Source organism: Eptatretus burgeri, chromosome 2, assembly GCF_056783735.1.
Source record: "Eptatretus burgeri isolate ZD-2024b chromosome 2, Ebu_testis_v1, whole genome shotgun sequence".
Taxonomy (NCBI): domain Eukaryota; kingdom Metazoa; phylum Chordata; class Myxini; order Myxiniformes; family Myxinidae; genus Eptatretus; species Eptatretus burgeri.
Window position 1 is genome coordinate 83,045,859 of NC_140962.1, and position 144,179 is coordinate 83,190,037.

General features: G+C 42.3%; 4 protein-coding genes and 1 pseudogene across 9 annotated transcripts in view; 1 reads left to right on the top strand and 4 right to left on the bottom strand.

The window, feature by feature from the left end:
* Positions 1-26,251, bottom strand: part of IDH1 (isocitrate dehydrogenase (NADP(+)) 1) — a 52,116-nt gene extending 25,865 nt beyond the window's left edge. Inside the window, exons 1-5 of the mRNA XM_085870089.1 lie at positions 26,101-26,251; positions 25,629-25,770; positions 17,997-18,288; positions 11,296-11,401; positions 1,442-1,619 (exon numbers count right to left, since the gene is read on the bottom strand). Of these exons, the coding sequence (XP_085726215.1) occupies positions 1,442-1,619; positions 11,296-11,401; positions 17,997-18,288; positions 25,629-25,744 (692 nt within the window). The 5' untranslated portion in view covers positions 25,745-25,770; positions 26,101-26,251. The remainder of the gene's footprint in view (positions 1-1,441; positions 1,620-11,295; positions 11,402-17,996; positions 18,289-25,628; positions 25,771-26,100) is intronic.
* A 6,383-nt stretch (positions 26,252-32,634) lies between these two features.
* LOC147032446 (uncharacterized) lies at positions 32,635-34,012 on the bottom strand (annotated as a pseudogene).
* Positions 34,013-36,199: 2,187 nt separating this feature from the next.
* LOC147032447 (histone acetyltransferase KAT2B-like) lies at positions 36,200-97,481 on the bottom strand. Of its 3 annotated transcripts, none has more exons than XM_085870082.1 (18): positions 97,205-97,481; positions 86,447-86,576; positions 79,306-79,451; positions 79,057-79,146; positions 75,761-75,942; positions 75,043-75,234; positions 74,766-74,872; positions 72,796-72,918; positions 71,920-72,056; positions 52,654-52,862; positions 52,435-52,561; positions 50,294-50,404; positions 49,948-50,091; positions 47,196-47,310; positions 41,316-41,352; positions 40,225-40,288; positions 38,576-38,660; positions 36,200-38,174 (listed from the first exon to the last, which is right to left on the bottom strand). In XM_085870082.1, the coding sequence occupies exons 1-18, from the start codon at positions 97,430-97,432 to the stop codon at positions 37,984-37,986; spliced, it is 2,418 nt and encodes an 805-aa protein (XP_085726208.1). In that variant the 5' UTR covers positions 97,433-97,481; the 3' UTR covers positions 36,200-37,983. The 3 variants fall into 3 exon arrangements, with proteins under 3 accessions (XP_085726208.1, XP_085726209.1, XP_085726210.1); XM_085870083.1 differs by having other exon boundaries at positions 72,775-72,918; positions 97,205-97,479; XM_085870084.1 differs by lacking the exon at positions 97,205-97,481 and having other exon boundaries at positions 72,775-72,918.
* Positions 56,299-57,543, top strand: LOC147032448 (uncharacterized). Its single transcript, XM_085858548.1, has 4 exons — positions 56,299-56,416; positions 56,506-56,694; positions 56,807-56,855; positions 56,941-57,543. Exons 1-4 carry the CDS (start codon positions 56,373-56,375, stop codon positions 57,016-57,018), a joined length of 360 nt encoding a protein of 119 aa, XP_085714674.1. The 5' UTR covers positions 56,299-56,372; the 3' UTR covers positions 57,019-57,543.
* Positions 97,482-109,725: 12,244 nt separating the features above from the next.
* The window catches only part of LOC147032449 (ras-related protein Rab-5C-like), a 52,203-nt gene continuing 17,749 nt past the window's right edge, over positions 109,726-144,179 (bottom strand). For 2 of the 4 annotated variants that reach the window (XM_085870095.1, XM_085870097.1), the window contains exons 2-6: positions 132,320-132,533; positions 130,922-131,073; positions 120,614-120,736; positions 111,205-111,298; positions 109,726-110,583 (exon numbers count right to left, since the gene is read on the bottom strand). In XM_085870095.1, the coding sequence (XP_085726221.1) occupies positions 110,480-110,583; positions 111,205-111,298; positions 120,614-120,736; positions 130,922-131,073; positions 132,320-132,485 (639 nt within the window). In that variant the 5' untranslated portion in view covers positions 132,486-132,533 and the 3' untranslated portion in view covers positions 109,726-110,479. Of the gene's footprint in view, positions 110,584-110,608; positions 111,075-111,204; positions 111,299-120,613; positions 120,737-130,921; positions 131,074-132,319; positions 132,534-144,179 lie in introns of those variants that run through there. The other 2 variants (XM_085870094.1, XM_085870096.1) reach the window with 2 other exon arrangements.

Below are 144,179 nucleotides of genomic sequence, written 5' to 3' on the forward strand. Positions count from 1 at the left end.
CGGCTTGCATACGGGTGAGGCCGGGGTCGACACCATTCCCCACCTACTGCGCTTATCTATCAACTTTTCTTCTCTCCTTCTCCTGGAATGAGAGGCGCCTATGTGTGTGGATTCACGATAAGATGACTGAATAAGGGGCTTACGTGTTTGAGGTAAGATCTTTCTTTGCGACACCGTTTTTGCTTTGCAAATACCTGGTTTTGCCTTGAAAATGTGTGCCTTTGCCAAATCTTTGATAAACTGTTTCCAACCTTCCCGATCGTTTTTTTTTTTCTCCCCATTGGCGAGACAGAGTATGGAAATAATTGGAGTTTTGCCCTGCAGTTTCATTATGGTCAGTGATTACTGTAAATGGGAGGTTGGCTACTATCGCTTGGCCATTCTCGATTGACAGTAGTGGGGTGTTTAGAGCACGGTTCCCTATCGGGATGGGAGGGGGGGGTTACATTTTCAGGGAAGGTAACATGGTAATTGGACGCAAGGGCCCTACCTTAATTGATCATCCCAGACAGCGGCTGTGGTCGCTTAGCAACCCATCATGCTGCGGAATCATCTGCCGCTCGTCAGATTCAGGATCATAGGTCGGGAAGCGGGTCCGAGAAGCCTCGTGCCCCGGACTGACTGAATCCATTACAATATATTTGCAAAAGTAGCTTATGCAACACAAACAAATAAAACTTGGACAAACTATGCAGCAAGCAGTTACCAAATTAATTGTGAGAACACACACAAGATACCCTCTGTATTTAGAGGGTATATCCACTATTGCATGACCAATATCAGCTATTTTGACAACGCCTGTGGGTTTAAATGTCCAACTGGATGGCGCAGAGAAAAGTGCACTGACCTGTGAACAAATTAGCCTGGAGTTGATTTCAGACCAGATGACAAACTGTTGCAGTCGCATTTCACAACCAAGGCATTGCATCATTGTGTGTCGTCTTTGGGATGGACGTTGAACTGGGTGTTCAATTTGCTAGGCTTAGTTGGTGGAGGTTAAACATCCCACGGTGTCTTTAGCAAAGAGTAGGGGAGATATTACCGGCACGATGAACATATGAAATATTCCTGCCACCTTTACTGAAACATGAGGCCTGGCCAGCCGGTTCGTGATATAGTTGAGCTAACCTTCCCCTTCAATTCACAAGGTAGGAACATTTGGGGTTGTTAAAGAAGAAGAATAATAAGAAGAAGTAGTGTGTGTGAGTGTGTGTGTAAATTATAACAGTTCTACCAAAACAGATTATTTTAATTCTGATAGGTTGCAAATGTACCTATCCTTACAAAGAACAATACTCCTCAATCAGTGGTTATCCGTTAGCAAAGCAACGGATAACATGAGTACACTGAAAGAGGATGTTAGATTACTTGAGTAGGTACCACCACATTGTTCATTCAAATCAATGATTCAAAACAACAGTAAACGCTCATAGCCACGCACGCTTCGTAAATCTCTTGGAAGATATCCTTAAAACGTCCATCGTATTTCTTCAGGATGGTGTTTTTGGTGCTGAGGTAGAGAGGCCAACCCTTTGCCAGAGCCCTCTGGAATGAGCTGTGAGCAAAAGAGCGGATGGATGCATCTGTGTTGTACATCGCCATGGAAACACCACCTCCATCTGCACACAAGGATGGCCTGTTCAATATACAACTTTGTAATTTCTACATGTTGTAATTTCCCAATCCAAATCTTATTCTTACTCTTTGCTCTGGTTTCAACTATTTCAATCTGCTCTGCCATACAGAACACCAATTGAGAGATGTGACCATGAATACAAGCAAGTGATAAGAAAGGAACTTGGGAGAAAAGGTGAATTCACAATACACAAACAAACAGAGAAAGAATAAAAATAAAATAAACCAATGTCACCCGCAGGGTGACCCGTATCTTGCCAAAAGGTGACCACGTGTGACTTCTTTAAGGTCACACTGAGGTGAACAGAGCTGCTATCCACCAGGAGCGACTCCTTGAGGAATATCTGCCTACGAGAGATTCCAATGAGAATCGTTCTACAGAGTAACCATGAAAAATATGTGTTTGCCTCATAACGTCACCAAATGACATCATAATGTCTCAAGCTTGACATATATCTAGAAAGCACTCATCGAGGTGTTCAATTTGAGGTACTACACGATATGGTTCCTAAAACTTGAAAATTTGACCTTGGGGTCAAATATGTTTGACCTGAGGCGCTAACCATGAAGGTCAAGGCCAATCGCCACCAAAAATTAATCAGCTGAACGCCAGACCATGAACTATATTCCCACGAAGTTTGAAGACGATCCGATCAAAATTACTCAAAAAATAAGGGTTTCGTCGACTCCCCTGATTTGTGCCAAAGTGATCTTGACCTTCAAAATTTTGTGCACTGAAAGGGACCTCGATAGGCCTGATATGCGAAGTTACAAAAATTTCCAATGATAACTGTGCTCTGCAGAATTTTTATACGTGATTACAGACAAACAAACAAACAAACAAAACAAAACAAAACAAAAAATACAAGCTGACTAACATATCTTGCAAAAACTTCGTTTTGGCAAGATAATAACAAAAACTTGGGAGGAGGTTGTTTGTCCTCTCATGCCTATTGTACATTCATTTACTTCCAATTTCCCAAAGATATATCCACTCTATTTTGCTTAACCTTCCATCTTGCATACATCTATGTGGACTCAATCTTCTAATATCACAAGCATGCACACAAAAGAAAAATCACAAGTATGATGAGTAAATTATGCCAGATGGAAGAAAATAAAAATAGCCAGAGGAAAAGCACTTGGTAAGTCCATCCCGACCTGTGGTCTTTTCCATCATCGTTCACCCTCCCCGATTTCTCATCATCTACTTTCACGTTGCTATGTTTCTTTTCTCTCAACTCTCCTCCTCCTGTTCATTCATTCAATTGTTGAACATTAAAATTAAAACTATTTAGCTTAGTAGACAGAAACAAAAATGTACCAAATAAAACTGGAGATGGAACATGGAGATAAGTTTAAACAAGCTCAAATGAGCTAAGATCCTCATCCTCTTAATGATGACGTCATAAAAATGAATATGACGTCATTGTGATGTATCAGGTTTGCGATAAATTATCTGCGCTAATGCCCGGCTTGATTCCCGCAAACGAAATTCAAACAGGTTGCCTCGTTTCGGAGACAATGGTATAGGCGATTTCCATTAGCGGCGATATTATGACGTCAACTTTTTTTCTCGGAAGAATTTCCAAAATCGGAGATGGTTACTGCCTGCGCATGGGCTTTCTGCATATACATGGCAAGTTTCACGAAGATCCGATGAAAACTCTGGGTTGTGAAACAAGTCAAAAAATAGGAATGACGTCATAAAAATTGATATGACTTCATAGTGATGTATCATATGTGCGGTAATTCATCTCTGCTAATGCCCTGTTCGATTCCCGCAAACAGAATTCAAAAAGCTTGCCGAGTTTCGGAGATAATTTTTTAGGCGATTTCCATTAGCGGAGATATTTTGACGTCATAACTTTTTTTCTCGGAGGAATTTTCAAAATCGGAGATCGTTACTGTCTGCGCAGGGTATTTTTACATATATACGCCAAGTTTCAGGAAGTTTCGATGAAAACTGGAGGCTGTGAAACAAAAAAGTCCACAAGAAGAAGATGAAGAACAACAACGTGAGTAAGACTTAGAGATCCTCCACGAGGATCTAAAAAAACCAACACATGAGCAAGTGTGAGAGAGAAACAAGTCTGCCGTGTGATGGCAAAACCTAGCAAGTCCGGTTTTGGTCAAATTTGAGTTAGACCCACATCTGGACTTACTAGGTTTTTCCTGTCCTCCAAGTGTACTTAAATTAAATATAGCATGAGCATTCACTTCGATAATGTTATGGCAAAACCTAGCAAGTTCACAGTTACCCTACCAAAGTGTTGGAAAACCCGAGTAAGTCATTTACCATCAATATCAACAGCATGATTTGGATAAAACTTTGTCCTGAAACAACTTACATATAATAATGATATAATATGACAAAATAAAGCTAAATTGATATATGGTATCTTAATCCCATGACGCCAATGTTTTTCCTTGATAACTCAAATTGTCTGGAGCCGGACTTGCTAGGTTTTGCCATCACACGGCAGAAGTCTGAAGACGACGATGGATCACGAGCGGTATTTGACGATGTAGATTGTTTCAGAAGTCAAGTATGAGACAATGTGATAATGTTTGACCAAGTTATAAAAATTAACATGATGTGGTACGAGTGACAGGTTATTAGCTGCAAAATGTCGAAAACCCGGTTTTGTTCAACAACTTTCAAAATTTGACCTTTGCATCACCTTTAAAGGTCACAAAACAATGTTGTGGACATTAAAATAAGGAAACAGGATACGTGCTATAGCTTATTGGAGTTAGTTCGTCGAAGAAGGTTGAAAACCCGGTTCGATTGCCACAACTTTGAAAATTTGACCTTTATGACCTTTAAAGGTCAAAGGTCAAGGATTATGACCTTTGGTGCAAAACTGGTCCAACACGTGGAACATGTCTTTCAATCTGGACAAATCTCACACTCTCACTATGTCTCTTCGAAAGGACCGTTTGGAAACACACCCCCCCCATCTACTTTCTCAACAATCCTCTGGAAGAAGTCTTTTCTTCAAAGCTTCTGGGTCTCGCTATCTGCCACAATCTTTCCTGGGAAAGCCACATTTCCAACTTGACCTCCAAAGCCAGTCACCAACTGGGAATCCTCTGTAGTGCAAAGTCCTTCCTCAGCCCACCTGAGCTCCTTACCACATCCAAAGCTTTCGTCCGCAGCTTGAAGGAGTACTGCTCTCCCCTCTGGACTGGTGCTGCTGCTTCCCACCTTTCTTGGCTTCATGCTGTGGAAACCAAGGCATTTCGGATCATTGGCATCTCCCACGATGAGGCTGAGTCTTTGGGCCTCTCACTCTCTCACCAGAGGCAGGTCGGTGGTCTTTCTGTCTTCCACCGTTTTCTCTCCAGTCTCGCCTCCCACTGCTGTGTCTGAGATTTGTCCCCACCATATTTCCGCAGGGCGCTCAAGGTCCGCCAACAACCCCCTTCTGGTAAAACTACCAAAATCACGAATCACTGCTCACCTTCATTCTTTCATTCCACTTTTTCCCCACCTTTGGAATAAACTCCCACACTGTTCAATCCCATTCTTCCCTCCAGGCCTTCAAAACAGCTGTTCACCACCACCTCTTATCGTCCCCCATTCAAATCCTCGATCTTTTCTACCCCCGTTAATCCTCCCCAACCTTACCTCCTTTAAATTCCCTGCTTTCCTTCCAGAAAGTCCCTGTAATGTACATCTTGTATACCCCGTATTCCCAGTCCCATCCCTCTCCCTCCCACAGATCTCCTAACGTCTCTGTTCCCCAGTTTTGTCCTTCCCACTTCCGCCCCACTTGTGTCATGCCCCCTTGCTGTGTGTTGTGTGTTAGCTCTCATACGAGCCTCGATAAGGTTTACAAAAAAAAAAAAATTATATCTTTCGTTTGCTGTGCAACAAAACAAAAATTCCTAAATCTTAGCTTTTTCCCCACACAAATCCTAAAATGGCACGGATAATATAATTGGCACGTTTAAGAAGTTGTTAGAAATAATTAGATTTCAAGCAGGTGATTCTCCTTTACTTTGGAATTGAACTCACCTGTGGTGAGTTGCAGGTGTCAACAAAATAAATAAAAATCACTCATTCAACCAGTTTGAAGAGAGAAATGGAGCCATTCTGCTGTTTTGTGTCACTGTGTGTACCCCATTGATCATGGAGAAAAGATAGAAAACCAGAGAATTGTCTGAGGAGGTCAGACACAATATTGTCACCAAGTATGGACAATCTCAAGGTTACAAGTCCATCTCCAGAGACCTTGATGTTCCTGTGTCCACCATACACAATGTTATCAGGAAGTTTAAGGCCTGTGGCACTGGAGCCAACCTCCCTGGACGTGGCGCAAGAGAAAACTTGATCGAATGGTAGAGAAAGCACCTCAATCAACCCTCAAACAGATTCAAACTGATCTTCAGACACAAGGTACGACTCATGCCATCCGTCGCCAACTCAATGAAAGGGAGTTCTGTGGGAGACCCAGGAGGACCTGGGTCTCCAACCATGTTATATGCAGGAAGAGAGAGACAAAGGAAAGCCAGACTGGAGTTTGCCAAAACACACCTAAACAAGCAAAAATCCTCCTGTGAGAATGTCCTGTGGACAGATGAGACCAAATTAGAGCTTTTTGATAAAGCATCTCTATGTTTACAGAAAACAAAATGAAGCCTTCAAAGAAAAGAATACCTTCCCGACAGTCAAACATGGAGGAGGTTCAGTGATGTTTTGGGGTTGCTGTGCTGCCTCTGGCACTGGGTACCTTGAATGTGTGCACGGCATCATGGAATCAGGAGATTCCCAAGGCATTTTGGAGCGCGATGTTCAACCCAGTGTCAGAAAGCTTGATCTCCATCGAAGGTCATGGGTCTTGCAGCAGGACAATGACTCCAAATAATTGTGGAGACAAAATACTTTAGTCAAGTTCAACGTATTTGAGAAAATTGTGAGTTATTTGAAAAAAAGTGTAAGGGTGCCAATATTTTTTGCCACAGCTGTGATATTTGTATGTAGATTTGAAGATAAAATAAGATCAATCACTGTACTGGGACGAAAGTTTTTAAAAGTCTTACGTTTCAAGCCCTCACTCGAGCCCATCATCGGACAGGAATATAAAACACATATGGTGCCACTTATACACAACGTTGAGAGGTTAATCATCCCGATTGATAACGCCTGAATTGACGTCGCTTTGTCGATAAACTAATTACTTCCTTGATACGTTCTGCGAAAGTACTCGGGGTGTTTAGGACATGCAGTGTGTTTACAGATGTTTGAGCTGGTGACGTAATACTTGATAAGCCGGGTTTAAATCATATGTCGATTCATCGAGTTGTCCTTTGAATGCCAGGTCTCTTGCAGCTGTCTGGACGTTCGGTTGTCCGCTTGTCCTCAGTGAACATGGATTGATGGTCTTGTCCTATGCTGTGCATTGCGACCTGGGAGAGCGGGTCCTTTCTTTGTGCGGCTAACTGGTGCTCGTGTTGCCTTGTTTTTAATCTATTCGAGGTCTTTCCAATGTAGTGGGCTGTGCAGTTGCTGCAATTTATTTTATAAATGACAGATGATTTGTCTTCCCCAATTCAATCGGTCTTTTGGTTGCATGATCCTGCGTTTAATTGTAGCCTCGGGTCTATGTGCGATGCCAACTTCAACCGGGACTAACAGGCGAGCGGTAGCTTCCGACACGTTAGTCACGTATGGAAGGGCACGCCAGAACTCTGGTTTGGGTCGTGTCGACTCTTCGTTTACCCTCCTCCGCCTACACTTGTTCGCAAAACTGTTGGGGTAACCATTTAAATGGAACAACTTTCGGAGAAAGCTCCTTTTTTCTTTGTTAGCTTCCACATTACTGCAGTGTCTTCTTACTTCGCATAAACCTCTACCCTTAAAGCGGATTCAGCTATTGCCATCTTTCCAGCTGATAAAGGCAGAGCTACTGTAGTCATGGACAAGACAGATTACACACAGAAAGTGAACAGACTTCTGGGGGACGAAGAAGATTATGTTTTGCTGCAGTCAGATCCGATGAAAGCTTTCACGGGAAAGATTCATGGAATGCTCACCAAGTTTGCGCATTTGAGGGTAATAGCTGTTGGTGATTGGCAGCAGATGAAGCCAACCGATGCAGCAATGGCACGACTCTATGGTTTACCAAAATTCACAAGCCAAATATCCCGCTCAGACCAATTGTTTCACTCTGAGGGATGCCAACGTATGGCTGGGCAAAGTGGTTATCCCGGAAATTGAAGCACCTTGTTGAGGGAGCTCAAACAACACTTAAGATTGCCGAACAATTTCTCCAGATACTGAAAGACGTCAAGCTTCAACCCGACGAGGTGATGGTGTCATTCGATGTAACTTCATTGTTTACTTCAATCCTGCTACAATTGGCGAAGGAAATAATGGAAAGTTTATAGATTTCTCATTACGTTGAAATGGACGAGGGCCTGAAGATGACACACCTCATGGAGCTGCTTGCCTTTTGGTGAAAACGTATTTTATGTTCAGCGGTAAAGTTTATGAACAAATAAAAGGTACACCTAAACACCTGGGATCGCCAATATTGGGGACCATAGCTGAAGCTGTGCTGCAGCGACTGGAATCACTGGTGTTAGTTATCTATTGACCTAGGTTGTGGGTACGTTAGTTTGACGATAATTTCATGATAATACAACGAGATATGATGAACACTTTCAAAGATCAACTCAATGCTGTCTTTCCTGACATCCAATTCACAATGGAAGACGAAGCAGACCAACGGCTGGCATTATTGGATGTTTTGGTTTCTAGGCAATCCGGGGAGCTGCAGACAACCAAATACAGGAAGGCAACCATTACCAGCCAGATTCTGCATGATGGCAGTTACCATCCTGTGGCTCATAAGCGAAGTTGCCTGCGAACCCTTTTCTGATTAGTCGAAATACACTGCGGCAATGTGGAAGCGAACAAAGAAGAAAGGAGCTTTCTACAAAAGTTGTTCCATTTAAATGGTTACCCCAACAGTTTTGTGAACAAGTGTAGGCAGAGGAGGGTAAACGAAGAGTCGACACGACCCAAATCAGAGTTCTGATGTGCCCTTCCATACGTGACCAACGTGTCGGAAGCCACCGCTCGCCTGTTAGTCCCGTTTTAAGTTGGCATCGCACATAGACCTGAAGCTACCATTAAACAAAGGATCATGCATCCAAAAGACCAATTGAACCGGGAATACAAATCATCTGTCATTAATAAAATAAATTGCAGCAACTGCGCAGCCCACTACATTGGAAAGACCTCGAATAGATTAAAAACAAGGCAACACGAGCACCAGTTAGCCGTACGAAGAAAGGACCCGCTCTCCCAGGTCGCAATGTACAGCATAGGACAAGACCATCAATCCATGTTCACTGAGGCTGAGGTGATCGGACAAGCGGACAACCGAACGTCCAGACAGCTGCAAGAGGCCTGGTATTCAAAAGAAAATTCAAATAACAGACGTATCGATTTACACCCGGCATATCAAGCATTAAGTCACCAGCTCAAACATCCCAAACACACTGCACGTGTTCATCACCCCGAGCACTTTCACAGAATGTACCAAGGAAGTAATTAGTTAATCGACAAAGTTCCTCAATTCAGGTGTTGTCAATCGGGATGATTAATCTCTCAACGTTATGTATAAATGGCACCGTTATGTGTTTTTTAAATCCTGTCTCCGATGATGGGCTCGAGTGAGAGCTTGAAACGTTAGACCTTTTAAAACTTTTATCCCAGTGATTGATCTTATTTTATCTTCAAGTATGGTGCTTGGGATACAAATCTTTTCTTCTATTTGCGATATATATATATATATATATATATATATATATATATATATATATATATATATATATATATATATATATATATATATATCTTCTTCTTTCGGCTGCTCCCGTTAGGGGTCGCCACAGCGGATCATCCGTATGATCCACATAGTGATTTGGCACATGTTTTACGCCGGACGCCCTTCCTGACGCAACCCTGGTCGCCTCTTACGACACAGGGATATGGTACACCTATTTTAACCGGGGTATACACCGGCCCAGTATACTGGTACTCATTTTGCCGACCTCGGAAGGATGACAGGCTGAGTCAACCCCCTGGTGTATTAATTCAGTGGCCCAACGGGGCTTGAACTCAGGACCTTTTGGATCCCAAGCCGCTGCCCTAACCACTGCGCCAACACCAGGTATGTATATATATATATATATATATATATATATATATATATATATATATATATATATATATATATATATATATATATATATATATATATACACATACATATATACACTGTATATATTGGCTATGGCTTGAATCCAGCAAGGCTGGAAGAGGAGGAAACCTCAGTGACTTTGAACGAGGTGTTATTATGGTGTGCATTTGGCAGACACTTCAGTGACAAAGAGAGCGGAAATTGCTAATGTGTCATGAAGAACTTTCTCGAAGGTGATGTGAGGCTGGGAAAAAGAAAGAAAGAGATCTTCATTGGAGGGCAAAGCGCAAACTCAACAAACGCAATGCACGGGCATTAGTCTGGACAGCGACACAAAACAGGAAATCAATGGTAGACAAACTGTGTGCGGAGTTCAACGTGAGTGGTGAGCAACCGGCATCATCAAAAACATGGTCAGAAGGGAACGTCATAGCGTGGGATACCACAGACGGTTGCAATACACAAACCACTCATAACATCGGGCAATGACCGATTGTGGGTCCTAGTGGTGCAAGGAGCATAGGTAATGGACTGCAGTGTTGGAGGAATGTGATATGGTCTGCGGAGTCATCCTTCACCATGTTCTCGACAAATGGACATGTGTACGTGTGATGACAGTCCAGGGAAGTTTATAGCCCTGAGTGTGTGGTTCCAACAGCAGGTTTTAGCAGTTCCATAATGGTGTGGGGCACATTTTCCTGGTATGGCCTGGGTCCACTCATTCCATTAGAAGGCAGGATTGATGCAGTGTGCTACATTAATGCCCTGAGTGATCATCTGCATCCCAAGATGCAGAATTTCTTCCCTGCAGGAGGGGTGTCTTTCAGGTCAATGCTCCAGTCCACAGGGCACGTGTTGTCACCGGGTGGTTTGAGGAGCACGAGGACCAAGTTACCCATGTTCCATGGCACTCCCAATCTCCGGACCTTAATCCCATAGAGCATTTGTGCCTAAAACAGCGATTTCCACCTCCATCAAGCCAACGTGAATTGGAGGACTTCCTTGAAGAAGAGTGGTGCAACATTCCTGCAGAACAGTTCCAGACCCTTGTTTACTTCATGCCACAGTGGCTCAACACCCGACGAAATAACATTATGTTGGTGCTTCCATTTTTTTCTCCACTACCTGTATGATGTAACTGGCTCCCAGTCCAATATTGACGAGTATTGAGGATAAAAAAGGGATATCAGCCCATAGGTACACACCATTCTCAAAGCGATGTGCACAACCCCTGTAGGTTCAAGGCAATAATTTGGAATTTTTTCAAGGTGCCAGTGATACCTCACCTCTTATCACTGGATTGGAAATAAATAATTCAAAACAGGTACTTTATGAAAATTTACAAAATTGAGGAAATCATTTGTGGTAGTTTATTGTAAGAAGGTGCATTTATTTATATTTTTCCATTCAAAGACACATTCCTTATCTTCGTTCAAAGTACCTTCAAAGTTGTGCACCGTGTACGCGAGTGGTTGTGTTCCGTCCTTAGGTGTGAATTTTATCTCCACTTGCCCTGGCCCAGGAACCACAAAATCCACAGCCTTGTACTGTATGCACAGCATCGGGTCGGGAATACAGTTGAAATGGAAACCTCACAAACACAGCATTGATAAACGTACAATAGATTCCAAATCAAACAAAAATTGGAGATGACACGGCAGATGCACATCCTTGTAAAATGATGTGGAAAACGAACTTACCCGAGCAACATGATTACAAAAATGGATTTTATTGACACATGCTTCTGATAATGTTAGAGAAACAAAAGTTTGACACTTTAGTCAAAAAAATAATAATAATAACAAGCAGTCATAGACTGGTACATACGAAATCGTAAACTTGACCTCTGACCTTGTCTAATAAAAGCTGTCTCCAGAGAAGGTAGCGACGCAGACCAGTTTATACAATGATTCTGTACAAAACCATCAAAAATCGAATGTTTGACCTCACTGTGACCTTGACCTTTGACCGATTTTGACCAAAATCTAATGAGCGCGAGCCATCACCCTCCTGAATCACGTGGTGTAATTTGACATTGGTAGCTTCTTCCGTTCTCGAGTTATCGTTCCGACAAACAAACACACAAACACAAACAAGCAGTCATAGACTGGTACTTACGAAATCGTCAACTTGATCTCTCACCTTGTCTAATAAAAGCTGTCTCAAGAGAAGGTAGCGACGCAAACCAGAAGTTTATACGATGATTCTCTCCCAAACCATCAAAAATCGTAACGTCGACCGAAGCAAAAATCTCCATTTCTCGACGCAATTATTTAATATCATTTTATCAGTCACAAAACCGTAATATTCGGCCATCCACCAACAATCTTTACATAATCCGACGGCTTAGCGAGTCAGGCATGCGACGATACACTTGATTGGGATAAAAAATGACTTTTAAATACCATCTTTATCAAAAACACCATCAGCGCGCACACGGAAAACCTTTACGTGATCAACGAGGCCTCTGCTCGAGCGCGCTGCACCACGTGACGACCCATGACGCGGCGAGTGAAATATTTTTTATACAATCTTAAAACGTCTCCAAAACATCCGATTTTTACCAGAATTTCGACAACCGAATTTTAAGCGTCCTAAGCGATCGCAAAAACCGAAGACAAAATTAAAATCGAAGTCAAAACGAACTCGTAACGTTGATCGAAGCAAAAATCTCCATTTCTCCACATGAATTTACGGAATTATGTTTGACCTCACTGTGACCTTGACCTTTGACCGATTTTGAACAAAATCTAATCAGCGCCAGCCATCACCCTCCTGAATCACGTAGTGTAATTTGACATTGGTAGCTTCTTCCATTCTCGAGTTATCGTGCCTACAAACAAACACACAAACACACACACAAACAAACAAACAAGCAGTCATAGACTGATACTTACGAAATCGTCAACTTGACCTCTGACCTTGTCTAATAAAAGCTGTCTCTGGAGAAGGTAACGAAGCAAACCAGAAGTTTCTACGATGATTCTGTATCAAACCATCAAAAATCGTAACGTCGACCGAAGCAAAAATCTCCATTTCTCCACGCAATTATACCTTAACGTAACTCAACGACGCGTCTGCTCGAGCGCACTGCATCATGGGACGACCCGTGACGCGTCGAGTGAAATATTTTTTATACAATCTTAAAACGTCTCCAAAACATCCGATTTTTACCAGAATTTCGACAACCGAGTTTCAAGCGTCCTAAGCGATCGCAAAAACCGAAGACAAAATTAAAATCGAAGTTAAAACGAACTCGCAACGTCGAGCGAAGCAAAAATACTCCATTTCTCCACGTGAATTTACAGAATTACGATTGACCTCACTGTGACCTTGACCTTTGACCGATTTTGACCAAAATCTAATCAGCACGAGCCATCACGCTCCTGAATCACGTGGTGTAATTTGACATTGGTAGCTTCTTCCGTTCTTGAGTTATCGTGCCTACAAACAAACAAGCAAACATACAAACATACAAAAACAAACAAACAAACGGAAGGCATCAATATACTTACGAAATCTTTAGATTTCCTAAGTAACAAACAAGCAGTCATAGACTGGTACTTACGAAATCGTCAACTTGACCTCTGACTTTGTCTAATAAAAGCTGTCTCTGGAGAAGGTAGCGACGCAAACCAGAAGTTTCTACCATGATTCTGTACCAAACCATCAAAAATCGAATATTTGACCTCACTGTGACCTTGACCTTTGACCGATTTTGACCAAAATCTAATCAGCACTAGCCATCACCCTCCTGAATCACGTGCTGTAACTTGACATTGGTAGCTTTTTCCGTTCTCGAGTTATCGTGCCTACAAACAAACAAACAAACAAACATACAAACAAACAAACGGAAGTCATCAATATACTTACGAAATCTTTGGATTTCGTAAGTAACAAATAAACAAACAGAAACGGAAGTCATCAATATACTTAAGAAATCTAAAGATTTCGTAAGTAACAAACAAACAAACAAACAAACAAACAAACAAACAAACAGAAACGGAAGTCATCAATATACTTACGAAATCATTAGATTTCCTAAGTCTTCTTCTTCTTCTTTCGGCTGCTCCCGTTCGGGGTCGCCACAGCGGATCATCCGTATGATCCGCATAGTGATTTGGCACATGTTTTACGCCTGATGCCCTTCCTGACGCAACCCTGGTCGCCTCTTACGACATATGGATATGGTACACCTATTTTAACCGGGGTATACACTGGCCCAGTACACTGGTACTCATTTCGCCGACCTCGGAAGGATGACAGGCTGAGTCAACCCCCTGGTGTATTAATTCAGTGGCCCAACGGGGCTTGAACTCAGCACCTTTTGGATCCCAAGCCGCTGCCCGAACCACTGCGCCAACACCAGGCTCCTTTAGATTTCGTAAGTAACAAACAGAAATGGAAGTCATCAATATACTGTGACGTCCACGGGACTTGAACAGTCCCGCCAACGTAGAATGAGCCGAAACGATGGAGGGGATTTATTTATTTATAACCCAAACATGGCGGTTCTAATCGCTCTACCGCAAACGGGACGAGGAAGGTGGCACGAGTCACTTTTCACTGAGTTGATGATGTTTATTCGTTTTTACTATTAACCAGAAATAACAAGACTTGGCAAGAAGAGGGATCCGGGGCGATTTGACGGGATGGTGTGGGATCGGGCGTGGGGAAAAACACAGACAATTCCAATGAATATACAGATCTCAATCCCTCTAAGGCGCCAAGCACACACACACACACACACACACACACATACACACACACACACACACACACACACACACACACACACACACACACACACACACACACACACAACGTAGCTACTTCTGGTGGTCAGGCTGGACCGTGGTGTGGACGCAACTGTCGCTGGATCGGCGTCGGACGAGCTGGCCTTGCTCTCGTCGGGGGGACGGGGGGGGGGGGCAGGAGAAACCGTGGTGCTGTCGACCTCCTGGTCTTGGCCCAAGTCAGCTCACAGCCGCCAGGGAACCAGTTCTGGCGCCAAGTTGCGAGCAGGAGAGGGAGGCAGGTCCGCCCGCCGTTCGACCCCGTACTCCGAGTCAGCAGAACCCCAGAGCCAACCAAGGTGAGGCACGAGGCTCAGCAAGGCTCCAAGACACGATGAAGAACACGATCGAATCAGCACAACAACAAGGATGCTCCCCGCGCAACAGCCTCCCCACCAAAAAACACGATCTTTTGGTTGTAATCTTCTTCCTCTCCCTTTTCGACCCCGAACAGAACCTTTTTATCCTCCTGTCCTCGTCACTTCCAATCGAGCCGTTTATTGGCCCACCGCCGTCGCCTTCTGCCAATCGTGATCACGGGGCGGAGCCATCCGCTGCACTGTCCTGTGACGTCACGGCCAGTCTCCAGAGAATACCAAAAGGGGTTTACGCAGACACCCTTACCCTATCCAGTGTCCCTATCTAATTACGTGACAATTATCATTTCCCCCCTTGAAGAAATGAACATTTACTAGACAACTTATCACCACTGAATTGCTACTAATTACATCGAGATTCTGGTAAACTCGAACAGCATGGCATACCTAATTAAACATCCTAATTACCCTTTGAATGCATATACCCCCCCCCCCCCTCAAACGTAACAATACTTACGAAATCTTTAGATATCGTAAGTAACAAACACACAAACATAGGACGGAAGTCATCAATATACTTACGAAATCTTTAGATTTCGTAAGTAACAAGCAGTCATAGACTGGTACTTACGAAATCATCAACTTGACCTCTGACCTTGTCGAATAAAAGCTGTCTCTCGAGAAGGTAGCGACGCAAACCAGAAGTTTCTACGATGATTCTGTACCAAACCATCAAAAATCGAATGTTTGACCTCACTGTGACCTTGACCTCTGACCGATTTTGACCAAAATCTAATCAGCACTTGCCATCACCCTCCTGAATCACGTGGTGTAATTTGACATTGGTAGCTTCTTCCGTTCTCGAGTTATCGTGCCTACAAACAAACAAACACACACACACAAACAAACAAACACACAAACAGATGACGGAAGTCATCAATATACTTACGAAATCTAAAGATTTCGTAAGTAATAAAAAAAGGAGAATATGTATGTGTAGGAAAATTTGATAAATAATAGCATTCAAGAATTGGATTTCAGAACAATAAAAGGAGCAAGAAATATTATACAAGCCGGTAGGCGACGAGGGATCTGCTAGGATCGAAGTGCTGGATACGATGATTTTCATTCTGACCGATCCACCGACGAAGATTCATTGCCAAGACATATTGGTTCACATACAATTGTTCCTCTGCCTGGCAATATATTTCCTATTGCGTATTTTGCCAACTGGTACTCCTCAGAGAGGAGATGGAGGAAAGTGTAAATGACAAAAAATGTTCTACCAACCATGTTCTATCACCATGCCAAGACGCTTTCGTTTACGTCTGACCGTTTCGCCTTGATGATATTAATTTATAAGGGTCTCGTTTCTCCACATTCAAAACTGTAGGACAAGTATTGAAAATAGTGAACGTAGGTCGAGAAAAAGTATTTTTTCGAATTTTGCGTATTTCAGGCCCGACACCCTTGGTGATCGAATCTGGAAAAATTCTGTGGTTCAAATTTGTAGTAGTTATTAAACTGTATCCATACACCGAATTTGAACGTTCTGCCATCGACGGTTTCCGAGGTCAAGGTCACTTAGCATATTCCCTGGTTCACCACCTTTCCGCATTCGGAGGGCTGCCATTCGGAAACTATGAGAAATAGAGGAACGTTATGCTGTCGCGATAACTAGATGGGGATGCAAAGAATAGGCAGGAGTTGGTCCGGTCGCTTTACCTATCATAGAAGCCGCGCTACGTCAGTTACCGTGTGGGTTCTTAAAACGCGGTTTTTCGGCCGCTGCATAGCAACGAAACTCAAACGCGCACACTCCCAGCCCATATGGCACCTGATCACCAAGTTTCATCGAAATCGGTTTGCTGTTTTGTGCTGTGGAGCCTCACTTTGCGCGCGCGCGCGCGCGCGCACACGCACACGCACACGCACACGCACACGCACACGCACACGCACACGCACACGCACACACGCACACGCACACGCGCACGCGCACGCGCACGCGCACACGCACACGCACACGCACACACACACACACACACACACACACACACACACACACACACACACACACACACACACACACACACACACACACACACACACACACACACACACACACACACACACACACACACAAAACCCGACAATAACGGATATCTAGCGAATCACAATTATTTACAAAGCAGAACAGGATGGTGCAGAGGTAGCACACTATTACATTGGAGCTGTCTTGCCTGGGCTTGATTCCAATCCTGCCAATAAACTGTTGGATTGGTGGTTGACAGGTTAGGGAGTTACCTCAAAATAAACCTCAACCTCACAATCCCTCATTGTGTCTTTAGCAAAGCGTGGCGAGTCATCACCATGACCTGAAATAAATTACAAATTCCTGCCGTAACTCTGCACTTGGCAAGCGTGCGGAGTATCTCAATACCCATAAGGCGAGTCGAGGGAGGCCGTTGGCGTGCAGTGGACTGAAAAAAGGCTGTTGTGAATAAATTAAATATATTCTTAAAATAAAAATAATTTCAAATATGTTCCAGATTTACCTGAAAAGCAACCACTTGCTCTACCTAATCATAATAAATTGGCAATTTCAATGGATATGTACATATCGGGTATGTAGTAGTGGATGGGAACTTAATTGAAGAAAGGAACCAAATGCTCGAGGAAGGCGACATATGTAAACAAGAATGGACAAAAGGAAGGAAGGCGACATTTGCACACTTTGTAGACAGCACCTATCATGTTTGAAAAAAAAAAAAAGAAATGCAATCTGTGCAATTTTGCCCGAGTAGAGAACACAAGTGGTGGTCTCCCCTTTCCGGTTGACCACTGCAGAAAAAAAAAAAAAAATCGCTGATTACATGCAAAATGTAGAACAATTTCAGCAGATTTCGAGAGGATAACATGAGAAGTAACAACATTATTATACGGGCGAGAATAAGAGTGCCAAGGAATGGTACATCGAGTGATCAGAGTGTACGAGGGCAAAAGACGAAGATGCACAAACTTCAAAGTACCTGATCAGCGTATGCATGTCTGCCAATCACGATAGACTTCTGCCAACCAGATACGAGGCGAGGCACGTTCGCACATATGATAGCTTCCCGGAACACCGTGCCACCCAAGATGTTACGGATTGTGCCATTCGGCGACTTCCACATTTGCTGGAGACCAAATTCTTTGACACGTTTCTCATCCGGTGTGATGGTCGCGCATTTGATTCCCACATTGTATCGCGCCACAGCTTCAGCAGCCTCCGCCGTGACCTTATCACCTGTTGAATCCCGATGTTCAATGCCAAGGTCGAACCTAAGTGTAGAAAAAAAACATGGAGGATGATGGGGGAGGGGAAAATAAATAAATAAATAAATAAAGACACTGAAATATTAACTGATCAAAAAACACTATTAATAGCAATTCTACATGAAAAGGTTCACACAGATCAAAGATCAATTGGAATTTTGAAAATCCTACAATTCAATCCAGAAATATATTTTCAAATGGGGAAGTGTGTGGGAGTGGGGGGGGGGGGGTATGAAGAGAAATCAAATCTGCCTGTGCAGCAAACTGAATGGGTATAATTAACTAATTTTCGAGATCAAACAAACATATCATGATTTTGGTAATCAGTGTTCAAGCTTTTCACACGATTCATCAAGCAAATATTTGTGTATATTCATTATATTTCTCTAGAAAGAGTATTTGAGGTAGGCCACGTACGATGGAAGTGCGACATGTACCATCTCCCACCCTCTTCAAACCCCTAAATCCATTTTCGTTGACAGGGCATTCTGAAATGGGCCTTCGGACATGATATGAAACTCGCTACTTCAACTGCCTGCAAAAATGTAAACAGCTTCCTGGACTACTGGTGGAAGCAATGTGCATCATTGTTTTAATTGAAGTACCTAAAGGATGAACATGAATGAAAGTGTGGGATCATTTTCCAAGACTTATTCATGTAATCCTCACAATAACCCGTATATATATATATATATATATATATATATATATATATATATATATATATATATATATATATATATATATATATATATATATATATATATATATATATATATATATATATATATATATATATATATATATAAAATGTGCACCAAATGCACTTGCCCCTGCTGTCATCACAGCGTTCGAATTATTTATAGCAAAGGGCACAGAGGGCTGTGCCAAAATTAAATCACACAGGCAGGTTCCTTCAGATGGTCAAAAAGGGAAACAGCACATGAGATGAAGACGAGGGAAGGTGAAATGAGGCACTATAGCGTATACCCAGAGTAGGGGAAGCAAAGTCAAGAAAACTACTTCATTGCACAAATGAGATCGGCAAAAGATTGCGTGTGTGCGTGTGTACGTGTGTGCGTGTGGTCTCCAACTACAGTTCTGAGCAGATTACATCCATACTTGCTACATAGGATCAGCATGACCCCAATTAGTGTATAAGGGTGTTATCTTTGCAGTCTTGGGGGGGGGGGGAGGAGAGAGTGGGTATACAAATTCGCTATGTAAAGGCGTATCATGTTGCGCCACCTTCAGGTGAGGAAGAGTATTACAATTCTCCAACATTTACAGTACAGTATTCCTGTCCCAATGCTTTCCAGTACAGTGAGGCATTTTGAATTGTAAGCAGTAGATATGTTTTTGCTTCATGCATGTAACCCGGGTTTTTTTTTTGCCTACACAGAGCGAGCTGTCAGTTGCCTATACACCGCCCAAATAATTGTGTGTCAGAAGAACGTGTTGCATGCTTGGAACAAAACAAAAAAAAAAAAAAAAAAAAAAAAAAAATCACCCATAGGTTGGGTACTCTGCCAGTTTAGCTAAATCTGCTATAGCCTGGAACATTAGAATGATTTTCTACAAGCCAATGGCTTTCAGAGGAGCTTGCATCTTTGTTCGGCCCCACGATGCCAGTTTCCATCGCTTTCAATCCCGTCACATATAATAAACATGAGAATATTCTCAATGATTGCTCTGATTTGTCACAGATTGTGCAGGAACTCATCTTGTACTTTTCTTTGCTCTTTACCGTGCATTATTGCAGTTTGCTTTGTCACTAACAAATCACCAAATGAGAAGAAACCATGTGATCACCATAATATGTGTATGCAGATATAGTATATGTTATACAGCAGTGACTTTCATAGATTGAGGAAAAAAAAAAAAAAAAAAGAACCTGGTTATTCATAAAGGTGTTACGGTTGTGGGGATAGATAGAGGAATTTCATAGGAAAGTAAGGATTGAATAGAGTTGTTTGGTCCGTGGACGTGTAGGAGATATCTTGATTAAATTTAGTAGGGAAACTGTGAACTTAAGTGTTACGTGTCACCACACAGGGGAGGGGGGGAGGGGTGGTGGGGTGTTAATTACATCGGGATTAAGGATAAGTTCCCCCAGTATGTGAAATACGTTGTTGTATTTACAAGCAAGCAAGGCATGTCGAGCAGGCAGAGGCCCCGCCTTCCCGGGTTTCGTGCGAGCAAGCCATGCCCCAGAGGTGGAACAGTTGTTCGGTGTGATGTCAAAAGAGACAGAGAAGTGATGAGATTGGTGGTTTTGTTGGTTGACTTCAGAGTAAGGGATGCATGCGGTTAAGAGAGAACATAACTAGGAGATGGCCTGTAAGAACAGAACTTTACGGCTGGCTTTCTTCGATGCATGAAGAAGACGGCACGATTCTCATATTCATGCTGAGGTGAATTGGCTTGCGTACCGAGCAAGACGCTGGCCATTGGCTCTTGGTTGGGTCATGAGAGACGGGCCCAAACGCCTCGTGTATGTCACTGAAGGATACGGTGACATTCTGAAAAAACAGCGGGTCGGTGAGAACGATCGACGCACGAAGCAGCTGCACAGGGTCTCAGACCTGGTGTTGAATATCGCTCACGGATTGCCCGACGTCAGTTTTTCGCGCTGCGAGAGAGTGGCTTGGTGTCATTTTTTTTTGGGTGTGTCAACACGTGCAGGACGAAGCGCCTCGATTCCAAGTTCCACAAAGACCATCTCTGGACCAAGCTAAGTGCCAGAATAAAGGGAGGATTTTCTTTTATTTTGTTTCCCCCTGTCTGCATTTAAGTCTACGTGTTGAGACACCTCGACTTTAGGTTTAATTTATCTCACGTTTATCATTACATTTTTGCATTATCCCCTTGTAATATTTCTATTGTCATTAAATTCCTGCATTTATTTTCAGTTGATGTGTCTGTGTATTTGTTTTGGGGTTCGAGTATCAACCCCAGTGCTGTGCTTCCCCGCGTCTCCATCGCTCAGCCATTGCGCCCCACCCCTCCCACATGTGTTATAATCCCCAAGGATCAATGTGTCCGCCTCCTAAGGAAAACCGCTTGGCTATCTGGGCTGGTGGTGTTAACCGCCCGTCAACACATATTGTGTCGGGGGGGGGGGGGGGTTAACCTAGCAGCCAGTACCGCAACAAAGGCTAGTGTGCGAGTCAAATCAATACAATAAGTTGTGTTTACTCCTTTATGATTTCCTCACAAGTTACTATTAATTAGTATTAAAAATCAGTATTGCATCATCATGTACAAACACCAACCACACAACAATCCAAACAGCTATTGGTGCGTGGTTGGTATTTAACCATTTATACATGAAAGTAAAATAAAGGTTAATTAATGTTCACCAAATCACCCCATCACTTATATTACAATTTAGGAAGAAGGAAGCAAAAGCAGAGTATTCAAAAGATATTATATCTGTGGATATTATATCATCGAAACTTTACCCCATGGACTTTTGAGAAGGGTCTTTCAAACCCTTGCTCATTGCATTTCCGAGCACAATCCATACTTCCCACGACCTGTCATTTTGTCTCAATCTCGATATTCCCCAATACTCAGAGAGCGAGCTGCAAATTTGATTGGTTGAGATGATGAAATATTTTGTCCCAGTACTGCTAAACGGAAGGGTTTTGAAAGTGCAAAGAAGGCGATTTGTGATCTACGGTGTTCACTTGTACAATTCCATTGAAATAGAATATATTTTCGAGGTTCTAGGGAAAAAAAAGTTTCAGAAGTTTACTGCAGTTTTTTTTTTTACACGACCTTATTTATCACATGACGTTAGTTCTTCGTGCCTACTATGACATTTCTAAAAACAGTAACTTTTCTGTTTGGAATGATTTTCAATTTTGTTTCACTACCAGACTAAAAACATTAACTCTCTATACATGTGCAATGGGATGAGATTTCATACAATTTGCTAAATTCAGAGCCAACGTACTGGTAAACTTCAGGTTCATGTTCTACGGTGTTCAAAACATAACATGCAAATGAAATCGAGAAGTTCCTCGACCATAAACTGACGTCTGGAGACGGACAGACAGACACAAAGTGAACCAACCGTGTAACCCCTCTTTTCACTCTGTGCGCGGTTATAATTACTCTTTTCTGATAAATGGACCATGTCCTTCAATCCTGGAACATCCCAGTCTCAGCCTATCACTCTGGAATGGCTGCAAAACAAATCCACCAATATATTTCCTTGGTCTTCCATTGGAAAAGGTTTAGTCTCTTTACTGTCAAGACCTTACCATCAACCATAGCTTTTCCTGAGCAGGTTTTACAACCTCCATCAATCCGTCTTTCCTTCGAAAACAAAATCAGAGCTATTCAGTCCACAAGGCCTTTGTCCGTAGTCGTGTTATGCTTGGCGTTGTGCGTGCGCCTGTAATCCGGCTACTCGAAGGCTGGGTTGGACGATCGTTTAGGAATGAAGCCCTGCGTTGTGCCGTGCTTATAGACGTTACAAAGCAGCCTGGCCGATACGGCAGCAACCAACCCTGATTGTCAAGGTCAGGCCAGATCAGATCAAATCTGTTGCTATGGGTATCATATAAAACCTGCACTAACCTGTTCATGGTCAAGTGTCAGCAACTAAACTGGCTCCCCCGACCAGGTCCCCCTGGTGGGGAGGGTGTATAGACATGGACACCCAGTAGGATTAAATACAAAACCTGTCAAAGGGAGGAGGAGCTTCTTGTGAGTAAATGCCATCCATATCTGGTGTTAACTGAGTCTGTGGATGGCCTCCTGCAGTTTGCTACCTTCCCTAGGAAGTTGATGGCAGCATTTGCACTCAGGCCACCACAAAACACTTCACTCCACAAAACACACTGTGGTGCGCGTCGGGGTGGTACACAGTGGTGCGCGTCGGGGTGGTACACAGTGGTGCGCGTCGTGGTGGTACACAGTGGTGCGCGTCGTGGTGGTACACAGTGGTGCGCGTCGGGGTGGTACACAGTGGTGCGCGTCGGGGTGGTACACAGTGGTGCGCGTCGGGGTGGTACACAGTGGTGCGCGTCGGGGTGGTACACAGTGGTGCGCGTCGGGGTGGTACACAGTGGTGCGCGTCGGGGTGGTACACAGTGGTGCGCGTCGGGGTGGTACACAGTGGTGCGCGTCGGGGTGGTACACAGTGGTGCGCGTCGGGGTGGTACACAGTGGTGCGCGTCGGGGTGGTACACAGTGGTGCGCGTCGGGGTGGTACACAGTGGTGCGCGTCGGGGTGGTACACAGTGGTGCGCGTCGGGGTGGTACACAGTGGTGCGCGTCGGGGTGGTACACTGTGGTGCGTGGCGGGGTGGTACACAGTGGTGCATGTCGGGGTGGTACACAGTGGTGCATGTCGGGGTGGTACACAGTGGTGCACGTTGGGGTGGTGCGCGTCGGAGTGGTACACAGTGGTGCGTGTCGGAGTGGTACACTGTGGTGCATGGTGGGGTGGTACACTGTGGTGCATGGTGGGGTGGTACACAGTGGTGCATGTCGGGGTGGTACACAGTGGTGCACGTCGGGGTGGTGCGCGTCGGAGTGGTACACTGTGGTGCGCATCAGGGTGGTCTTGTTCTCTTTTTTTCTCATTATTTTGATTTTCATTTTATATTGTAAATCAATCACAATTCAGCCTCTGGCTGCGATAATTTGATAATCCACGAACTGAAGTGAACTGAGGTGTCATTCACCAGAAGGCTGTCTCCTTGGGTGAACCTGAGGCGGTGGTCCCTTCGGGTGGGTGTCTGGAATGTCCTATCCGTGAGATATGGGATTGGCCACACATTTGTCTGGGGGATGGCCAGACGGAGTCCCTCTGGAGGACCAGCAGAAAAGTGAACGCAGCGATGTGGGAAACTATGGGTGAACATAGCTGAAGCCGTAAAAGTTAAACACCGGGAATGCCCTTTGTGTGATATTGTTGCATTTCAAAAGCCCATGTCTATTTTCGGGTGAAAGTGGCTGTGGAGACGGTTTGTTCCATTGGGATGGCACACCACAGGCCACCACTCCATGGCAAATATGTGGTGCAAGAAATGGGTTCTATTCAGTTCAGGGGCATGAATGCGATGAATAAAGATGCAATTTTAAAATATTACATACAGTAAATAAATATAAAATCAGGAAACACAATCATGGATTCTGTGGCTGAACTCAAACTCTTACGAAATTGCTTGATGTACCAAGAGAAATATTGTACGGCTCGTGGTGAGTTTAAAAGTATGGAATGGGTTAGTAAATAAATTCCCAACATTGATTGATGGCGAAGCACGGCAGCACAGTTTCAAAGTCCGTCGTTCACATGGAGGGTGGCACACGAAGGAACCGTGTAGACGACACTCAGCGTTAAACACACACAAAAACATAAACCATGTGGCAAGAATCAGCTGAATATAGGAAACAAGGAGGATAAAGAAATACAAAGAAAGGATATCTCATCCACCCATTGACTGCACATGTTCTCCACCCTATGGAACATGTCCACCGCAAAACCCCACTTCTAACCTGTAAAAATGGAGGAAAACCCAGCTGTTTAATGAAAAGGTTTTCCTCCTTTTGATCCGATCCATAAGTTTTATTCCTTTTGTTCTTGTCCAGAAGAGGTCTCGGACAAGCAGGTTAAGGCCGATCTAGATCACGCCCGAATGTACGACCACCGGAACGAACCCAAATACCCTCACGTTCTTGTGCGGTCAGCCTGGGAAATATTTGACCCAATTCTTTGACAAAGCTGTGAGGACATTACCAAGTTCGTCGTTTTACTTTTGGACATGGGAACGGGAGGCCCGGGAGCGTGCTTTGGGGACGTGGACGGACTGCTGGGTCAAGTCAGCCGTGGATGCTCATATCTCGATTATGGTCGAATAAACAACCCATCCTTCTCTTGCATCGTTAATTGCGTCCCATGAACATCGGAACACGACAAAACCGACTGGCCAGGCCGGATTGAGTGAAGGCGATTTTGGCAGGAATTTGTAATTTGTTCAGGGCGGTGGCAACAACTTACCGACTATTCACAAAATAGAACCACGGGAGACTCCACCAACCAATGCGAGCAGGCGGAACACAAGGTTCAGTCCATCGGACGGACGGCACCAGGGTGAAACACCAGGGTGGTAGTTTATAGCTGTATCGGAATTCAAACCGAGGCTGGAGAGTTCAAAGGCAAACGCCGCTCGGCTCGTCCTGCCAACAAATATACAGTGGGAAATACCAACAAGCCCACCCTCGGAGCCCCCCAGCAAGACAATAATGGCAACATGACGAACACAAGGGGCTAGCTCATGCTCTGAAGAATCATGGAGTCGTGAAGACCAGATAAACCCATGACCCACGTGTGCAGGTCCAGATGCACATAAGGAAAGATGAGCTTCTCCTTGATGAGCTCCCAGATAACCCGCGTCATCTCGTCTCCCTTCATCTCCACCACCGAGCCTCCGTCGATCTTCATGCCTCCTCACAGGTAAACCTTCACACCTGTCGGCACAGCCATGAACAACAACTCGAATAAACAAGCAATCGTTACCAGCAACAGAAAAAAAAACAAACAAAAAAAAAAAACAGGTGTCCCGTCCTTCCAACAAACGCGTCTTTGGGCATCAACATGTGAAACGTGGGATTCGAACCATCATCGGTTTGGACCTTCAGCAATACAACTCCCCCCCCGCCCCCACTGCAACCACAGCGTCGGCACACTTAACGTGCGTGGACTGCACATCGACTACCGGCGGTCAGCAGATACAAAGGTGCATCGACGACTTAACATGTCATACAGGTTATACAGTCCCGCCAAATACTCGGCGTCACCTTCAATCAATCCGACCCGACAGCCAACAAGCAGCGCAACCGTCGAAATCCAGAGAGACGAGGTGTGTCGACGTCTGTCACGAGCGCTGGTTTCTTGTTATGTTAATGAACAACAGGACCGCCTCCGAGCGGGATGGCCACGCCCCATAATAACTCCGCACCAATAGCGAAGAGGAAAATGGCGGAAGGAGGAAGTAGTTCGAGCATCGATGTTTGAACCGAGGAGCCGACCAATCAGAAATGGGATACTGACTGTGTCTGCTTGTCCTTTAATCTCAGCAATGCTTGGATTCACGTTAAAACGCGTGTTGCAATTAATTCACACCTCAAGATGGATGTCGCGGTGAGGTTTTCGACAGCTCGGTGAGGGCCTCACGAGGGGAGGGGGGGGGACTTTTGGCACAAGTCTTTCACGAACCGGTTGGCCAGGCTTGACGTTCGGCTGTAGGGGGGGGCAGACGTTTGGAATTCGTTGAGAGTGCTGGTGATGGATAACTCGCCTACTCTTCTCGAAATACATCTTTAACTTCCACCAGCGACCGGTGCCGGCAGACGGGTCCTCCGGCTTCACATCCACTCGAGGGACGGCACACAACTTACGGGTCATCGCCGTGCGAACGAAACATCAGGATGACAAGGATTCGAACGAAGGCGAGCCATCTCAAACATAGCTCGACATAACTACCGTGTCAGAGAAGGTGAACACAATGGAGAATTGTGGTGCGGCAATCAAAAGCATCTGCCGTGGAACAAACAGCAAAGTTCATTCAGGTGTCATTTTTGGAACAATCAGGTCGAAATACACCTGCACGGGGGGGGGGGGGTAGCAATAGCTATTGTCAAGATGATAATGCACCCGGTAAACAATGATGAAATTGTGCACACAATGTTTGAGATGCTAAACATCTTCCAGGTCCACAATGGCGCAATGTCAATGCATTTGAGGATCCGTCACATGACTGGCAAGAACGAGACAACATCTCGGAACTTGCAGCGCCTTGTCGAGCCTTGGAATTTGGAGTGTGAAGCTGTTATGTGGTTACAGATGGGAGAACAAAATAATAATAATAATAATAATAATAATAATAATAATAATAATAATAATAGGCACGGGTTTGATCAGCAAGTGGTGGGTATTATGTCAATTAGAGATGGAATGGTAATCATGTCACAAAATGATTAGTCGAGCCTCGATTAGTGGAACTATTTACCCGAGAAAGTCTGTTTTCCCCATTTTGCAAAAACTAGTGCGGGCCCGTACGTGCGTAATCCCGTATAGCCATCACAGATTTTGCAACCAACACATTTTGAAGGACCTGATGGATGACGTACCTACAGGCAAGCCCGGACGTGCAAAAAAAAAATAAATTGTGACGTCAATCGTGATGTCATAGCACCCTGTCCTGTCATTGGTTTGGTAAATAAATGGCCATAACTTGGGAACCACTTGTCCGATTAATATCAAACCTTGAAAAGGCACATCCACAGGGCCCCAGCAATATACCTGGCAAGTTTAAATTAGATCGGACCAGTGGTTGTCGAGAAACAGCGGTCACACACACACACACACACACACACACACACACACACACACACACACACACACACACACACACACACACACACACACACACACACACACACACACACACACACACACACACACACACACACACACACACACTGCTGGAATTATAGACTAGTGCGTGCCCGTACGTGCAAAAAAACAACTTTCAAACCGTGTGCCAGAAACAACAACTACACAGGCCATTCCTTCACTCTTGCGTGCCCCTACGTGTACGTGCTTGGCCGTATGTGCAAAAAAAAAATTTGTGACGTTAATCGTGACGTCATAGCACCGCGTCCTGTCATTGGTTTGGTAAATAAATGGCCACAACTTGGGAAGCACTTGTCCGATTAATATCAAACCTTGAAAAGGCACATCCTCAGGGCCCCAGAAATATACCTGGCAAGTTTCAATGAGATCGGACCAGTGGTTGTCGAGAAACAGCGGTCACACACACATCGAGATTGCTGAAATTATAGACTAGTGCATGCCCGTAGGTGCGGGCCCGTACGTGCGTGGCCTCCAGGCTAAAACGGATGAAGAAGAACGATATCAAACCTTGAAAAGGCAAATTCTCAGGTCCCCAGCGTCAATTGTGACATCATATCAAACGAAGAAGAAGAAGAGTTGTGACATCAATCGTGTAAAAAAAAATCGTGTACTCGTAGGTGCGTGAGTGCCCGTAGGTGTGTGCCCGTAAGTGCAGCTTCGTTCCTTCGCTCTCGTAAATGACGACTGGATTGGGGCATTATTTCAATTAGATCGGACCAACCATATCATAAATGGCCATAACTTGGGAAACACCTGGGAACATACTGAGGTCCCCAGCGTCAATTGTGACGTCATATCAAACGAAGAAGAATAAGAATTGTGCCGCCCCCTCTCTTGCCCCCCTCTCTTGCCCCCCCCTCTCACTCTCTCTCTCTCTCGCCCCCTCCTCTCTCCCCTCTCTTGAATTGTGACGCCCCCTCTCTCTCGCCCCCTTTCTCCCCCCTCTCTCGCCCCCCTCCCTCCTCTCTCACCCCTCTCTCTGTAAATGTATTAACAAATGTCTACCAAGCACAACAATTAATTCAAACTTTGGGAAAAAAACAGCTTTCAAACCCTTGGTAAACAGCTGTTTCCCTTGGAAAAACTCAAACCTTGAGATTAATTAATAATTTGAACAATTAATTCAAACCTTGGGGGAAAAAAAACAGCTTTCAAACCCTTGGGAAACAGCTGTTTCCCTTGGGAAAATTCAAACCTTGGGATTAATTAATAATTTGAACAATTAATTCAAACCTTGGGGGAAAAAAACAGCTTTCAAACCTTGGGAAACAGCTGAAACGGATGAAGAATGATATTGTTGTGGTTTCCTGCCCATCGGCGTGCGGGCGACCGCTTTTAGCCAATGGCGGCCACTCTCGCCCACCGAACGGGTAAACCTAGTCGCAGCTTTCGGATCAACGCCGAAATCCAGCTACGGGTGTATATTTAATCACACCGAAAATCAGCCAGCTATTCTGTCCGCGCGCGACAGGGTCCGATCGCCGAATTGTCTATTTACCTAATTATGTGCGCAGACAGAATTGCCAGGGATTTATACCTCGACGGGACCTGCTTGGAAACGAGCCGCCAAGCAGCTCGCTCTGTTTGCGATTCGCCGAGCGGTATATATCGCCAAGCCCCGCCGGATCCTATTACTTTATCGGCTATTAAAAAGCCAGCTAAAATCCCGTACGCAATAATGGCAGTCAATGACAGGAAAGGACGTAACGACCAGGTCACATTCATACAAGGGCATTTATTACTATAGCACGTATGCAAGCAATGGGGGTAAGGGAAGAGGACACGAGCAGAAAGAGAACTACAACCGTTTGTCTATAGTTATTATGTACAGTCATTTATGCAGTTTTACTTAGGACTGGCGCCACAAACACGCACACAAAAACCCAGAAAAGGAAAGAAAGAGAAAACGTGACCGTGTGGTGAGTTCCCCGAGCTCGTGTCCTCCACGATCCGACTCAGCACACGATCCAGAGTGAATCCGTCACGACCACCGTCCAAATCCACGCCTTCAGAGAGACTGCAAGAGTGCGTGCGATCCAGCGAGCGCTATCCAGCGAGTGCTATCCAGCGATGCAGAGCCCAGAAAAAGAGAGAAAAGCTTCAGCGTACGCACACACACACACACCCTCCAGAGCCTGCGCCTCCTCCTTATATCTCGAGCTCCGCCCGCCCCTTCTTCCAGCACGCGCGGGAAAGTTCCAGAAGAAGGGCGTTTTTTTCTCCTGGATCGGGGCCTTTCTTTTGCCTTTTCCATAGCTTTCGTTGCTTTTTGTTCCTCTCGCAGGGTTATTCGTTGGGGGGGAGGGGGTGAGGCCGTCGTCCGTTCTCCCTCGACAAATGCCAGGCTTCTCGCAACCTTATGCCGAGGTGGAAACGCGTGGTGGTTGTGGCGGTTGTGGTTATGGTGGTTGTTGTAATGGTGGCGTGGCTGGCGTTTTGTAGTGGTCGTGATGGTGGTGTGGTTAGGCAGTTGTGGAGAAGGTGGCTGTTGTGAAGGCGGTTGTGGAGAAGGTGGCTGTGGTTGTTGAGAGGCGGTTGGTCCATAATAAAGATAGCAAAAGAAAAACACTACCTCAAAGATCACAGCCCGGTTCCACAAATTAATCCCTTAGTCATCGGTGGGGAAATCTATCTGAACACAGACTTATCGACATAACTGATCTGAAGGACCTGTATGGTGTTCTATGAATTTCCACAACCGTAACAATATCAAACCTTGAAAAGGCACATACTCAGGTCCCGGCGTCAATTGTGACGTCATACCAAACGAAGAAGAAGAATTGTGACGTCAATCGTGCAAAAAAAAACATTAACTGTGACGTCATAGCACTGTGTCCTGTCATTGGTTGGCAAATAAATGGTCATAACTTGGGAACCGCTTGTCCGATTAATATCAAACCTTGAAAAGGCACATCCTCGGGTCCCCAGCGATATTCCTGGCAAGTTTCAATTAGATCGGACCAGTGGTTGTCCAGAAACGGCGGTCGCAGACACACACATACACACACACACACACACACACACACACACACACACACACACACACACACACACACACACACACACACACACACACACACACACACACACACACACAGAGATTGCTGGAATTATAGATAGATAACCCGGGAGGTCAACGTCGAACAACAAGAACATATTCTGAAAAATGAAACTTTGATTCCTCAGGCTTGCAGGATAGCTTTAATGGAGGTATGCACTCACCTTTGAACTGTCTATTTTGGGTTTGAATCTCGACGCAGCTATAAACTATCTTCCTGGTGTTGAGCAGGGAGGGCGAGGCATCAATGTGCAGTGACATCCCTCCGATGGACTTTAAACGAGGTGTCCTGTCTGCCGGCACTGGGTGTCTTTAAAGTGTGAACAAGTGAAATCCTAAAACCCTTGCATGATTAAGATCCAATCAGCCATTACAAGGAACAAAAGTACTTCGATACCAAATACACCACTCACAAAGCTTTACCAAGGCCTCCAAAAAAAGGTTTGTTCATCAATATCTATTTAATGACTTACCTCCCTCATGCTACAAATTCTCTGATAACAAGTCTGAAGACGACCATGGTTCACGAGCGGTATTTGACGATGTAGATTGTTTCAGAAGTCAAGGATGAGACAATGTGATAATTTTTGACCAAGTTATAAAAATGATCAACATGATGTGGTATGGGTGACAGGCTATTAGCTGCAAAATGTCGAAAACCCGGTTTCGTTCAACAACTTTCATAATTTGACCTTTGCATAACCTTTAAAGGTCCCAAAACAATGTTGTGGACATTAAAATAAGGAAACAGGATACGTGCTATAGCTTATTCGAGTTAGTTCGTCGAAGAAGGTCAAAAACCCGGTTCGATTCCCTCAACTTTGAAAATTTTACCTTTGTGGCCTTGAAAGGTCAAAGGTCAAGGATTATGACCTTTGGTGCAAAACTTCCTCTGGAACATTCCAGGAACAATATAACGTCATATAGGCTATATGGCATTTCACACTCCTCGGATTATCCATACTTTGGTGAAATCAGCGTAAAAACAAACTTGAAGGGGGCGCCACGGGCAAGGTGTTCAAGATAGAGAAAAATGGTTTCAAGACTTTAGGTGGGGAATGCCCTCAAGATTATGCATAAAAAATATTGTCATCCGAACTCTCAAAGTTTGGGCAGTCGTATGACTTTTATGTCAAAATTAGCAATTTTCTAAGTTTTTGACCTTGTGACCTTGACCTTGGGACGAAAATGAAAAATCGGACGACAAGTTTTAGACAATTCATTTTGCTATTCAAATACCGAAGAACCCATTCCATTCAGTCAATTCCCTCGGAAAAGATAAATTTTTAATCCGACTACCCCCTAAAAATGGCTATTTTTGGGCGTGGCTCCGCCCACAATGGGCGTAGCATGCCCTCATCCAGGAAAACACAACTAGACATTGATATCGAACATATAACCAAGTTTCATCAAGACCAGATCAAAGTCCACGGAGTTATGCTCTGGACAGACAGACATACAGACAAACAGACATGACGAATATAGGCTCGTGGCCAAATTAAAAAAGGGGCCTAAAATTGTGAGAAACCCCTACCCACGGTAGAAGAAGTCACAACCCATTTTTTCTTGAAGAGGGATGTTTGGGGAGTTAGAAAATCATGGTTGTGAACCTGAGATCATTGCACAACATTTTGAAAATCACGTTTACATATGTACCACTGCAGACTGCAAAAATGGATTTAATCGTCACAAATTTTGGCTCATATTGGCTCATATATTTGTTAATACTGGTGCGACAAACACAAATTTGGTACCAAAATGTGAAGAATGATGATGATATATATATATATATATATATATATATATATATATATATATATATATATATATATATATAAACCATTTGTGATATAACAAAGGCTTTTGTGTGACCTACAGGCAAAAATAGTGGAATTTTACTCAACAAATCAGCTTCGGGTTTACCAATAAATATCAACAAAAACATTAATTACTTCAAAAATATTGGACTTGCAGTCATACTTGTTACATCAACATAATCCAAGTTTATTTACCCTTTGAAAAATATATCTAATGATATAATTGTCACTGAAATTATATAGTTATAACTGAAATCGTACGTCGCCCCACTAATGCTGACCGATAGAAATCCCGAAGCAGATATGCAACATGAAGAATTGACTTAAGATTCTGACACAATTGTGAAAGTGACTTTTATAGACATCATGTTGATATAAGCTATTTCACATATGACGATAATGAATTCATAACATGCACTGTAACTTATGTACATCTATTACATGAAGTAATACATGTAATACATTTAAAAGTTCAGTCACGCTCTTCATCAGTGCTGTCGTCAAAGACAACAGAATCATCAACATTTGGACAATCGTCTGCACTACACGAGCAGAATTCAGTGCAGGTCAGTCCTGCAGAGATACAATGACATGTTCTGCTCTGCCTACAGTCATCGTCGGTGCAGCGTAGGTTTTGAAGAACTTTGGGGATGTAAATATCCTCCGAGGCAGTTTGATCAACAGCCACAGACATGAGGAAACGTCTCACCTCATCATAGGACACACAGTGTCCTAATTCATGAAGCATGTCAATGAGATGCTTGCTTCCCAATTCATGATGCACCTGCAAGGCTAAACCAAGCGTTGTTGTGGAGTACACTCGACGGCTCTGTGATATTATATTGTGACAAATGGCGATCGTCCTCTGGTTGTTCTTCATTACACCTTCATCACTACAGCTGTTTACATTCGTGTGTGATTTCTCACTGGTGCACCACTGAATAAAGTCGTAGAGTGTATTAGGAACAAATTCTGCACAGTGTTGAATATCTGTTTCCTTGACAGGTGCATACATATTTCCAACATGCTCGATATCAGCCATGTGCTTCCTCAGGATACCAGCTGCAGCATGCAAAGTATGCATTTCACTATCTGTGGCTGAAGGTACATCAGACGGGATGTCTTCATATTCTGGTTCATCAGTCATGTTCTGCAGAATCGTGGCTTTTCTCAGGGTATCACATAAGGTCACAGAAGAAGAGCATATGATGTCAGTGTGGCCATCAAATGTTACACAGACTCTTTGGTCACCATAATATTTAGTTAATCGCTCCTTCAACTTCCAAGTTTGAAACTGTTCTGCATTCGTGGTACCCAGTGAAACCAAATATCCAACGTATTAATCTTTCAGATGAACGAGGGTTGTCACCGTCTTAGTTTTGTAGAACACAGTTTGTTCCAGATAACATTTCAGTTCATCAAAAGCTTCATCGTGTAATGTGCCCATTGTTTCCTCTCCTGATTTACGAATTGCAGCAGTGACGTTCCTTTCTCAAATATAGTGTGAATAGCATAACCTGTGGTACTTGGCATCATAGGCGAACAAATCTAGAAAGGCAAGCATGCGCATGTGTATTTTATTATCTTGTCTTTTGTCAGCTGCTGCCAGAACTTTTTCTCTGGTGGACTGTCCAGTTCCTGGAGATACCGGTGTAAGCTTGTTTCTGGAAGTGTTGGATTTTCCACAAATGAAGCACTTAGTCCTGATGTGAAACCCAGCTGTTTCATTTCTGCTGATTCTTGTGTGTTCTGTTGCCGCAGACGTGCATGGTTGCTGGTCACTCTCACTGGGGTTGGATGTGGAGATATTTGACTTGCTGGTATACTTGACCCGACATGATTTGTGGAATGATACTTTCAAATCAAGACTCAATATGTCTTGTTGCAAAGGCCAGATACTTTCGTAAACGTCATCTTTTCTGATTTGACTTGCTTTGAAGATTGCACTCAAACCATTAAATGTTGGGTTCTTTACAACTTCTTGCTTTTTAGGGTTGAGGGGTTTAAAGCATATGATGCAGTGGTCAGTGTCAATTTTACGACGCTTCAAAACAGGTGGTTCCAGATCCATAATTGCAGATCAATTGTCAGCACAAGCATCTGAAATGAAATAATTAAAGATAAGTATATATCAGTAGTTTTAGAAAAAAGCAATCAAGCTCAAAATTGATTTTCTGCAACTGGATTTAAAATCATTCTTGTTTGGTTAATGCACATACATGTATTATAAATTAATCAATGTCGGTTACTTTTAGCGGGGGTGACATATGGTTTTGGTAATAACTATTAATTCAACTGATTTATCTTTATGAGTTATATTTCTAAAAAGGAGAATGATAGAGGGTTATTTTGATGTAATATGAAGTAATACAACTCAAATACTTATGAAGAAATTAATTGTTTAGTTGATATTTATTGGTAAACCCGAAGCTGATTTGTTGAGTAAAATTCCACTATTTTTGCCTGTAGGTCACACAAAAGCCTTTGTTACATCACAAATGGTTTATATATATATATATATATATATATATATATATATATATATATATATATATATATATATATATATATATATATATATATATATATATATATCATCATTTCTCACATTTTGGTACCAAATTTTTGTTTGTCGCACCAGTATTAACAAATATATGAGCCAATATGAGCCAAAATCTGTGGCGATTAAATCCATTTTTGCAGTCTGCAGTGGTACATATGTAAACGTGATTTTCAAAATGTTGTGCAATGATCTCAGATTCACAACCATGATTTTCTAACTCCCCAAACATCCCTCTTCAAGAAAAAATAGGTTGTGACTTGTTCTACCTTGGGTAGGGGTATGCCACCCAAAACCTCATTTGGCCACTAGCCTAATATTGTGGTCACTCTGGCTGGTGCTCGTGAACCAATATTCATTGTTTCTCGTATCACAATATATATATATATATATATATATATATATATATATATATATATATATATATATATATATATATATATATATATATATATATATATATATATATATATATATATATATATCGATCTCCTTGCTCACTCTCCTGCTGTTCAATCTTATAACTGAATGACTCACTCGTAGCTTCACGTCTTGTGTTGACGATGACACCAACAATTTGTTCAAACTAGAACGGCACTCAGTAGAGCACGAACCTCCGCCAGGCTGAACAGTTTATGTTTCGTATCCCATCGATAGGCCGGATCTGCATCCGGACCTGAACCAAAATCGAATCAGATTTTTCTTGTTACCTAACCAACTCATCCTTTAAGTTTTGTCATAACTCGCCCACAACTTTTTTGACGTATCGTGCTACATATCATTTTTGGCCCAGTCTCTCGAGGTTAAAATTTTTGTATCTGGATTCGGATCTTCACCAAAATCGAATCAATTCTTTATCACATACTCGACCTGTCCACCAAGTTTCGTCCAAATCCGTCCACAAGTTCTTGAGATATCCTGCTCACAGACAGACAGACTGGCGAAAACACAACCTCCATAAACCTTTTGTGGTGGGGGTAACAAAGGAAAGGGAATGATGGCACAAACATAATCGGGATAACTGCAACCTTGTGGTGACAACTGGAAATTTTTTTTTTTTTTAATCAGTGCATGACAGAAAGAAGGAAGGCAGAAAGAAGGAAGGCAGAAAGAAGGAAGGCATCTGAAATAATGGCAAAAGAGCTGAAATGATTGCTTTCCTCATTTAAAGCATAACAGATCAAAATACGGAACAGAGGTTGGCATCACAGACCATTTATCAAGCTGAGATGAAGGTATAATGACAATTGTTAACCTTCGAGTCCCCATCAAAATCGGTTTGACACACACATTGGAAATGTCAACCAAGCACCACGTATTCAACAATTGGGAATACCAAAAGCAGTTGCAGCACTCAGTTTCTCACATCCAAATGAAGGCCCCAATGTTAGCATTCAATCGACAAAAATGTCCAAGATATCATCATTAATCAAAGTTAATGGATGCTGCCGTGGTGATTTAGGCCACATGATTGAGAGGATGCTGTCAAATCTGAACTTCCTGCGATGTGGTACACCGGCTGTATCGAAACTTGTGATTAATAACCTTGCAACAAAAACTTGTAACAGAATTATTCAAAAATTATCCAATTCATTGATTTTCAGAAAACTCAAAGGCTTCCAGCTCAAAGTGGTTTACCTGTCCAATAAGTGATTTGTGGTGCAAATTTGATGACATTCAACATCCCCCCAAAAAATTAAAAAAAAAAAATTTAAACATATGTCTCATAAGGGACCAATATTGAGTACATATTTAAATGGAGCAGAATTTTTATATACCCCCCCACCCCCACCCCTTCTGATATGCTTCATACATGTCCTTTCTCTATCCACTCCCTAATCCTATATTCTCTCCCTGCTCCTCTACACTCCCCTACCCACCTCTCATCCCCCTTCTCTATATTCTCTCGACTCACTCCACTCCATCCCACCGCACTCCACCCCATCCCACCACACCACACTCCACTCCATCCCATCCCACCGCACTCCATTCCATCCCTCCACACTCCACCCCATCCCACCTCACTCCACCCCATCCCACTGCACTCCACTCCATCCCATCCCACCGCACTCCATTCCATCCCTCCACAGTCCACCCCATCCCACCTCACTCCACTCCATCCCACCGCACTCCACTCCATCCCACCGCACCGCACTCCACTCCATCCCACCGCACTCCACTCTATCGCACCGTACTCCACTCTATCGCACCGTACTCCACTCCACTCTATCGCACCGTACTCCACTCCACTCTATCACACCATACTCCACTCCACTCCATCACATTGCACTCCACTCCACTCCACTCCACGCCACGCCACGCCACGCCACAGACCTGTGCATATATAAAGACAGTCTCTATCACTGTATCAAATTTCCTCAGCATTACAAGGCATAAGCCTTTTCCAACAAATAACATTTTCAATTATTGATGGTCATAAAGAGTACAGCAACCTTGCCTCGATCTCACATTGATGGTCAGAAATGGGATAATCACAACTACAAACTTCACTGAAGTGATAAAAAAAGTAAGTACTTCACTGTCCTTTTAGCTTTCATCTAAAATAAACAGTCACAGAACCTTTCCCTCAGGATCTGAATGTAACGTCACACTTTTATGCAAAAGCAATACAAGCAGACTTGTGAGCGAGAGACCGAGACATTGATGGTCCAAGAGAGAGAGGAAAAAATACCTGTGCCGCAATCAGCAGTCGCCCAACACATCACGTCCGTGCCCCCAACAGAACCCTGTGCACAAGTGAAAACCTGGTCACGAATTACCATGAACCATTCACGAGTTCGCTCCGCTGTCCGAAGCCAGAACTAGCACATCACTTGTCCGTGAGGTTCACTTCTTTCAGTTTATTGAAGAATCGCTCGAGGATATTGGCACAGCGAAAGTACTCCGTGTCCGATGGGTTGTATTCACGGCAGTTGTTGAAGATGCGCTGCATGTCGGCCACGAACAGCTTCTTGGTGACATAGTAGCGGTTCTTGAGACGGTCCGTCATCGTTTTCAAGTCTGTGTGAAGAAGGAGAAGTTAACATTTTATACCATGATAGCTTGGATATCACCCAGCATCAGTTTGCTCTTTTGTGCTTATTTCATCGATGATTGTGTGTTATGTTTTGGTTGCTTTGTTCATGAAAAGTTTAGTGGATCGAATCACAGTATGATTCAAGAAGTATCTGTTTTTGTTTGTCTTTATGTATTCCTAAATTGCTGGTCGGAACGAGGCAAAAACTGGTGTAGGTGATGTTAAAATTTCATAGAACCCCAGGGTTCAGGATGGTGGCATTGGGGGCAATTCAATGAAAAACCCCCCAAATGCTGTCATCGTCAACAAGTTCTCAATATCTTTCACAAAAGAGATTTTTGGGAAGCGAATCATTGGAAGCGTTGGGAAGTGAATCACGTCGTACCCATCGGGAAGCGAATCACATCATAGTAATCAGGAGCCTCAGACTTCTTCACTGGTTCCATGAATGGCCATGCACTGCAATGACTCTACAGAAAGGAAAATCAAAAGCAAATACAGGAGAATCTTGTTAAATCAAATTGATATATTGGATAGACCATCAGTTTATTCAATCATTCTGTTTCTGCTCTTTAAAAACATATAAAAATGGCAGAATGTTGCCTCGCCTTTACTGGTGACGTCATGCTACTCTGTCATGCGGTATAACGCACAAGGGAGTGACTTGACATGGTCATGATGGACAATGGTTTTGAGGATTGGGAATCACAACTTTGGGATAGTCAACAACTTTCGCTGTCAATTATTACAACAGAAATCTTGATGATTTAACGGGATTCCAGGATTTAACAAATTGACTGGGCTACTTTCTAACTGCTTCCACTATTGAACAACCATATGTACATTTGCAGCAGAGACTCCAACAACGACAAAAAAGAACGAGAATGGCACTCGGCAGAATGAATCCCTCCGCCAGGCTGAACAATTTACGTTTAGTTTCCCACCGATTGGCCGGATCCAGATCTTCAACAAAATCGAATCAATTTTTCCTCATCACACACCCAACATGTCCACCAAGTTCTATCTGAATCCGTCCATAACTCTTTGAGATATCCTGCTCACAGACAGACAGACAGACAGACAGACAGACAGACAGACAACAGGTGTGAAAACATAACCTCCGTCCACCTTCGGTGACAGAGTAATAAATTCCTGGTTAAAATCTGACCAGGCATTTCTGATATTAAAAAAAAGAGGTTTATCGTATGTCAGAAGAAAACCCAGAACAAAAATCAAGTGAGAATGAGGAAATGGTAAGACCTGAATGCCACACACACACAATACGAATGGTACATCCAGACTAATACCGCTTAGTTGAGGCCTGCCCAGTGCCCATGTTACATGCCCTTAAGGGAATCCCGAATGGACTACTGAAAACCTACATTCATACAAACAAAGTGCACGGTCAACTGAACAACGAAGCACATCATAGTCAGTACACACAAACCACGAGTTTATCCAAATATACTGGTCGGACAAAAGGCAGGTGAATACCTATGAAGGGTACACAAATGGGGGACGGGAGGATGACGTTCTGCACAGTTAGGGGAAACCTTGTGTGGCATTTCCATGTCATCGATTCTCAATGTATACAAAATTCAGCAATGAGTCATAAAATCAAATCAAATCCACTACCAACAGCATTTGAATGCATTTTTGTTCATTTGGTTTTGTCCTGTTCAGTGAAAATTAATGAACAGACAAATGCTATTCAAGTTAATGCTGTTCAGTTAAACAGCACAAAAAAACATGCCAAATGCATGAATGCTGTTCATTTGTTCGTGCTCCTCCACTATATACAAAAATAGCCACATGGGGGATTGACTGTTATTTCCTGGGGAGCACAACTTAAGGTTAGGGCATGTTCATGATGCCGCACGACTAATTTGGTCTGGATCCGGTTGTCGGTTTCAGAGAAGATTTTTGAATGAATTCTTGAGTAATCATCTTAACGAGACTCCGGTGGATTAGACGAAATGATTCCCCAAAATGCTGTAATCATGTTCCGAATATCATGCGCCTTTCTACCGGTACCTTTACTTGCTGGAGGATACTTTTGAGAGTGCTCGTAAACTGCTCCGCATCTTTGGGATCCTTCCTGTTGGACAAAATAACACAATTTTACCACCCTTAAAACAGACTTTGTAAGCTAAATTTGAAGCTTGTAATGCCACGTTTGAATCCACCCAAGGCAGCCCATTCCATTCGGGAAGTTAGCAGCTACTCGGTTCTCAGCAAAACATTTCTATCCGAAAGTTGTCGATTTAAAAAATAAAAACGGTTGTTGTTCCACATCATTATCATGTACCATACTCTATGCAGAGCTTTGGTGTTGCTGAGGCAGTTACTAGGTCAGCACTCCGGCTAAGGAAGTCAGGGCAGGAATTTGGAATTGGTCCAGGGTGCCAGCGATGGCTCGGCTACTCTTCACGAAGGACACATAGGATCTTTAACGTCCGCCAACTAATGCCGGCAGATGGGAAGCCCGTTTATCATCCATCCGAGGGACGGCACACACATTGACGAATCACCCTGCCTGTGAAACACCGGGATGATAGTTTATAGCCGGATCGGGATTCGAACTTGGGCGAGAGAACTTTGAGGCGACCTTGAGGCAATCCTGCCGGCCCTGTTTTCACACACGAGTACAAAATAAAACTTTGACGAGAAATACTTTATTCTACATGCAGCTAATTGTCAAATGTAATGAAATGCACATAAAATAAAACAAACAATCTAATTTTTGCTTTTGGAGGAATTTGCAACTTCCAAATGAAACTCGCTCTGTTTTGCAAGCAGTGTCAAACCAAAGCTCGATGCAGTGCTCCCTCGTAAATCTGGCACTAAATGTTCACGGCACAACGACTGTTCAACAACCAAATGCACTTTGGCTTGAACTGCACCTCCGGAAAGTACGAAGCAGGTTAACATTTTATAAACTCATGAAATCCACAATGGAACATTTTTGCTCCGTGCTAAGGTTGTCAAAAACACTTCACCGATTGCCTAAAACAATGTAGTGCTGTTGTTTGTTGGGGGAAAGGTTGGAAAAGCCAAAACTAGGTATATATCAGGACTGTAAGAAGCAAATTCTGTTCATCATAAAAGCAAGTGGAACATCTTACCCTTTATCCTTTATGCTGGGTTTCCAACCCGTCTCACCTGAAAGAGAATCAAACAGCAGCAAGGTCGGCTCCACAAATATTATCGATTACATTTAAGAAGGCAGTGAAAAAATACTTTTGCACACAACTTTTGAAGACATAAACTCTCGAACCCAGGATGTATTTTTCATCCAAAATCAGTCGCAAACCCTTAAAGAGCCTTACAGTGCCACAGACATGTCCAGGCCAACTACAAAAACAAAAGAAGCTGATACAATCATGGCTAGCAGCCAATAATGGCTCGTCAATCTTCTTTAAAATAAAAGGTGGTCGATTCAAAAAGTTATTCATCCAGTTTCAAGCTTGATTACATGGAAATAGAAGACAATTCAACACTAATGCTATAATGTGGACAAGATGGTTGTTGTTCAAATAAGGCAAAAAAAAAAATCTACATATATATATATCTATATAATAATATACATACAGACAGACAGACACAGAGAGAGAGAGAGAGAGAGAGAGAGAGAGAGAGAGAGAGAGAGAGAGAGAGAGAGAGAGAGAGAGAGAGAGAGAGAGAGAGAGAGAGAGAGAGAGAGAGAGAGAGAGAGAGAGAGATAGGGATAGAGAGAGAGATAGGGATAGAGAGAGAGATAGGGATAGAGAGAGAGAGATAGGGATAGAGAGAGAGATAGGGATAGAGAGAGAGATAGGGATAGAGAGAGAGAGATAGGGATAGAGAGAGAGATAGGGATAGAGAGAGAGATAGGGATAGAGAGAGAGATAGGGATAGAGAGAGAGAGATAGGGATAGAGAGAGAGATAGGGATAGAGAGAGAGATAGGGATAGAGAGAGAGATAGGGATAGAGAGAGAGAGATAGGGATAGAGAGAGAGATAGGGATAGAGAGAGAGATAGGGATAGATAGATAGATAGATAGATAGATAGATAGATAGATAGATATAGATATAGATATAGATATAGATATAGATATAGATATAGATATAGATATAGATATAGATATAGATAGAGATAGAGATAGAGATAGAGATAGAGATAGAGATAGAGATAGAGATAGAGATAGAGATAGAGATAGAGATAGAGAATATACACAGTTTATATACATTTACACACACACACACACACACACACACACACACACACACACACACACACACACACACACACACACACACACACACACACACACACACACACACGAGATAAATGCACACGGCGTTGCCCGGGTTCTTTTTGAATGAATTTAAATTTTCTGCACATAGGTCTGACGTGACCTCAGTACTTGTTCCCTATTGCGCCACGGCAGTCATAGCCTAAAGGGGTTGGTGAGGAGGAAACACCCCCCCCCCTGCCCGAGGGATCTCGCCACTAAGCCTATAACCTTCCCGGGGCCCGTCCCGACATTTTTTGTTTCAGAGGTTTCTTAATGCCTTGAGATAACTGGAGATTGTCGTCAATTATGTACTGTCCCCAGAAGTCAGCCTCACTGCTTGAAGTCCATTAACAAGGTTTATTGCAAGCAAAAGACCAAATCATTCGGTCTGAGCAACAATCAGAGAAGGCATCGCCATTCCTGGCTGTGGCATGCTTGATGCTTCCCCCATCCTCCTACCTTCCGGATCTGTATGTATATCATTAAAGCTTCAAATAGAACAATAAAACAAATTACAACTGGTGAGATTCCAAGGGTAAACAAGAAAACACTAACGCCCTTAGTTTATTGCAATATCTTACAGAGGGGGAGTGAGTGGGATGATGCAGGGGAGCGAGTAGGAAGAGGGAGGGAAAGGGTGGGTAGGAGTCTGAAGGGAGGGGTGGGAGGAGGCAGGGGGAGGGGGGATGATGGAGGGGAATGGGTGGGGTGGAAAGAGGCAGGGGGAGGACTGGGTGAGAGTCCAGAGAGAGGGAGGGAAGGGGTGGGTGGGAGTCCAGAGAGAGGGAGTGTGGAGTGGGAAGAGGGAGGGGAAGGAGAGGGTTGGAGGATGCAGGGGGAGGGATGGAGGACCTGGCATCGCCTGACAATGCCAGGTAGCTTGGGCTGGTATATATATATATATATATATATATATATATATATATATATATATATATATATATATATATATATATATATATATATATATATATATATATATATATATATATATATATATCAAATAAAACACACACAAAAGACTTGAGATTTAACTCCATTAAAAATGAATACGTTGAGAATAAAATTCCTCCCGACCGAGTACTGACCATTTTTTGGCCTGACTTAGCAAACGTGTACTATATGGGCCTGCATCTGTTCTAAATTTGAGACAAGCTTCAAAAAGCATCAATGCAGACCTAATAAAATCTAGTAATCTCACTTTACTGTGCCTGGGAATGACGATTGTATGACCAATATGCAAAAATAATATAAAATAAAAGCACTGAATATCTGCAAAATCTTCACAAAGAACAGAAAGGAAGTTGCTCTCGACGAACAGTGCTTGTGCTGACGTTGCTTCCAGAGTAAATTTGGAACTCGTTCGTGAGTGTTGCAACCAACGACAGACGATTTTTCCGCGCTACGCGCTTCAGCACTCGGCGCTCATGTTCTGTGAGCTTGTGTGGCCTACCACTTCACAGCTGAGCTGTTGCTGCTCCAAGACGTTTCCACTTCACAATAACAGCACTTACAGTTGACCGGGGCAGCTCTAGCAGGGGAGAAACGAACTGACTTGATGGAAAGGTGGCATCCTCTGATGGAGTCCCATGGAGTCACAGAAGTATTCAAATCCTGTAACTGGTCGAAAGGCGCCACGTTGAAAGTCACTGAGCTCTTCAGTGTGGCCCATTCTACTGCCAATGTTTGTCTATGGAGATTGCCTGGCTGCGTGCTTAATTTTATGCACCTGTCAACAATGGGTGCGGCTGAAATAGCCGAATTAACAAATTAGAAGGGGTGTCCGCATACTTTTGGCCATGTAGTGTATCTATGTTGGCTTCCAAAGCCAACTCTCGACGAGGCATACTCCATCGTGCAGTCTTTCCTTGGCACATTTTAACTTTTATATACATACAAGGCCTTCATCCACAGCTTGATGGAATACTGCTCTCCCCTTTGGGTTGGTGCCCTGCCTGAAACATGAACCTTGAGGTCAAATAAACATTTTGCATATTTAATAAATATATGACTGTATTGAAATTTTACAACAATTTTCTGCAGAAATTTGTAAATGGCCACTCGGTTATTGCTCCTTGAATTATCCAATCGTTTTGATGATGCACTGCATATTTATTTTTTTCACTAATTTGTTAATCGTATTAAAGTTTCGATGAAAAAATGACCAAGTCATGTCATGTGCAAAGAATATTGGGCTGCTGAGTGGCTATACTAGTTGGTGGTGGGTCGCTGATAATATGCCTCCCGTCCAAATATGCCAAATAAACATGCCTCCCGTCGCTTCGCTGACTGGTTTAACCCTCTAGAGCCCCAGGGGTCATCGGTGACCCATGCAATTTTGTTTGTTTTTTTGTTCACCCAGAACATTTCGTGGGCTCAAGAGGGTTAACGAAAAGACAGCATATTGCGCTTGACAAATATATTGCATGTCTATCTGTGAGTGTCAATGAGGATGCAAAATGAAATAAAACATGAAAAAAAGGATCTTTTATAACATGTAATTGTTGTTGCTGTATTTTTCGATACATAGTCGAGGTTCATGGAAGAGCTAGCACACTGAACGGATCAGTAAGTAACAGACAATAAAACAGGATGCAAAACATGTCTGCATGGAGAAGGAAACTCCAAGGAGGAAAAAAAAACAATTGGAAAATGAGGACGGATTTGGGTAGGGCTAACAAGGGTACAAAAACATCATGGATTTGGATTGGGGACGACCTGAGATGGCGGTGAACAGCTGTCTTGAAGATCTGAAGGGAAGAATGAGATTGAAGAGGATGAAAGGATGAAGGATGGGTACCTGACAGTGAAGGATGGGAACCGAGAGGGAGGGGTTGGGGACACAATATTTGGAAGCAAACACCGAATTGAGCCATTCGGCCCTCTCACGAGCCGAGTTGGCTGTGGTGCCATTTGAAGGGAGGGAAGGGATGGAAGGGGAGCATACTCCAGAGACAATTAACAAGGCACCACCAGAGTTTAGAGGAGGGAAACAAGTTTGAAAGTTCATTCTTGAGGTTGGGCAGATGGTGCTTTCTGGCTCTCCTGAGAGTTGACACACACTTGGTGTGGACTTTTTGAAAAACACTGAGGCTGCATTTGGTTGGATTTGCCCTTGAGGAAGAGAAGGCAGGTTGTTTCAGATCAACTGCCTTCCCACATGATTCAGTGTACCATTGGCGGGAAGAGTGGTATGATAATTGAAGATGAGTTGGGATGAATCTGTGTGAGAGAGAAAGAGAGACAGAGACAGAGACAGAGAGACAGAGAGAGACAGAGAGAGACAGAGAGAGAGAGAGAGAGAGAGAGAGAGAGAGAGAGAGAGAGAGAGAGAGAGAGAGAGAGAGAGAGAGAGAGAGAGAGAGAGAGAGAGAGAGAGAGAGAGAGAGACAGAGACAGAGACAGAGACAGAGACAGAGACAGAGACAGAGACAGAGACAGAGACAGAGACAGAGACAGAGACAGAGACAGAGACAGAGACAGAGAGAGAGAGAGAGAGAGAGAGAGAGAGAGAGAGAGAGAGAGAGAGAGAGAGACAGAGACAGAGACAGAGACAGAGACAGAGACAGAGACAGAGAGAGAGAGAGAGAGACAGAGACAGAGACAGAGACAGAGACAGAGAGAAAGGAGACAAGAGGAAAAGAGCCGGCCCATGGGGACCGATGAGCACTCTGACCATGACCGCGCTGCCCTGATGAATCCGGGCAGCAGAGAAGAATGGGTAAGATTTGGCCCCCGACTTGGGTTTGGGGGTACAACCACAGCGAAGAGGCATCCCTGATAGTTGCTATGGCTGTTGTTGTTTGTGTGCTCTTTCCATGTACATTTATATATCTTTTTTATTACTTCGAGAAGTATTACTAAATTTCCTTTTGTGTGCTCCTCTCGTACCCTTGTCAAGGTTTCTTGTTGTCATAGAATAATACTCGTAAATGTTACCATTGGATACACTGCATTAAAGCTCGAGGTCATGCTTCCACGTACTTCCTCAATCCTGGAAATGTCAAGTCTTTTAAAACAGGCAAGTAAATGTGAGTTAAGGAACAAATTGTTGTTCCAAGTAAATGGATTATTTGCTTTCCAACTATACAACTTGTATTATTGTACAACAGCAGAAAGTCATAAGAATAAAGGTTTACAGCTGGAGATTCGGGGCTCTTTTGATGTAGGCCTATTTAAATTTGCAATTAAAATGATCAAATCATGTCATGGGCAAAGAATACTTGGCTGTTGGCTCGTTATACTCGTTGGTGGTTCCTTCAGAATATGGATCTTCCAAACTGCAACGACTTTTTTGTGAACATGCATGTTGTGTACACAAACATTAAGGCTATCTGATTAAAGGCTAGCAGGATGAGTTGGAGTTATGTGCATTTGCCTCTGAGCTGCCAAGCCTGGCTTTCGAATCTCGGGCCAAATATAAACAGTCATGCTTATGCTTCGCACGAAAGGCGAAGAAGCATAACGGTGTGCACCTTACTTCGTACGGACATTAAACTGGATGCCCAATCTGTCAACATTACTTGCTGGACGTTAAGATCCCAAGGTGTCTTTCCTAAAGACGAGGTGAGTTATCACCGGCACCCTGAAAAAAAAATCCCAAATTACTCCTTTAACCAAGAGGGCACAACCACACTCCAAGCAATGAAGCAAACAAGCAGCCATGTGCTGCACGCGCAATGAAGATGCGCTTCAACTACATTTCACCACCAACAGAGAACAACTTACGGATTCCAGGAATGCTTTCAATGGGAATCTGTCGTACGCCTTCCTTGAAGCATGTGAGCCCGGGATACACTTTGCTCATTTGGGCCTGCTTGCGCTCAATCAGCTTCTTAATGATCTGGGAAATCCAAGCAAGTTGCACAACTTAAGGAGAGTTCAACAATTTAGTGCTTATGTGCATTTCACCTTCAGTTTCAACACGATTTAGCAACAGTTTTGTTACTCATAATCTGACACTATAGGCTCCGTATAACGCTCCCACATTCCTCGACATACACCTTTCCCTGACCCTTTCCCAACACAATGTTGATATGGATGTGATTATTTCATAAGTCCAAATAAATCTTATCCATCATGCAAGGTCACCGTTTTTCTATCCAGAATACCCGATTAAGTTGAGCAGTTAATCACTTACTGTTAATGGGTTGACAGGATGGCCAAGAGGTACTACGCATACTCGCTTCCGAGCTGTCTAGCCTGGGTTTGAATCACGATCCAGCTATAAACTATCATCCTGGTGTTTCACGCGCAGGGGGAATCATCAACGCGTGTGCCGTCCCTCGGATAGACGTTAAATGGGCGTCCCGTCTGCCAGCATTTGTTGTTGGACGTTAAAGATCCCATGGTGTCCTTCGCGAAGAGTAGGCGAGCTATCGCCGGCACCCTGAACAAACTCCAAATTCCTGCTCTAACCAGCAACGGGCACTGCATCAGTGGCACAGCCATGCCCTCAGCAAGTGATGCCACCCTGCAGCCTTGTGCTGCATGCAAAAGAAGACGACTTGCGATTAAATATGTTAATTAAACAAGCTGTTAATGTGTTAATACTCAGGTTGGTGATTAAGTGTTTACCATGACTGAGTATTTTGGATAGAATTTGAATATCTTCAGAAAAAAAAACAAAAAAAAAAAACTTTACCTTATTCCAGTGGGGGTGAGGGGGGGGGGAACAGTGGGGGCAATCACAGGAATATCACCAGGGTTTCTATTTCTACCTCTAAATTTGTCCCTCACTGGAATATTCTTCCTCAGTAATCTGGATATTTGCTACTTGAAGGTTTACCATTTCTCTGATGCCGACCTGCCCTCCTGTTAGCTTCTCCCAACCTATAATACAGTATTCAACTCTCTCCTCATACCTTTAAGGTTTGCCTTCCCAAAATCTAATATCCCAAACTCCAACTCTTAAAAGAATACTTGCACATGCTGTTGTTGTCACTGGTCTCAAAATCCTCTCCTACGTGCACCTCCTCCACCATATTGGGATCATACAACTAAAATACAGAAATGTCTGTCCAAAACGGCTTGGCCAACCTCCACCTAATTTTGCATTCGTGCTTGGGGTACCCAGGGTCAAGTCATGGGCATTAAATAAATCATCCCCCCCCACCCCCGCCCTCCACTTCCTCCCTCCAAGAATGTGGAGAGACGACTTGCGACTTTCGCTTGTGCACGTAGAACAGTGCCAGTGGTTGCACCACCGACCACAACTGGAAGGAGGAGGCAATGCAGGTGGGAGACGATACCGATTCTGAAAACAAATCCTCTCGCTCCTGGAGGGAGTGGGCATTAACTGGTACGCCACTTTAAAATGTCGAACACTGCGCTTCCCCTTGTGTGGGGTACTCTTCGTTATCTATTTTAGCTGCAAGCTAAATCTTATTAATGAAACTCCTAATATTAGTTCAATGAGTTTTTTTTTTTTGAACTTCTCCCCTTCAGTCATTTTTTTTTCTGCCTGCCCTCACTAATCATGTTATCAGTTACAGTTCCTCCCTTTTTAGCCTCTCCACCCTCCTCGAGTCAACAAAAGCCACAATTCCTTCCTCAATTCCCACTGCAAATTCCTAGCTGCCCCCTTTCTGTTAAGCCCTCAGTCTTCATTCTCGAAACACTCCCTTCCCCTGAAATTCCCCAAAAATTAAAAATCCTTGCTGTACAGACCATTCTTCTAACCTTAGATTGACATCTTGTCACTCTGTTCACAAATTATATTCCTTTTCTTATTCTCGGAAGAATAGCAGAAAACATTACCTCGCGACTCTTTGCTTTCGGTCGCTACCGACATACGCTGTACCTGTACCCAATTTTACCCACCCCCAACCCCCAGAGTAAATTTCCCCTCCATCACTTGCTCTGATGTGCACCACAACTAGCGTCATCCCGTTCTGATCCAATACGATGTCATTTATGACAAAATGAACCCACAAATGAAGCCATGTGACATCCCTTGCCGCTCCATCTCCAATTGAAATGCAGTAAAATAAAGTGCAGAATTTCCAAAGACAGCATTGGAGAGAGTGGGTGGAGGACAGAAGGTGTCAAGTTCTTTCAAAAAAATAAAAAATAAATAAAGTATCATGATGTATATTGTGTGCCGTTAATAAAGCACAATTTAAACGGCAACTTCTGTGGGATTACAACTAGTACATCAAATAAATGGTGTGCAAGTTTACTGATGGCAGACCAACTTATGGCGACTACAAAAGGACCATTTATGCAAAAGGAAGTTTTATCCTTCTTTCGAAGCAGAATCACTATGGGCAACGATATTCCTCACGCAATCTATGAATGAGATGTTCTACAACAGTTTCCGTGAGACCGGACAATAGCAATGTAGCCAAAAATGCACTCGAGCTAAGCAAACACCTCATCGTCAGTCTACGCTGTACAAGATGAAAGTCTTCATCACGATTGGTGATCTGCAAAGTAACAAATAACATTTTCATCCTTCTACCCTAATATCTGCTTTCACCTCCTTCTGCTTCTTGATGATAACAGAAAACTCCGTGTAGGGGATCCGGGGGTTAAGCTCACAGCCCATGAGCGTGGCCCCCTCATAGTCTTTGATGTAGCCAATGTACTTGTTCTTGGGCAGCTTTATATCTTTGGAAAAGCCCTGAGGATCAGGAAAGTATGGAAAAATCTGATAAGAACAAGCATAAGCCCTGAAGTTTGGATAAAAGTGTTCATTCACAAGGGCTTGGAAAAAGGAAAGAATAATGAGAAAAGAAGGGGAAAAAGATGTTTATAGAGTAGAGATGGATGGAAAGGGGAAGTGGGGGGGGGTGGAGGAGGGGGGAGGGATGACAGCATCTTGCCTGTTTCTTAAAGTATCCAATAGCATATTCATCAGCAAAGGTCAGGAAATGAAGGATGCCATGTTTAATGTGGTATTCCTTCAGATGGTTCATGAGGTGGGTACCATAACCCTGCATAAACACACATTCAGATGAAACTAAAAAATAAGTTTGCTAGTGATGTAATCAATTAAAAATTTTTAAAAAGGCAAGGCACCCAAAACTAGAGAAAAATAACAAATACATAATTAAACTAGAAGGGCACTCGGTAGAGTGCACACCTCCGCCATGAAATGCCTGATCCATAAGAACACATCGGGCCCAATACATTTTTGAGATATCATGCCATGTGTCGTTTTTGAGCCCTATCTCTCAATGATGAAGAATCACTTTAGAAATTAAATAATTCTCGTATCCAGATCCAGATCCGACTCTTCACCAAAACCGAATCAACTCTTCCTCAATACACACCCAACATGTCCACCAAGTTTCATCTGAATCCGTCCACAACTTTTTGAGATATCGTGCTATATATCAAATTTGGTCCGATCAATCAATGGTGAAGAATCGCTTAAAAAATTCTAGTAGTTGGATCCGGATCTGGATCTTCACCAAAATCGAACCAGTTCATCCTTCTGACACACCAAACCTGTCCACAATTTCAACCAGATCCGTCCACAACTTTTTGAGATATCGTGCTATATATCATTTTTGGTCCGATCAATCAATGGTGAAGAATCGCTTAAAAAATTCTAGTAGTTGGATCCGGATCTGCATCTTCACCAAAATCGAATCAGTTCATCCTTCTGACACACCCAACCTGTCCACAATTTCAACCAGATCCGTCCACAATTTTTGGAGATATCCTACAAACAAACAAACAAATGGAATTGCTCGTTGAGCAAGGAATTGCCGGAATAACTTTGTCATATCTCCATGATCTCTGAAAAAACAAAAACCTGGAAATCAATTTGGTTCTTATAAGTCGATAGTGCTACTGTTTAATGAGTTATAGCACTTAGTTTGGTCATGATCATAACTTGGAATAGAAGTCAATCAGACTTGAAATGGCGTTTTTATCGCAAGTTGAAATTTTTAACCCGACCCCCAACCGCTAAGAAAGGTGTTGGTGTGACACCACAATGAGACATATGGTTAGATGCAGATTTGGAAGATGCACATTTTGGATTTGGTTTGAAGTCGATACGACCATTTTAGCGGACGTTATTGCGAAAATAAAAATTTCGGTTTTTCGGTGACCTTGACCTTGACCTTTGACCAAGATTCACCAAAAACGACAAGTGTCTAAGTTGGACCATGGCCGACGTCTGTACCCAGTTTGGTCATGATCGCTGAAACGGTGTGGCCGCTACAGGGTAAACAAACACACAAACAAACAGACAGACACACAGAATGACACACACAACCGACCAACATAATTGCCGAAATCCGAAGGCTTCTGGCAATTAAGAAACAGACAAACAGACAGAAAGAAGTGAAAACATTCCCTCCTTCACCTTCGGTGGTGGAGGTAAAAATAATTAAACATGTCTGTACATCTATCTCTTGAAAATGATATATATATATATATATATATATATATATATATATATATATATATATATATATATACATAATGGAATCTTCTCAGAATTATGATATGGAGTAAGATATGTTGTGATCAATGCAATTTCTTTCAAAAATGAAAAAAAACTATAAAGTGCATTTGTGCCGCAACAATGTGCTGCTGCAGCACATTGCCCACTGAAGGTTGGCCAAGAAGGGTACCTCCATCCGGAGAGCCAGAGGGCCCGCTAGTTCATAATAATTATAAACCGAAATAAAAGATTAAAAATTTAAAGAAGGAAGATGTTTAGAAAAATATAAATAATATTTTTGAATGGATGAAACAACTGCTAATCAGCCTCAGTTGTTATGGTCAAGACAATGGGGAGGGAAAAACTTTTTAAAAACTTTTTCATGACCGACCAATTTTGAAGCAATAAAAGTGAAAAAGCATACCTTTTCACAAAGTGACGGTGACGAGTTAGACTCAAAAACACTGAACACTATCTTGACTGATTATATTTGTCAGGGCTTCACCGAGTGCCGACATGTTTGCGTTTGTAGGTCCAGCAGCTGATCATTTCTTGAGGACCCACCTTGACCTGCTCATTGGACGTAACCGCACAGAACACGATCTCGGTGAAACCCTGTGTTAGGAACATTCGGAAACAAATCCCTCCAATGACGCGCCCGTCCTTGATCAGTGCCAGAGTCTTGTGCTTTCTGCCATGGGTTTACAAAATCAAACGGTTAACAACCCTTGGACACGACACCACAAAAAAAAAAATGCCAAATTATGTTGCAAAAATACTCACGGGTCAAACACGAGGCGTGTTATGTACTCCTTCGGCATACGAGGAAGCTGGTGTGAGAACACGTTCTGCAGGCCCACCAACCATACTAACATCTTCTTGTTGGGCCTCTGAGACAGCGAGTTGCCCAACACATGGAACTCTATGATTCCTCGCCGTTCCTCCATCCTTGCTGCCTCATCCCTTGCCGCATGGGCTGACAATAGGCTCGTCTGTCAAGCAGAATTAACACCAGGTCTAAACTTGGAGGTCCCTCTTTCCAAATGATGCGCTGCACCGAGTTAATGATTCAGAGGTCATTGCAAGTTTATGCTTCCAGCTAAATTATCCATCTTCATTTCTTGTTTCAGCTCTCTGCTCTACTGATAGATTTAAGGTTTAAACAATCATTTTAAGAGTAACAAAGGGTTGAAAACAAGCTTGCTAATGTCTTATGCTGAAGGGATGCACACAGAGCTCAAACTGCTTGGCTATCGAGACCACCTTTATAAAAATAAAACAAAAAGACCAATTGGATGTGAATTTTCCTCAGAAACTCTGAGGTCAGAATTTTAATTGTCTTTCTATGTTTGAGTATTAAAAACAAGCCAAGGAAAGAAATCTAACAGGAATGCCAAAAGACAGCATGGTTCAATTTGAGCTAACTCGCCTGGGTTTGATTCCTGACATTACGATCATCCCAGTCCTTTTCAGGCAGGCGCTGAATCAATGAATATTCCATCATTCGGACGGGACGTTAAGGTGGCTGTCACTTCAGCTACGACGCACGAGTGAAAGTTAGAGATCCTAGGGCATCTTTCTAAAACAACAAGCCATTTTATGCTTCGATCATGGCTGAATTGAAAATTTCTGCTGAATGGTTTTAAGGAAGAATCCGTTCTCGATTTGTCTCGTCCAAATGCTGTCGATTGTTACTTACACTCTTAATAGTCCCGACCGTTCCAGTGTGTTGTCATGCATTTGGTTTGTATCAATTGCATGTGTGTTGTGTCGGCCTCAACTGTGTAACCACATGAATGTAGCTCATAAGCTTCAATCGTTAACACTTCAAACTTCTCTCCCCTACTTCTCTCTTTTACAGTTCATTGTTGACTTCCCACTTCTCTTTATCCTCCTGTTTGTTTATCCCATAGTAGCATCCACATGTGTCCTACTGTCTCACTGTCAGTACATGTTGCCTTCCACCCTCTGTCACTTCACTCTTCCATGAACTTAAAATGTATATAAATAAATATATATTTTTTATTATGCCTAACAGGTGAAGCCTATGCAACAGTTTAGCCAGAAGAGCTTTTAAAAATTTTTAATTTGTTCCTGGCTACCCCCAGAACTGTTTTGTGGACCACAGACAGGCATCAATGCAGCAATAGGTGGTGTGGCACTTCCTTCCTGCTTCCTGGTACCCACTACTGTAATGGAGTCTGATCTCGAGAATATATAGACGTATTCAGTAAGTGAGCATGAAAAGGAGAATCCTTTGTCGGGTCTGACGTTTCGGCCACATCTGCAGCCGTGTCAAAGGGCCTGATTGGGTGCCATTTCACCATTGGGGTTGAAGAGGGGATGAAAAGAGACTGAAATGTACTGTAAACCGTTTCTTCATTGCTGCCTCGAAGGATGGAAGATAGACTGCTCCTGAAATGTCAGGCCCAATAAACGATACTTCTTTTCATGCTCAGTGTGCCTTCTTTCTGATTCAATATGATTCCTGAGCCACACATTTCCCAGTGTATAGAACAACTGACACTCAATTTCGAGGAAATCACTTTCCTCGATGATAAGGCTTGGACACACAAAGCATGTGCAAACAAATCTTCAGGTTGTGCATGACTGTTGTGACACATTCATCCTCTTCAGGCCAGATTTGGCCCCATCAAGTTTCTACTTATTTGGAACCCCCAAGGACTACATAATAAGTGGGCAACATTTTACAGACTATGACAAAGTCGAATGTGCTGTGAAATCACGACTCATTTCTCTGGACAGGCAGTTTTTCTTGTGATGGATGACATGCAGGGGGTTTATCCATGGAGGAAATGCATTGCACTTGATGGAAGTTGCATAGAAAAGTAACACATTCATGAAGGAATACATCCAGCAGTGTCTGCCTCAGATCAGCCAGATAACTTGTGGTGTGTGTCTTGAAAGTCAAAGTTGCTCCATCAAGAAAGGAAAAAATATAAAAAGTTACCACAAAAAAAATACAGCTCAGCAGGGTCGTCAAGCTCGAGGTATGCGCACACGCCTCCAAGATGTCAAGCCTGAGTTTGAATTTCGGGCCAGATATAAACTGCCATCCTGGTGTTTTGCAGGCAGGGTGAGGTATCATTGAGTGTGCCATCCCTCGGATGGACGTTCAGCTGGACATCCCATCTGCCGGCATTAGTTGCTGGACGTTATAGAACCCACGGTGTCATTTGTGAAGGATAAGAGAGTTAATGGCGGTACCATGAACAAATACTAAATTCCTGCACACTCAGTCGAATATTCTGCGTCGGAGTGGTGACCTGTCCAGTGTTAGAATCCCAGCGTAATAAACTGCTTTGCCATAATGTAAGCTCTGTGTGGATCATGATGCACAACCAACCAACATCAAAAAATATCAACTGAAACCAAGGTAAACTGGACAAAGCTGCATACAAAATGAACCGCAATATGAGGAATAACAAATGACAGCAATGTATTGTGCTCTGTTATTGCTATATTAAGTGAAGGACTACGTAAAACTGTTAAATTCACTTCACATGATGAGCAAAGGTGTTCAAGGATATTTGGTGTCTGAATATGGAAGGCAATTCACATTTTCCCAAATTCCAACTTTGTGAACAAAAGTCACTTTTCACTCCCACCCCTCTCCCACCTATCAGCCAATGAGTGCAGACAGCAAAGAAATAAGAGAGGACGAGTGATAGATCCTCAACAAGACCATTAATATAACACTTTGCCTCGAAGTTGAATAATGTCTCCCTCCACCAGCACCTTATACATATTGGGACCAAATGTGCAGGTTGCTCAAAATGACTTAAGCTTAATAGTATTACCATAATAAGATTGTTTACCCCTGTTGAAGGTCCATTTCAAACACAGAAAGACAGATTATACTCATATATTTATTAGTCAATTACACTAGTAGATGATAATTGTTGCTTCTGGGGCAACCATTCAAATGAATGGGGGGAAGGGAAAAACTTTCTGACCCAAGCCCCAAAAGCTCAAAATGGGAGACTCACTTCCTCCCCACCTACCCCTTCCCTCCCATATAAGCAAATTAAAAATTGAGACTTCCTGATTAAAGCACTTCTCCCCCCCCCCCAATATAATCACAGTCCTTTTATATTTTCATTACTCAAAAAGTGAACCAATAAATATTTTTTCATGTTCTACTTTAGGGAATAACTTAATTTTCTTATAACATTCATTTCCATCGAGTATATTCACAAAGAATAACTTGGAACTTGGTTCTTGGTTTAAGTATCTTTGTTGAGCAAAGATAAAATGATAAACTTCTCTTAAAGCCCTTGTCCGACTCATTTTAACGCAAGAATAAAATGAGTCAGACAAGCTCCCTTGCCTGAACCAAGCCCCGAAAGTCCGAAGTCATTTCCTTTATGAGACACACCCGAAAAAACCCATTGTGTTCTCCTTTCATTGACGTCATCAATTTTCCTATTTAATACCAAACGCGAACTTAGTATGTTTTATTCAGAATATGGAGTGTTCAGATGATTACTCCAACCTTGCAGATCAATCGTTTTCACAAGATGAGGTTGGATCCTTAAACCAATTCATTATTTGTTGTTTTATACAGAATTAAATCACTATACAACCAATAATGATTGTATTTTTTTCTGACAGGTTGTCCCCAAAAACAACATCGTTGATAACTGATATTGAAAATGAAACCAACGACTATTATGAAGAATGGCAAAATATGAATGAAATCCTTATAGATCATCAATCATTTCGAAGAGAATTAAATGACATCATGTCTCGGATGTTGGAAGACCTTTCACATCCCCCGATGTTGAATACGTCAAAAGAAAGGTGAGAAATTATCCCCTTGTCTCTCTCTGTTTGTCTTTGTCTCTGTGTCTGTCTCTCTGTCTGTCTAACCACGGAGTGTTGACTAATTTTCGTTTTTTCATATTTTTTTCAGTTTAAATGCCTGTCTGGATGAATCTGGCACAAAACTCAATCTTCTGGAGGTAAATGTTTTATTCATTATTTTATTAATATCATTATGTAATCATCTTTATGTACCCGAATGGTTCTCCCCTCTGTTTTGAACAGAATATGGTATCAGAGTTTCAAAATTGCAAGATATCCAAAGCAGACTGCTGGGAAAGAACGTTCATTTTCACAATTTAATATTTACTGAAAGAAAAATGTTTAATGTTTTCAATGTTGTTCAATTATATAAGCTTTGCTTACAATTAATTAATTCTTAATTACAAGAAAAGAATAAAGGTGTAAAGGGGAGGGAGGGTGGGGGAGGGTTAGGGTTGGGGTTGGGGGGAGGTTTAGGGTTAGGGGGTAGGTGCGCTCCCCCAACGACCCACCACTCCGCCTCCCCTCCCTGTGTTTGTGGGGGGAAGGGTGGGGGTGGGATGAGGGAGTGTGGTGGGTCAAAGGTGGAGGTGCACAAGGGGAAGGGGAAGGGAGGGGTGGGATGAATGGGTGGGGCTTGTGTGGGTGTGGCTTATGTGGGTGTGGCTTGTGTGGGTGGGGTTTGTGTAGGTGGGGCTTATGTGGATGTGGCTTGTGTGGGTGGAAACAAAGAATGGGTGGAGCAATTTTTTAATTAAATAAACATGTTGTGTGTGGGGAACTAATAAACTAATCACTAATCATGTGGAAATGAATGTGGGTGTGGCTTGTGTGTGTGTGTGTGGGGGGGGGGGGGGTTGTGTGGGCGTGGTTTGTGTGGGTGGTGTCAAAAAGGGGTGGATTCAAAAAAGGGTTGGATTCAAAAAAGGGGTGGAGTCAATTTTTGATTTTTTTTTTTTCAATTTAATATCTTTGTCTTTTGTAATTCCTGTGAATAAAATAAACCTAAAATCTCTTCCCCCTCTAAATCACATAATTTGTAAGTCCAAGGAACTGCACCGATTACATCAACAATTTTTAAAAGTTCATTTGTCCATCGCTTAGTATATCCTTTTTCAAAATGAGATTTCCACCTGTATATTCTTACTTTATCACCAACTTTGAACTTGGACTTTATGGCATTAATCTCTTTCATATTTGAATTTTGTAAATGTTTCTAATGGTTTCATTTTCGTTGAGGTATGAATCGAATCATTGTACTTATCTACAATGTCCTGAATTATAGATAACCATTGTTGAGAACCGAGTCATCATTTCTTGCTGTCATTTATGTATCAGAAATATATGATAGATTAATATGATGACACGTAATACCACCCCATCTTCCTGTTGTTAAATCAGTTTGTTTTCTTCGGCTTTGTATAATTATCCAATTTCCTTCCTTCTTTGTCATATAAACTATTGCTTCACCATCATATAATTTCCTATTCCCGAAATCGTGTATTTGTTGTTTGCTAATTGTGCTTCCACATATCTCCTGATTCTTACCAAGAGGATAATATTCTTCTTTACGAGACTGATAAAAATTGTGTAGGTCTTCGAGGTTGAATGAAAAAGACCAATTATATCCTAAATCACACATATTATACCTCCATTTCTCTATTCTCATATTAACTATACTTCATTATTTATAAAATTCAATACTAAGCAGATAATTGAATTTAATAAGAAAAGGTGTATGGTTTGTTGAACCAGGTGTTGTGGTTGTAAATTCTACTTGTTTAACAAAACGTGCTGTTTTATTTATGGATATATATTATGATAAATCACTTAATCTCACCAAGTCATTCGCGTCAGTCGGGCTTGGATAATTTATTAATTTATAAGCATTTTTCATATTAATTTTTTTGCAATACTATATTTCTGTCGTTCAGCCTGTGCCTTTGTGTAATAACTTGATACATCAATATCCAGTTCTTGGGATACACCAAAGATAGAACCATCTTTTCCAACATAAGTCATTTATATGAGATTAAAAATAATATCATAAATTTTTTTTATTTTTGTTGAGTTGAAATGACACATATAGACATAATTTACCACAACACTTGGAATTTAATTATTGGACTTGAAATGTTTGATAAACACCATTCTGTAAGAATGTTATTACTTCAACAGGTGGTGGAAGACCATAACTATCAAAATAATATTGTTGCGGCCACGGGTACCGAGACACCAGCTGGTCACTCGGGGGTTTAATCCCCGGTTGTCCTCGGTAGAGCCGGACCTGGGGCCACCGCTCACAATTAACGTTGTGGTACGGTGGGTTGTTTTAAAACCACGAACGCCACCCAGTCAATCACGAGTTCCAGTTTCCACCGTCTAATTATTCCGTTTAACTAGAGGTCACGTGGTTACCTGAGTGGGGAGCGCGCCCTCGGCAAAGCACCAATGTTATCTGATTAGATTTTAATTAGGGCGGCTGAGCGTTTTAACCACTGGTGCGTGCCGACGATTTTTTGGTCAAATCTGTGGTAATTACCTCCCAGTTTATCTCAGTTCGAACAATGCTAGACCAATGTAATGACAGGAGAAACACGGACAGGTTGGAAATCGACAAATTATTTATTAATAATAAAATAAATACATAAAAAGAACAATTTTTTTGCTGAGGTAAATAAAGAATGAATTTCAAAATAAAATCAATCAAAATGCCAGGAAAGAGACAAAGTGCAGATGCTTATCAGGGGTTGACTTACAGCTAAACACAGACAAGGGTACCCAGCAGATCATTCAGGGGGAGGGGAGGGGGAGAATCGTCTCGCTCACCAGAAAGTTGTCCGTGAAGCGAAAACGTCCTGAAATGCGTGTGTGCGTGTCATGTCCGTCGCCAGCACCCAGCTTTGCGGTGCACCCTTTCACCCCATAGAATATCATACATATATTCATCTGGATTCTACAATGTCCTGAATTATAGGAACTGCCTTCCGAAAGGAGTTGAGCCTTCGTTTCGATGGCAGTTTTTACTGCTGCTGAAATACCACCTGTCAATGTCCAGCCGCACTTAAAGCAGCAAATAAAGGAATTAAAAATGGGAGATTTACCTTACAATATGGCAGACTTGAACGCCGGTCGAAGTCTGGAGGGCACCGAGATCATCCGTCGCGGGTTTAGACCCTGGTGTTGTTGGTGATCGACCCGTGCCTCACTTGTTGGCGGCGCTGCTCACACCCACACGCGCACCACACGCTCGCTTGCCGAAGCACTGGCAAGGGCAAATTGTCTCGTCGGCGCTGGTCAGACACCCGCTTCTTGGTCGCTTCCCTCACTCTTTGCTTTTTCCTCTCTCCTTTCGCTTTTCTCTTCAGAACGCTTTTCCCCTCCTTTCTCTCCTCACTTTTTCTCCTCGGACTTTTCCTCTTCAGACTTTTTTCTCTTCAGAATGTACCTCTCGCTCGTTTTTATATCCCCGGGCCATTTCCGCGGGGTGCCGTCCGCCTCAAGCTCACCCCGCCCCACTGGGGCACGGTTACCATGACGACCCGTGCGCTCTCAAAAAAGGCAGGCGTCGGAGCTGTTAGGTAGGCTTTCAAGTTTTTGAAACTTGAAAGGTGGGCTTTCAAGTTTTTCAGCAAAATCTACAATTACACCACTTCCACTAATTCGTTTCTCCAACTCTTAGTTGTGTCTTTCCAACTCTTTTTGAGCCCAGAGTTGAGTCTTACTTCCGTTGGCAGTTTTTACTGCGGCTGAAATACCACCTGTCAATGTCCAGCCGCACTTAAACCAGCAAATAAAGGAATTAAAAATGGGAGAAATCCTCCACTCATCTCTCTTATTGAATATTTCTTCAACATTGGTTTTGACATTTTAATTTTAAGTGAGCCAGTATCGTTCAAGATTTTCACCTGTTCTCTTGTGAGCAAAACATCAATTCTTACTGCTCCTTTTCTCTGAATTGTATAAACGTTAATCATACAAGGCTTTTAATTTTGAATACAAGATGATAGTTTATGAAGATTGATTTGATCAACATATACCCCAGTTGGCACTTTACTACTCATTTATTTATCAAAAAAATTATGTGAGACTAATCATAACACCATTATCTGTATTAATCTGTAATTCTGTTTCTTCCAAAAGCAAACAATATGTATCAACTTCTTCACTCTCTCCTCTTTAAATGTATAGGGAAGTATCCACTTGATTAGACTCTATAGTTTCCTTTTGAGCACTCAGGTCAATCGCATAGATTGTATACAGGCTTATAAATGCTGTCATATCCAAAATGGGTTCTTTATTTCCATTACTTTCACACACCTTTTGGTAAGACTTGTATGCTTCAGCATAATCATTTTTTTCCCAATTAATTTCCAATCTATCTCATGGATAAAATGTTCCATCGAGAGAAACGCGAAGTTGTTTCACCTTAGCATTATCACTCAACGCTTATTCTTATCAGTATCAGTATCACCATCTGTTTTTTTTTAAAAGAGCCACAGATATCATGGCTTTCCTTCCAGAACACCCAAATTCCACGTGTAAGTTGTTTGGTTCAGTTTAACGTGCTGGCATCTTCTTTTAAGGTATGATGCATTGAGTGGTTTATTTGAGTTGTCTTCTATTCAACATCTCTTCTGTCTTAAGATTAGGAGTATATTCACTAATATACCAACTAATTTCATCAATAACAAATTTATTCTGAGCAACATAAGCATTAGCAATGCCAAAAAGCAATACATTTTCATTATCATGAAATTTATTCTGAGCTGCATAAGCATTAGCAATGCCAAAAAGCAATATATTTTCATTTCATTACCACTTCAGCTTCTTGTGTTCCAATATACAAACGAACACGATCAAACATTCTCCAGAAGAAATCATTTACGAGTGTAGCGTTTGTGTTATTCACAGCCTTAGTGAATGTAAATTTACACAAGAAACTTTTGGCTAGATTCAAATAAGTTTGTTGATTATTTATTTGAAAATTTTTGTTCCATTTGTAGTCCAGTCTGTTCCAGTTACGGCATTTACCTTGAAGTAATCTTCTTTTTTAGAAGAGTTTGAGATGACAATGGTATCATCCAAATAATGTGCACTGGGTGAAACTGTTATCGTTTTGTATCCACTTCCTGGATTATAACTAAACTTATCGTTTTTCTCTGTGATATTAAACAAGGTATTATAAGTTTCCAGAGGCAATAAAGAGGCCTCATATTCTTTTGTTGCATCTAGTTTTAGTGGGGATGGAAATGAAGATGTGTGGTCGCTTGTTGTGAAATTAAAACTAAGGATTGTGCTTCTCATCTTATTTAATATGAAATAAAATATCTCCGTATTGGCATTTATTAATTACTTTCATGTTCAGCAACTGGTCTAAAATGGCTGATGCTTCATTAAAACAATTATTTCCAGCCTTCTTAATACCTAACAACAATAACAGTCTATTAACTAATTGTGATGGGTCATTTGGAAGAAAACTAACACCTGAACCAAGCCTACTTAAAGCCCGAATAATGTGTTTCTCCTTCTCATTCTTCCTACTTTTACCAGATATATTGACTCTATAATTAAGAGAGTCCAACAAAATCAATATATACTCTATCATCCTTATTTTTCATATCCAAAGGTTTATCAAAATACTTTGATTCATCCCTCACAGTTTGATCTTGTCTTCCATCTTTTGTTAGAAGAAACATTAATCTCAGAGTTAGTTTAAGAGGGAGTTGAGCAGAACTCAAGAACCTTAATTCATCATTAAATATCAATCTCTTTTCTTGAACAAGATGAAATATTGCTGGTTGTTCTGTTGGAATGAGTCCTGCTTTGGTTTTTGAATCCCCTGAATGTTCATTGATTTGAAGAGCCTTCACAATATAATCAGGGGGTTGATCAATCTCTTCCAGTTGTTGAAATAATCCTTCATCATCTATCTATAATTCCAGCAATGTGTGTGTGTGTGTGTGTGTGTGTGTGTGTGTGTGTGTGTGTGTGTGTGTGTGTGTGTGTGTGTGTGTGTGTGTGTGTGACCGCTGTTTCTCGACAACCTCTGGTCCGATCTAATTGAAACTTGCCAGGTATATTGCTGGGGACCTGAGGATGTGCCTTTTCAAGGTTTGATATTAATCGGACAAGTGCTTCCCAAGTTATTGCCATTTATTTACCAAACCAATGGCAAGACACGTTGTTGCGTGGGCGTGGCCGATGGGGAAGGTAAGCCCAGCCGCGATCCCCATTACGGGTTACAACGTACGGGCTTCCGGAGAGTGATGACTTCGTGTATTCCAATAATTTCTCGATTTCTTATGCGCATTTATAGGTAAACACAATTGCCCAAGTTATGATCGTTTTCATATTAGACGGTGTATAAATTTCGGTAAGATCAGAGTGCTGGTATGCTCCGAACCAGGAAGTAAATTTTTTTCTCTCTCTTCTCTTCTCTTTTTGTTTTTCCTTGCCACGACATTGCGAAAAGGTAAAATACGTTGGCGCTAATTGAATAATTGGGTATTAAAACTAAATTGCGAATAATCGTAACTGTGAATAATATCGAACTTGCGGGTCACGCACGTACGGGCACGTGAGAGCGAAGAAACGGCCTGTGTGGTTTATTTATTTATTATTTATTATTTATTTATTTTTTATTTTTTATGGGCACGTACTAGTCATATTCTAATTCTCCTATATTCTCTAATTCTTCCTCTGTCATTTGACTGAAATCTTTTAACATTTGAAGGTTTTTCGGAGTATATTCTATTGTGGGAACTGTGGAAGCATCTATAATTTTTTCCTGGGAAGTTTTCAAAAGTGATTAATAAATTTCTCTTGTTTTCTTTCAAATGCTTCTTCACCCGTTAATTTCTGTCTGCGTTTCTTCTTTATGTCTTCCTGTTGTTTTACAACTTTTGAAACCAACTCTTGATGTTCCTTAAATATTCTTGCTCTTTCGTTCACATCCATTTATTCATTGAAAAATATCATTCACTGAATTATAAAGGTCAACAGGGAAATTTTCCTTTTCTTCATCATCCAAGTCGATGTGTTCAAATAAATCCTTTTCTTTAAATATTTCATCAAATTCTTTATTAACATTAATACGAGTTGTAATTTCTTCTTCAATAATACTTGTATCTCTGCTTTTCATACGTTTGCGTTGAGTTTCTTCATCAACATCAAAACCGAATGATAAAATCTTAACTCCATTCCCACTCAGATGTTTAATAATTTGTCTCATTCCTTCTGGATTAGTTTATAATATCCCAAGACCACCAGATTTTAGTTTCTTTAACTCACTCTTACAATGGGAATATTTTGTTGTACCAAGAGAAACCTCCTCAAATATTTGACCTTCATTCCTCAATCGCATATGTTCCTTTACTGAAATATAGTAATAATCTTCACCTTCTACTTCTCCTGGTCGCATTGCTCTGGTTGTTGTAGATACAATACGAATCACAGAGTGTTTTTGAAAAAAAACTTACAATATTTTTGTTTTTACTATTCAAGAACCTTGATTTATGAAAGTTTTTTTTCCAGAAGCAGATTTACCCACAAGATTTATAATAATAGTTGCCATTTATATGTAATTGTATATTAAATAAAAAATATATCCCTTAATATCTCATCTTGTTTCACAATAATATATTTATATTTTTCAGTCATGTGCTTCATATAATCTCCAAATTCCTTTTCACCACATAATGTTGAACAATTGTCTCTCCAAAAATTGTTTATATCTATTGAATTTAACTTTTATAAAAGAAAAGTATCAGCATTGTTTCTTATTGAGCGACGAGGGAGTTGAAAGTATGATTGACGAAGATAAATACAATTACAAGAAGAATGTCTCCCTCTTGTGTCGTAGCTATCCATTACCGTTTGGTTTCTCTCATTAACACAATCATCAAAGATAGAGGTTCTTTTTTGATTTATCCAAATCTTGGGGTGAAGGAATATCATCCGTATTATCACTAAGAATACAAGTTATCGGTTTTGATTTCTTTTTACATTTCTGTGAATCACAAAATAGTTGTATTATATCTTCAATGTTGTAATCATTTAGTTCATGTTGCAGTTTAAATAAACCGATTATATCTTCTTTTGAAGACCCGCATTAAAACTTTGTGAGAGTCGTTGATACTCAGGTTGAAAACTTGACTTCTTGAAAATTATTAAATTATCATAATCTAAAAAGTTGGGAGCAAGGAGCATCTTCAAAAGCAGGCAGGTTTTCCCACATCTGCTTGAACCAACTAAGAGACATCTTAATGAATTTGGAAGATTTTTATGGTTGTTAAATTTTATCTTATTTTCCCAAATGGGTAAAAAAATCATTCATTTATATATTTGAAAAACAGGTTATTTAATTTATTATTGGCTTTTTTAGAAATTCTATGTTTTATCCTAAGTTCAGGTTTAATTTCAAGATAATCCATTATTTTATTTATACATCTTGTGATGATATTTCCCTGAAAATGATATTAGTTAATAATATACATCATCAATCTATGAAACATTACCGTCATTTGTTCGATCTCTTCTCTTGTAAGAAAAGGTGTATTATCACCCTCGTACTTAACATTCATTTATCTTGTTAATCTTGTAAAGTAATTCATTTTTGATGTAATTTTGAAACAGTTATGTTCTTTTTTATATTTTTATTTTCATTAATTGGAAGATAATCACAGAATATACATTGTTTATGGACTTCTGACTGTTGAATCCCAATCTACCACATGCAGGACAATTCTCAAATTTGTCATATGGAGAATCAGGGAATACAAGAGTCTCAAGATCGAGTATACTATTCATATTTATAAAGTAAAACTTTACTTCAAACAAAATTCATCTTCGGTACTTTCATTGGTGATTTCACAATCATCTATAAAACTACTTTCATAACTGTCGTTTGAACACAAACTCTCGGTATCATAACTGTCTTCTGTTCCAACAGAGATACTATCATCACTCTCAAAATCTTCAAAATCTTCAGTTGAATAATGACTCATTTAATTAATAGAAAAAAACATTACCATCTATATCAATATACTATTTTTCATGAACAGATTCAACAACTACATTTTTTATATTAAAGGTAATTTTAAAATGGTCCTTAACTACTACTGAACGAAATGTAATTTCATCTGATATATTAACATCTTTAGGGTTGTTGAAAAAAATACAAATTTCTCCTTGCAGATTGCAGATGGTCTTATCTTTTCTTTCCAAAGCTTCGTCCATAAGGTTTTTCTTTTTTGATACTTTTCTTGTTTCGTTGCTTTTTCTAGTTTTGAATATATTGCCAGAAGAAGAGGAGAAACTTTTGTTAGAGCTACTGTAATTGATGTTCTTCCAGATATACTAAAATCCCTTCCACTGAAGGAAATTGAAGAACTCATATTAATCGCCATAATTGTTTTTATCCAATAGTTGTTATATTTATCTTTATTAAATTTTACATCCTCGACATATTTCTCAGTATCTTTTACAAATGTAGAGATTGATTGAAACTTGTTTTTTGTATCTTGATACATTGTATTTATTAAGTAAAAAAAGTTGGTGAATAAAATGGTTTTAAGCACAGATTCACCTATATATTAAATTAAATTTTCATCAAGAAAATTTTAGTTTAAGCAAAGTTTTGCTCTATAAATATGATGAATACAACGTACTGCGACGTTTGTAATCATGAATATAAATGTTATAAAAAACCACCTTCAAACCAACAAACACACATTCAATCTTTTCAGACAAATATCTCCATTGTAACAAGAAACAAAACATTGTGATCGATGTAATATTGATATTCTTTAAAAAAATTACAGTAAACACCTTCCATCGTGCAAACACAAGAAGAATGAAGAAAGGGAAGGGGCTACTAAATTCTCTATTGAAAACAATGATGGGGCATTTAAAGGGCATATAGAAATAGAATTGTTTCGCTTGGAAGACCCTGGGCCATCTTCAATCATTGAAGCTGTTGATATGGTTAAACAAAGTATTGAAACTGTAATTAAAAACACATTAAGTGAAATGAAAACTTTAAAGTTTTATATGGGAGTAAAATTGAATATGGTAAGAGAAGGTGATGAAACTACTCCCAATATGAGGCCAAACCCTCACTTTATCACATCATTTCAAGATTTTGTAAGATGTGATGTTTACGATGAACTCCAGAGACAAGAACAAGATGTTGACAACACTGTAGTAGGTAGTGGATTTGCTATTACAAAAATAATCCTTTTAGATATCCACATCTTAAAATCAGATCCTCTTCAAGCTTCTTCTTATATTGATTTACCAAAAGAGATAAAACTTAAGAAAGCGGTTGTTAATATTCAAAACAAAGATAATAAATGTTTTCTATGGTTTGTTCTTGCCCACTTCCATCCTCCACAGTGGAATCCTGAAAGGGTTGAACATTATAAGAAATACGAGAATACATTAAATGTTAAAGATTTAAAGTTTCCAATGTCATTGAGAGATATTCCTAAATTTGAGAAAATGAATAATCTATCTATTAATGTATATGGATTAACGGATACAAACAAAGTTCAAATATTAAAAATTTCAAATAACTATAAAAATGAGGAAACACACATTGACCTTCTTTGTTGTAGTTCGGGGGAAAAATTCACATTATGCTTATATCAAAAATTTATCAAGACTAAATCACCTCACAAGTATTCACCAGAACAAATAAAACATATCCCTGTAAGAGATGTCTCAACTTCTTTCATACGAAAGATCGATTAAATCAACATTCAAAATACTGCACTAATCATAAATCAACCGTAATTAATACAGCAAAAGTTGGAAATAAAATATCATTCAAAGATTACAACAAATCTAACAAACATCCATTTGTGATATATGCTGATTTTGAAAGTATCTTTGAAAAGAAAGATACTGTTTCTCCAAATCCAAATAAATCATACACAAATAAATATCAAAAACATCCTACTTCTGGTTTCTGTTATTATATCAAATCATCTGTTGGTGATAAATACAACAAGTAAGAACTTTATAGAGGAGAAGATACCTCAGATGAGTTTGTAAGACGATTGAAAAAGACTGCATAAGAGGAAGAGAAATAATGGTTAAAACAAATTGCGAATAATCGTAACTGCGAATAATATGGGAACATCCAGGCCACGCACGTACAGGCACGTGAGAGCGAAGAAACGGTCTGTGTGGTTGTTTGTTGCTCGCGGTTTGAATATTTCTTTATTAATTATTATTTTTTTTACGGGCACGTACTAGTATAAACTAATGTCATTAACAAAGGGAGAGAAAAAGGAATTTAGGAAGAACAGTATCTGCCATATTTGTGAGGAGAAAATTGAGGGAGAGGTCAAGATTAGGGATCATTGTCATCTTACTGGTAAATATAGAGGTTCAGCTCATTCCCGTTGTAAACTTAATTACAAGCTCCCAAACTTTATTCCTGTCTTTCTTCACAACAACGCTCACTATGACACACATCTATTTATAAATGAACTTTCAAAGACATCTGGAGATATTTCTGCCATTCCTCACACAGATCAAAAATACATCTCATTCACAAAAACAATTCATACATCCCCCATAACCCATATCTGATTTCTTGACACATACAAGTTTATCGCAAGTCCATTATCTAACTTAACATCAAATATTAAAAACTTAACGAATCCTAAATCACATTTCTCAAATCAAGAAGAGATTGATCTCTTATCACAAAAGGGAATATATCCGTATGACTATATGGATTCATTTGAGAAGTTTAAAGAAACACAACTTCCTTCAAGGGAAAGTTTCTATAGCAAGTTGAATAAAACTCATATTTCCGATAGAGATTATACACAAGCTGAAAAGGTTTGGGAGAAGTTTAATATAAAGAATCTTGGAGAATATCACTATTTGTATCTTAAAACTGATGTATTATTATTGACTGATGTGTTTGAGACTTTTAGAACAGTCGGTCATAATAAAAATTCTGATGGATTAGACCCCGCTCACTATTACACAGCCTCGGGTTTGGTTTGGAGTGCCATGTTAAAAATTACAAAACAGGATTTGGAATTAATCAGTGATATAGATATGCTTTTAATGATAGAGAAGGCTAAAAGAGGAATATCTCAAGTATGTTCCAAGAGATATGCTAAAGCAAATAACAAATATCTTCCTGATTATAATAAGAACGAGAACAACTCTTACCTGATGTATTACGATGCTAACAATTTCTATGGGTGGGCTATGTCTCAATCTTTACCTTACGGAAAACTTAAATGGGTTAAAGAAAAACATTATGAAAAAGTTTTACAAGACATTGTTATCGCCTCTCAAAAATAATTGGATGAAGGTGAAATTGGATATTATTTTGAGGTTTATTTAAAATATCCAAAAGAACTTCATAACAAACATAATGGGTTCGGGTTTATGATGCATACGTGCATACATATGATGCATAAAAGATGCATTTTATGACACTCTCACGTCATAAAAAATGAATACCAGAACGTGCTTCACTTTCCACTGATGTGCGACCATCTTTGAAGCGGTTGTACCACTTTTATCTGTGTGATGCCCATTGCTTCGTTCCCGAAGGCCTGTTGAATCTTGCGGATCGTTTCCACTTGGGAATCGCCAAACTTTACACAAAATTTGATGCAGTAGCGTTGTTCAAGTTTTTCCGTCATTTTGTCAAAAACGAAAATCCGATGGCGCTCACTTACACTTCCTCACTCATCGGCGGTCTGTCGGCGACTGACAGCTTCTGCATGCGGGAAAATATTCATGCATACGGATTAGGATCGCCTACATACGTGCACCAAACCACGCCTCCCTAGCTTCATTTGTTTACGCACGAAAAATTAAGGTTGGATACTTTTTGAACACACCTCGTATATTGATTTCATTACAAAAAGAGAACAGAAGCAAAAACAGATTTTGAGAAGGACTTTTATAAATTAATGAATAATGCTGTATTTGGAAAGACTATGGAAAATGTTTGGAATAGGCAAAACATAAGACTTGCTACATCTTGGAAACAGGCTTCAAAATTAATTAATAGACCAAGTTTTAAGCAAGCGGAGGTGTTTTCAGAAAACCTTTTTGCTATTCATTTGAAAAAAAAAGAGTATTGAAATGGACAAACCAATTTATATCGGAACATCAATTCTTGACTTGTCAAAGTTGTTAATGTATGACTATTACTATACTAATTTAAAACCAAAGTATCAGGATAATGTATCATTGTTATATATATATATATATATATATATATATATATATATATATATATATATATATATATATATATATATATATATATATATATATATATATATATATATATATATGGATACAGATAGTTATATATTAGAAATTAAAACAAGTGATGTATAGGAGGATACGATAGATAATATTGATATGAATGATACAAGTTATTATAAGTCAGGTGATATATTGTTTTCATCAAAGAATAAAAAGGTTATTGGTAAGTTTAAAGATTAATTGGGTGGGAAGGTCATGAGTGAATTTATAGGATTGAGATCAAAGTCTTATGCTTATAAGTATATTGATAATAATATTATTGAAGGGTGTGATAAGAAGCTCAAGGGAATAAAGAAAATATAATCAAGGAAACAATAAACTTGAAACATTATTTCAACTGTTTAACCTTAAAGAAGGAAGAGTATAGAAAAATGAATACAATAAGAAGTTATAAACATCTTTTATATACAGAAGATGTAAATAAGAAAGTATAAGGAGCTTTTGATGATAAAAGATATATTTTAGAGAGTGGAATCAACATTATGGTTATAAGTATGAGTGTTAAGATATTTAAGTGTTAAGATATTGGGTTGGGGATTTTAATGGGCTACCACCGACTTTTTTGCTGATTTATAAATGATAGAACCAAGCAATAACCAAACCAAAGAGTGGAGATGTAATCAGCCTTGGTATTTAAATGGGAAATATAATGAATGTGAGAAATATCAAATAAGTCTTATTGAAGAAATAACCGGGGTAAAAGTAGATAAAACAAATAAGCGGATAAATTTAATTACAAATATGTTGGAGGATGTAAAGAAAAAAAATTAATATCCTTGAATGGACTGAAAACTTTGATGGTTATCAATTGAACAATGGAAAAACTATTTACTACAATCTCAAAATGATATGTGGCTCAGGAGGTGGTCAGACAAGAGCATTAAGAGAAGTTTATCATTTCATCTTTGCCCAACAAAGATACTTAAACCAAGAACCAAGTTCCAAGTTATTCTTTGTGAATATACTCGATGGAAATGAATGTTCTAAGAAAATTAAGTTATTCCCTAAAGTAGAACATGAAAAAAATATTGATTGGTTCGCTCTTTGAGTGTAATGAAAATATAAAAGGACTGTGATTATGTTGGGGGAAAGAAGTGCTTTAATCAGTTAATCTCAATTTTTCATTTTCTTGTATGGGAGGGAAGGGGATAGGTGGGGAGGAAGTGCATCTCCCATTTTGGGCTTTTGTGGCTTGGGTCAAATCGTTTTTCCTTTTCCCCCCATTCATTTAAATGGTTGTCCCAGAATCAACAATGATCATCTACTTACACGTATGTAGCAGAAAAGTCCAATTCAAGTACAGTACCTAAAACAGACACGCAACCACTAAATATTGATGAAAAAATGTGAACGAAAACAGTTCTACCCATTCGCACAGGGAAAAGAAATACAATTAAAAACTATGAATTCTAAACAAATAATTGGCGTCAATAACCATCCTTGACCATATTGTGGAACGTCAGCCAAGGCTTTCACTTTTGTCCTTCTTCCACCCTCACTTTTTCACCTTTATTCACATTTAACATCGTTTTCTCCGCAATGGCTTGAGCGTTTGACACAAAATTTTCAACATACGAGTGGCGTCCATGGGTAATTTTTTAAAAGAAAGTCACGTGATTTTTTTTGATGGAAAACGCGCTAGAGTTCCAAAAAACGCTGTTTTCTGCAGGCATGGGTTGCATGGTGTTTCATGTACCAGGAATAAACAACCTCGACCTCACTTCGCTCGGTCTCGGCCAAATTATCTGTTCAAATGCAACGGTCCCCAGGAATGAAGTCATAGCAAAGGCCGAAATAAAATAAAGCTTGGCTGTTCGACTTTATAATCAAACAATTTTAAGATAAAAAGAGGAAATTTACCGAGATAAGTCTGGAACATCTGCAAGAATACGGAAAAGTACTCACCTCTGGACCAAGCATCGTGCCAGGGTCTGTGATGGTTGCCATGACTTCATTGACTAACTCCATGGGGATGTCCCCAATCAACCGCTGCCTTTTTGCCTCCTCAAGTGTCGTGTGGTCTTCGGCTTTTCGCTTTTCACCTGCACAAGATGAGCAGCGGCATAAGGTCATGTCACTGCTGTGCAGGGGCTGCGAGAAAAACAGTAAACCTTTCTTGTTATTTAGGTTTCACAGTTGGCCCACGGTTACAGCATGTGCAACATTCTTCTAGAATGATGCAATATTTACCCTTTTAAACAATACAGTACAATCAGACAAAAACCTGCCTTTACAATCATGACACAAAGAGAAGAGGCCCACAAATGTCAGGTGAGGTAATCAGGCTGGTGAACTCTCTGCAACTCGTGGCTGTTCTTGCCATCCATGAGGAAAGACCTTAAAATGGCCGAGACAGAAGCCACCAAGCTTGCTTTGTTTCTTCTTTCCTTTCTGGTATTTGACTCTTCATTCATGATGTTAGTTCGATACACACTGCCACTTAATAGGACTGTTCGTTTAAGCCTTTGCATATTTTTTTGCCACTGAAGTGATATCCAGAGTGAGTGTATACATCACGTCCCTGCCATTCCATTCATCAAGTTTGGTGATTGTAATTTTTCACCTCTAATTACAGTTTCCTCTTTGCTCTTGCTACCTCCTTTCTAACCAAGGTAGCAGTACTCCACATGTGGTCAAAATCTCAAACATGGGGACAAACACATTTTCTGGGGGGGGGGGGTGGGGGGGGGGAAGCAAAGCATCATTCTAACATTGGAATAGCATTTGATTGGATCTTTATTTTAAACAATGCTAACATACCTAAGCTTTGTCCATCTTCACCTTTTCGCAAGGAGGCCGAACTCTGCGATGTCCCAGTGGTGTCCAACGTTGTACCACCGCTACCACATCCCCCAGATGGCCGAGACGTTCCTGAGCTGGTCACACTCTGTCCAATCGAGGCCACTGGAAACAAATACCGCTCATATCAGAAACATGGACAACCGAAGCAGACAGATGCTCGCAGCAGAGGATAAACCACCTTGCTGTACAAAATGAGAAAAAGCAAACTGGGTCCATCAAGGTGTTTTCCAAGATTAAAGGACACCTGTGCAAGAATCTTCGGAGATTGTAATGCCATTTCAGGTTGAATTCTACTTCAGGTTCTCTTGATATTGAAAACGGAGGCACTGCTGACATTGTGTGCAGCTATAAGTTAAATTTTATTCAGTATGGAGGAAACTGATTGCGATGAAATATTCAGAAAGTAATTAATTCATCAGGTATATTTAGTGCACAAAGTGGTTTTGATGTCCCCTTAAAAGAGCAGTGAGTTCTGTCATCCAAATACAGTCCAGGATGTCCACAAATTACCGTTTCAAATTCAAAATGTAATTAAAAAAAAATTAAATGAGATACAATGATACAGGTTGCTGCACATCAAAGAACATTTCTCAAAGTCTTATCATCAACATTTGTCAAGATCATCATTTATCATCATCAGTACCTTCTATGAGAGGATCCCTTATCACACGTAACACATCAACGCAACACTCGATCACCTTCCAGGTTCAGTTCAGCCTTCCTGCATTTATGGTCTCGATTGCAGCCCTAATCCCCTTCCTCAGATAATGGTAACCTTAACTTGGTACGCCATGTCCTTCACATAACCCCATAGGAAAAAATCCAGAGGGGTTAGGTCTGGCAAAAGTGGTGGCGACAGAATCAAACTGTAGTGCCCAATGCATCGATCAATGAAGTGTTCATGAAGGAAATTGTGCACCATCAGACTCCAGTGTGGGGGAAAACTACCTCTGGTTGCAAGTCCACCAATTGTGGGAGTACAAAGTTCTCAAGAAAAAAATGCAGGTGATTGTCAGACTTTAGAGTGGCTTCAGCCAAGAAGAGTGACTCAATGACTTGGTCATGCTTTAGACCACACCCCACATTAACCTTTGGGCTGTCACACTCAGGTTCTCGAACCTCATGGGGAGGCTCAGAGCCCCAAATCCTGACGTTATGTCTGTTAATCTTTCCTCTAATATGGAAAGTGGACTTGTCTGAGAAGAGCACACAAAATGTCTGCTGTAAGCACCATGCATCACGTACAGTCTTCCGGCTTGAGTGCCTGCACAAGCTGAATCTTGAATGCGTACAGTCACGTGTGCAGCACTTTACCTACTATTGAGTGGGCTAAGTGCAGCTCCCCAGCAGCAGTCCAAATGGACTTATGGGGAATGCGCTTGAAGAATTCACAAGCATCCTCACCACTTGTGCTTGGCCAGCCTGCCCCTTCCTCTGTAGGATGTTACCAGTCTCCATAAAAATTTTGTACCGCTTGCTAATCGTTTTTGCTCAATGGTGGCTTCCTTCCATATGTCTTCCTGAAACATCATGGAACATGTGCAGCTGATTTGGAATCTACAAACCAAGCAAAACACTGCACTTTTCCATGTGGGGACACAATTTGCAGTAAATGTGACATCATGTGTCACAAGAGACACCTGGAAATGAAAATGTCGACCAAACTTTGAGAAAATTTTCTTTCACATGCAGCAAACTGCATCATTGTAGCCATTTCATTTTTTTTTAATCACGGTTTGAATTTGGAACAGTCATTTGTGGATACCCTATACCCTATACTTTGCATGCAAGAACTCGCATTTATAAGAGTCCATATTGTCACCCACCTTCCGAAACCAATCACCTCTGAAAAATAAAATAAAAAAGGGGGAAACCCCTTGAGGATTTGCAAGAAAAAAAATACACAGAAAGCCAGTCATTTGGAGCATAAAGTATGCTCAAAGCATAACCTGGTTGTAAGCCAGAGTGGGGATTTGCAGATTCTAGCTCACAAAAATCTCGTTCCCAGATGGGAGATGTTGGGCTGTACACTTCTTCCTCCAACATAGATAAGAACCTGAAATGAGGAGACAGGAGCAGAAGTTCACATCTCAATCTATGAAATTTGGGTTTGACAAGGAAAAGGAAAAGGAGGAGGAAGAATATTAACTTTCCTGAAAAGAGCTCAACAACTCTAGGGTGCATGATAAACAATGTTCAAAAAAGCATATGAGGAGCAGCTCTGACTTTGGAAAATGTGTGAGGATGAGAGTTCTCTGCTCAGCAGGCAGCTTGTCCTTTTCCACACGAAACTTTTCCAGCAGCTGTCGACGCATCACAGGGAAAATAGCACGCAACAATGTTCGTCCGAACACCAGGGTCGTCTCGTAGCAGGGCAGACTATCACAGAACTGTGGCACGTTACAATAGCAGAGCCATCTGCATGACACAGGAAGGTACAAGTTGGATGGGAGCAGACAAGTACTGGGTTTCATCAATAAATGTTCCTGCACACAAACCTAGGATTGCCAGAAAAATCAAATAATACAGAGAATGAACAAAATCTAACAAACAAGAATTATGAAACAAATGCTAATGTTATTCAGACCTGCATTTGTAAAGGGTGCAAAGGAATGAAGCAATGTCACCTGCTTGTTATTTTATTATCATATAAATGCTTCCGACTTGGCACCAACAAGCACCATTGGTCAAACAAGAAAACAGTTTCCAAATTCAAGTTGCAGTTCTGTAATCATCTCTTCTTCCAAGTGCATAAGAATGTTCACATGCATTCCAATAGCATAACAGTGAGATTTTATAGAGCATTGAGACTCATGGAGAGTGGAACAGCTTATTGTTGCAAATTCACCATTGGGAATACTTGTGAAAAGGAATGTTTCTTTGTATAAATAAATAACAAGGAACAAAAAAAACTGAGGAAAAGCCAACTTTGGTTAGCTGATACCGGGTGTAGTTCATTTTGTAGGTGTTTGCATCATCTGTTTGCGCTCGACTGCGCCGCTGAGCTGGGGTCTCCAAACGCCAGTAATTGAGGCACCGAAGAAACATCTTGGCTAAGTCATACATAGGCTGGCACTCCTTGAGTGGCAGGTGGTTGAACTTGTACTGGACAAAGTTATTGACAGCCTGAGGGGTACAGCACAACAATCCATGACATTCTTTTTAAAAATCACTTTGCTCACAAGGACCTCATCAGCACCACAGCAATCAACACAATTGCCGATTTCATAATGCTTAGACCACTCCTCCTCCTCCTCCTCCTCCTCATTTGTATGCAGCACATGGCTGTGGTTAAGATCATTGGCTGAGGGCACAGCTGTGCTGCAGCATTAAACCCTTCCCAGAGTTCCTCCACAGCTATAAAGACATTCACAAATAGTACACACATGAGAAGTATAGCGCTTGCCTTGTGTAGGCCTTCTTGGTTGCTTTACGCAGCAGTTTCGGCTTGAGGAGCATGGGAGGTGTCATTTTATTTATATAATCCTAGCCATTTTGGTTTAGTTGATGAGATGAGAGCTGATTGGCTATTCCCTCCATTCACAGGTGAGAGATGTGGGTGGGTCTTTCTATATTGGTTCACGAGCGCCAGCCAGAGTGACCACTATATTCGTTATGTGTGTGCGTCTGTTTGTCTGTCTGTCCCGAGCATAGCTCCGTGGGTTTTGATCCGATCTTGATAAAATTTGGGTGGGAGGTTTATATCATGATCGAGTTGTGTTTTCCTGAGAATGGGGGTGCTGCACCCATTATGGGTGGAGCCACGCCCAAAAAACGTGTTTTTAGAGGGTAGCCGATTTAAAGTTACATCTTCTCCGAGGGGTTTGTCGAATCTGGCAGGGTTTCAGTACTTGGTTAGCCCAATGGCACCTGCATAGCCCCACAGAGCTTGATTTTTCATTTTCGTCCCAAGGTCAAGGTTACAAGGTCATGAACTTAGAAAATGTCAAAAAAATCACTAAATTGGGCATCGAGCTCCTAGGGTTTTCAACTGTTTCGAATGAAAGTTGGTATGCAAGTAGTGCTCTTGGAGTACTACAAGTTTCATCATTTACGTTTTTCCCGATTCCCGCCAGTTTGCCCGTGGCGTCCCCTCGAAGGTCAAAAAATAAAAAAGGCGAACCGTGTACATTGCTCGTGAACCATTGCCGTCTCCAGACTTGTTGTTTATATATTGACTGCTTTTAACATTTGCACATGGTACAGGCTTGGGAGCCTCATTGGTATGCAATGCTGTCTGTGCTATCACTGATGATTCGCCAATAAGCGATGAAACCTGTTCTTTTTCTGGCTTTCATCAATGATCTCCCCGGCTCTCGGGAAAATCCTCTTTATCTCTTTGCTGATGACTCCACCCTCTGCCATTCCATGTCATCCCTCAGACCAGCAAGCAGCAGCTTCTTCGCTCTCTGCGGATCTGGATAAAATCACAAACTGGTCCAACACGTGGAACATGTCTTTCAATCCGGACAAATCTCACACTCTCACTATGTCTCTCCGAAAGGACAGTTCGGAACGCCCCCCCCCCCATCTACTTTCTCAACAATCCTCTGGAAGAAGTCCTTTCATTCAATCTTCTGGGTCTCACTATCTTCCATGATCTTTCCTGGGAAAGTCACATTTCCAACCTGGCCTCCAAAGCCAGTCACTGACTGGGAATCTTCTGTCGTGCAAAGTCCTTCTTCGGCTCACCTGAGCTTCTGACAATGTACAAAGCTTTCATCCGCAGCCTGATGGAGTACTGCTTTCCCCTCTGGGTTGGTTATCATGCCTCCCACCTTTCTCGACTTCACGCTGTGGAAACCAAGGCATTTTGGATCATTGGTATCTCCCACGATGAGGCCGAGTCTTTGGGCCTCTCACTCTCTCACCACAGGCAGGTCGGTGGTCATTCTGTCTTCTGCAGTCTCCCCTCTGGTCTCGCCCCCCTCCCCCCCTCACTCTGTCTGTGATATGTCCCCCCCCATATTTCCGCAGGGCGCTAAAGGTCTGCCAGCAACTCCCTTCTGGTAAAACTACCAAAATCACGAATCACCTTCACTCTTTCATTCCTCTTTTTTCCTGCCTTTAGAATAAACTCCCACTCTCTTCAATCCCATTCTTGCCTCCAGGTCTTCAAAACAGCTGTTCACCACCTCTCATATTACCCCATCCAAATCCACAATCTTTTCTACCCCCGTAAAATCCACCACAAACCTACCTCCTTCAAATTCCCTGTCTTCCTTCCCGAAAGTTCCGTCGTGTAAGGTCCTGAAGGTCCCTGTGGTGTCCATCTTGTGTACCACGTGTTCCCACCCCATCCCTCTCCCTTCCACAGATCTCCTCATGTCTCTGTTCTCTACTGTTTTGTCCTTTCCTCTCCCACCCCTCTTATCTCCTGCCCCCTTGTTGTGCGTTGTGTGTTCGCTCTCATACAAGCCTCGACAATGTGTACAAAAAATAAAAAAACGGTCTGGCAACTGAGGGGGTGTGTAGCATTATGATTATCATATGTGTACTATTTGTGAATGTCTTTATAGCTGTGGAGGAACTCTGGGAAGGGTTTGGAACAGCAAAGCGCTCACCCTGTGTCAGCCTTCTTGGTTGCTCTACGCAGCAGTTTCGGCTCGAGGAGCATGGGATGGGAAGTGTCAATCCATTTATATAATCATAGCCACCGAGGTTTAGTTGATGAGGGAAGAGCTGATTGGCTATTCCCTCCATTTACAGGTGAGAGATGTGGGTGGGTCTTTCTTTATTGTTTAGACATTGACTGCTTTTGACATTCGCACATAGAACATGCTTGGGAGCCTCATTGGTATGCATTGCTGTCTGCGCTGTCGCTGATGATTCGCCAATAAGCGATGAAACCGGTCCAGTAGCTGAGGGGGTGTGTAGCATTGGGATTCTCATGTGTGTACGATTTGTGAACATTTTTATAGCTGTGGAGGAACTCTGGAAAGAGTTTGATGCAGCATAGCACTTACCTTGTGGAGGCCTGCTTGGTTGCTTTATGCAGCAGTTTCGGCTGGAGGAGCATGGGAGGTGTCAATTTATTTATATAATCGTAGCCACCTGGGTTTAGTTGATTAGGTGAGAGCTGAGTGGATATTCCTCTATTCACAGGTGAGAGATGTGGGTGGATCTTTCTTGAATATATATATATATATATATATATAGTACATATGCATTGACCTTCAGTTATCTTGCAAAAAATATATCAAACACTCCCATTTTCCCATCTCTCCTTCCTAAACGCACCTTCTCAATGCTGGGTTTCTCAAATGGCGGACTACCCAATGGACCTTCCACCATGGGCTTGCTCATCTGCAAGATGCATTTCCGCAGGAGCTACAAGGAGAGGAAATTACAATCAGTTAAACCAATACAAGTCACCGTGAAGTTCAGATGCACATTTGCAACTCCATTTTTTCACCCAAACACAAGATTTAAGGGGAATCCCAATGTCATGCTCTCACACCATTCATCACGATGTCATGTCACTCATACCTTAAACAGGTAGAAGAAGACCTGTTTGGTGTCTGCATCTTCCTCCTTGGTGACACAAATGAACAAATTCTCAACATCAACTACGATGCCCAGCAGCCGACTCATCGCCTCCTCAGACACATTCTCCAGGTGAGAAACGTGATCCGCTGAACATAGAGGGAAAATTATGAACACATGTTAAGCGATATCCTCACTCTCAAAAGTGTCTCGACATGTTTGAAGTCTCATTCGACTACATTTCCACCTGAATGTTACACCAAATGATCCAGGAGACCCAACAGTGAAGTTGCAGTTTCCAAAACAGCAACAGTCTGTAACAACTCCAACAAGATCATTTTTAATACCATCATAGTAATTGTTTGTTCCACACTTCAAGAGGAATATGTAATATGAGATAAATCAAATGAAGGGTTGCATTTTTTTTTTTTATTGTGTGGGACACATTTGGGGAGCTGTCTGAATGAGATAACAAGGGCTTATTTTTCTTCACCGACTGTTGTGGAGTTCAAATTCCACTCTTGCCTCACTCTTGACAACTCACATGTAGCAAGTGTGGAGAGAATGCCAAACACCCTTGAAGTTGATTGAAGAGAGGCTTTCACCATACAGGAAACCATAATAGGGTGAGTTGGTTTTTATGGACATGTATGGAGAGGCCGTTTATATTGTGTGTATATATATATATATATATATATATATATATATATATATATATATATATATATATATATATATATATATATATATATATATAATTTTTTTTTTCTTACCACTGACTGATATTAAAGATCGGTACCTTACGGGTGATGTAGAAATCTGAAATTTTGCGTGTCAATGGATATCGAAGCTGGTGCACCAGGAAAAACCACAGAATCGTCAGACAACATCCAAAAATGAATAAATAAATAAATGAGAAAAAAATGTAGGTGAGCGAACTGAGACAATGGGGAAGCAGAGTAATTTTGTGTGCTGACGGACATCAAAGCCGATACACCAGGAAAAATCACAGAACTATCGGAAAGCATCCGTAAATGAAAATATAAATAAATGTTAAAAAAGAAGAAAATAAACAAATGAAAAATGAAATGCAAGTCAGCGACCGAAGACAATAGGGAAGCACAGTTCGTATACTTACACAATGTGTAAGTACACGCCGCTAAAACATATATATATATATATATATATATATATATATATATATATATATATATATATATATATATATATATATATATATATATACATACATATACATACTAGCAGGGGTACCTTGCCGGGCATCGTCGGGTCTCTCTTCCAACCCCACCCCTTGAGGGACAAATTCATTGATATGGATGAAATAATGATGCTGTAGATGTTTATCCTCATCACCATGCCATGAATCTGGGGTGTGTTCGGTTTCCAAGTTTTTTGTAGAGCGCTGACCAAGTGGCTTAAGCACTCACACAAGCACTCCATTAGAAGTTGACAGGACCGTTGATAAGGAACGGCTGGCTTGGCAAATGCTAGCTAGCTGCTTGGTGACAACACACCACTGGGCATCTCAACAGCATGCAGTACATACAAAACACCGATAAAAGGACATTAAAAAAAATTAAACATTTCAAATATTAAGCAAGAGTATTTTTGTTGTAATGAAAACGTACCTTATTCAGACCCACACATCCACCCACAGACACGAACTCAGCTTTATATACTAGATTCGGCGACAGTGAGACACCTCGCACGAAACTGCCATGTTTGTATATTTTCTACTCTTGTTCATCTATTCTTCTTCTTCTCCCTTTCATAGTTATCAGCAAGTCAACTATCTCACCTGTATCCTCTATTATATCATTTTTCCATGAGTTTTAGTACGTTATAAAAAAGGCTCCAATTATTCGTGCATTCCTGCTATTGCAGACATCGCTGCGTGATGACGTCATGTGTAGGGACATCTTTTTTCATACTTCGCACGGAAGCAAACATGGGATATTTTTGCTTGTAACAGTCATTGCAAATTCTGGGAATAGTCCAGTCAATGTAGCAAATTTGAGGGGGTAACCCACCACTCATTGCAAAAGAATTGTTTCCACTGCAGTGCATTTCAGTAAGACCCCCTAATCACCATACTAAAAGTCCTAAAAAATCCTAGCATGGGAAAGTAGTGTAATTTGCATCATATGAAAATTAGCTTCCGCCAAAAGAGAAAATTCATATTTTCACTATAACTTTGCATCTAAGTACCCAATTGAAACAAATCAAGTGTCCAAACCCATGGTTTGAAGGTCAGTGAACATGATAGGCACATTATAATTTGCATATTATGCAAATTAGCCTCTGTCATAAGAGAAAATTCATATTTTCACTATAACTTTGCATCTAAGTACTGTATCCGATTGAACCGTAACCCTAACCCTAACTTGTATTGTTTCTGCTCTGTTATTTCATGAATTACAGATAGCTATAGCTGAGTGTGTTTTCCGCTAGAAGAGTTTAGAAGATGGTCAGGATACTGCAATCCTTCGAGAAAAGGGGAGAGAGAGTATCAACAGCGCCAGTGAGCAGCAAGGAAGTAGTATAAGAACTCGTAAAGGTCAGCGAGTACACACAGAATGCCAACGGGTTTTCACTCATCCACAGACGATTGCAAAGGCACAGGAAAAAGTAACTGAACAAGATCAGCCCTCACTGTGTATCCTTCGTTCAGAAACGCCAACGTTCAGTTTGGACAAGCACTGTTTGTTTTGCGGTGAACCAGCGACTTACAATGAGAAAAAGCGTGATGGCATGGATGTCTATCCAGTAAGAACCACATCATTCCAAAATATTGTCTTGCATTAATGTGCACAAAGGAAAGATGAATGGTCTACGTTAGTTTCAGGCAGAATTGCATATGCTCATGACCTAATTGCAGCCGATGCAGTTTACCATCAAAGCTGTAATGTCAACTTCAGGACTGGGAATCAAGTTCCACAGCAACATTCCTCTGGACTAGGTAGTGTTGCAAAGAAACAAAGGCTTGGCAGACCCAAAGAAGCAGAAAGATATGAAGCAGTCCTGTTGGTTGCAAGATACCTGGAGGAAAATGATGATGAACAGATTACAATAACAGACTTGATTGAGAAAATGGAGACAGGTCTTTTGGTTTCAGAGGTTGCACATATGAAGAGTAAACTCATGGAACATTTTGGTGACAATATCATAATAACCGAGCTGAATGAGAAGCCAAATGTTGAAACCTTTAGACGAAAAGCAGCAAATATTCTCCATGACTTTTACAAGGAAGAGAAGAAAGAGGACCCCAATATTGAGAAAATACGAATGATAAACACAGTTGCCAAGCTTATCAAGAGTGACATAAAGGCAGTTGACTCTTCTAATGATGTATATCCAACCAGAGAACAGATGTCATCAACAGAAGCAGCTGTGCAGTTCATTCCACAGTCACTACTGATGTTGTGGCAAAGTTTGTTCGTTGGCAAAAACACTGATCTGAAGGTAGCATCAATTGGACAAGCTATAATGCAAGCAACAAGGCCAAGAGTCATTCCAGCCCCATTGCAATTTGGACAAACAACTGAAATGCATCATCAGTTTTCATCACGGTTCATCGTAGATACTCTTCATAAACACGGCTTCAGTTGTTCCTATTCTGAAGTGCGGAAGTTCGAGAAAAGTGCCGCTCTTACACAAGGGGCAGAGTTGCCTGAACCTGGATCTGGAGAGTTCATTCAGCATGTTGGTGACAATGTTGATCACAATATAAGAACTCTTGATGGCTTTGGAACATTCCATGGAATGGGGATTATTTCCACTTTCACAAAAGGAAAGCTGCTTAGTCAACCTGTACCTCGAGTACGTCATCATGACCTAATCATGACAACGGATGTCATCATGTCATCATGACAACGGATGACATCATAAAAGTGGGAAGGATCAACATCAAAACTTTCAAATCTCAGCACACAGGACGTAATCCATTGACATACAAAGAACTGCAGGCAATGGAAGTGCACGATCCAACGTATCACATCGATCTTCTGTGGGAAGTGGCATTTGTTCTTTGTCCTAAGAGGCCAGCATGGTCAGGTATGATGTAGACACATCTCCCCGCTGCACCAGAGAAGTTGACCAAGATATTCAGGTGTAACTGCAAGACCGGGTGTAGCACCATTAGATGCACCTGCAAACGTATTCTCATTGACTGTACATGGATGTGTGGGGTGTATAAAGATGTAAGTTGCGCTAATTCATCTCGGGTGGAGATAGATGACAGCAGTGATACTGATTGATATGTTACCTGAAAATTAATTAAGAACACTAACCACATTACCGATTAGCAGTGAAAACCTGTGTTAAATGTATCTTATCATCTTGATTGGGTGTCACCACTTTAAGTATTTCAGGTATTGCTTGTTGCTGCTTTAGTTAATTTTTCATACTTGCTTTTATATGACTTTATTGTTTGTATCAGGCACATGGATGCAAAGTTATCTGACATTTTTGATTTTCTCTAATTGCTAAAAGCTAATATTCATATTTTATGCAAGTTATATTCATAATATGGGTTTCGATACTTGTTCCTTATATTGAAAATAATCGTGAAAATTAGAAATTTCTCTAATTCCTGAAACTAATTTGCATAATATACAAATTATATTCAAAATATTAATTTTCAAATGTGCCTATCATGTTCATTGACCTTGAAAACATGGGTTTGGACACTTGATTTGCTTCAATTGGGTACTGAGATGCAAAGTTATAGTGAAAATATGAATTTTCTCTTATGGCGGAAGCTAATTTTCATATTATGCAAATTACACTACTTTCCCATGCTAGGATTTTTTAGGACTTTCAGTATGGTGATTCGGGGGTCTTACTGAAATGCACTGCAGTGGAAATGATTCTTTTGCAATTAGTGGTGGGTGAAGATACTAATTTGACTGGACTAGAAGCAAACATTGAGTTACAAGTGACATGTCACTGTCTCGCAGACAGAAAGTAACTGCATTTGACGTCCCACAAAGTTTTGTTTTCTTAATGACATGTCACTATTTTCTTTCCTCTGCATAATATGAGAATTAACGTGCCTTCATTGGGCGGTGTATATTAGACAGCTGCCGTGATCGCTGCGAACAAAACGCATTACCTCGTTTGAGTTGAAATCAATACGTTACTTTTTTTCCTCAAAACAGTATCTTCATTTAATGATAGAAGATGCGTTGTTCATTCTTCAAATGTACGAGGCCTTTAAAACAATCTGAGCTACATGGAGAGAAAAAGGTGGTGGCGATTTCTGGATGGCTGGAGGGCATGGCCTGTAGAATGGGTAGCGTTTATGACCCATAGACAGACAGACCCACAGACACAAACAAAGCTTTTTATATTAGATTATGTATGTGTGTATATATACACATCTACATATACACATATAGGTACGTGGTAGGGGTTGGGTATGGATCTGGAGTTAGAATGTGCAAGGATTATCTTGGACCATGTGCTCGAGTAGGTTAGAGTTACACATGTATTAGGGATCCGTCTGAGACAAGTCGCACGTAAAATGTGCACCAAGAAGGCAGTGATTGTAATCGTAGAGCAGAATAGGATAAAGACCTTCTGTACAGGTGAGGAAAGGTGGAGGACTTCTGAGAGTAAACGGACATGGAAAGCGCTACGTGCTTAATTAAATTGAAAAGATCACAGACCGTTTGGTCAAAGAACTGGAGGCCACTGTAGTGCAGTGAGCTGTACAACGCTGGAGGGGGGGGGGCAGGATGAGCTGGAAGGCGGTACTGCCCACTGGTGATGGGTAGCCAATGAGAGTGACCCGTCATGCATGCAACTGGGCTCAAAGGAAATAAAAGCTACAGGCGTGCATGCTGGAACTTCGGGTTGGAGATCAAGGGCTTCTTGGAGATCGGACTCTCTCTGACTCATCATTCTCCATCGACAGCCTGCTGAGAGACCGCAGATGCAATTTCCCCACCATCGCATCTCATCACCATCCTCTCACCTTCATCCTGTGCCTTACCAGCCTGCGGGACCATGAGTAGTGGTAGAACCAAGACCAGTGTACCTGCCTCAAGTTCTCACCTGTGTTCTCCTTTGTTGTGTGAATCCAGTATTTTGGTGGCATTAACAGGATCTGTTCCATATATGTATAGTGTTTCGTGTCCATCCTCATCCCCTGTATATTTTAAAAATAAATCATTATTTGTAAGAACGTTTTCTCATGCGTTCAGACGAACTACCAAATTTGGTTTGTATTTGAGTGACCCTTGGGGGAAAGAATACCATTTAATTAACGTAGTGTATATTCAGAGATCACTTGGTCATTCGCGAGGGTCAAAGAACCTCGGCACGATGGTTGACGTTAGTCGACCTGTCGACACAACAGTAATTTGATTTTCTGAAAGAATGTGAGACAATCCATCACATTGTTTGCTGTATTGAACATAGAAATGTGCAAATGGAAAAACAAAACAAAACAAAAAAACAGGAAGACGTTATTAATCACGAGGGATGTGCCAGCCTCGCGAGACAGAGGGGAGGGAGGAGAAGGAGGAGTGGGAGGAAGGATGGTCATCGTATACAACAGCTCCGCATGAACTAAAGTTGATGACAACTCTTTGCCGTAGCTTTGGAACCAGTCATAGGAAGCTCTTTAGATTGAATATTTGTGCTTGTTCAACTGGTTCAGCCATTCCATGGATATACTGCACATTTCATATCTGATTTGTCTTAAGTTATGATGTGTCCTTCTGCACTTTTTTTTTTTTAAACACAGCAAGCATACCAAGCTGTCATGTAGGGGAAAGTAATTAATAACATCACTGTTAAGTTAAATAATCCAGAGGAAACCTCTTCACATTAACAAGACCACACGGTATACACGCACGTGAATGGAGCATGTCGTTTGAAACTTGAACCGCCTGAAAATTAACTCTTTTTGCCTTGACCCAACGAAAGTAAATAAAAATAATGGTTTAAACTTCAAAATGAGTTTATATCTAGGAATATCAGAAAAAGAGTGTGCATCTATTTCATTTAACTATCAAACAACAAAATGTCAATTTAACTATCACTTCAAGTTATAAATCTTCAAAGGTGCCCGCGTCAGGTTTAAAACGCATTGAAAACCATCAGATGAGATACACACCCAGGAAGTGGTTACAACTCCGGCAAGGGTCCGTGAGAGACGATACACTTTGCTGCACGTCAACTGCAGACAGGTTTGACACCTGGTTCGGGTTCTTCCAGCCATTGCATGTACACGAATCATCATCAGCCTGAAATGGGAAGAATTAAGGATGAAAGTGTATTACACACAAGTGAGGTCATACCTGCCATTATCCTTTACGATAATTCACGAATCAGTGTTTGCGTGTTTGTTTGTTTGTCACGCTACTCCTCCTACAGTTGTGGGTCGATTCCATCCAGACTTGCCACAAAGGATCAGCATGACCCCAATGAATGTATAGGGGTGTTTTTATCTTTGCCAGTGGTCTTGGGGGGTGGGGGGGGTGGGGGGTGAAGGAGGCGACGCAAATTTTCTATGTAAATGTGTATCATGTAGCGCCGCCTCCAGGTGGAAATGGGTATTACAAGCCTCCAACATTTACAGTCCAGTATACCTGCCCCCATGTTTTCCAGCGCAGTGAAGTGTTTTGAATTATAAGCAGTGGGTATGTTTTTCGTTCATGCACATAACCCAGGTTATTTATTTTTCCTATACAGAGCTGCCAGTTGCCTATACACCGCCCAAATAAAGGTATGCATCAGAAGAACGTGTTGCATGCTCGGAACAAGATCGCCCGTGGGGCGGATATTCTGCCAGTAAACTCAAATGGTCAAAAGGGCATAATACAAATAACAGATGTTATTCATGCACCAACGACAGCAATGAATACAGTAACAACGAGAACGGCACTTGGTGGAACACATACCTCCGCCAGGCTGAATAGTTTCCATTTCGTATCAAATTGATAGGTCGGATCTGTATTCGGACCTGAACCAAAATCGAATCACCTACCCAACTCATCCAACAAGTTTTGTCGTAATCCAGCCACAGCTATTTGAGATATCGTGCTGAACTGAATGTAGTCTTTGGCCCCTATCTCTCAATGGTGAAGAATCACTTACAAAAAAAAAAAAGTATCTGGATCCGGATCTTCACCAAAATGTAATCATTCCATCCTTGTCACACATCCAACGTATCCACCAAATTTTGTCCAAACCTGTTCACAGCTTTTTGAGATATCTTCTTCACAGACAGACAGACAGACAGACAGACAGACAGACAAACAGACAAACAGGGTTTGAAAACATAACCTTCGTCCGCCTTAGGTGGAGGAGGTAACAATGAATATGTACAGGTATGTTCAAGGAATTTTAACAAAGCATAAAATCAATAAATCCAACACACACAACACAAACACACAAAGAGAACAAAGGGATTCCAGATCGATTTTTAAATATCGGACTTCTCTTCGCGAGTACAAAGTTTCCAAGTCTTTTCTGAAGATGGAGTCTGTGGCCAGAACAAAGGGTGACGTTGAGGAACAGAATAAAAAGAGGTACAATCTTACTGTTCTGGGTCACTGAGCATTGGGAACAGTTCAGCTTCCATCTGAGCTGCTCAGCGATGGAGCCATTCACACAGGCTGGGAAAAACGGATGATACCGAGTCACGACTCTGTTATAGCGGCTCACGAGTCCTGAGGACCTCCAAGAGGCAGAACCAACATCCGCCGGTCCACAAACTCTGTAGGTAACCTCCTGGGTCCTGGACCATGTCTTTGGCTTCCCACCAGTGTGACGCACACTCTGGTTCCCTCATCTTTCACCTTTGCCACCAGCAACTCCACTCTGAGGTCTCATCATATATATATATATATATATATATATATATATATATATATATATATATATATATATATATATATATATATATATATATATATATATATATATATATATATATATATATACACACACACACACTCACACTCTTGTTTTAAAGCATTTTAAACAGACGAAAGATTCTTACTGTACACACTTAGAGGTGATACTGTTGCGGGGCCAGACGTCGGCCGCAAGCACGACCGCGAGATGGAGCCGCAGAGTCGGCTTGACCGATCGCCCGGAATTCAGATCGTACTTCTTCGGAAAACTCCGTAAAAGTACGGGTCCCTTTTTGGACCGAAGTTCGCCAACAGACAGGCCACGTGGGGTAGGGTCGATTGCCAATTTCAATTTACCTAAATACTCACGTGGTCCAACCTACTGGGGAAATTCACCCACGACGGCTCCCGTACGGAACGAGCCGCTTCGCGTACTCGTTCCACGTGCGATCCGAGCGGTTTGATCGCCGAGATCCGTCGGTCCCAAATATCCCATTACAACGGCAACGGCCTGGCTAACTTTCCAACACACAGCACACGAAGCCAATGAAGGAATAGACACAAACGAGCTGAAACATTGAACAAATGGGGGTGTTTATTTACAATGGGGGGATGAGGGGAGCACATAAGGGCAGAGCTAAACCGGATAATATGGAATAGGCAAAGCCTAGAAGCGAACGTAGAATTCTTCTTACATTCGATGCTGCAATTTCCGGTTACTTCGGCCTGGATTCGGGATCAGCGATCAATAATGTAAATCACGATTAAAAATTATTTTTTGATGATGCGGGAGATATCTATATTATAAAATTAGGTAGACTTAAAACTGCGAGAGTATTTACTCTATACTAGTTTTGTTGTTAATTTTTAGTCATAAAGGTGTGATTGGGTATACTATCGATCAAATTAATTATTTGTGCATTCCTATAACCGTGATAACGCGACTGCATATTACCTCAACATTACCTTCACAACAACAACTACACCGCCTAGAACAGGATCTCATCTGAAAAAAAAAAAAAAATTCCTCAACATTACCTTCACAACGCGACAACACCGCCAAGAACAGGATCTCATCTAAAAAAAAAAATATTACCTCAACATTACCTTCACAACAACAACTACACCGCCTAGAACAGGATCTCATCTAAAAAAATAAATATTACCTCAACATTACCTTCACAACAACTACACTGCCTACAACAGGATCTCATCTAAAAAATAAATATTACCTCAACATTACCTTCACAACAACAACTATACCACCTAGAACAGAATCTCATCTAAAAAAATTAATATTACCTCAACATTACCTTCACAATGACAACTACACCGCCCAGAACAGGATCTCATCTAAAATAATTAATATTACCTCAACATTACCTTCACAACAACTACACCGCCTAGAACAGGATCTCATCTGAAAAAATAAATATTACCTCAACATTAGCTTCACAACAACAACTACACCGCCTAGAACAGGATCTCATCTAAAAAAATTAATATTACCTAAACATTACATTCACAACGACAACTACACCACCTAGAACAGGATCTCATCTAAAAAAAAAATATATTACCTCAACATTACCTTCACAACGACAACTACACCGCCTAGAACAGGATCTCATCTAAAAAAATAAATACTCGAAGCAAACGTAGATTTCTTCTTACATTCGCTTCGGACTTTTCCTATAACTTGTTCACAACTGTATACGCAATTTCCGGTTACTTCGGCCTGGATTCGGGATCAGCGATCAAATAGCGTAAATCATGATTAAAAATTATTTTTTGATATTGTGGAAGATATCATTATTAAAATCAGTGGAGGAAATATACACCATGTCTGATATTATTTGGGTCTTTCATGTCTCCGACGATGCTTTTATCTCCCGGCATGCATCATTCCCCATGACAAAAAGCGGATGCAAAAAAAAACAGGAAGCAAAAAAAAAAAACTGGAAGCAAATGGGTCCGAGCCAATGACACGGATTCACAATTGCCAGGGTATTGTGCTGTTGTTGTTGTTGTTGTTTCCTATTCTCATGTGCACGCGTTGGGTAATATTCACAAGATAGAAATAAAACCCAATCATGTTTATACACCGCACAGCGTTTAAAAAAACCGGAAGCAAAAGGGTCATAGCCAATGACACGGATTCACAATTGCCAGGGTATTCTGTTGTTGTTGTTGTTGTTGTTGTTTCCTATTCTCATGTGCACGCGTTAAGTAATATTCACAAGATAGAAATAAAACCCAATCGTGTTTATACACCGCACAGCGTTTAAAAAAAACCGGAAGCAAAAGGGTCATAGCCAACGACACGGATTCCAAATTGCCAGAGTATTGTGTTATTGTTGTTGTTTCCTATTCTCTAATGTGCACGCATTAAGTATGAAGCTCACTACGTTCACTATTAATGAATGCACGTACATACAGGCAAAAAGCACTTATACAATTTACTACTTAGCAGACGGGCCACGGACACACACGCGCACACACCCAAAGAATCGGACAGAATGGTCTTTATTCGGACCTCCAGCCCGGAGGACAATCGGGCTGAAGACCAGGGTCTGTCTTGGACCTGTCCACCTCGTGTGGTCTTCAAGCTGACTCGGTCCAGGTGCCAGCAGGAGGCGAGCCAAATCCAAGCACCGGCGAGTGACCCTTGCGGTTCATGCGGGGGGATGGTGTCTCTCGAGCGCTCGCTGGTGCGGCGGAGGAGGAGGAAGAAGATAACGACAACCACGACGACCAAGACCAGACCAGACAGACTGCCTGTCCCGTTTGACTGACTCCCCTTTTATGCGCTCCGGCACGGCTCGACCCCTCCCCCACTCGGCGCGCTGCCCAGCGCATCGGTGGGTGGGGGCATTACCCCTCCCCCAATGAGCGCGAGGAGAATCCGGGAGCAGAGGGTTGTCGTTCTCTGCAGAGCTGTAGTAATCCGTTGCTGTCGTTGTTGATGGTGTTACAAATAAAAGGAAATCCTAACTAGTAAAATAACTCCACAGCGCACGTACATTTAATTCCCATTAGACAAGGGAAAAGGGAGCTATCTATCAACATTTACTTATCGATATAACTGAGCTATAGGACCTGTATGTTGAGTGCAGTAAACTTCCAAATTCGTAACAATACAGCATATTGCCCATGATGATACACCCTGAGCTCAGTTCGGGATCAATATATCAGCATTCAATCATGATAATCCAATACATGATCAAAAATAATATAACATAACATGACGTGACATAAAACATGACACGACATGACATGAAACATTAATAGAGGATTCAGGGATCAAAGAAGGCCTGACACTCATTACAACACAAGGTTGGATTTGTAACAATTTAACCTTTAACGGAATATTCACCCATTCTTGTGTTCTATTCCCACGTCAGGTCATGGTCGGTGTACGTGTCTGATGAAGTCCCATGAAGGAAGAAACCATTGCATGGGATCGACCGAAAATGTAACCACAGTGTGTGTCACTCAGCTGCTGAGTTTGTGGCGTTGGTCGTGATCTGTGAGTGTGATCTGACAATGACCTGTGAGTGTGACCTATGAGTGTGATCTGACGATGACTTGTGACTGTGATCTATGACCTGTGAGCGTGATCTGTGACTGTGATCGGACTATGACTTGTGAGTGTGATCTGTGACTCAGGTTAGGTAAGGTATGGGAGCATGTGCCAGAACAGCGCGTCGCTGCGTCCACTTTCCGCCGGTACTCCAGGGGCCTCGGTCTGGCCTTCCCCCACGCAGATGCCAGGCCCATCCCCATCTGCTTGAGATGCTGGTCAACCTGCTGCAACCATGAGGCACGTGGTCGGTCCACTGGCCTCCTCCACTCACGAGACTCCCTGGCTGAGAGAATCTGGTGAGTAGGATCAGCATCAGGAAAACGAGCCACATGTCCATACAGCCGCAACTGACGCTCACGGACCATGCAGGTAACAAATCTCATCCGAGTCTCTCTCAGCAAACGCTCGTTGGACACAAAATCTGACCAGCGATAGCCAAGGATTCTCCGAAGAGACCTGGTACCAAAGGAATTAAGTCTCCATCTCAGATCCTTGGTCCTAGTCCAAGTCTCGCATCCATAGAGCAAGACTGGAAGCACCAAGGACCTGAAGACTCGGACTTTCGTCCTCCCGCACAGGTACCGGCAGCGCCACACCCCATGATCCAGTGAATCCATGACTCCCCAGGCCCGACCCAGACGTCTATTGACCTCTGACTCACAGCCAGCAGAGACATGAATATCACTGCCAAGGTAAGTGAATCTCTCCACGACCTCAACATCCTCACCACAAACAGACACAGACAGGACAGCAGCATCCAAGATGTCATTGAAACCCTGGATCTTAGTTTTGACCCAAGAAACCCGTAATCCCAGCGGCTCCGACTCCTCATTCAGGACCTCGACGGCCCCCAAAAGGATATCTAAAGTCTCTGCAAAGAAGACTGCATCATCTGTGAAATCAAGGTCCGAGATCTTGACATTCCCAAACGATGCACCGCAACTTGATCTTTCCGACATCCTCCCTAACATCCAGTCCATACAAGTGCTGAAAAGTGTGGGGGCCAGTACACACCCCTGACGAACTCCAGTAACAACTGGAAATAAGGCAGAGATGGTACCACCACATCTCAGAGCACTCTCAGTACCAGAGTAGAATTCAGACATCAGATCGATCAGTTCTGGTGGCACCCCACGAAGACCAAGAATCCTCCAGAGGACATCCCGATTCACTGAATCGAACGCTTTACAGAGATCAACATAGGCTGCAAGCAGCCCCTGCCGAAACTCTCCTCTGCGTTCGGTGAGGAAACGAAGAGCAAGGATACGGTCAATCGTTGACCTCTTTGGTGTAAAGCCTGACTGCTCTGGACGCTGGTGCTCAAGCAGATGGTGGTGAACCCTATCAAGAATTATCCGAGCAAAGACCTTTCCCGGCACTGAGAGCAGCGTCACCCCTCGGTAGTTGTTGCAGTTTTGGCGAACACCCTTCCCTTTCCAGAGAGGGACAACAAGGCCCCTCTTCCAATCAGTTGGGATGATGCCTGTGTTCCAGGCAGAGCACAAAACTGCATGCAACGATGTGAGTGCAGCATTTCCACCAGCCTTGAGAAGTTCGGCATGGATGCCACAGATCCCTGGAGCTTTGCCACGTTTCAACTGGTTCACCGCAGCCCGTGTTTCCACAAGCGAAGGTGGACCACAATCGATTGGAGGGTCAGCAACAGGGATTGTAACACCCTTGACGTCCAACTCGACAACTGGGGGATCAGCCTGGTACAACCGCTCAAAGTAACCGGCCCAGCGGGCCTTCACTTCAGACTCCTCTGTTAAGAGCCTACCATTACTCTGTGCTCTAACTGCAGTGCTCCGAGGGATGGGCTTGGATGAACGCAATGCAGGAATTCCCCTGAAAGCGGGACGAGAATCACCTGTCCACAGGTGATGCTCTACCCCCTCACAGATTCCTCGCACATAGGCCTCCTTGTCCACCCTCAGTGCACGTACAGTTTTACGCCTCAGCTCCCTGAACAGCTCAGCTCTGCCATTCAGCCTGGCTCTGCGACTCTGGTCAATGGTAACCAGTGTCCCATGAGACACAAAATTCTTCTTTGCCCTGCGGTGAGTTCCAAACATCCACTGGCAACATCAAGGACGGTGGTCTTGAAGGTAATCCATAACTCTTCAGGACCCCCCCCCCCAAAGCACCCAGACACCCCAAATGTCCACTCAGCCTGTTCGCAAACTCCTCAGCTACTCTCTCATCCCTGAGCTTGCCAACATCCAGCCTAGGCTGGGATGGTACCATTCTCCAGGATTTAAGTTGCAGCTTTAGAGTTGCTACAACAAGCCTGTGGTCAGTATTGAGGAACTGAGCACTCCGGTAGACCCTGCAGTTCTGGATCATCCTCCAACGACCGTCAATGGGGACATGGTCAATCTCCTTTGCCACACCGCCAGCGTTGGAATACCAAGTCCAGCGATGAGCTTGTGGGCGCTGAAACCATGAACCAGCCACCCTAAGTCCATGACTTCTTGCAAAGTCAAGGAACTTAGTGCTATTTTGATTCATAGTTCCTGACCCATGGGGACCAACACACACCTCATAACCATCCTATCAGTTCCAGTCGATGCATTGAAATCCCCCAAGACTAGAAGTGCATCTCGTCTGGGGCACTGATCAACCACAGACTCGAGCGTGGCGTAGAATGTGTCCTTCATGGTGAGGTCACTCGCCTCAGTCGGAGCATAGACAGAGACCAGGGAAATGACACCTAAGGAGTGACGAATCCTTAATCTCATAATACGCTTGTTGACCGGTGTTACCTCAATTATCATTGGGGTCAGCTTATTGGACACAGCTACAGCAACTCCTTGAGTATGGTAACCATCAGAGCGACCAGACCAATAGGTGTAACCACCCACCATTATCTCGCCGCAATCCGGTCTCCGAACCTCAGAGAGAGCTGCAATCCCGATGTTCAAACACTTGAGCTCAGATGATAACAGAGACAGGTGATCATCCTCTCTTAGGGATAGGACATTCCAGGCACCCACCCGAAGGGACCGCCTCAGGTTAACCCAAGGAGACCGCCGTCTGGTGGACGACACCTCAGCACCACTCCGACACACTCTCCTGCAATCTGACCCAGGGATGTTACCCCGTGGTTTCCCTCCTATCAAAGATTGGGGGTCCCGAAGGCTTTGCCCCAATCCCGTCATCCGGTGAGCTGCCCTGCGAAGGGAAGCTGCACAAGAGGTACTCCCACGGAGTGGGTTTTCAGATTTTTTTGCGTTTTTGTGTTTTGCGGAATGAAGGGTTTTACGGTGGCCGGAGTGCAAATCCTGCCACCAACCTCCTAAAAAGAAGTGACCCAACTGCAGGAGGACGTCCGCAGACACAGTTGGACATTAGATATGGATGGTCGTTAGACTCAAAGGGCGGAGAAGCTCCTTGTGAGCCGACTATGACTTGTGAGTGTGATCTGTGAGTGTGATCTGACTATGACCTGTGAGTGTGATCTGTGAGTGTGATCTGACTATGACCTGTGAGTGTGACCTGTGAGTGTGATCTGATTATGACCTGTGAGTGTGACCTGTGAGTGTGATCTGACTATGACCTGTGAGTGTGATCTATGTCCTGTGAGTGTGATCTATGTCCTGTGAGTGTGATCTATGTCCTGTGAGTGTGATCTGTGAATGTTATCTGACTATGATCTGTGAGTGTGATCTGTGACTGTGGTCTGACTATGACCTGTGAGTGTGATCTGTGAGTGTGATCTGACTATGACCGGTGAGTGTGATCTATGACCTGTGAGTGTGATCTGTGACTGTGGGATGACTATGTCCTGTGAGTGTGATCTGTGAGTGTGATCTGTGAGTGTGATCTGACTATGACCTGTGAGTGTGATCTGTGAGTGATCCGACTATGACCTGTGAGTGTGATCTATGACCTGTGAGTGTGATCTGTGACTGTGGTCTGACTATGACCTGTGAGTGTGATCTGTGAGTGTGATCTGACTATGACCTGTGAGTGTGACCTGTGAGTGTGATCTGACTATGACCTGTGAGTGTGACCTGTGAGTGTGATCTATGTCCTGTGAGTGTGATCTGTGAGTGAGGTCTGACTATGACCTGTGAGTGTGATCTATGAGTGTGATCTATGTCCTGTGAGTGTGATCTGTGACTGTGGTCTGACTATGACCTGTGAGTGTGATCTGTGAGTGTGATCTGACTATGACCTGTGAGTGTGATCTATGTCCTGTGAGTGTGGTCTGACTATGACCTGTGAGTGTGATCTGTGAGTGTGATCTATGTCCTGTGAGTGTGACCTGTGAGTGTGATCAGACTATGACCTGTGAGTGTGATCTGTGACTGTGGTCTGACTATGACCTGTGAGTGTGACCTGTGAGTGTGATCTGAGTGTGATCTGACTCTGACCTGTGAGTGTGATCTGTGAGTGTGATCTGACTATGACCTGTGAGTGTGACCTGTGAGTGTGATCTGTGAGTGTGATCTGACTATGACCTGTAAGTGTGATCTGTGAGTGTGATCTGACTATGACCTGTGAGTGTGATCTGTGAGTGTTATCTATGTCCTGTGAGTGTGACCTGTGAGTGTGATCTGACTATGACCTGTGAGTGTGATCTGTGAGTGTGATCTGACTATGACCTGTGAGTGTGACCTGTGAGTGTGATCTGACTATGACCTGTGAGTGTGATCTGTGACTGTGATCTGAGTATGACCTGTGACTGTGATCTGACTATGTCCTGTGAGTGTGATCAGACTATGACCTGTGAGTGTGATCAGACTATGACCTGTGAGTGTGATCAGACTATGACCTGTGAGTGTGATCTGTGACTGTGATCTAACTATGACCTGTAAGTGTGATCTGTGACTGTGATCTGACTATGTCCTGTGAGTGTGATCAGACTATGACCTCTGACTGTGATCTGACTATGTCCTGTGAGTGTGATCTGTAACTGTGATCTGACTATGTCCTGTGAGTGTGATCTGACTATGACCTGTGAGTGTGATCTGTGACTGTGATCTGACTCTGACCTGTGAGTGTGATCTGTGACTGTGGTCTGACTATGACCTGTGAGTGTGATCTGTGAGTGTGATCTATGTCCTGTGAGTGTGACCTGTGAGTGTGATCAGACTATGACCTGTGAGTGTGATCTGTGACTGTGGTCTGACTATGACCTGTGAGTGTGACCTGTGAGTGTGATCTGTGAGTGTGATCTGACTCTGACCTGTGAGTGTGATCTGTGAGTGTGATCTGACTCTGACCTGTGAGTGTGATCTGTGACTGTGATCTGACTCTGACCTGTGAGTGTGATCTGTGAGTGTGATCTGACTCTGACCTGTGAGTGTGATCTGTGAGTGTGATCTGACTCTGACCTGTGAGTGTGATCTGTGACTGTGCACGAACGCGCGACGTGAAGGACAGTCACAAACGAGACAGAGAGGGCGAATGGAGCCCACACCTTGCATGCCGAGTAGATACCGAGCTTTTCGAGCTGTTTGCTCCGCGGGTAGGCCCGAACTTGGGCCTTGCGGTGCGCAATCCTTTGCAAGTTCACAGCTCGGTCCATCTCGGGAGGAGCAGCACCGGGAGCGGTGGAGCTTTGAGACTGGGACTGGGACTGGGACTGGGACTGGGACTGGGACTGGGACTGGGACTGGGACTGGGACTGGGCGCTCGACTCGGCCATGATGGGAGGGAATGTGCGACAGGAGAGAACGTGGGGGCGGAGAGAGCAGTGACGTTGTGACGGCCGGAAGAGTGTGAGAATGTTTAACAACAAATTACAACAACAAACCGAGTTTATAAACCAGAAATGCAACGGTGACCGAAAGGGTGAGAAAGAGGACACGAGAAACAAACTGGGTCAGACAGGAGACAAAGTAGGGGTCAGACAGGAGACAAAGTAGGGGTCAGACAGGAGACATAGTAGGGGTCAGACAGGAGACAAAGTAGGGGTCAGACAGGAGACATAGTAGGGGTCAGACAGGAGACATAGTAGGGGTCAGACAGGAGACATAGTAGGGGTCAGACAGGAGACAAAGTAGGGGTCAGACAGGAGACATAGTAGGGGTCAGACAGGAGACATAGTAGGGGTCAGACAGGAGACAAAGTAGGGGTCAGACAGGAGACATAGTAGGGGTCAGACAGGAGACAAAGTAGGGGTCAGACAGGAGACATAGTAGGGGTCAGACAGGACACATAGTTGGGGTCAGCCAGGAGACAAAAGTCGGGGTCAGACGGGAGACATAGTAGGGGTCAGACGGGACACATAGTTGGGGTCAGACAGGAGACAAAGTCGGGGTCAGACAGGAGACATAGTAGGGGTCAGACAGGAGACAAAGTAGGGGTCAGACAGGAGACATAGTAGGGGTCAGACAGGAGACAAAGTAGGGGTCAGACGGGACACATAGTTGGGGTCAGACAGGAGACAAAGTCGGGGTCAGACAGGAGACATAGTAGGGGTCAGACAGGAGACAAAGTAGGGGTCAGACAGGAGACATAGTAGGGGTCAGACAGGAGACAAAGTAGGGGTCAGACAGGAGACAAAAGTCGGGGTCAGACGGGAGACATAGTAGGGGTCAGACGGGACACATAGTTGGGGTCAGACAGGAGACAAAGTCGGGGTCAGACAGGAGACATAGTAGGGGTCAGACAGGAGACAAAGTAGGGGTCAGACAGGAGACATAGTAGGGGTCAGACAGGACACATAGTTGGGGTCAGCCAGGAGACAAAAGTCGGGGTCAGACGGGAGACATAGTAGGGGTCAGACAGGAGACAAAGTCGGGGTCAGACAGGAGACATAGTAGGGGTCAGACGGGAGACATAGTAGGGGTCAGACGGGAGACATAGTAGGGGTCAGACAGGAGACATAGTAGGGGTCAGACAGGAGACATAGTAGGGGTCAGACAGGAGACATAGTAGGGGTCAGACAGGAGACAAAGTCGGGGTCAGACAGGAGACATAGTAGGGGTCAGACGGGAGACATAGTAGGGGTCAGACGGGAGACATAGTAGGGGTCAGACAGGAGACATAGTAGGGGTCAGACAGGAGACATAGTAGGGGTCAGACAGGAGACATAGTAGGGGTCAGACAGGAGACATAGTAGGGGTCAGACAGGAGACATAGTAGGGGTCAGACAGGAGACATAGTAGGGGTCAGACAGGACACATAGTTGGGGTCAGCCAGGAGACAAAAGTCGGGGTCAGACGGGAGACATAGTAGGGGTCAGACGGGACACATAGTTGGGGTCAGACAGGAGACAAAGTCGGGGTCAGACAGGAGACATAGTAGGGGTCAGACAGGAGACAAAGTAGGGGTCAGACAGGAGACATAGTAGGGGTCAGACAGGACACATAGTTGGGGTCAGCCAGGAGACAAAAGTCGGGGTCAGACGGGAGACATAGTAGGGGTCAGACAGGAGACAAAGTCGGGGTCAGACAGGAGACATAGTAGGGGTCAGACAGGACACATAGTTGGGGTCAGCCAGGAGACAAAAGTCGGGGTCAGACGGGAGACATAGTAGGGGTCAGACAGGAGACAAAGTCGGGGTCAGACAGGAGACATAGTAGGGGTCAGACGGGAGACATAGTAGGGGTCAGACGGGAGACATAGTAGGGGTCAGACAGGAGACAAAGTAGGGGTCAGACAGGAGACATAGTAGGGGTCAGACAGGAGACAAAGTAGGGGTCAGACAGGAGACATAGTAGGGGTCAGACAGGAGACAAAGTAGGGGTCAGACAGGAGACATAGTAGGGGTCAGACAGGAGACAAAGTAGGGGTCAGACAGGAGACATAGTAGGGGTCAGACAGGACACATAGTTGGGGTCAGACAGGAGACAAAGTCGGGGTCAGACAGGAGACATAGTAGGGGTCAGACGGGAGACATAGTAGGGGTCAGACGGGAGACATAGTAGGGGTCAGACAGGAGACAAAGTAGGGGTCAGACAGGAGACATAGTAGGGGTCAGACAGGAGACAAAGTAGGGGTCAGACAGGAGACATAGTAGGGGTCAGACAGGAGACAAAGTAGGGGTCAGACAGGAGACATAGTAGGGGTCAGACAGGACACATAGTTGGGGTCAGCCAGGAGACAAAAGTCGGGGTCAGACGGGAGACATAGTAGGGGTCAGACGGGACACATAGTTGGGGTCAGACAGGAGACAAAGTCGGGGTCAGACAGGAGACATAGTAGGGGTCAGACGGGAGACATAGTAGGGGTCAGACGGGAGACATAGTTGGGGTCAGACAGGAGACAAAGTAGGGGTCAGACAGGAGACATAGTTGTGGTCAGACAGGAGACATAGTTGTGGTCAGACAGGAGACAAAGTAGGGGTCAGACAGGAGAGATAGTTGGAGTCAGACAGGAGAGATCGTTGTGGTCAGACAGGAGACATAATTGTGGTCAGACAGGAGAGATAGTTGGAGTCAGACAGGAGAGACAGTTGGAGTCAGACAGGAGAGACAGTTGGAGTCAGACAGGAGAGACAGTTGGAGTCAAACAGGAGAGATAGTTGGGGTCAGACAGGAGACAAAGTGGGGGTCAGACGGTTGACAAAGTTGGGGTCAGACAGGAGACATAGTTGTGGTCAGACAGGAGACATAGTTGGAGTCAGACAGGAGAGATAGTTGGAGTCAGACTGGAGAGATAGTTGGAGTCAGACAGGAGAGATAGTTGGAGTCAGACAGGAGACAAAGTTGGGGTCAGACAGGAGAGATAGTTGTGGTCAGACAGGAGAGATAGTTGGAGTCAGACAGGAGAGATAGTTGTGGTCAGACAGCAGACATAGTTGTGGTCAGACAAGAGAGATAGTTGGAGTCAGACAGGAGAGATAGTTGGAGTCAGATAAGAGACATAGTTGGAGTCAGACAGGAGAGATAGTTGGAGTCAGACTGGAGAGATAGTTGGAGTCAGACAGGAGAGATAGTTTGAGTCAGAGAGGAGAGATTGATGGTGTCCAACAGGAAACAAAGTTGGGCTCAGACAGGAGAGATATTTGGGATCAGACCAGAGAGAGTTGGGGTCAGACAGGAGAGAGTTGGGGTCAGACAAGAGAGAGTTGGGGTCAGATAGGAGAGATAGTTGGAGTCAGACAGGAGAGAGAGAGAGAGTTAGAGTGACAGGAGAGATTGTTGGGGTGAGACAGGAGAGATAGTTGTGGTCAGACAGGAGAGATAGTTGGAGTCAGACAGCAGAGTCAGATAGTTGCGGTTAGACAGGAGAGATAGTTGGAGTCAGACAGGAGAGATAGTTGGGGTTTTACAGGAGAGATTGTTGGGGTCAGACGAGAGAGATAGTTGGGGTCAGACAGGAAACGTAGTTGGGGTTATACAGGTGAGAGAGAGAGAGTTGGAGTTAGACAAGAGAGATAGTTGGGGTCAGACAGGAAAGATAGTTGGAGTCAGACAGGAGAGATAGTTGGAGTCAGACAGGAGAGATAATTGGAGTCAGACAGGAGAGATAGTTGGAGTCAGACAGAAGAGATAGTTGGAGTCAGACAGGAGAGATAGTTGGAGTCAGACAGGAGAGATTGATGGTGTCCAACAGGAAACAAAGTTGGGGTCAGACAGGAACGATAGTTGGAGTCAGACAGGAGAGATAGTTGGGGTCAGACAGGAGAGATATTTGGGATCAGACATGAGAGAGTTGGAGTCAGACAGTAGAGAATTGTGGTCAGACATGAGAGATATTTAGAGACAGACAGGAGAGAGAGTTGGGATCATACAGCAGAGACAAATAGTTGAGATTCGACAGGAGGGATAGTTGGGATCAGACAGCAGAGACAGACAGTTGCGATCAGACAGCAGAGAGAGATAGTTGCGATCAGACAGCAGAGACAAATAATTGGGGTCAGACAGGAGAGATCGTTGGGATCAGACAGGAGAGATAGTTGGAGTCAAACAGGAGAGTGGTTTAGAGTCAGACAGGAGACATAGTTGTGGTTAGACAGAAGAGATATTTGGGCTCAGACAGGAGAGATAGTTGGACACAGATGGGAGACATAGTTGGCATCAGACAGAGAAGATATTTGGGATCAGACAGGAGAGATAGTGGGGGTCAGACAGGAGAGATATTTGGGGTCAAACAGGAGAGATAGTTGGGTCTGACAGGAGAGATAGTGGACACAGATGGGAGACATAGTTGGTGTCAGACAGAAGAGATATTTGGGATCAGACAGGAGAGAGTTGGGGTCAGACAGATATTTTCGGTCAGACAGGAGAGATATTTGGGGTCCGACAGGAGATATCATAGCCTGGGGTCAGTCAGGAGAGATAGTTGGGATCAGACAGGAGACATGGAGGTCAACCAGGAGACAGTTGGCGTCTGACAGGAGACAGAGCTGGGGTCAAATCGGAGAGATAGTTGGGATCAGACAGTAGAGATAGTCTAGATGCCAAACAGCCATTTCAAGGCAAATTGTGCTTTTGCATCATTATGAAGTTTTTTTGGTTGATTCATCATCTCTGAGCTATCCTGAATCAGAATCAGCCAGGTTCCAGACTCGAACCCTTGAGGAATTATTTTCGAGGCGAAAAATAAAATGGCGACCACCGACTTTCGATAAATTCTGTTTTGTGCTTTATCTTCACTTCTAATGCACTTACACACAATTTTGGTGTCTACTACTACGTTTCATGCGACAGACAAGGTAAACCTTGATGATCCTCTCAAGATTGGACAACAGATGGAGGAATTTGAATCTGGATGGCTAAGCTTCAACAAGACACTAACCAAGAAAGTGACCCTGATGACTTCGACCAAAAAGAGCATCAAGCTGGATGGAAAGCCAGGACATGATACGGAATTGATCTACACCCGAGTCATATGTCTCCAACAATACAGGGATATTGATATCAAGGATGTCCTCTCTTACGAACTGTCCCCTATCCCAGCCTCCTTGTTTGATGAGAGCGGTGCGATGCAGACTCAGTCGAAAGCAATCCTGAAGACGAAACTCCAAGTTGAGCAATCAAGTCGAATCCAAGGTGTTCCAGATGCTGTCATCATCGATGGATGCGCCATGTTATGGACTGTACATTGGCCCACAAATGGTACAGTTGAGGATTATGTGATCAACTTCATGGGAATCATCAAATACCACCTGGAGATTTTCGACAGGTACATCAAAATCAGCACGAAACAAATGATAAGATCCAGTCACGCAGGTCATGATTCAAGTCGAAAACATCAACTCAACTTACACACAACACTTCCAGCGCAAAAAGTGGTCCTAAATGTAGCCGACAACAAAGTACAACTGATCGATTTGATCTGTCAGTATCTGATGACCCACATTGTGGACAACCAGACCAAACTGGTGATCACCGGAAAAGATCCTACGCCAGTCCAAGTATGGAACAATTCCACTCTCCAGAGACAGGATCTGAAAACACACCATGAAGAAGCAGATGTCATCATCATCCATCACTTAGTTAGAATTGTGTCAGGTGTCAGTGGTGACTCACACATCAAAGTGGTCTGCGACGATACAGATGTCTTTGTCCTGCTGATTCATTTCCACCTCGAGGAAAAGATGACTGTGGATGTCAGCATGGAGAGTCCGTGTGCTGGGAGGGTGAACGTGGACATTCGCCAAACAGCACTGAAATACAAAAGCATCGCCAAATATCTGCCTGCTGTACATGCTCTGACCGGATGTGATACTGTGTCGTATTTGTTTGGCATTGGAAAGGCCACAGTGCTGAAGGTACCAATGGGCGGACATCATCCCACCTTACTTGGTCATATCAGCTGGAAGCAGACGAGGAAAAGATGATATCTGAGGCAACTACCTTCATTGCTGCCTGTTATGGTTCCAAAGTCGAAGGTGATAAGTCCACACACCGGTATCAGTTGTGGAAGTCTAAGTCAACTTTCATATGTAGTTTTCATGAACTATCCAAACGTATCCGGATATATTTGTGTAAAAATCCTATTCCAATATAATCATCAATTCATTGATCATTGCAAGTAAGTTACTTCAGCCGTCATTGACTATTATTGTACGTAGTATTGATATTTTAGGGTTCATGAAATTCAATTTCTTACTCGAAGTGATCAGTAGAACTGCAAAATAGCCATTTTTCATCTTAAAATGGTGGCCATCTTGAAAATATGAGACAGGTCTTATATATACACCTTCAATTTTATCATTATCGGATTCCTTGACCATGAAAACATGGTAGTAGACACCAAAATTGTGTTTGTAAGTGCGTTAGAAGTTAAGTCAACGACTGAACAATAGTCAAACTAGTGAGTGCAGATAAGATAGACCTCAGCCTTCTTCTTTGGTGGCCACAATTATTCCCACATGTCATGTTGGGGGTTCTGACGTAGTGGTTGGAGGTGTGAGGGAAGCCAGGTATTGGTTACTGACTCGGTTTGGGAATTGGAGATGGACAAGCAAGGAGAATAATGTCTGTGTGTCGGGCGACAGACATGCTGGAACTCTCTCACAGATTATAATCTGTGATGATTTACGTTTCATGAAAGTGGGATGACATGTGACTATAATGGTCACCCTAGTGTCTTCCAAAGTATTGTGCAGCACTAAATGTGGTTTTCACGTGTGTTGCAATTTTATATACAATTTGAAAGATGTTATGATGTCACATAAGATTTCATGACAAGAAGCAGTCTTGACAGTTGGAGTTCCTCACTGTGAGCAGTAGAGGGCACTTGATTCCTTGGGACATGGAGTTGGGTAGGAGGTAGGAGGGAGGAGGGAGGGTAGTTTTTTTTTTGTTTGTTCTTAATAAAGTTGTGATCCAGCATGGTTAACATGTTGACTCCGATGTTACAAGGAACGTTGACACAGGATCTGACAATTTGGCCTTTCATACCTGCACTACATCAACACATGAATGGAGTCTGTCAGTTTATCGACACACAAAAAAAAACATATACACATACACATACACATACATATACATATACTGGATACATGCCTGGTGTTGGCTTAATGGTTACGGTGGTGGGCTTGGGATCCTAGGATCCTGAGTTCAAATCCCACTCGTTGAGTTAATACCACGTGGGGTTGACTCTGCCTGTCATCCTTGTGAGGTCGGCAAAATGAGTGCCAGCTTTCTGGCATCCTGTGTCGGAGTGGCGACCTGTCCAGTATTGTACCCAATAGCCAAAGAGACTGCTTAGGCAGCACTAATGCTCTGCACAGAGTATGGTCCCAATGGATGGATACTGCAGTATACTCCCTCAGAAAAAAAAAAAATATATATATACATATATGCATCCTCGGTAACCTTGCTGGGGTCTGAAGCCGCCATGTTTTTTGGCCTGCTCAACCATGCCTTGACTAGGTACAGGCCGCACTAATTTCTTAACGATAAAGTTTTTTTTCTCTTTGCTCACTCATATTATCAAATGCCTGTTCATCATAGCTACGAATTGCTGTATGCAATGCTTTAGTAAGCATACAATGCTTCTGTGTCTATTTCAGTTATCAAATTCAGAGCGAGGAGCAATTTCATGCATTTATATGATGCAATTTTCCATGATCGACTCTCACAGACTCAAGTATATCATCAAAATATTATTTCCATTTTGAGGATCGGATATCGTCCAGACTAAATAAGTGCCGAAATCTGGAGTGAAATCTGATAATTAAAAGAAATAGTTTTATAACTAAGCCGATTATACCTATTTACTTTAAGCAAGCAAAGCTATGTTCCTTCCTTCCCCAAACATACACAAGAAAATGTGAAATTTCCAAAGCATTAAACTTATCTTTTTGTACTGTTTTGAGAATTATATGAAGTGAACAAAAGATTTAAGAATGTGCCATAATTAACCAGCTTCATTGAACTCTATGATTTAATGTATTCAGTGCTAGACCTCATGCCCTGTCCCCCAGAGAGACTGCTCATCCATAGCATCTGCTACATCTGTGTCTATATTGCTGGAGGTTTCGTGAGGTGCTCTACAGGGATTCAAAGCAAATCTAGTGAAAAACGGACGTTTTAAAATAAAGTTACAACGTTTGCGTGGACCGCGAACCGATGTACCACATGATGCATGCACAGACGAGCAGGAAACGTGGCGGATTATCTGTACTGTTTATTTCATGTGCGATTAAACGTTGCGCTGTCTCCAAGTTTGTTCTACATTAAACAGCAACTCTTTTGTGGATAAAATCATTATTTAAACAAATTCATTTTATTTCTTTAACTGCTGCGAGCACAGTGAAGACCGGCTTTAAAGCTCAAGGGATCCCATATGGGAGGCAGCCAGTCGGACCAGCCGTTCCTTATGAACAATTTCATTGTAGTGGTTGCTTGAGTGCTTGAACCACTTGCCGAGCACCCCACAGTCGATAGCGGTACAGTTGGTGTCCTGATCGGGATGTACAGGCTGCAGTTGCTCCAGGGTAGAGTTACATGATTTACAAAAGTTATATGGTTTCTCTTTGTGAGTTTCAAAGCAAAATATATTTGATAACACCTGATTTCCAAGCCATTTTGTTTTTGTATTTAATTAATGTTTTTCTAAATTCATTAAAGTGTCAATATTTCTCTTAAATTATTGAACAAAATCTTTTTCCACCCGTCACGACGATTGGCAGCTGTTTATAAAGATTAATGTTTATGCACATCTCCTTGAAACGTATTCAATGCATCGTTGTTATTATACTTTGTTCAATGAAATTCCCCGAAAACAAGGGTGAAAACAAGGAAAACAAGGGTCCTCCCATCCACCCCACCCCTCTGTCGCGCCCCCCTCCCATCCACCCCACCCCTCTGTCGCGCCCCCCTCCCATCCACTCATGTCGCCCCCCATTCTGGTAAACGTACTTTCATCAACTCTCAGTTGAGGAAGCCTAATAGCGCGAATGCTTTATCTGTAATAAACATTCGGGGAGAAAGACCCCCCCCCACCCCCAAATACTCGAGTCAGTCCTTTCATGGTTTCCCATTTCAGAGAGAGCCAGAATAGCCTCAGGCATTTCCACTTGACTCCAATCCAGCTACAGAAAAAAAAAAGGTTTAAATCATAGATCGAGAGATTTGAGAGAAAAGCCAAGAGGCAGACAAATCTATTTCAAATAATTTATCAAACCCTAAGCTTCAACCAAACATGATCGACATTCTACAATGCTCCATCCCTCAGCTCACAACACATCTCCCCTGGTAAGGCACAGGCCTGGTACATTGACAGTATGCTATTTGGCTCAATATCTGACCTGATATATTGGATTTAAAAAAGCAGACATATGCTTTTATCTGAGAGTATATTTGCCCTGCAAGTAAAATAAAAGGCATTGAAACAAAGATGTGAGGTATATATATATATATATATATATATATATATATATATATATATATATATATATATATATATATATATATATATATATATATATATATATATATATATATATATATATATATATATATATATATATATATATATATATATATATATATATATATATATATATATATATATATATATATATATATATATATATATATATGTATATATATATGTATATATATATATATATATATATATATAGCACCACTATTAAGTATACAGTTTTATTAAGTATACTGTTTCAAAACATTTAATTTGCTCCAATTAAAAGGACAAATTCCATTATTAAAGAATTGTTGATATTTATTTCATGTCATGCTTTTAATCTCTCCTGAAAATTCCACATTGCATCATGCAGCTGGTGAACCAAATGACATACAAACAAACTTACAACGAGCCAAGTTGAAACATCTATTTTTACTACATTGGGAATTACCCCTCCCCCCTCAATGCTCATTTACTTCCCTACCCCTCATCTTCCCATAATTTTCTTTTCCAATTCAAACTGATAGATTTAGCACCCCAGCAAATGGGGATGTAACAAATACAGGGCCTCATGTTCTTCTTGCTTTGTTCAACACTAAATACAGATGTGAATCACGAGACAATATCTGGGGACTAAAAATCCCTTTTGCTTTAATAAGTTACACAAGCTGCTTCTTGCATTGAACATGTTTAATACAAAATGTCATCTTGTGTCAATATCTTTGGAATTTTTTAAGTGTTGGCCACATCAGTACGAGATTGGAAGATCTGGTTTTGATTCCTGACCAGATTAGTCCTGCTGATTTTCAAGCTGAGTGCCAGCACGAACAGCATTAACATTTTAATGCTGCGAGCATAAATAAACTAGAACGGCACTTTGAAAGCCCCGGAGGTCTCGCCTCACGTGTTCATTCAGAACAAAAATACCATTGTTACCTGAACACGCAACTATTATGGCCCAGATACCTGTATAACCCATTACATTAGTTTATTGGCATGGGTTATGTATGTCATGAATTTAATTCTTCACTCACATCGGGTCATAGATCAGATCGATCAAGTTAAATTTTTTGGAAGAGAATTTAAATTCAACCAATTATGGCTGGAATACCACTTCTCTGATGACATAATTGTCTCCCCATATACCTCACAGGGAGTTGATGACATATGCCAAGTTTCAATTTTTGCAGTTGAGCAGTTTGAGAAAATAATGTCCAATTTTTTTTTACCTTTAATCCAATATGGCTGCCATACCATAAATTTAATTCTCCACTCACATCAGATCAGGTCATAGAAGAGCTATACGAAGTTTCAGAATTTTTGGATAAGGATTTCAACTCAACCAATTATGGCTGGAATACCACTTCACTGATGTGTGTGTATATATATATATATATATATATATATATATATATATATATATATATATATATATATATATATATATATATATATATATATCCCATGGGGGGTTAAGGACATGGCAAGTTTCAAATTCTTTTTCCCCAGAGCGGATTCAGAGAAAATGTCCAAATAATTTCCTTTAATTCAAAATGGCTGCCGTACCATGACATATGATGTCAGAATTAGCAATACAATATTGTCCATGGGGAACTCCCCCTATGTTTAAAGTTTCACCTCAATCAGAAAAGCGGTTGCAGAGAAAACAGTTTTTAAAGCAAAAAATGTATATATATATATATATATATATATATATATATATATATATATATATATATATATATATATATATATATATATATATATATATATATATGACAGAGACAGACAGAGGCATTGCATTGGTCTCGCATCCCCTTTGGGGCGAGAAATAAAATCCCATAATGCCTTTCCAAATGCAAACACGACTGAGCTCGTGCCCAACACAATTTCTAAATAGCTGTCCTTCAGGGCTGTTTTGTCAGCAGGCTCTGGTAGAGTAGCTGACCTGTGCATGGTTAATTCTCAACTATGGAAATGTTCATGGCCAAATATGTGCAGTCAATGCTCCAAATGTGGGTGCGAGAATAAAATGCAATAGGATACATTGTATGCACACACAATAATCTTGCTGTTAGATTTGTGATAACACTGCAAGAAAGGTTGTTCCTGAAGAAGTCTGTCACATGTAATGCCAATTTATTTGATCCTTATAGTGTAAATGGGCACCTTCTGTTACATATGCAGGAGGGGTGAAAACTCATAATAATAATAATACTACCAAGACAAAATAGAAAGTGGATGTATAAAGAAGAGAGGGCAGCAGAATCTCCTGCATCAGAGTGGTGACCCATGGAGGATTGTAGTAACCCCAACCAATAAACTGCTTTGGCAGAGCAATGCTCTGTTATAGAGCATGGTACATGATGATTATGCAGAAAAATAACAAAACAAACAAGGAAAAGGATGATAGTGGGAATAATCAACTGAGGTGCAAAAGAGGAGAGAGAAAGCAATCATACAAGACTTTCTATAGTTTAAAGGGAGGGTCAAGCTGCAACTTTCCTTCCAATGTGATATGCCGAAGGTAAACTAAAGTTGGAGTGAAGTTTGATGAAAAAAAAACAAAACAAATAATGCTCTCAAACTAGCATTTCCAAGGCATTATCGTTTTAAATACCAGGCAGATTGAAACAAAATCAACATGACAGCGATGAGAAGCAAACATTTTGGTTAAAAGGATCTTTTTACTGAAGAGAAGAGATTACAGACTGTGTGCATGAAACAACTCGCTAAAGTTTGCGAACAACAATAAATCACCGAGTAGATGGCGTCAGGTGCAATCAAGTTAAACCTGCAAAATGTTGCAACAATTGTGTGCACCAAGCAATCGATTAACCAACACCCTCTCATTATACATTTAGTCCCACATATACTGTTGTACTCAATCCCCAGTGTTTCATAGCATCCCATTTTGAGCTTCGTTTGATCTACAAACATTTCGGTGAGAGTTTTGTGCAAGTTGAAGTCGATACGGCTCCACAGACAAATGTAGTTAATCAAAGTACAAACAGACCTCCAAAAATACAGCGCAAGAAGAAAAATAAAACAAAAAGGGGCTCAACAGAAAATGTACACGAATCCTCAATCAGATTTCTTATTCTTCATAAATGCAAGATGTCAATTATATATTTATCAAAATAAATCAGCCTCTGATTTGTACAGAGCACATCACAATTGCAAAAAAGCATGACTTATGTACAAAGAACAATGCTCAAAGTTTATACTGAGGAATGTTTATCGGCAAAACAAAAGTGGAAGGGGGAAAAAAAAAAAACAATAAAATAATTAACAACAAAACAAAATCAGAAATACCAGATATTATCGAAGAAAAATAAATCGACAGAGCAAATTGGTGGGCTGGTGCCTCTACGTGGAAGTGTGCAAATGTGAAGATCTTCATGAACCTGCAATGGTGGAGTTAGCTGCAGCACTGCTTCTTCTGTCTGGCGCTCGACGAGTCAAGGGTAACCGTACCCCGGCCATTTCTGCTGGACGGTAGTTCGTTCTTTGGCAGTTTCTTGGCTGGAGAAGGGTTTGGGTCAAGGGTCAAAGACGGTAAACAAAAATACGTAGAGTTCAAAGGCAGGCAGCGAATTCATTTTATCACCTCTTTTCCGATGTTATACAGCAAATTCCCAATATTTGGTGGATACATTTTGTAAAATCCTGGATGCTACAAACATCCAAGTGAGCAAGAAGGCTTTTGTGCAACAAATCAGCACAAAAATTTGCAATTAAATACTATGCTATGCAGCTAGTCACAAAACTTTTCCTCAACCCACTCCAATGCCTGGTGTTGGCTTAATGGTAAGGGTGGCGGGCTTGGGATCCTTGGGTCCTGAGTTCAAATTCCGCTCAGCTGTTGAATCAATACCAGGTGGGGTTAACTCGGCCTGTCATCCTTCCGAGGTCGGCAAAATGAGTGCCGGCATGCTGGTATACTGTGTCGGAGTGGCGACCCATCCAGCATTGTGTCCAATAGTCAAGGAGACTGCTTAGGCAGCACCAACGCTCTGCACAGAGTATGGTCCCAATAGATGGATGGACTCCATCCTTACACTGCCATCTTGCATTGTAATACAACAAACCAGCTTGAGAAACTCTCAACAAGCCAAAAAATAACCAAATAGGCCAGATACTCACCAATGGCCAAAAACATTTCATTCACGTTCAAAGCAGTCTTGGCCGAGGTCTCCATGAAGAGGAGTCCGTTGTCTTCAGCATATGCCTGGGCCTCCTGTCGATGTTATTGTTAAACAGGTGAACACAGTATTAGCAAGAGAAAAGTTTGGGTAAACAATAAGTCCATTTTGATGCAGAAATATTCTGAATAAGGAAGTTACAAAACAGATGTTAATACAAAAATGTAATAAAATTTTTATTTTTTTTTGCTAAAGAACCTGGTATGATAATTACTGCCTATAAATCGAGACAGCATCATGCCTGCACCTTCACCTGCAGTGTACAAGAAAGTGATCAGTTCTAAAAACACAAAAAAAAAAAACTCCATTGCTCATAGTTTTCACCAAGCCTTACAGAGTACCTCTACACAATTACCAAATGTTTGTCTGTGCATACTGTCCACCCAAAAATGTCAACTCTCAGCACCTCCATTTCATCGAACATACCGTACTGTTCAAAAGTTTGGGTTATTTTCACTTGTGGTGCTATTCCGCATTAAACAATTGGGAAGTAAGAAGGGTGCAATATACTTTGAAGGCAATTTAATATCACAGTTACCTTTGGTATTCAAAATAAATTAAGAAATTGAAAAGTTGTTTTTGTTATACATATTATATTATAATGTACTAGTAATATTCGCTTTCCACAAATAAAAAAATACAGGAAATGGTTTGTGGATTTTTGTACAGCAAAAAAAAATTAATAAAATAATTAATTGATACAAGTTACATCAATGCAAATTTCAAGAAACCACAATAAAAGACTGAAATTTGCGAGGCAACAAGATCAGGTGACTGAACAGTGGAATAGGGTGCTCTGGTCTGATGAATCGAAGTTTGAACTTTTTGGATCGAAGGCGTCAGTTTGTGCGCCAGACCTGGAGGATGTCAAGACAAAATGTTTACAGTCTACTGTTAAACACGAGGGAGACCGACTGTCTGGGGTTGCATCTCAAGTTTTGGTGTCAGAAAACTTAAACTCAATGGAAGATTAACACAATAAAAGTACAAGCAGATACTGCAGCACCATGCAGTTCCTCATGGAAATGGTTTAAATCAGAAGATAATTCATATTCCCACAAGAAAATTATCCAAAATGCACTTCCAATAATACTAAAATACACAATTTGGTGTCCGACAGATGTATTTGGTCGTTACTTATCGACACTCAACCAAACTTGCCAGGGGGACTAAAGGTCACACAACAAAGGTTGCAGTGAGTTCATTTGGCCCTCTTCCACAAGGGGGATTTCCACCTTGGACAAACTTAGTGTTCAGGTGTATAAATAGCTCAGCATGGCATTTCATGGGAAATAAAAATTATAGCCATAACCTATTCTGTCAATTTTTTCCAACGTATGATTACCTTTTGAAACAGTCGTTACTGAAACTCGTGTCATTTCTCCCAGCTATGGCTTCAAGTGTGATGGGCAATATTGTCCCAAAACCTTTATTCGATGCATAACATTATTTGAAATGCACACTCGCCTCCAAGCTGTCCAGCCTGGGTTCAAATCTCGACCTCGCTATAAACTGTTATCCTGGTGTTTTACAGGTAGGGTGATTCATCAATGTGTACCATCCCTTGGATGGACATTAAACCGGGTTCCCCATCTACCAGCACAAGTTCGTGAACTTTAAAGATCCTGTACCAACATCACAGTAAGCAAGTTATGAACAAAGTGATCTCAGTAACACATTTAGCCCTGTTGTCCTCATATTTTGGTGTGCGGTCCATGAAATATTCACATTTGAAGGAAACACCGATCTGAATATTTGGACCATTTCAGAAAATCACATAATTTCCCATAAACTACAAGACAAAGAGCCCTCTTCCTACACGTTTGGTATTGAAATGCGTCGATTGGACAGCAGAATAATGTAGCATCACAACCACATCATTATATGTAAATTTATATGCCTTTGACAAAATACGATAATTTTCTAAATTTTTAGGACCGCCATAAGGAAAATATCAGAGAAGGCGATTTTTCAAAACCGATGTTGACATTGCTATGTTCATTAGTCATCCTTTAAAATATTAAAAAAAGATGTCATAAAACATGATTAGATAATTATCATCCTCACCATTGCTCTCATCCATGCACAGAGGTTGTCCTGCATGGTTGTGCAAAAATGGACACGACTGAAAGGCTATAGCTAAGCAATTAGTTAAACCTAATATATCTATTTTTTTATTCAATTCCTTCTCTTCCAGGGTTGTAGACCGCCAATGCCAATTGTATGGACACATCATAAATGCTCTACCCATTATGCAATAATGCTTAAAAGTGGTCTTTCGTTAATCATTTTACGGAATTTTCAATTTCTCTTTATTATAGGACTCCAACATGGCTGAACGGTGTCCAGATGAACCGGGATCGAGTCCATTGAAGTTACAGTTGCCAAAAAAAAGAAGCGAAGGTTGTCGACAGAATGCGATACATGCATCACATGTCAGAATTCGTCAAAGGAGAAGGTCAGCAAAGCTGGGAGCATGGGTTTGGAAGCTTTGAAGTCATCTTCACAAATACGGAATGATGAAATTGGCCAGTGTTTGGAGTCACGTAAGGGAGGAACGGGTATGTCTATATTCTACCACCGCAGTTGCTATCAGTCGTACACCAGTAAGAGGAACTTATCCTTCTTCTCAGAACATGCATCACAGGAGAAACCAAAGATTGTGGAGCCTAAACACACGCGAGCAAATATCCACAAGATGACCGATTGGTCAACCTGTTTCATCTGCCATTCCAGGAAACGTGATAAACTTCAGTGTCCGAACAGGACCGAGACAAGCAACAGTTCGCAAAGCAGCAGAAGCAGGTGACGATCAGGATATGCTTGGTCTTCTTTAAGGCGAGGACCCGTTTGCAAAAAATGCTATATATATTATATATATCATAGTACTTGCATAGCTTCATACATCAGCACCCACAACATGAGCTCTGTGCAATACCCGCAAGATGTACATCAAAATGCCTTCTCCCATCTTGTTGATGAGATAGATACTGACCTTAGAGGAGGGAAAGCCTTCAAAATGAAGAATCTATTACATCGATTCAAAACTATTTTAGGGGACAATGAAGAAACCTCATTAACTACATAAAAACATCACTCCGGAGATGCTATCGTTGTTCATTCACAACGTGTGCAATCAAAGTCAAGTATCATCATGAGCAGCCACGTGTCATTGGACGACGCAGTTAGAGTGTTTGCACAGCTCAAAGAAGACTTCAGTCAAAGCCAAATGGAAACAGACGCCATGCTGCCAGAGGACGATAACCAGTTGGACTCCAGTAAGTCAGCTCTCCACAAAGTAGTTGGAGATATTCGTGATGAAATTAGTCAGATGATGGCAACAACCGAATAACCAACACCTGGTGATATCAGTATGGATTCATCGGAAAATGCTCTGCCTGCAATGTTGCAAACATTCTTTGTATGGCTGATTAGCAAAAAAAAGGCATTTGATACAGCTGACGAGACGTACCTACTGAACGACAACAAACGACGTAAAGTTCTTTCATTGGTTGAAACTACCATTCATTGTGTTCAACGAGATCTGATCATGCCTCTGCAATTAGGGCTAGCTGCACAATTTCACCATGCATACGGCAAGCGAGATATTATCGACGTACTGAACTCCCATGGTTTCTGCATTCCCTATGATGACCTCCGGCGGTTCATGACAGCAGTCGGTAATGATGAGCTCATGAAAAGTCAAGACGCAGTGTATATTCCCCACTGCTTGATAGCAAGACACCAAGGAGGTACACTGCTTCAAGAAGGTGATGACAATGTGGATATTAACTGAGACAGTTGATGGCAAAGGGACTTTCCATTCCATGGCTCGTGTGATTTTCCAGGAACAAGACACTAATGTGTCTGGGGTTGATCATGGCTCTGTCGGAAAAATTAAGCTCGGTAAGGGCAAGTCACTAACTTTGTCACAAGAAAATGCCATGGTTCAAAGGAACACACTGCCTTATGACAAACCACGACAACGTCCTGAACGACCACGTGTGGCCAATGCATTGACCCAGATCAACACCCTTCGGAGCACAGATGGACCAGCAGATGTTCGAGACCTTTCATGGGTACTTCTGCGCATATCATTGCGTGGAATGTTGCAATTTCTAGATGACTTAAAGACATTTAGTCAGTGCCATGTACGATTCTCAAGGGAAATATATGGATGCACACACAAATTTGAATGATCTTCGGGAGAAACTCGCAGCGACCAAAGATGTCCCAGTGCATAAGTTGCCTCTGTCCGAACCAGCTTTTCTCGAACATGTGAAGAGATCCGTTCACCAAACCCGAGTATGGATGCCCACCTGGCAAATCCAGAAATTCCTCACACCAGAGGGTCGTGGATGGTACAGAGGAGAAGGCGTGCTGCATCCCACATCAGCGGAGATGTTAGATGGTCTTGTGTGTTCATGCCGTGGTAGTAAAATATGTACCAACAGCTGCAGCTGCTCACAAGACAGTTTGCCTTGCACTAACGAGTGCACGTGTGCCACCAGTGACAGGCAGTGTGGCAACGAACCGTCACATGGTGACCAAAATGACACGGACAGTGATGGTTGAACATATCGAGGACACTCGCTCAAAATATATGTTTTAGTTCATTTCTCGTAGAACAATGTGTATTGGTGTAACATATAGTTATCACATCACTTGTGCAAACTTCAGTCATTATATCGTATAATTTGCTAGTAGAAATTTGTTTCAAAATATTCTCGTTATATTGATATGGTAAACTGAACACGTAAAATAAAGAGAAAATATGACAATTGGCAGATGTTTGTTTCTGTAGTTGATGATTTTCGAAGTTTGCGGTCTGGAAATTAAGTCTTTTTTTCTATTAAAAGCACTCAAATGTATATATATATATATATATATATATATATATATATATATATTTATCTAGAAGTATTCCATTAAGTAACTAGTAGTATTCCCTTGTTCATTCTGCACATTTCAATACCAATCATGTGAAAATAGGGCACATTGCTTTGTAGTTATGGCTAATTCACTGATTTTCGGAAATGGTAAAAATTTTCTCATGGGGGTATCCTTCAGGTGTGAATATTTCATGGGCCGCACACCAAAAAAATGAGGACAACAGGGAAAAATGAGTTACTGAGATCCCCATCTTTCATACGACACCTCTTGTAGCTTTGTGTCGAGCCGGTTGATCAAGTACCAAAAAATCTGACCAATACCGCTGGCCTATTGGTCAACCTGACACGTGGGAAGAATTGTGGCTGTTAAAGAATAATAATAATAATAATAATAATAATAATAATAACTCAATGAATGCACACGACCCACCACCATGGCCACCCCCCTCCCCCCTGAGAGCGGGTGCTTCCAGTACTATAGTAAAACAGTGTTTGGAGAACAGTTACAACTGCTGTACTCAGTGTTAGAATGGCCACCTCAGAGTCCGGACATGAGTCTCTTTGGGCCATACAGGATTATCTGGAAACAGAAGAGAAGGAGGAACCCAACTAACCTCAGCACACTAGAATATTCGACCCAATATTCCTGTAACAGGCCCATACTCAGGATGGGGTGGGGGCGGAGGAGTGTGGGTGCGTATGCACCCTCCCCCACTTCTAAAATCTGAAGTACACAGTTTGTTAGAGCCTTTTTTTTTTAAAGTCAGCTACATTCGCAAGAAAAAGAGAAAAAAAAAAAGAGAAAACTAAAAATAAAAATTTCTCCGCGAACGTAGGCCTTCCTTAATCACGTCTGACTTGTAACCTTGTTACAATTTGACCCGTCTCCTGGGTTGCTGTATTTCATTGAACGCTTGTGTTCATGCACCGTTAACGTGAAAACCAATCCCATTCAAGCTTTTAATGCTGCGGGCATGCATGGTGTCCGACGATACCAGTCCAACGCGCACAAGGAACGAATCACGCACAACACATCATGCGTTTGACAATAATCCAATTTCTGTCCAATGCATTGTTTCTCATCTTTTCTTCCCCCTCCCCCTCACAAGTATGGATCACAAACACTCCTTCAAGGATAGACCTCAATGATGAACTTACTCGTCATATTATAAAAAGAAAAGTACATTTATGCAAATCTGTCGATTCAGTGATGTTCCCGTCGCGAGTCAATTGGTGAATTGAACTTCAATTCGAACTCCGATCGGTATTCGACGACTTAAATGAATGAAACAGTATTTTATATACTGGTGTACGGTCTGAAAACACCCCAAAATGATAACCCATAGTGCTCTGTATTTTGAACACATTCACTTTCCGCGGTAAAGCAATGCGGTGCGAATCCCATAACGGGCATGACGGAATGAGTCCATTATGCTCTCAGCCATCCAACGTTTTGAAGTTATGCACTCCCCATCAGAAAAAAATCCTGTATACCGGCCTCGGAAGAGCGCTTCAGTCGTATCCAGGAAGCATGGGTAAAAGTGATGGCACTGAAGAAGGCAAAATGTGGACACAAAGTACTGACCAGCACTATAAAATTACACTGTTCTTGATATTTACTTCAATAGTTTCACATGCATTTATAAAGGATGTTAATATAAAACAATGAATACATGATTGTTATCACTGATAATTTGAAGCATTTACCCTAAAGTATGAATATCACTGGGATAACCCAAACTTTTGCACAGTACTGTAAATCAACACGTAATCACCCATTCCAAAAGTTTCATCTGTGGCGATTTAAAATGTCACCATGCCAGCTGGCTCAGCAACCAGCCATGGCATTTCAGCAAAGGCATGTTTGCAACTCTGTGGGTTTAATCCAATATGCAAGCTTCCCAACCCGTTTTCTCGGACTGGCAACGTCCTCCTTCCTCGACGTAGTAATGACCGACTTTCCATGCAATCTCGTTCCTTCCCGTTCTGACACCATTGGCAACGATTACTGCCTTGTCAAGGCCCATAAGTGTCTGGCTTTTGTAAGGGACCAATGTCAATGATGCAGGATATGGCTGTTTGCACAGGCCGACTGGCAACGACTTCAACCTGCCCTCACAAAAAAATAAAATAAAAAAAATAATAAAATAAAATAAAAAAGGATTGGCAATCATCTCCACACCACCCGTTATGGATTATTGCCTCGGACTACTTTATCAAAAGTCTACTTTCTCTCATGTGCTGGTTCATCATATTCCAATCCATCCTCCAGATGTTGGTTTATGGAATATTGTGGGGCGACAGTTGCGGTGAAGCGATTTGCTTTCTCAGCAAGGAAAGCTAACTTTCATTCATTCTGTAATGATTGCAACAAAAACAAACATCTTACAAGTCCCAAAGCTGAACTCTCGAACCAGTCATACCTCCAAGTCATGGTGGCAACTTGTGAAGGCAGTCTCAGGTGTACGCTCCCCTCCATCCCTTCCCTCACCTCAAAAGGCAGTACTGCAGACTGTGCCAGAGTTATGGAAAAATATCCAAACCCTGTCTTTGCCTCCAAATCTCATGTCTGTCCACAAGAATGGTGCAAAAACAGACCCTAACAACAACTATAAGCCAGTCGGCTGGCTTCCAATTACAAGCAAAGTCATTTAATCCATTGTTGCATCTGATGTAGTCTTTCCTGTTTTCAAACAAACCGATATCTCACCATCAGTTTGGATTCAATCATGGTCACTCAACTCTGCACATGCTACTGTTCCTCCCTCATCAATGGCAAGAGGTCCTCAATCTCAAACAAGAGGTGAGGATGATCTCCGTGGACATACCTTGGGCATTCAACATTATCTGGGATCATGCTTTGGTTGCAAAGCTCTTTGCCCGTTGCATACAACACCACCTTAGTTCCTGGATGTGTGACTTCACTCACACAGAAAACATGTTGCCATTCAATGGAACCCTCTCTTCCCCTCTCCCAAGGGAGGCTAGAGTTCCAAGGCAGTCTTTTGGGCACAGTAATGTTTATCTATATGATGACCTCACCAATGCCTTGGAAAATCCTCTTCCTTTTTTTTCAGAAGATTCCACATTGTCATGCAGTACCCCCATCCCTATGCGAGACAGACAGCACCTGCATCTCTCTGCTGATATGCAATTGATTAGACACTGCTGTGACAAATGAAACAGGTCCTTTCCTTAGTCATCCACTGGAAGAGAACCAGCCTCTTGAAACTTCGAGACCTCATAATCAGCCATGACCTCTCCGAGGCCGACCACAGAGCAAAACTGGCCTTCAAAGCAGACTGGGCATCCTCTGCTGAGCAAAGTCTTTCCTTGGCAAATCAGAGATACTCGGTCTACAAGGCCCTCATCTGTAGCTCAATGGAGTACTGCCCTCACCACTATGCATGCCATGGACACCCCCAAAGACCTCTCACTTGGCTGCTCATGGTCATCTCCACTGCATCCTGCTCTTTCCGGCCTTCACTGCTCGCTCTGTCCCCAGAATCCTCTTATCAGGCCTGATGCAATTTTTTTTGTCCTCATTTTAATCCCTTCTCCACGTTTGATTTTATTCTTCCATCCTCGTTCTTTAGCTTCCCCCTTGCAGTATCTATATGTGGTGTATATAAAGTTGTAATCTGTCTGTCTATCAATAGAATCTGTCCCACCGGTAGTAACTGCATCATATTGCATATCGTTGGAACCCTCTTGGCAAATGGAGATGCAAGAAGACATTTTCAAACCTACAGGGTAGTGGGTTAAGGGTGGGGTGAAGACCCCAATTCTCCACCTTAATGGATACTGTGTCGTGCCACCTCCAGGTGCGAGAGGGTATTACAAGTCTCCACCCTTTACAGCACACTGCACATTAAAGCCCTCTCAACATTTTCCAGTGCAGTGAGAAGTTTTGAATTACGCAGCAAAAGGTATTTTGGAGAGTTGTTTTGAATTACACATCCCCATCATATTTTTTTTGCCTGCACAAGGTATGGGTACCTATGCTCGTAATTAGTATAAATTGCCAAAGATAATCACTATATCATTTTAGGTCTGTTCTTATAGGTCTAAATTATGCTTGTATAATCAAGGTGGTGTTACTCGATCACATTTGTTATGCAAAGCACTCAAAATTAAGCCATTTGGGAGGAGAAGGGTTTCCACTCAACCTGTTCTGACAATCACAACTTGCAATTATAAGAGCACTGCCCTTTATGGATTACAAACTGACATCTGGAGGTGCGACAATATTATATCCGATTTGTACTCCCCTCAATACTATACGTGACAATATTGTTTGTACTTTGCATAACATGAGAATTAATGACAGAATTCTTTAAAAGTAACAAGTCAAAAAAAAACAAAAAACATCATTTTGGTCCCACCATAAATGTTGTACACAACACCAATCTACTTCATTACAATGAGCATACCTCTCCAATACCTACTCCAACTTACCTCGTATTCCACTATTCTCTTGCTTGTCAAGTCTGCTTTGTTTCCAGTCAGCGAAATGACGATGTTTGGACTTGCTTGCCTTTGAAGTTCTTTCACCCAATTCTTTGCCCTCACGAAGGTATCCTACACAAAAGTTTAATACATTTAGTTTGTATCATCTTACAAAGCCAAATATTCCTTGAAGGTTACTTTTTATTGAAACCCAATCTTTATGGAAGATTGTATTCTCAAAAACATTTCATGAGTCAACTCCAAATGATGGAGTTGGGGGGGCTCTTATATGAACTACCTTCAACAGCAAAGAATAACACCATCATGACCAGGGCCGGATTAAGACCTTTAGAGGCCCTAAGCACTGAAAAGATTATGGTACATATATATATATATATATATATATATATATATATATATATATATATAAATAATCCAAAAAAAAAAAAACAATACTTAACCATAAAATGAAATTTTATTTTTCGAAGTGAAACAAAAACTTACAGTAAACACTACGGAATCAGTATTACATTACATAAAAAAGTAAATAAAATATAAAATTTTTTTATATATATATATATATATATATATATATATATATATATATATATATATATATATATATATATATATATATATATATATATATATATATATATATATATATATATTTTTTTTTTTCATTTATTGTGGGGCCCCCTTTTGTGAGCCTTGGTTCAGCTGCAACATTTGCACCATGGTCCATTGTAAATCCGGCACTGGAAAAACTCTGTGGGGCCTCTCTTCCCTTGATGCCCGAAGCACATGCTTATTTTGCTTAATGGTTAATCTAGGGCTGATCATGACATATTTTGACTTCAATGGTTGACACAACAATCCAAATCTTTATTTAATAAATACTGCTTCATTTGTAAGGAGGGGGGAGGGGGTAAGATATCACTTTCGAGCAGATAAATGTAGATAGTAGTGTGGTCCATTTATGAGTAGTTACCCCATCTCGATGTGATTAAGTAAGCAAACAGCTTAAGAATTCTTGTTTGAATGTGCACCATATGGGGGAAGGTCAGGTCAGGTATGGGAGCATGTGCCAGAACAGCGCGCCGCTGCGTCCACATTCCGCAGTACTCCAGGGGCCTACGTCTGGCCTTCCCCCATGCAGATGCCAAGCCCATCCCAATCTCCTTGAGATGCTGGTCAACCTGCTGCAACCACGAGGAACGTGGTCGGCCCATTGGCCTCCTCCACTCACGAGACTCTCTCGCTGAGAATCTGGTGAGCAGGATCAGCATCAGGAAAACGAGCCACATGTCCATACAGCCGCAACTGATGCTCACGGACTATGCAGGTAACAAATCGCATCCGAGTCTCTCTCAGCAACCGCTCGTTGGACACAATCTGACCAGCGATAGCCAAGGATTCTCTGAAGAGACCTGGTACCAAAGGAATTACGTCTCAGTCTCAGATCCTTGGTCAGAGTCCAAGTCTCACATCCATAGAGCAAGACTGGAAGCACCAAGGACCTGAAGACTCGGACTTTCGTCCTCCCGCACAGGTACCGGCAGCACCACACCCCATGAACCAGTGAATCCATGACTCCCCAGACGTCTATCGACCTCCGACTCGCAGCCAGCAGAGACATGAATATCACTGCCAAGGTAAGTGAATCTCTACATGACCTCAACATCCTCACCACAAACAGACACAGACAGGACAGCAGCATCCAAGATGTCATTGAAAGCCTAGATCTTAGTTTTGACCCAAGAAACCCATAATCCCAGTGGCTCAGACTCCTCATTCAGCACCTTGATGGCCCCCAAAAGGATATCCAGAGTCTCTGCAAAGATGACTACATCATCTGCAAAATCAAGGTCAAAGATCTTGACATTCTCAAACGATGCACCGCAGCTTGATCTCTCAAACATCCTCCCCAGAATCCAGTCCATTCAAGCGCTGAAAAGTATGAGGGCCAGTACACACCCCTGACAAACTCCAGTAACAATCGGAAATAAGTTGGAGATGGCATCACCATATCTCACAGCACTCTCAGTACAAGTGTAGTTCAGACATAAGATTGATCAGTTTTGGTGGCACCCAACAAAGACCAAGAATCCTCCAGAGGACATCCCGATTTACTGAATTAAACGCTTTGCAGAGATCAACATAAGCTGCAAGCAGCCCCTGCTGAAACTCTCATCTGCATTCGGTGAGGACCCGAAGAGCAAGGATACTGTCAATTGTTGACCTCTTTGGTGTAAACCTGACTGCTCTGGACGCTGGTGCTCAAGCAGATGGTGGTGAACCTGATCAAGAATTATCCGAGCAAAAACCTTGCCCGCACTGAGAGCAGAGTCACCCCTCGGTAGTTGCAGTCTTGGCGATCACCCTTCCCTTTCCAGAGGGACAACAAGGCCCCTCTTCCAGTCAGATGGGATGATGCCTGTGTTCCAGGCAGAGCACAGAACTACATGCAATGACATGAGTACAGCATTTCCACCAGCCTTGAGCAGTTCAGCATGGATGCCACAGATCCCAAGAGCTGTACCCCATTTCAACCAGTTCACCACAGTCTGTTTCCACAAAGAAAGGTGGATCGCAGTTGATTGGAGGGTCAGCGTTAGGGATAGTAACACCCCTGACATCCAACTCAACAGCTGGTGGATCAGCCTGGGAAAGCCGCTCAAAGTAACCAACCCACAGGCCTTCACTTTGGACTTCTGTCAAGAGCTCTCCACCCTCTGCTCTAACTGCAGTATACTGAGGGACAGGCTTGGAGGAACGCAATGCGTGAATTCTCCCGTAAGCAGGATGAGAATCACTTGACCACAAAGGATGCTCTACTCCCTCAGAGTCCTTGCACACAGGCCTTCTTGTCCACCCTCAGCACACATAAAGTTTTACACCACAACTCCCTGAACAGCTCAGCTGTCATTAAGCCTGGCCCTGCAATGATGGTCAATGGTATCCAGTGTACCATGAGACAAAATTCTTCACCCAACGGTGAGTTCCAAGACATCCACCGGCAACATCAAGGACGGTGGTCTTGAAGGCACTCCACAACTCTTCAGGATTTCCCAAAGCACCCAGACCCCCAAATCCCCACTCAGTATGTTCGCAAACTCCTCAGCTACTCGCTCATCCTTGAGCTTGCAACATCCAGCCTCGGCCAGGATGGTACCATTCTCCCAGATTTAATCTGCAACTCCAGAGTCGCTACCACAACCTTGTGGTCGATATTGAGGAACTGAGCACTCCGGTAGACCCTGCAGTTCTGGATCATTCTCCAGTGACCATCAATGAGCAGATGGTCAATCTCCTTTGCCACACCACCAGTGTTGGAATACCAAGTCCAGCGATGATCCTGTGGACGCTGACACCATGAACCAGCCACTCTGAGTCCATGACTTTTTGCAAAGTCAAAGAACTTGGTGCTATTCTATTCGACCCATGGGGGCAAACAGATGTCTCAACCATCCGTATCAGTTCCAGTCGATGCATTGAAATCCCAAGACTAGAAGAGTATCTCGCCTGGTTCACTGATCAACAACAGACTCGAGCGTGGCATAGAATGCGTCCTTCACGGTGAGATCACTCACCTCAGTCGGAGCATATACAGAGACCAGGGAAACGACACCCAAGGAGTGATGAATCCTTCGCCTCATAATACTCATTGACCGGTGTTACCTCAATTATCAATTGAGTCAGCTTGTTGGACACAGCTACAGCAACTCCTTGGGCATGGTAACCCATCAGAGCGACCAGACTAATAATAGATGTAACCACTGGCCATAATCTCAGCACAATCCAGTCTCCGAACCCAAAAGAGTGCTGCAACACCAATGTCCAAACGCTTGAGCTCAGATAAGAGGCAGGTGATCATCCTCTCTTCGAGATAGGACATTTTAGGCATTCACCTGAAGGGACCGCCTCAGGTTCACCCAAGGAGACCGCCGTCTGGTGAACGACATCTCAGCACCACTCCACCACCGTAATCTGATCCTGGGAGGTTTACTCCATGGTTTTCCTCTGATCAAGGAAAGGGGGTCCCAAAGTCTTTTCCCCAATCAAGTCATCCAGTGCACTGCCCTTCAGAGGAACTCTCACAGAGTGGGTTTTCAGATTTTTTTCATTTTTGGAGTTTTGCAGAATGAAGTGTTTTATGGTGGCCGGAGTGAACATCCTGCAACCAACCAACCACTGCCTTTAAAAAAAAAAGCAACCCGACTGCAGGAGGGTGTTCCCAGCAGCTAAGCCCTCGGCTTTTCATTTTTTATTAATTTGTAAGATTTCTAAAAACATGTTTTCACTTTGTCATTACAGGGTATTTTGTGTTGATCAGTGACAAATTTTTTTAATTCAATCCATTTTAAATACAGGCTGTAACACAACAAAATTTAACAAAAAAGTCATGGGGTGTGAACACTTTCTGAAAGCACTGTATGTATTTGAACACTGGATAACACAAATTGCTTTCGTAATACTTCCAAGAAACAGTTTCTTGGAGAGCACTCCATCAAAACCGTTAAGGTACGGATGGCTTAGCAAGCTGCTTGATAACTGAACACATCAGTATCTGGACAGAATTTATTTATTTACACGACTTTTACAACCTATATTTTCTTTAAATTTAATTACATACTTAAAGACTTGGTACACAAATTGCCTGTCATAATACTACCAAGAGCCTCCAGTTTTGCAGGACTTCAATTAATATAAAGGTTCAATGGAGGTGGTGTACAGAGTGTGCTGTTCAGGACTACTTCAATAGCACTAAACTTTCGGATATTTTATTTTTTAACGATTAAAATCATTGTTTAAAAAAAAATTTGAAATAATAAACGTGTGGGCATCATGTTCTATTAACTCTCTCGTGACGAAAAGTAGTACAGCAAAAAAAAAAATATATATATATTTATACACACAATTCAATGGACAAAGAATACCCTCTCGACCAGGAGAGTAAAACATTGGTCTGAAGTAGGGTACCAGCCTCCAAGCAGTCCTGACTCGGTTTGATTTCTAACCTGACGAAACCAATAACCAGAGTACTTTGCAGCAGTGTATGCACAATCTTTTGGAGGGGTATCAAGTGCATCGACCAAGCATGTATGCCAGTGGATGTATCTTGTCTACCAAGCATGTATGCCAGTGGATATTTTGCTTTTCATAAGAAGAGTCTATTGCGAGTCACTGCCTTGGCATAATTCCAAATTCCTGCTGCAATTCGCAACACCCTGCGATAAAAAAAAAAGGAGACCCGTTCCCAGCCAGCAATGTTCACAACTTTTTGTGAGTACCAATGGTCAATGAAGAGTATGGGCACAACTTGACTCGTTTCAATGTTTAATAAATTCTTACTTTGTTTATAAAATTTTTCTCTTAATACATTAATAATAAAATACAAAATTTGGTGTCTGTCTGCAAGACATTGTCAATATTTACCAAACTTGACAAGAGGACCAACGGTCACAAGATGGAGGTTGTAGCGGCTTCATTTTCCACCCCACCCCTCCCCAAGGTGGTTCTCCGCCCTGGGTGAAATCAGTGTTAAGATAGCTAATCAAGGTGTTTTTCCAAGGTCACGATTAATAACAATAAAATGAGCAAAGATTGCAAACCTTCGCCACGACTTGTTTTGCATAGTGTGTTATGTAATTAGCAATTGACATAACTACAACTGCCACTTTATAACTGCTGACAGTGATAACCAGGTACCAAGATGTCCCGCTTTGATCAGACACTTGACACTGGCCCATAATGTCTTTTACTAGCCCCCGTTGGACTTGGTCCTTGAAACGGGGGCTTATGGATTTGGTCTCCATTTCCGTGTGTGTGCCAAGTACGAATAAAATCAGTCCATACATGTTGGAGATATTGTTGCAGACGCACACACGATTGTATACATATGCACATAATTTTGTTTCGTGATGCGATCAAAGATGACCGACTCGCGGCCATTTTAGTTGTAAAAACCTGATGTTGAACACGTCCTCAATAATTTCTCAGACATGCATTAACCAATGTTGTTCAAACCTGGCACACAGATAAAGAATGATGGCTTACATATGCACTTTTTTTTTTTTTTTCCGAGATCATATCCAAGATGGCCGACTGGTGGCCATTTTATTACTTAAATGCGTGTCTGTCCCGATTCCGATAGAACCATTTCAGACATGCATGGTCCGATTTTGCTCAAACTTGGCAAAAGCACAGTGCATGATGGCATACACGTGCACCTCACTTTATTTTGCGATCTGATCAAAGATGGCCGACTTGTAGACTGGCAGCCATTTTAGTTGCACAGAAATATGGGCAAGCCCTTCAACTCCGTACAGCAAAATTACTAAAGCAACGGGGGCCATGTCATTTTGTGTATTTTTTTTTTTTTTTTTTTTTTTTACTTGTTCAATTTAATTCAGAATGGGATTAAAATAAATTCAAGTCAAATCAAGTACAAGACCAAATACTGAAGGTACAGGACTGCATTGGGGTCATCAGGAGCATGAATGAGCAAAAAGCAAAGATGAAGTCATCAGGAGGACCCTGGATAGGATTTGGGTTTCAGCTGCTACTCCTCTACCATCAAAACCATCCAGGCACAGCCAAGTGAGTCTTATTCAAATAAAAAGAACCCAGGTTCAAAGAAATTACATAATTTTGGCTACCCAGACAATGTGTCCAATAATGTTGTGATTAAAAACATACTGTTGTAGGCCAGGGGTTGGTGGCGAGAATGACCACTAGGTGGGGAAAGCTACGTCGTCTCCACCAGACTCCCCGGAATTGTAGGCAGTCGCTCGGATAACTCCGCGAGCCAGTAGGTCGTTTAACCGACCGTGGAACGCCAATATCTCGACCGAGTGGCGTAGGGTTATTTTGTCGAGATCCAATGTACCCAAGTAACCACGCGGTCTCAGCTACCGGGGATCCAGCCCTCGGAACGCCTGGCTGAACCGGATTCACTCTACCGGCAGCGGTAAAATTATATCTACCGACTACCACTCTGCCACCCACCTTTCCGGCTTGGATGCAGTAGAGCGGGCCTGCCCAGGATGTCCCGGAAACAATTGTCCGATTACCGGGGATAAAACCCCGCCTAAACTCAGATCCGAACCATGCTGGACCAATTCAAGAAGGGATGGAAACGGACTGGGAACATTTCTGTGATTTGTTTACAGTAAATGAAGACACAAAGCAAGACTTAACGTGAATATGCAAGCAAGGAATATTTACAATGATCCAAAAACACTTATTCAGTTCTACTTAAAGACGGGCCCACACAAATGAAAAGAAATCCAGAGTTCTTTATTGGACTCTCACAGCCGAGGAGAGAGACAAGCTGGGGGTCAGAGCTCTGATGGGTACTCCATGCTGCGGCACCTGACAATGGTCGCTGGTTTGGTCCCCAGTCGCACGTGTGGGACTCGAGGTTCGTGACGGAGCTCGGGTAGTGAATGGCTGGGGTCCACGGAGGAGGAGGGGGTCGCTTTTTGCTTCCTTGTAGAGGGCCAGCAGAGACACGGTCGCCACCTCGATGACCTTCTGCTCAACCCTCGTAACAACCACTGTTACCACCCCTTCGTAACAGCAAAACTCTGCTCTCGGAGAGTGCAAGGGGATTTTTTTTGACCTCAGTCAACGGGGAGAGGCCCTTGGTGAAACACACCTCGCTGTCCGCCTTTGATTGGACAGGGTCCTACGGCCCACCCTTCTGGAGCGGGGCCTTGGCTCCTGCTGGGAAACCCCAGTCACTCTTCCACCCGGGTTCATACTTGACGAGCAACAGTATCAATGTTGCAAAGGTCGTTGTGAAAGTTTATAACGTTTGTGGGAGCCGAGAAACCGGAACCGTGAGATCTTACCTTGGCACGTCAGGGTGCGAGAAGGCAGCTGGTTGGTGGTGGATCGTGATAGGCCGATGGGTCATGCAGATGGGATGGTTGTTAGATGTAATAACCGAACTAAAAGAAATCGCAACGCACGCCTTTGATTCTCCCACTAAACAAAAGGAAGGGGAATCTGACTACACACATACTTAACGACATAACTGACTTTTGGGACATCTTTATGTTGAATGCATATGGTTTCCAGATCCGTAACAATACATTCCACATCAATACTAGATCATAATTGTGTAGTTTCATGTTGATTGATGAAGCGGTTAAAGAAATAATTTTAAGATTTTCGGTCAATCCAATATGGCTGCCAGACCATGTGACAACTATTTGTGAACACCCTGGTATCCCCAAGGCCTGGGGAACATGTGTGATGTTTCTACTCTATCTGTAAAGCTGTTCTGGAGAAAAGGATTTTTAAAGGTTTGAGGGTAAATTCAATATGGCTGCCAAACCATGTGACCTATGACATCATAGGTAGGAACATTTTGTTCCTCATGGATAGGCAGTCATAGCTGTAAAAGTTGTCATGATCTGTTCAGCAGTTTGAGAAGATTTCTGAAGATTCCCCCCCCCCCAAAAAAAATATATGCAGCTGCCGAACCATATGACCGATGACGTCAATAATTTTTTCTATCGACCAATTTATCCCACCATGACCCTCAAATTTTCATAATGATCGGATATAGCATTCTATGTATGTCATCATGAGGTTACAACAAAGGTACCGATGACATCATACAAAAAAAACTAATTATAGTAATAAAATAATAATAAAAAAACACTTATTCCCCATGTGGAGTACTTGCCATGTGCCAAGTTTCAATTGTTTTCTTTGATGCATTTTTCAGAGATACAGAGGTCCAAAGTTTTTCCTTTTATTTTTCAAACATGGCTGCCAAACCACATGACCGATGACGTCATAATTATCATTGAAACATTTTACACGAGTAGTCGCTCCGATGGTGAAAATTGTGTCAATCTGACAAGCGGTTGTATAGAAAAACCGAACTCAAGTTGTGTGTGGACAAAGACATACAAATGGACCCAAATGCAATACCCTCTCCTCTGGCGAGGGTAACTCAAACGGCACTTAGAGTGCATATCTTCGACAGGCTGAACACCACTATTTGTATCCCACTGACAAGCCGGATCTGGATTTTGACCTCAACCAAAATCTAATCGGCTTGTTCTCGTCACCTAACCAACTCATCCACAACTTTTTGAGATATTGTGCTAAATATTGTTTTGGCCCCATCTCAATAGTGAAGAATCACTTGAAAAATTAAAACATTCTCGTATCCAGATCCTCACCAAAATCAAATCCATAGTTTTTATTTTTTGTCACATACTCGTGTCCACAATGTTTTGTCTGAATCTATCCACAACCTTGAGATATTACGCTATACATAGTGTTTGGTCGTATCTATAAATTGTGAAGAATTACTTTAGAAATTCTTGTCTCCGGATCCTCACCAAAATCGAATCATTTCAGCATTATTACATACCCAAACTGCCCACCAAATTTAGTCTGAATCCATCGACAACTTTGAGATATTCTGCTCACAGCAGACATAAAAAGAACTCCAGCCCTCCTTTGGTGGCGGAGGTAACTCGAAAAAGCAATTTGAGATTGCAGACCCTTGCCAGGACTTGTTTTGTGTGGATTATTTTGTGTGGCAAATAAATGTAAAGATGTACTACATGAAAGGTCTCAATGGTCTCGTTGTAAAGGTCAAAATTGGTCGAAAGGGTCAAAAGTGTGTAATTTAATGTATAAACAGTTGGAACTGTAAAGGATGCTAAGAGTCTTAAAACATCAAAAATGGTAGAAAGAGTCTAAGGGGTCTTAAGGCTTCCAAAGAGTAACAGGGTATATAGGGTCTTATGGTTCTAAAAGGTCAAACGGGAATTTGTGGGTCTGAGGGTTCCAATCGTTCTAACGGTGTAATGGTGCAACAGGGTCTTAAGGTTCTACAATGTATTAGGGATCTTAAAGTGTATTCTAATTAATAAATCTACTCACTGTGTGGACAAAGACAGACACAAAGAAATGGACCCAAATGCAATACCCTCGCCTCTGGTAATAACAAAAATGATAATAGCATAATATTAATGTGAATACAAAATATTAAAACTAATAATATCCCTGCTCATGAGGTTTTTCCTCCTTGGACAAACGCTGTGGTAACTCGTACAAATAGCTTATCGTGGCCACCACAGACTAAAGGACCCGAGCCTAGATCTGCTGTTATCAACATACCCTAGATAGGATAATAAATCAAATAATTAACCTTCCATAAACTATTCTGAAAAAAAAAAAAAAAAAAAATTTTTTTTCCATTTACAACTCAAAAATAATCCATACCAATGTATCCAAACAGTCACTCCAAACACGCAACCTCAATACTCATTTCCTCCTCACCTGGTTTGTGATGTCATACACCACAATGGCTGCCTGGGCACCACGATAATACATTGGTGCCAAGCTATGATACCTCTCCTGACCTGCAGTGTCCCAAATCTCAAACTTCACTGTAGTAGCATCCAAGCACAAGGTCTGCGTCAAAAAGGCCGCTGAAATGCAAACGCAACAAAGATAAAAATCAGAGCAAATTCATTCTTGCACTTGACTGAAATTATAGCACCTTCATGTATGGTATTTTGCACTGGTGAGGAAATGTTTGTCCCTCTGACAATACCCATAAGAATTCGAGACCATATCAAATGTGTTTAAAGAGCAAAGCAACCCAATCAACCCTCATATCTCACAAGGCTTCCTGTTGCAATTATTGCAATGCCAGCAAAATATAAATACATAAATAAGTTTTTAGAAACGAGTACTTTATTATTATTAAAACATTTAACAGATTAACACCATTATAGCACCGATTTTAACTCCAAAAGGGTGAAACACCACAAGTGTTTATTTGAGCTTTAATTATTTTTTATTGAAATTTCCACAAACTTTATTATGCTTGCTTTTATGACACACACACACACACGTTTTTTTCTTTCTTTCTTTCAAGTGATGCACATAGTGTTGATTATGCTGCTTGTCATGTACCATACAATCGGATCTGCATAGGTATTGATGAAAGGATGGATACAATGTTTTTTTTTTTTTTTTTTAAATGAAAGTTGTACGAAGACCTGCAGGACGAATTTCTACTCAAAGTTCACGCTCTATATCTAAACCAATCTCGTTCTTTGTAAGTTTATTGATCTTTTCCCCCCATATCTGCTCATTGCACCATCATTGTGCCTGGGTATGCAACCAATTGTGGAGTATCTATATATTATGTGAGAAAAAGGATGGAATTTGACGACTTCCCCTCCTCCTCCCAACACATTTCATCTGCATTTCTCTCATCACTTCAGCACTTCCAACCTGCTCTTATTCTCTCCCCAACTCTCAAGAATATAGCTTACCACTGATTACTTTTCTTTTTTTGGGTTTTTGGGGAAGCCCACAAACTAGCCATCCCCCACAATAAAAACTTGGAAGTAATGATAGAATGATTATTAATTTTTACAAATGTCTTTTTATCATTGTTTGTGCTTTTGTTTTCTTTCCCCTCCCCTCTTCCCCCTTTTATAAGAAAGTGAGGAGATTCAACCACAGCCAGGATATCTGGTCAACAGGAAGCCTGCCTACTGTGCAGGAAATTGGCAGTCATAATGAAGAGATTATTTGACTTGTAATTCCTGGGGTAAAGTCTAACCGAGTTTGATAGCTGCATGGGAGCGAACAACTTTCAGTTGTAAATCATGGAGTGTGTGTATATGAGTGTTAAATATATACGTTTGTTGTCACACTCACCACCAATTGTGCTTTCTTGGAACTCGTAGAACTGGCCCTTGACGAAGCGTAGGACAAGGCTAGACTTTCCTACGGCAGATTCCCCCAAAAGAACCAGCTTGAATTGCAGGATCTTAGTTCCCGAAGCTCCTGTTGCACCATTAAGAGCATTTCCACGACCAGCCATGGCTGCTTTCTGGTTAGCACGTTGTCCAGACAGCTCAAACACCACGAACTGCAGGTGCAGCAAAAAACAAAAAGTGTCCCTCGTAAAACATTGGTTCTTTGGTTAAGCCTTGGGTTTGTGAAAGAAATCGCAGTGCAGGGGCTCAAAACACCATAAAAGTCAAATATATATATATAAATATATATATATATATATATATATATATATATATATATATATATACATACATACATATACATATACATACACACTGTATTTCATATTTTACAAGTCTTAAAAAACCCCAAAAGTCAATACATTTGGTGATAAATTGCCTAAAATTCAATCGGAAAATACCACTGAAGTTTTTAAAATTCATTTTCAATATACCCTATTTTATAAATATCTCTATATATTTTCAATACTGTATATACATTATACATCTACATATTTCACTCCACAACTATTCTCATTTCTATTGAATTTTCTTCTGCTCTTCGTTCTATATCCCTCTCCTCACCCCCATTCCATTCTCCAAACTAAACCTGCATAAAAAAAAAAAAAAAAAAAAAAAAAAAAAAAAAAATAATAATAATAATAATAAATATATATATATATATATATATATATATATATATATATATATATATATATATATATATATATATATATATATATATATATATATATATAAACGCCTCTTAAAAAATAAAATAAAAATAATTTAAAGAATGCATTTCAACCCTTATACCTCTTTCATGCAGTGCCTTCAGAAAGTACTCACCCCTCGACTAGTCACATTTTGTTGTGTTAAAGCGTGAATTTAAAATGGATTAAAGTTAATGTTTTTGTTACCGATCTACATAAAATACCCCACAATGACAAAGCGAAAACATGTTTCGAATTTTTTTACAAAATGACTTAAAAATGAAAAGCTGAACTGTATTGAGTCAATCAGGATTCAGCTCAGAGTCAACACTTTGTCGAAGCGCCTTTGGTAGCTATTAGAGCTTCGAGCCTTCTTGGATATGGATATCAGCTTTCTACATCTGGATTTGGGGATTTTTCTCCCATTCTTCCTTGCAGATTTGCTCAAGCTCTGTCAACTTGGGTGGGGACCATCAGTGAACAGCAATCTTCAAGTCTTTCCAGAGATTATCTATCAAAGGATAGAAGTCTGGGCTTTTGGATAGGCCACTCAATGGCTTTCACGTTCTTGTTCTGAAGCCATTCCAGTGTTGCTTTGGCTGTCTGCTTGGGGTCAATGTCCTGTTGGAATGTACATCTTTGCCACAGTCTAAGGTCTTTTGCACTCTGAAGCAGGTTATCAAGGATTTGCTTTATTTCGTTCTATTCAGTGTTCCCTTTATCCTTACATGTCTCCCAGTCCCTGTTGCTGCAAAGCATCCCCAGAGCATGATGCTGCCACCACCATGCTTTGTGGTCGGGATGGTGTTACATGGGTGGTGATCTGTGGTTGGTTCCCGCCAGATGTAGCACGTTACATTCAGGTGAAAGGGTTCAATTTGTGGCTCATCAAACCACATAATCTTTTGCCTCATGTTTGCAGTCTTTCGAGTGCCATTTTTGCAAACTCCAGGTGTGCCGTCATGTGTCTTTTTCACAGGCGTGGCTTCCGTCTGGCAATTGCCATAAATCCTAGATTTGTGAAGTGCTTTCCCACTGCTCTTGCACCTCCCAACCCCCAGGAGTACCTCTGGCTGCAAATTCCCCTCCACTCCCACCTTGTGTTCAGCTGTGTTGTACCATCCTCCAAACAGTGACTCCTCCATCTAAATCTTTCTCTCTGACATGGACAAACTTTTAACTACTCATCCAAACTCACTCTTTTCCTCGTACATGGCAATTTCAATTGTCAACATGCAATTTGGCTGGGTGTTGATACCTGACTCAACAGCCATGGGACTTCAGCAAAGGACTTTTGTGACTCCATGGGACTGACTTTCTGTAAACTTTCCAACTCTGATTTCTTCCAATGGCAAATCCTCCTTTCTGGACTTGGCAATGACCAGCTTTTCCACAAATGGCTCTTGCTCTTCCTGTGCTCCAATTGGTTCATCTAATCATAGGCTTATGAAAGTCAACATGTTCTGGCTTTTCACAAGGCTGCTTCAATGCCAGTGAGTCTAGCATTTCACTCAAGCAGATTGGCAGGGACTGCAAGCATTCTCTCTTTAGGACTGTCTCCCATATATACTGCTCCTGCTGTTAACCCAGCCTGGGAATTCTTCAACAGAAACCTGCTCTCTCAAATGCACATATTCATGCCATGTTGCCTACAATTAACCTTTCCTTCTCACCACACATTGTACACTGAATCATGTGGGAAGGCAGTTGCTCTGAAACAACTTGCCTTTTCTTCCTGGAAGGCAATTCTGTCTGAAGGCAATCTCAGTGCATTCCAAAAAAAAAAGACCACAAGTGCAAGTCCGCTCAGGAGAGCCCGAAAACAACATCTGTCCAACCTCAAGAATGACCTTTCAAACTTGTCTCCATCCTCTAAAACCTGGTGATGCCTTGTTCCATCTGTCTCTAGAGTCTGCTCCCCCTCAATCCCTTCCCTCCTTTCAAATGGCACCACTGCCGACTCCACTCATAAGGATGAATGCCTCAATTATCTTTGCTTCCAAAACTTGTCCCCAACTCAGTCTCAGTACACATCCTTCCCTGTTGTACCCAAATGCTCACAAGAAGGTAGAGAAGGATATTGCAACTCTCAACTCTGATCCTGCTACTGTAGTCCAGGAGTCTGGGAGCCCAGAAGGTTTATTCAAGTGAAAAGCGCCGGAACGTTTGACCTCGTGGGCTGATGGGGTCATCCACCGACATCACAAAAATGCATTGCTGCCGGGTCTGACCCGTGGCTTCCCCCCCCCCCCCCGAAATCACTCAATTAGTGGCGCCATCACCGAAAAACCTATTTTGCTCAATATCTGGAAAAACATGCATGATAATATAACAAACAAGGTGTCTACACCTATGTTTTCATGGACAATCATTACACTGACACCCACATTATTGCTAGAAAATGTATAGTTCACTCACTGAGTTTGCAACGCCATTGCGGAAAAAAACCCATTTTCATTAATATCTGAAAAACACTGCATGATAATATCACAAATGAAATAAGGTGTCTGTACCCACGTTTTTATGGTGAAATATTACAATGCCAACTAGTTCTTGAAAATGTTGAGTTCACCCTGAAAGTTGTCTCCTGGAGTCGTGCCAGGTCAAACGTTCCGGCGTTTTTCACTTGAATAAACCTTCTAGGCTCCTGGATTACTGGACCAGACAGCATCAGATCACATGTGCCAAAAACCTGCTCTGCTGCTTTTTCACATTCTCTCTGTCCTTTACACACTGTCATTTGTGCTCGGTCATCTTCCATCTGCTTGGAAATCAGCCAACATCACTGCACTCCATAAAAAGGTGCAAAAAGAGATTATTTTTTGTATACCTTGTCGAGACTCTTATGAGAGCCAAGATGTCAGACATCACGTCGTACAAAGTTCACTCCATCTCTCTCCGAAAGATCCCTTTAACGACAGACCAATCAGCTTACTTCCAATCATTAGCAAGATGATATGAAATCCTTCCTCTTCTCCAACAACCTCATCTCAGACCACCAACTTGGTTTCAAACCAGGTCACACCACCTTGGACATGCTGCTTCTACTCTCCCAACAATGGACATAAGATCAGGATAGTCTCTCTGGACATATCACGTGCTTTTGATAGTGTGGCATCCTGCCTTACTCTCCAAAGTCTGTGCCCATGGCATCCAAGGTCAACTCCACACATAGCTTACGGACTTCCTCTACTCTCGTAGCCAACGTGTGACACTCAACGGAATCATTTAATCTCCTCCCTGTCAAAGCTGGTGTGCCCTAAGGCAGTGTTCTGGGCCGTTCTTTTCCCAACCTTCATCAATGATCTCTGACTCTCTGGAACATCCTCTTTACCTATTTGCTGATGACTCCACCTTCTGCTGTGACATCACTCATCCTTCAGATCTTGAGGGGGAGAAAAAAAAATAATCACAATCTGGTCAAACACTTGGAATACGTCTTTCAATCCTGACAAGTCTCACTCAATCTTTCTCCAAAAGGACTCCTGGGTCTCACTACCAGCCATGATCTTTCTTGGGAAAAATTGTATCAAAGTTGGCCTCCAAGGCCAGCTGCCAACTGGGCATCCTCAGTCATACAAAGTTCATAGTTGGCACACCTGAACGCCTCACCAGCTACAAGGCCTTCATCCACAGCTTGATTGAATGCAGATTTCTCCTCTGGGCTGGCTCTCTGCCTTATCTTGCTCAGCTTGATGCCGTGGAAACCAAGGCCTTCAAGATGAGTATCACTTAATCATTGCAGACAGGTCAGAGATCTGTCTTCTACCGTCTCTTTTCTGGCCTGACACCCTCCGCTCTTTGTCCCCCCCCACCCCCAAGTTTCTGCAGGGCAAGGATGTTATAAAGGACACAAACAACAGGCACGAATAACTTATGTAACGTGTTAAATAAGGTGGTGTAAAAGACACTGTAACAACAGGGCAAACTTCAAAAAATTTTTTTTCTACAACCTTGAAAAAAAATCGATATTTTATTTCAATAGGAAAGCCTGATGTTGGATCAATGGTTAGGGTTGTGGGCTTGGGATCTTAGGGTCCTGAGTTCGAGCCCAGTCGGCCGCTGAATTAACACCAGGTGGGGTTGACTGCCTGTCTTCCTTCCGAGGTCAGCAAAACGAGTGCCAGCTTGCTGGTATCCTGTGTCAGAGTGGCGACCTGTCCAGGATTGTGCCCAATAGCCAAGGAGACTGCTTAGGCAGCACCAACGCTCTGCACAAGGTATGGTCCCAATGGACGGATGGAACTGGTAATAGTGGCATTGCATCAGTGGCGCCCACATACTTGGTAGCAGTGGCGATGCACCTTGTTCATAACCAGTTGAAAGCATGAAATGGCACCACAATAAGTGTGGGCCACCTGTGGCTTGCAGGCCATGAAATGAAGAACAGAACTCTAGACCAAACAATCCCAGCCATCTATTTGTACCAGTCACCAAGAGATATTCTGAATGAACTTCAAAGCCTTAAAATCAGTCATGATCTCTCATGGGTCACCCATTTCACAAAGCTGGCCTCCTCTTCTTTAAAGCCTTTCCTCGACAAATCAGAACACTGAAAATCTGGAGCTCAATGGTGTCAATGGGCTGGGGGACCATCAAAACATCTGTCCACTGGTTTCAGTGTAATATAAATCTCTCAATGTTATTGAAATTTCCAGCAACGAGGCTGAAGTACAAGATGAGCCAACTGGCATGATGGCAATTGAAGTCACCACATATGAGGAAGAGATAGTTTGGATAAGAGGATAGAATAGAAGTTGGTCCATGTTTTTGGCGAGCGAGATGTAAATGGAGTCATCACCGTTTGGTGGACGGTACAACACAGATAAACAAGAGGTGGGAGCTGAGGGTAAGCCGGAGCCAGAGGTATTCCTGAGGGTGTGGAGGAGTGAGAGCAGTGCATGGAGGAATCGAGTTTTTGATAGAGAGCAACTTCGCCATGAGGAAGAGGTTGAGGTCCATCATACTGGAAGAGAGCCTAACCAAGGAGAGAAACGAATGAGTCAAGTTTCTGTGAAGCAGATTATGTCTGGTTTGTCAGTGGCAACCTGTATGGAGAGATCAGTCAGGTTAGAGCGAAGGTCCCAGATGTTTGAGGTCCACACTGTTAAGGAAGAGGAAAGGGGAGGGAGGGGTAGTGAGAGGTGGAGGAAGCGAGTTGTTGACAGTCATTGATGGATTGCAGAAGAGCGAGGGGAGAGGGTCGGATGGGGAGGAGGAAAAAGGGCTCGGTGATGAAGGAATGAGTAGCAGTGGGGAGAAAAGAGAGGGGGCAAAGGGAAATGGGAGATTGGAGGAGGTGGAGGAATCAGCTGGAAGAAGGAGTGGGGGGGAGGAGTCAGCTTTGTGTATGTGAAGGGGGGAGATTTGAAAGGGAGGGGTGAGGGGGTGATGATTGAGTTTCTCATGAACTGTCGATTTATTCAAGAATGTTCAATCTACAAATTAATCCTCAACAAAGTAGCATTCATTAAAAATCTATACAGTAATGACTATCGGATACCCACGGAAATTTAACTTAAGGAAATTCAGCCTGGCAGAGCTCTAACGAGTGCCATTCGAGTAGATTTGTTTGTCTGTGAGCAGGATATTTAACAAATGTTATGGATGGAATGGGACGAGATTTGGACAGGATAGGTGCGTGACAAGGACAAATCGACTTGATTTTTAAGATCCAGAAATGATTAAAAATATTAATTAAAAAAAAAAAAAATGTAATAAATAATCATTAAAATATTGGTTATTCTTTTATTTGATCACCATTGAAAGATGGGACCAAAAGCATGATATTTCAAAAAAGTTGGAGATGGATTATGACAAAACTTGGTGGGTGACAAGAACCAGCCAATTAGATTTTGGTTCAAGAACTAGCCATCTACTCCCTCAGTTTTGGGGCAAAACCCGTCAAACTTCCTGTGGAACATTTTGGGGTCCCAGTGGGGGTCCGAAGGTGGGTGGGAGATTTCATAAATTTCTCAATACAATTATGGTTTTGATTTTCCACCCCTACGAAGCTGCTCTCTCGCAGCATGTAAACTGCATTCATCATCCGTGGAAACATTTTCTGGGGTTGGAATATCTCAACACAACGACTGAGTTTCCACCCATATGAAGCTGTCCTCTCTCCACTTGTAAATTATTCACGGGTTCAGCATGAGCAGTTTCACCATTTATCGCACGTGGAAACATTCACTGGTTCAGTCATTGCAATTTCAGTCATCATTAAAGGTACAATTATTATACACAGCACGACTCCCTCAGTTTTGAGGCCAGCCCCACCAAATTTTCTGTGCACTTTTGGGGTCCCTGCATGTCACACCCGGATTAACGATGGTGCCCAAGAAGCACAGGCCTGGGGCCCTTCATCTTTGGGGGAGAAGGGGGCAGGAGGGTCTCAAACTTTACCGTTATTTGTAATATTACTTGTATTCATCATTTATCAGCAAACTGCCATGCTGAAAGTACATTAGCCACGTTAAGCAAGCAATATTTCCTGGAAGTACCATCGTATTTCAGGCATATTTGTGTACCTGATAATGGGATAGCCTCCAAGCACGTGATGCATTCAGTAAATGTAATAGAGAAGCAGCGTGACGGGTGTGGAAGAGAAAGGAAGGGAGGGCAGCATGAGGGGTGGGGAATGGAAGAGAAGGCAGCAAGAGGTGTGGGGAATGGCAACAGAAGGCAGCAAGAGGGGTGGGGAATGGCAAGAGAAGGCAGCAAGAGGGGTGGGGAATGGCAAGAGAAGGCAGCAAGAGGGGTGGGGAATGGCAAGAGAAGGCAGCAAGAGGGGGTGGGGAATGGCAACGAAGGCAGCAAGAGGGGGTGGGGAATGGCAACGAAGGCAGCAAGAGGGGGTGGGGAATGGCAACGAAGGCAGCAAGAGGGGTGGGGAATGGCAACGAAGGCAGCAAGAGGGGGTGGGGAATGGCAACGAAGGCAGCAAGAGGGGGTGGGGAATGGCAACGAAGGCAGCAAGAGGGGGTGGGGAATGGCAACGAAGGCAGCAAGAGGGGTGGGGAATGGCAACGAAGGCAGCAAGAGGGGGTGGGGAATGGCAACGAAGGCAGCAAGAGGGGGTGGGGAATGGCAACGAAGGCAGCAAGAGGGGGTGGGGAATGGCAACGAAGGCAGCAAGAGGGGGTGGGGAATGGCAACGAAGGCAGCAAGAGGGGTGGGGAATGGCAACGAAGGCAGCAAGAGGGGGTGGGGAATGGCAACGAAGGCAGCAAGAGGGGGTGGGGAATGGCAACGAAGGCAGCAAGAGGGGGTGGGGAATGGCAACGAAGGCAGCAAGAGGGGGTGGGGAATGGCAACGAAGGCAGCAAGAGGGGGTGGGGAATGGCAACGAAGGCAGCAAGAGGGGGTGGGGAATGGCAACGAAGGCAGCAAGAGGGGGTGGGGAATGGCAACGAAGGCAGCAAGAGGGGGTGGGGAATGGCAACGAAGGCAGCAAGAGGGGGTGGGGAATGGCAACGAAGGCAGCAAGAGGGGGTGGGGAATGGCAACGAAGGCAGCAAGAGGGGGTGGGGAATGGCAAGGCAGGCAGCAAGAGGGGGTGGGGAAGGGCAACGAAGGCAGCAAGAGGGGGTGGGGAATGCCAACGAAGGCAGCAAGAGGGGGTGGGGAATGGCAACGAAGGCAGCAAGAGGGGGTGGGGAATGGCAACGAAGGCAGCAAGAGGGGTGGGGAATGGCAACGAAGGCAGCAAGAGGGGGTGGGGAATGGCAACGAAGGCAGCAAGAGGGGGTGGGGAATGGCAACGAAGGCAGCAGGAGGGGGTGGGGAATGGCAACGAAGGCAGCAAGAGGGGTGGGTAATGGCAACGAAGGCAGCAAGAGGGGTGGGGAATGGCAACGAAGGCAGCAAGAGGGGTGGGGAATGGCAACGAAGGCAGCAAGAGGGGTGGGGACGGGCAACGAAGGCAGCAAGAGGGGGGGGGAATGGCAACGAAGGCAGCCAGAGGGGTGGGGGATGGCAACGAAGGCAGCAAGAGGGGTGGGGAATGGCAACGAAGGCAGCAAGAGGGGTGGGGAATGGCAACGAAGGCAGCAAGAGGGGTGGGGAATGGCAACGAAGGCAGCAAGAGGGGTGGGGAATGGCAACGAAGGCAGCAAGAGGGGTGGGGAATGGCAACGAAGGCAGCAAGAGGGGTGGGGAATGGCAACGAAGGCAGCAAGAGGGGTGGGGAATGGCAACGAAGGCAGCAAGAGGGGTGGGGAATGGAAGGGAAGGGAAGGGAAGCCAGCATACTGGGGCATTACCAGAGTGAAAGTGATTTCAATCATTGATTGCGAAAGTGAACTTGTTGCTGTTGCAGACTTTGGTTTCTTTGAATCCACATTCACTAATCGGAACTCTTTGGTGCTTGGTTTTCAAATGTTTTCGCATATTGGACATATGACAGTGATGAGTAATGTCTATAGAAAAGTGAGCATACAACTTTTGGACTGTGTTCTTTAACCTTCCCGGAATAGTTCCAAACTGCACTTCTGGACATTTTGAACGACATGTGAAACCATCAGTAGATGTATTGCCTACCCAATATCAGTGAAGCAACAAGCACGCTTTACCTGCCAACTCCAAATGCCTTGCTATTCATTTTAAAGGAACATGCCCCTGGGGTGCGTTTGGTTTACAAGCGATTAGCTTTTGCTGCTATGTTGTAAACGGAATGCTCCAGGGGTAGTTTTCCTTTAAGGAATACAGTACATTACAAGGCAATGTTTAACCAGAATATGCCCAACAGGGATGAAAAAACATGAAAAACAAGCGGTGCCAGGCACAACAAATCCCGTCCATTTAAGGCATAAAGTTATTTTGGGGATCAAATTTAAATTTGATACATCCTTAACGTGAATGTTGATAAGGAATATTTTAGTCTTAGTTTGAAGTCAATTAAACCATTTTTGACGAAGTTATGAGCGAAAAGCGATTTTGACCTTTTCATGACCTTTGATATAATTGGACCCAAAAGTTAATGGGGTCGTCCAAGGTTCATTACCCACCTGTGGATACAATTTGACAGTGTTTGAGCCAGCCGTTTCCCCGTAAAGTTGTATTTTCGTAACCATGTTTTAGTGTTAATGGAAAATTTGTAATTTTGACCGATGGCCATGACCCCCAAAACTTCGGACCCTACCGATCTTCACAAAGGAATGGGTAGGATTATAAGTGACAAATAGAATAAGGTTCACTATAAGCTTAGTTTGAATTAAATCAGATCATTTTTGATGAAGTTGTGAGCGAAAAACGATTTTGATCTTTGTGACCTTGGATCCAAATGGACCCAAAAGTTAATGGGGTCGTCCAAGGTTCATTGCCCACCTGTCTGTAGATTAAATTTGATAGCGTTTGCTAAAGCCATTTTGCCGTAAAGTTGCTAACAGACAAACAAACCGGATTACAATATCCCACTCCCTCCCTCCAGGAGGGGGGGGGGGGGTGGGATAATAAAAATAAAAAGGCTTCTTCCTATGAAGTAGGAATTACTCGGAATAAACGTCAATTCCAGTTCATTACTGGATTCTTTTCAATTCCATGGTTGGAATTGAGAACAGCACTTTGGAATAAATTCTGCGAACCACAATTAAGAACTCAAGCAAGCATTCCAATTGAACGGTTGATAAGGAACGGCTGGCCGGGTCGTACGGAACAGTCCAGAGTATCAAACAGTGTGAGAATTGGACAAAGGAACACTTTTTCAGCAGTAGGAACTGCTGTCAAGTTCAATAAGTGAGAAATGTTGAAATTTGGGTCAGGTGAAAAGATTCTAGACCTAATTGCAAATAAACATCCAGAGTCGTTTGGGGATGGAGGGGGAAGGGGGAGAACGGGTTTAGGAGAAGGTAAGCACGACGTGAAGTGAGATGAGGTGAAGGGAGACGTGTAGTTGAGCATTAACATTCATACTGTCTTATCAAAATGATTATTCAAAGAACAGTGGATATGGAAACAAGATAATAATGTCCAAAATAAATTTTCTACCGCACTATACTATAAACACTGCCCGGACATAAATATCACCCGGAGTATCAAATAATGTGTGAACAAAACTCTGGACGTTTGATAAATGACACCTCTGGCTCAACATGCGGTGACATAAATATCACTGTCAAGGTAAAGGAATCTACCTGTGACCTCAACATCCATGTCACAAACAGGAACAGACATGATAGCAGCATCAAAAGATGTCATTGAAAGCCCAGATCTTAGTTTTGAATCAGGAAACCTGTAATCCCAGCATTCAGCACCTCGAGGGCCCCCAAAAGGACATCCAGCGTCTCCACAAAGATGGCTGCATCATAAAGATCACAGATCTTGACATTCCCAAACGATGCGCTGCAGATTTACCTCTGCGACATTATTCCCAGAATCCAGTCCATACAAGCGCTGAAAAGTGTGAGGGGCAATACACACCCCTGACAAATATAAAGAAGTCAGAGTTGGAACCACCACACCTCACAACACTCTCAGTACCAGAGTAGATTTCAGACATCAGATTGATCAGTTTTGGTGGCACCTCAAAAAAAAAGACCAAGAATCCTCCGGAGGGCATCTCGGATTTACTGATTAAAACACTTTGCAGAGATCAACATGCGCTGCAAGAAGCCCCTGTTGAAACTGGCGTCTGCGTTCGGTGAGGACCCGAAGAGCAAGGATACGGTCAATCGTTGACATATTTGTTGTAAAGCATGACTGCTATGGACCCTGGTGCTCAAACAGATGGTGGCGAACCCTATCAAGAATTATCCGAGCAAAGTCCTTGCCCGGCACTCAGAGCAGCGTCACCCCTCAGCGGTCGTTGCAGTCCTGGCGATCACCCTTCCCTTTCCAGAAAAGGGACAACAAGGCCCCTCTTCCAGTCAGTTGCGATGATGCCTGTGTCCCAGGCAGAGCACAGAACTGCATGCAACATGAGTACAGCATTTCCACCAGCGTTGAGAAGTTCAGCATGGATGCCAGAGATTCCAGGAGCTTTACCCCATTTCAACCGGTTCACCACAGTCTGTTTCCACAAAGAAAGGTGGTTCACAGTTGATTGGAGGGTCAGCAATAGGGATAGTA

Bases quoted from the DNA above. Each gene is read 5' to 3' on its own strand.
- LOC147032447 (XM_085870083.1), bottom strand. From the start codon at position 97,432: ATGGCCGAGTCGAGCGCCCAGTCCCAGTCCCAGTCCCAGTCCCAGTCC. The intron at 79,452-86,446 runs GTGTGTATCTCA...CTCTATGTTCAG, and splicing joins GAGTTGTAACCACTTCCTGG to CGGATCACGTTTCTCACCTG. The intron at 74,873-75,042 runs GTCAGAGCTGCT...TCCTCATTTCAG, and splicing joins ATCCTCACACATTTTCCAAA to GTTCTTATCTATGTTGGAGG.
- LOC147032448 (XM_085858548.1), top strand. From the start codon at position 56,373: ATGATTACTCCAACCTTGCAGATCAATCGTTTTCACAAGATGAG. The intron at 56,417-56,505 runs GTTGGATCCTTA...TTTTTCTGACAG, and splicing joins AATCGTTTTCACAAGATGAG to GTTGTCCCCAAAAACAACAT. The intron at 56,695-56,806 runs GTGAGAAATTAT...TATTTTTTTCAG, and splicing joins TTGAATACGTCAAAAGAAAG to TTTAAATGCCTGTCTGGATG.